The sequence below is a fragment of the Prionailurus viverrinus genome, unplaced genomic scaffold, assembly GCF_022837055.1.
Source record: "Prionailurus viverrinus isolate Anna unplaced genomic scaffold, UM_Priviv_1.0 scaffold_38, whole genome shotgun sequence".
Taxonomy (NCBI): domain Eukaryota; kingdom Metazoa; phylum Chordata; class Mammalia; order Carnivora; family Felidae; genus Prionailurus; species Prionailurus viverrinus.
Genome location: NW_025927606.1, coordinates 1263785 through 1390569, shown reverse-complemented (window position 1 = coordinate 1390569; position 126785 = coordinate 1263785). Strand labels below are relative to the sequence as shown.

General features: G+C 59.0%; 1 long non-coding RNA gene across 2 annotated transcripts; it reads right to left on the bottom strand.

The window, feature by feature from the left end:
* Positions 1 to 65126: 65126 nt before the first annotated feature.
* LOC125158832 (uncharacterized) lies at positions 65127 to 125629 on the bottom strand. 2 transcript variants are annotated; one of them, XR_007149537.1, is made up of 4 exons: positions 124764 to 125629; positions 72374 to 72527; positions 66238 to 66384; positions 65127 to 65371 (listed from the first exon to the last, which is right to left on the bottom strand). It is a non-coding gene; the product is annotated as an uncharacterized LOC125158832 (long non-coding RNA). The 2 variants fall into 2 exon arrangements; XR_007149538.1 differs by lacking the exon at positions 124764 to 125629 and adding an exon at positions 95809 to 96226.
* Positions 125630 to 126785: the final 1156 nt, after the last annotated feature.

Genomic DNA, 126785 nt, shown 5'->3' with positions numbered 1-126785 from the left:
GAGGGGCAAAGGGGCAGCAAGCATCTTCCGTTTGCCTTAAAGGAGCGTGAGTTAGGGCAGCAGCCTGGAGGGGCAGGTCCCCACCGTGTGTGTGTGCCCGCTGGTCCGTTCTCCTAGGTGAACCTGGAGATCACACAACAGTGCATACGTGGATACAGCATGAAGCATTGTTTTTATAGCAAAGCCCTGGGAACAACCCAGATATTCAGCTATACAGAACTGTTACACTGATCAATTGGCAACGAAAAAAAGGGTGCCGCCATTAAGAAGCATCTTCGTGCGGAAGTGTTAACGCCAAGAGACATTAACAATAATCCATAGACATGAATGAAACATGCTGAGTGAAACAAGTAATCAGACGAGGCCTGTAGCTGCACACTTCTACCTACGTTCTCGTAAGTGCCGGCGCGTGAAGAACGAGGCATGTCTCTCGCGAGAATGCAGTGGAGAACCAACCCCTCTGTAGCACGTGCACAGGGCAGTGTCCCAAGTGCGCGGGCACCCTCATACTGAGCGCCTGTGCGCGCATCCTCGCAATGGTCACAGCGACCCTCTATTACGCACCGAGGCTCCAAGCCACACAGCTGATCAATATCGGATCTGGGATGCCACACCAGGAAGCCCGGCTTTTGGGCTGTATGCTGGAACACAACCGTCTGCACTGAATACGTCAGAACGGTCGTCAGCAGAAAATGCGGCAGGCAGAGAGGACGACAGGGAATAAACCGGCAAGCCGATAAGGTGGCCTTGCAACCCTCTTTGTGAGAGGTCCAAGGAAGGGAGGGCAGAAAGGAAGCCGTACGCAGGGGCAGGTATACGTACAGGTACAGGTACGGAGAGAGGCAGGGTGCAGACGTGCGTGGGTACAGATACGCACAGTGTGACACAGCTGAGACTCTGGCGTGCCCCTGCTTCCTAGGCGGATACGCCGTCCCTGGGATCCTGTGTCTCCCACCCGCCCGCTGCCTTACCCTGGTCACAGCTGACTTATTCAGGGCTTAGCACTTAACCCATAGGAAAAATAATCCACAAGCTGGCCAGAGATCTCTAACCTCAAAAATGCTCACAAAGGTTATTTGATTCACACAGGCTCCAGAGAATTTGAGCGAGCGACATGGAAGGGATTCTCCAGCGAAGGTAGCACTGTGACGGAGACAGGGCCGTGCGGACGGGAGGCCGTGGGGCGGTCCAGGGGACGAGCCGTGTGCCTCCCACGGCGGCTGCGACGTGGGCAGAACAGGGACAGAACAGGGCTGGGGGGCTGTGCAGACAGGGGAAGAAGAAAATCTCCCAGGGCCCAGTGTTCCCCCGGAAGGCGGCCTGGACTTCTCGCTGCATGGCAGTGGGGGGTGAAGGCAAAAGCTCCAGACAGATGTCTTCAGACCTCCGTGTGTACCCCACTCTGTGCGTCGATTTCCCCATGGGGCCCCCAAGCATTCGTAGCTCCAGACGTCGGTCGGTCCCTGGTCTTCACCTCCCACGTGCTGGGCTTCTGCTCCTGCTCGGCAGACCCCTTCCCGTTGGCCGTGAGGCCTCGGGCAGGGGTTACCCGGACTGGCCGCCCCCACCGTGAGCAGGGACAGAGCTGTCCCAGGGCTCTCTCAGCTGTGTCTTCCGTGAGCCTCTTAGCGCCCTCCCGCCACCACCATTGACGTGCCCTTAAAACGGTTAATTACGACGACTTTGTGACTCTGAGAGGCCAACTTGGCTACGGACGCCGTACGCCTCTTTCTCTCCTTTCTCTTCGATTCCTGGGGGTGGGAGGGACCTGAACTTGACCTTGAAAACACAGAACACTTCCCAGTATTGACAACTTGTCTTCGTCAACCAGTTAGCACTGGGATGGTGTTCCCGAGGGAACGCGGAACTCAGCGCACGAAGCGGTTAAGCTAAACCATGAGCCTGGGAGCCAGGGCTCGGGGCCTCTCCGTCGCTCCGCGGCCCTGTGTGGTCCGGGGGCCCCTCGCTTGTGACCCCCGATGTCCTTTCCTGCTTGAGGCTTTTCTTCCCCAGAAGCTCAAGTGTTGAACTAAAAATATTTGCTCAAATGTGAAAATGAAACCATAGAAAGTCCCATGCATACAGGATGTCTGGATTCTCTCTTCCTGTGTGTGTATTGTAGACTCCAAGAGGCAGTGACTATAGCTGGAGGATAAGGGTTCTAATCCAGCCCACAGATGAACAAACAGCGGCTTCACCCAAGCCTCTTGACCTCCCTGGGCCCCAGTTTTCCGTGTGTACAAACAATGCTGGCCCAGATTAGCGGTTCTCGACCTTGGTGGTACATTCGAGTCATCTGGGAAGAGTTTTTTTTCAATGCAGATGCCTACACCCCACCGTGGATCCATTAAGTCTGAATTTCTGGGTGTAGGGCCTGGGCCTTGGAATTAAAAAAAAATAAAATAAAATTCCTCAAGTGATTCCCAGTATGCCGCCAGGATTGAGAGCCTCTGAACTGGGTTCATGGTTTTAAAACTATTTTTAATCAGATTCGTTTCTTTAAACAAACACACTAGAGGCCCCGTGTGTAGAGCAAATCGCATGCAGTTGTTCTGTTTGAGGCCGGAGAGCAGAGAGGGGTCCAAAGTCCTGCCCACCCAGCCTCTCCTCCTTCCGCCTTCCGACCCCGGAACCAGCCCCTGGGACCCCTTGCAGCCCTGGAGGCCCCCTCCGGGCCCTGGGACCCGGATGTTCTGCCGAGCACGGTGCAAAACCTGCCGGAGACTAGACAGTTTCCAAGACCGTTTAAATAACTAACGTTCTGCGTTCGTGTGAGAACAGTCTCCATCTGGAGCAGGTATATCTGGTTCATAAATATCGTCACAAACCCATTAGCTCCGTGAAACCGAGTTTCCGCCCTAGATCGTGTCTGGCTGTAGAACTGGGGCCGACGCTGGACAGTCGGGAAACTCGTCCAGCCGCGACTTCCCCGGGCGCTCTCGCCAGCCGGGGGGCTGCCCGGGCCCCTCCCTCTCAGAGACCAAGGGGAGAGAGAGGCCCAACATGCTCTGGTTCACACGACCGCGGGCAAGGAACAGCGGCTCTGGAAGTGACCCTGGAACCACCCAGCTGGCACGTGGGGGCAAGTTCAGGGGTGTTCACGGGGGGAGCCCGTTTTCCAGACTGAACGTGGAACCTGTATCCGAAGTTAGACCCCCCCCCCCCCTCAGGAAGTCCCAGTTCTAGGCCTGAAGTATTTAAAACAAACTTCCCTTTGCTCTGCAAGTTCAGAAACACGAAGGTGCGAATACAGTCCCGTGGGAACAGGGCCAGGGTCCCCAGAAGAACAGTGTGTCGGGAGCACGACAACACGGACAGCGAGAAATGTCAGCATTGCCATCAGAGCCCCGGGCCAGGATCAGGGAGTGGCTCCTGAGGCACCTGCCCCGCCGCCAGCGACGTTTAAGGCGCCACCAAAAAACTCAGCACTCAACTAAGAAACACTTCAATGCCAGATTTCAAACAATTCCGTGAGGAAAAAATATGAACGTCGCAAATGGAAGATCAATACTGGGATTCTCTCCTTGCCGCGGGCTCCAATATGGCTCAGGTTGGTGAGGACAGAATCCTTTGGATGGAAACGAAGAAAGCTTCATTTGGCCTATTGCTAATGATGGTTTCAGGACAGAAAACCAAAACTATGTCATCCAGTGGTTATGATTACGGAGGGCTCATCGCGGTCCAGACACTTTACCAGTAGTCTCTGCATTTACTTCTCACAACCGTTCTGAAAAGAGATTACCATCTTACAGATGAAGAAACTGTTCCCCGACCAGGGGTAACGGGACACTAAGACCACCGAGGCCTCCTGGGCCTTGGTGGCCATGTTTCATTGTGCTTATGATAACTTTATAAGGACAGGATACGTGTTTTTACTGTTATGCATTTGGGCAGGTCACTTTTGCTTTGCAAGTCAGTTGGCTCAGCTCTAAAGCAGGAGTGGGGCCTGACCGATGTCCGTGCATCTGAGGACATTAGAGTCTGTCCTCCAGCCACCCAGCTCGTCTGTGACCGCTCTCAGCTTTGTGGGCTGGTCCTCTCCCTTTGGCTGTAAGGTAAGCTGGGGATTACCTAGACCTTTCTCTGCAAAGGGAAGTAATTTGTCCCCAGGCTGAGGAGGAAACCCTCTCCGTTTCTCCTTTAGGCTTTCGTAACTTATTAGGCAACCTTTATAAAGCTTCACGATAGAGGGGCGCCTGGGTGGCGCAGTCGGTTAAGCGCCCGACTTCAGCCAGGTCATGATCTCGCGGTGCGTGAGTTCGAGCCCCGCGTCAGGCTCTGGGCTGATGGCTCAGAGCCTGGAGCCTGTTTCCGATTCTGTGTCTCCCTCTCTCTCTGCCCCTCCCCCGTTCATGCTCTGTCTCTCTCTGTCCCAAAAATAAATAAAAACATTGAAAAAAAAAATTAAAAAAAAAAAAATAAATAAAAAATAAATAAAGCTTCACGATAGAGAAGCCTTCCCGCTTGGACTCTGATGGGTGTATCAGGCAGGCAGCCACCTTGCTGAATGTTGGTTCAAGAAGGCAAGTTTCTGACTCAAGCCCTGAGAACCCAGTTGTTCGGGGCATAGCTGCAAGGCAACACTCCCACGTCTGTCCTGCTCCTGCCTCCAGCAGAGAGAGACCCAATGACGTGGAAGGTAGAGAATGACACAGAAAGAGACAGAGGACTGTGCTCAGGCAAAGTGCCCCTCGTCGTCAAGAAGAGAAAGGGTGAACACATGGAGAGAGCGGGAGTCGCCTGAGGGGGGGTGGGGAGAGTGGGATCCCACCCAAACCGACTTCGGTTTGTTGTTTGAGGAATTTCCAGGAACCTGGTTAACAGGCCTGACGCCTAGGGCTTGGATGTATACAAAAGCAAACGGTCTTAAAATGAGCAGAAGCAAACAGTGAATGCCACGTAGCTGAGAGCCTAGGCCTCAGGTAGCCGAGTTCTAGGCTTCCTGAGAATGTTTTAGGTGTGGTATCAGACACACCCTGGACAGTGTCGGGTGGGCGTGATGGGGCCATGCGGACAGCAGTTCTGCCGTTCCTCCTGGGCACAAGGCTGGGCCACGTTTTCCGGAGTCCCTTGCGGTTAGACGTGGTCTACGGCAATGAGCAGAAGTGACACGCCCCCCCTTCCACACCCGGCCTATCAAAATCTCCCTGTGCTCACTTCTTCCACCCAGGGACCCAGAGGGGCCCACGAGCACAGATGCGTTCAGCCTGGTTCCTGAACACCAGCACGGGGCCGAGCACCCCGTGGATGAAGTGAGGAAGAAATAGACTGTGTCGGGATAAAGCGCCGAGACGTTGGGGTCGTGAGTTATGGCACTCGGTTGGCTCTAATACAGGGAGCGAGTGGCACCGATTTGAAGGAATTCCGTTGTTGAAGCAAACGAATATCAGGAAAGGCAGAATGAGGGCATCTGAGAACCTGCCCCACACGAGTTCATGGATTCCCTTTCCGGAATGTTCCATTAATGTGGCTCTGCTCAATATTCTCAGATTCTGCTTCTCTGGGTTCAGGGCTGAAAATTCCCAGGAAGAAGGATGTTCAACTGGATCTTTTTCTCCCCCCACACCTATCCTTCCTTCTGTCTTTCTCTGTCTCCTGAGATTGTATCTCCACGCAACCTGCCAAGGAGGCTGAACGCTTGGAGCCCACTTGACCTCTCTCCCTCAATCCCTGCAGCCACTGATCACCAAGAACAACTGCCCCAACATCTGCCCAATTCGGCGCATCATCAAGTGTCTCCAGGACAACAGCCAAACCATGGAAGCAGTGCAAATGTCCATCGACAGATGAATGGAGAAAGAAGACGCGGTATATATATACAATGGAATATTAGTCATCAAAGAGAATGAAATCTTGCCATTTGCAATGACGTGGATGGAGCTAGAACGTACTCTAAGCGAAATAACTCAATCAGAGAAAGGCAAATACCACGGGATTTCACTCATTCACAGAATTGAAGAAACGTAACAGATGGACATATGGGAAGTGGGCGGAGGGGAGAAGAGAGGGAAACAAACCATAAGAGACTCTGAACGATAGAGAACAAACTAGGGGTTGATGGAGGGAGGTGGGTGGGGGATGGGCTAGACGGGTGATGGCTACTAAGGAGGGCACTTGGCGATGAGCACTGGGTGTTCTATGTGACGAGTCACCGAATTCTTCTCCTGAAACCAATATTGTACTGCACACGAGCGAACAAAAATTTAAGTTAACCATAAATAAATCAACAAAAATAAAAAAAATAAAAATCTGAATTCTGCCACCAGAAGAAAAAGAACGTCTCCCTGGGTACATAGCAAAGCGGACTGAATGATTATCCTAGGGCGCAACACTTCCGGTCCTAGGTACCTACGCGTCAAAATGAAAGTGCATGTCCGCCAAGAGACACGTAGGAGAATGCTCATGGGACGTGCGTTCACGATAACCCCAACTAGAAAACCTCCACCGACGGGAGAATGAATAAATACACCGTGGCATGTTCATACAATAGAACAGTATTCTGAGAACAAGAGGAACCACGTTCTAATACTTAGAATAACATGGCTAAATGTCGAACGAAAGAAGCCAGGCACACCCTGCATGAGTCAGTGCATATATGAAGTCCAAGAACAGCCAACATGAATCAATGATTCTGGTGAAGGTCAGAGTGGTGGTTGCCTCCGGGAAGTTGAGCTTTGGCTGAAGAGAGAGCCCAGGGAGCCTCTTGCGGGTGCTAGAAATATTCTGAGCCTTGACCTGGCCGTGTGCATATTTCAGAATTCACCGAGCTGCACCCTTCATCACTGGTCGCTTCGTTACAGGCACGTAATCTTCAGTTAAAAATGACAACCCGTCTCCCCCGTTCCACCACCGTCAGTGGCTCCCGTTGCCTCCAGAAGGGCCACTTCCGTTAGCAAGGCCCAAAGGCTCTTCACGACTCCGCCTCCCCTTGGCCGTCTTCGTCACACACATTCCGTCAGTTTTCCAGGCAAGCTGCACCCGTCCGTGGCTCTGTGTGCCTTCACAGGCTGTGCCTTCTGCCTGGAATTCGTCTCTCCTCCCCGTCTGCACAACACGTTCTTCATCATCCTCGGGGCTCCGGTCAGCGCTCACCTCCTTGAAGCACACCTTGATCCTCTGGGGAGGAGAGGCCGCCCCCCCCCCCACGCACCTGTTCATTTCCTACGGCCGCCTGAACAAATTACCACAAACTGGGTGGCTCAAAACGAAATAAGTTTATCCCGTCACGGTCTGAGAGGCCAGAAGCCCAAACCCAAAGTGTGAGCAGGGCCGTGATGTCCCCAGGGGCTCGTGGGTCCCGTGCCTTTCTCTTGGCTTCTGGTATCTGTGGCAATCCTTGGCGCTCCTCGGCTTGTGCGTGCCTCGTTCCTATTTCCGCCGCCTCGCCCCACGGCCTTGTCCCCCATGTCTGTCTGCGTGTCCCTTTCTGTCTCTTACAAGGATGCTTTCATGGAATTCGGGCCCACCCCCATCCAGCATGATCTCATTTCTGTCTTCACCTTAAACACATCTGCAAAGACCTTAATTCCACAGAAGTCCCGTTTGGAGTTTCAGGACGGACGTAAATGCGGGGCGGCGGGGGTCGGGGGGGTGAGGGTGAGGCCATCTTCATTCCATACCATCAGTCACTTGCGCGGAGCCCCACGGGCAGGAGCTCCAAGCAAATGTCCAGGAAGTAAGTGACGAAGGATCCAGAACATGCTTCTTCTAAGCCTCCTACCAGTGCCTTCGCTGGACTCGATATCCCAGCCGTTTGCTCGAACGCCCTGACGCGTTCTCCCCTCTGAAGGGTTCCACCAGGAGCCAGGAGCAAAGGGAGAAAATCTCAACGGCCACCCGGCTCCCTTTCGTTCCAGGAACTCTCCGCACCAGCAGCCAAATGATTCAGTAGGTCTCAGGAACTCCAAGGCTCTGCCACGGAGGAGTTCGATGGGAGAGATCAGATGTGCACTGTTGGTGTGGGAGGAGAGCCGCGGACGTGTCCCAGGAAGCAGATGGAGGGCAGAAGGTGGGGGCTTTTTACGAGCGTTCGTTCCAGCTGTGGGTTGGCGGTTTGGCCCCCGGAGCGGCTGGAACCAGGCAGCTCGGCCTCCGAATTCCAACCTGCCTGCACTTACCAGGAAATGGCACGGCCTGTAACTGGGGTGATCCCTGCCGCCGTCCCGGGGCCCCTGGCAAGTGGAGCGAATACGCAGCCTCTCGCTGGCCCGTGGAACCACCTGCATTCCCGAGGACCCCGAGGACTGTGGGTTCTTTCCGGGGGGCCGTGGGGATGCCCATTACGTGATCGTCAACCGGGCCTCTCTGCCCCACTCTGGCCTGTCCCTGATGCCAATTCCCCGCCCAAGGGCTGTCTCCTGACACTCCCAAAGCTGCTGAGCCCTGAGAGGAGCAGCCTGGTGAGTCTGCACCGTGATGTGCCCCATGCAGAAATGGGGAGGCTTCTTCCTCTAGCCTCCTGTGTCCTCCGGGGACCCGGGCTCCACCCGTCTCGCGGGGCCACCCGAGTATGCTCTCTGTCTCCTGGTTGCTGGGGAAAGAGACAGAGTGTTAGGAAGGCAGCAGCTTCCTTAGGAGAAGAAATGCAGACACCGTGTGGTTATGTCCACTCACACCCTGAAGGTGGGAACGTGGTCCCGGGGCCTCCGCGAGCTTCAAGGGAGGCTGCAGGTGGGTGGCCAGGGGCCTGATGAAAACCCAGGGACTTCCCTGGAACTAATGTAACACTGTGTGTCACTTATACTTCAGTCAAAGAAACAAACTAGGGGGTTTATTAATACGGGAAGAAAGAGAGAAGGCTATCGAGGGGCAGTTCGCATCGTCCTCAGGGGCTTTGTGGAGACTGAGCACAGGGCAGCCACGGGAGCTCGTGGAGTGATGGGGCGGGGGGGGGTGGGGTGCGGGGGGATGCACACTGAGGTCGTCAACTGCCTTCTCTCTGGTTCTGGGAAAGGGAGGAGACCTCTGCGTCCTGTCCCCTTGTGGGAGCCATCAAAAAATGCCTAAAATTAGTTTGGAGCAAGCGATCTTATATGCCATTGGAGGGTCATGGTTTGCAACAAACTACACAAGCCGGAAAGTCCCATCAAAAACTTAAACATGAGATTATCCGATCTAGCACTTTGCATTTCTAAGAATTCATTCCACAGCTAGAGTCACATGAGAGGCAAAGACGTTCTCGAAAAACGTTCACCGCGGCATCATCGTTACAGTAAGACTAAAAAATGCCCCAGGCGTCCATCAGCAGTGGGCTGGCTTGATAAATTATGCTAAATCCACACCACAAAATACTACACAGCAGTCAAAAGCAGTAAAGCGTATCTGTGTAATAAAGCAGCCTCGTGAGAGCCGCTCTCTCCAGAACACAGATACTTCAAGGACCCAGAACTCTCTGTGCACCGGGACTCCACACGTTCAACAGCATCAGCACCAGAAACAGACGAGAAAACAGAACGACAGAAATAAATCCCTAAAACTGGTGGGTTTGGAGTTACCTGGGCAGGCACACGTCTGCTTCCCGCGTCTGGGCCTCCGCCTGTTGTGGGTGTCTCGTGTTCGCTGAGCCCCACTTGGGGGTCCTTTGCGTCTGGCTCCTCTCCCTCCGCGAAATGTTTTCGAGGTTCACACCGTCACATGCGTCCGCGTCTTTCCCCCTGCCATCTAATACTCCGCCGGGTAAAACATTCCACTGGTTTCCCTGAGTCTCAGATTTTTCCCAGCAACAGTGAAAACGGCAATCCGTGATGTATCTGCCCAGCACCCCCACCGTTTCCCTAGGTTCCGTCTACTTGTGGGGGTCACCGGCTGGGACCTCTTGCCCCAGCCCTCGCCTCCGTGCGAGATTTCCAGACAGGGCCGCTCAACAGCTCACCGTTGGCTGTGGTTTCTAGTCCAGGCGAGCTGGGAGGCCGGATGGGAACGGAACCCACGGGGGGCAGGTGGGCAATGTTAATAATAATGGTCGGCCCTTCGGGAGCCTTGCTCTCCATCGAGCCTGCCCCTGTACTGCAGCTCTCGGTCTTTGGGAGGCAAACGGGATGAGGAACACAGAAGGGGGGTGGGGGGGGGGGCGGTCAGAGAAACAGCCACAGCCAAGAGAAGGCAAGGTGGTCAGGCGAGGGCAATACGTGGAGATGCATGCCGCCTCCTTCAGGAAGCCTTCCCTGACTGTCCTTGCCCACGGTGATCTGGATAAAGGGAGGGGGGAGTCTGGACACCGAGACTCAAATATTGACTGAGTCACTTGCAGCTGTGTGTCTTGGGCAATTTACTTCCCTTCTCTATACCCCAGTTTCCTTATTTGTCATCCAGATTGCATTTTCCAGAGATGACCACAACAGTATTCATCCGTCGTGCGTATCTATGGTCTGACCCTCCTCCAAGGGGGAGCTGGGGTCCGTGTCCCCTCCCTCAGTCCGGGTGGGGGGGCTTGTGACTCACGGATAACCACAGGAAAGTGGGTGCAGGCTCCCAAGGCTTATCCGAACGGGTGCTGGCATTTCTGCCTTGTTCTCTGGAATTCTGTGCTTGGGGCACTGGGCCACCGTGGGCAAACCTGACTCCACTGGGCCACCATGCTTGAGGAAGCCCAAACCCTGGGGGAGCATTTGAGACTCGGGGCCCTCTCAGCCCAGGCAGGAGCCTTTAGATGATTCCAGCACCCACCCGACCCCCCCACACACAGAGTTCTCCCAGCTGGAAGCCCATCTCCACTGTGTCCCGTCCAAATTTCTGACCCACGGAGGCCATGAGCCTAGTCAATCCATTGCTGTTTCGGGCCACTGAGTTTGGGGCGGTGTGTCCCACGCAATAGCAGCTGCAGGAGAGTGTGGAAGGGGCCACACCACACCCGGCTTCGGTGGAAGGGCTGAGGAAGGAGGGGTCACCAAGTGTCAGCTTTCCCCTTTCTCCTTCAAACTCCTATGCTGTCTGTTCTCCAAGCAGCACCCGGCACCTCCAGACTCACGGACATTAGTGAAAATTCAGCCAAAATACATCATGTCCTCAACTGGATTATGGGCATCGTAAAAAGCCTTGCTCGTCCCTATACAGGTGACCTGGCACACACTGGTCCTCAGTTAATATCTGATGAAGGAAGGAAGGAAGGAAGGAAGGAAGGGTGGATGGAAGGAAGGAAGGAAGGAAGGAAGGGAGGGAGGGAGGAAGGAAGGAAAGAAGGACTGGCCAGCTAGAAACACTTGGAAGGCAGAGACCCGACCTTGCTCATCTGTGTAATGCCAGTGCCCTGCACGTAGTAAGTGTTCAATTAATTCTAGCCTGCAACTTTGGCATAAACCATGATCATTTCTCTTAAAGAGCTTTGAGCTTTTTCCCTCTTAGTTGGATTTTTTTCCCTTAAATTCTTTACTTTTTGAAGGATAATGCGGTAACACAAGCCAGCCCTGGACTATCTGTTTAATCTTCTTTCCCCTAAATATTAGCTCAGTGGGAAAAGGAGCCTAACCTCTCTGTATATTTTTCTCTGTGTATACTTTTGGCCAGAAGGCTGGAAAACCCAGCACTAAAGCAAGATGCTTGGAGATTCCAAGAAAAGATGGAGAGAGAAACCTCCTGCCAAGGAAGGAAGAGGGGTGTCGGGGGGCAGGGACAGATGTGACACATCTCTTCTAGAGGGGCTCTGTGTGAGGACGTGCCTGTGTTATGTGTGCGTGATTCTCAGTGACAAGCGCGTGCACCTCCACGACCCCAGGGGAGGATGGCTTCCAGCCGGGTCACTGCTCGGACCGACCGGAGCCAGGCTGGGGGCACAGACCCCTTTGCTTGAGTCCCTTCCCCACAGACACGCGGGGCTAAACTGGGCTGACGGCTGCACGACCCGGCCAGTGTACTAGCGATCGATGAATTTTACACTCAAACTGGGCGGACTTTGCGATATGTGCGTTTTACTTCCATAGGCCGTTTAAAACAATTATGTCATTGGAAAAATTGCCTATACAGATATGCACATACATATATGTAAATGTGGATATATACACACGTGAGTATATTGCACACACATACACATCTGTACACACACATCCATGCGTACATATGTATGGAGACACATGTATGCACACACGTACATGCACATACGTTCGCATTTATAATTTAATGCGTAGAGAAGAAAGGCCCTTTGGAATTGGAAGCGTCACAGACTGAGAGGCCGGAGCCTGGCTCCCCCACTCACGTGCAGAGTGGCCCTGAGCAGGCCCCTGGCCCTGTCTGGACCACGTTGGCCATTCCCTCCCTCTTCTCCCCAGAGATGTTCCTCGCACGACAGCTGGAGTGACCCTTTGAGAACAACAGCCCTCTGGTCAGAACCCAACAGTTTCCCATGTCTGTCAGAGTAGAAGCTACAGTTCTTACGATGATCGCCACGGGTCCTTCCAAGACCCTAGAGTAGCGGTACCCAGCAGATGGAATGTTCTAAAACTATGCCATTCAGTATGGTGGCCAGCAGCCACGGGTGGCTGCTGAGCACTTGAAATGCATCTAGTGTGGCTGAGGAGTCGATTTTATTTCAAGTAACGTAAACGCAAGTGTAAGCGGCCACGTGAGAAAGTGAGTCCTGAATCCCTAGACTGTCTGTCATCCCCCTCCTCCTCCCCACCTCCTGACTTTCCCCTCATTCTCTCTGATCCGACCATGTTGGACTCCTCACTGCCCTTCCCCCTCTTCTGCCTCAGGGCCTTTGCACCAGCTGCCCCCCCTGTGCAACTTCCTTCTTATGTTTCCCACTCCCAGCCTGGAAGCCCGGCCCCTTGAAAACAGGGACCCCTGCCTGTTCTGTACATTCGTGCTTCCCAAGCTTTTGGAACAGCGCTTGACACGTAGCGAATGCTCAACAAATATTTGTTGAATAAAAACATTGAACCGAGGCTCCTGCTGTGGTTTTGCTCGTGGAGCAAGGATGGCCTGACCATTCAGTGCGCCCCACGCAACCTCCCTGCTTCCTTCCAGCTCACGGGATCCCAGATTCCCTAACTTTGCCATGTCTGAGCAGGTGGAAGGCTTTGGACGGAGAGGGCAAGCCGCCCGTGCCCAGGCATCCCGGCTTTACGCGGCTCACAAAGACGCTCGTGCTCTTAGCCCTACTGGAACAGGCTGGCAGGTGGGGGGAGAGTCCCCACACACCCCTCTCCCCTCTCTGGCACTTCCCGGGCTCCGCTGCTCCCGCCTCGAGCGGAGAGCCCGGCACAGCGAACGTGTGCGATCACGCACCTGCCAGATCCTTCCACTCCCTCCCTCGCCTTCCTCGCATCTGGGAGAGAAGGCTTATTAGCAAGAAGCCAGGGGTTTGCATCCCCACAAACATGCAGCAAAGGGAGACAAGAAATGATTTTCCCTCTTGGACCGGCCCCCATCACGTGTGTTTCCCGGTCTGCAGGTCGGGTCCAGCTTCTCCCCTGAACTAACTCACCCTTCGAAACTCTGCAGGAGTCTGAATGCCCCCCAAAGTATAGACGCCTCCTACACTTCGTCCCTTCTAGAAACTCTGCTTTCCTTTCCTTTGTTCCGGAGAACTTTGTCCAGGTCTCCCAAAATAGCGGGAAGGCCGTTTGCTTCCTGGCTGCTGGACCCCCTCATCCGCGCTCCCTGCAGCCCCGGGGACAGTTTACAAGGCGAGGCTGGTCTGCTCGCTCATTGCAACAGGGCTCTTGCTCTTGTAGCCAAACTAAGCCTTGAAATGGTAGAGAGACATTTAGCTTTCTCTTCTGCCCAGCTGACAGTAGGTTTACAGTTTATAATCTGGCCTTTGTAAAAGCATTTGTCAGCCTGGATATTTCATTTTAAGCCCGACCACCCACGCAGAGGGCCAGGCAGGAAGCGGCCCTTCATTTGCACCAACAGCCGACTTGGAGGCTGGCTGCAGAATGACAGAATTCAGTCGCAAAGGGGGACTTTTTTGGCATTATCTCCTCCGCATCTCCGGGCGAAGGCAGCCCTTGTTTATAAGAAGCAATTCCTGAATGCTAAATTTGGAAATTCTACGTGTCCCGCTAATCCGCTGGCCCCGAGCGGGACCGGCCCTCTCGAAGAAGCCTCTCCGCTTCCCCTCGGGTCCCCAGCGGGACCTCCCGACGTGACCGTGAGGGCCCCGGGCGCTGCGGGCCGAGCAGCCAGAGGCCCACTCAACCTGAGCACTTCTCCTGCCGGCCCAGGAGGCGCTCCGCGGCGGGGGGCGGTTTTATTTTTAAGTGCTGGCCTCCCGCTGTATGTAAGACGGCTGTCCCCGGGGCCGGCCCAGCCCAAGCTCTGGCGGCATCTCAGGGGTCTGGGCTGTGGGAGTGGACACAGAAGGAGGGGAGGCCGGTACAAAGGCGGCATTAAGTGATACGGAATCTCGGTAGCCCAAGCCGGCCTGATTAGCGGGGAAGGAATGTAATCTAATAAGTAACACTCACGTTTTATCTACATTTTGCCTGAAGACATTTTCAAGGGAGGAAATAACACCGTTTCGGGCGACGGGGGAAGGAGACAGCGTCAGCGATGGTTCATTTCCAGAGCTCACTCCCCCTCCTGCACCCTCCACCTGAGCCAGAACGCTGGAATTCGGCTTCGAGCTCTCCCGCTGACTCTCCTCCCCCTGCCAGACCTCCGTCCGCGGTCCGAGCTGTGCGTGCACATGACCTCCTTCAGGGAATCCGGGGTGAGCTGGCTGGTGGGGACGCAGACGCGTAAACCCAAGGCGCTTCCCGACCCTCTCTTCACTTCTCCTCTTGCCCTGGAGCTGGGGTGGCTTTTTTGCCACCCACACAAGCTAGGTGCACCCCAGGCTCCTGGATCCTACTCAGAGACGCAAAGAACTTGGTCATGTGTTTGGAGCGTAGGCTACGTGCCAGCAACTTATTCGTGTGGCTAAGTCTTCATCCCGGGTCAGTTTGGGTGTCTCTCAAGCAGAGCCTGAGGCAAGGATTCTCACACAAGTAGATGATCCGGGGAGCAATCCCGAAGACACCAGCAGGGGAGTCAGGACGTGAGGCAGGGAAAGGAAGGAGGCTGCAAATGCACCTTTTCAAGCAAGTTACGCACCCGCCCCCCCGGGGGGCCCCTACAGAGTAATCCCTCTGGGGAGTTCTGTGGAGCAGTGGACAATATGCACCTCACACCTTCCCGTCCTGAGCAGACTGGGACCCGGGGGGTTCCCCACCAGCTCACTGGCTCCGTCATCATTGGTCGAGCCTATTGTCCACGTAAACAGGACCAGCTCTGATAGCTGGACAGAGCCCTCAGGCAAAGGAACACAAGTGCGGTCAGTTGGAAAACGGGCATTTGCTTGAATAGTGAGGGTGAGGGGTATGGATGGGCACAGAGAACCCAAGGTCACTTAAAAAGAAAGGAATGGAGACAGACCCAAACCGAGGTGGCCTAAACGTTCTTAACCCTCTCCCCACCGCCTCGCTTATCAAACACGAACCCTGGTTTGTTTGGCATAGAGCCCTCCCTCCGAACCACACTTTGGTTTCTGTTCCTGCATTATCAATTCAAACGAATGCCCATGAAAGCGTCCTGGTTTCTTACAAGAGACACATATTTTATTTGGATCGATTTCTCATATGCTACATTGCAAATACTCCAACCCCAAAGGTTAATGTTACCTTTAAAGTGGCTATAACCAGATTCCACTGGGAATATCCAAGCTATACCCAATTTCACCAGAAGTCTATGCCAAAGCGTATTTTACATTCTAAAAATTAAGACTTTAATAAAGCTGTGGAGACTAGTTTTTCCTGCATGGATCTTCGGTCGGACTGAGCACTTACTCATGTAGACGTCAATGGAGTAGCTCCTGATCTCCTAAAACGTTGACGAATTAAGGCAATTTCTTCTGACCTGGAATTGAGAGAGAACCCACTAATGGTGCCATTAAAGATATTACAAATCTACGGGGTGAGGGGTGGACGAAAAAATGGTTCAAACTCATTTATCCAGGGAAATAGGATAGTGTTACACTACTCTTTGTTTTTACAGTGAGATTATTTTACATTTTCCAAAAGACATAACATTTCTCTTATTCAGAGGATCGATTTAGCGTATATAAGAACTTACCCTCCCACTTTTTTTTATATTAAAAAGCTCAAAAGGGATACCTGCATCCTCAAAGTCATTTGCTAATAATGTTCACATGGACCAACGTACTGATTTTGCTGATGTCACATATCACATGTAACCACACACACACACACACACGCGCGCGCGCGCACACACACACACATATGGTGGTTTCTCAGATTTTTCACTTAATAGCGATTCTTCCTGCAAAGCCTTATGTAGAACTTCAGTATGGGGAGCAGACAAATACGAAGCTGTTTCGATAGAAACCGGGTAAGGAGTTCTGGTTGGATCTCCGATCTCCCCTCCCCTTGGCATAGTGTCTACCCACGTACCTCCAGGCAACCCCAAGGACTGAATAAACCAGCCTGAATATGGCGACTCAAGACCAGACTGCACACGACACCCGCCACATGAGAAAAGTAAGACCAAGCGATGTAGAGTCATTCGGGTAACACAATGGAGCAAATCGACAGGCTGACGCAGATCAGAATCCAACTCTCTTAACTCTAGGCTGCCCCCCAGAGCCGTAAGTAAACTGGAAGACGCAGCCGAGATTCCAGAAGGGCCATGCCTTCACGGTGCAGCTAAAGGGACCCTAGAGGTAAGGCTACTCCGGACCTTCCCTAACAAAGTTAAAAACAAGCCTCAAAAGGATCAAGCTGACTTTCAAGTAACTTAACCTCCTGCTCCTGCCAAAATAAATTTCAACCCTCTTTAAAGGAAGACAACCAAATCCAACAACTCAATAACAAGCATTTGTAATGTTTGGCATCCAATCAAAAATTACTAGACATGTGAAAAGCAGTAAAATGTGACCTATAACCGGAATAAAAATCAGTCAAAAGAAACAGAGCCAAACAATGACAGCAATGTTAGAATTAGCATGGAAGGACTTCAAGCTGCTTTTCATAAGTAGGCTCAAGGATTTAAAGAAAAACGTGAACATAATGGACAAAGAATTGGAAGGCACGAGAAAGAGCTTAACTGGAAGATGAGATTTCCACTGGGCGGGCCTCACAGAAGATCAGTCGGTGCAGAACAAGAGATCCGGGGCCTCGTGGCGGCCGCAGGGTAGACCACGTACAGCAAAACGGTTTCGTGGGACGACATCAGACAGAATGATACGCAGGTAACTGCATTCTCGGAAGAGCGGATAGAGAGAGGGTAAAGGAGCAGCACAGTTTCCGAAGAAGTAATGGCCAACATTTCCCCCCACTTGAGGACAACTGCAAACCTACTGATCCAATAAGATTAACGCAACCCAAGCAGGATCACCGCAAAACCACACCAAGGCACGCCGTGACAAAGTTGCTGGAAAACGGCGATAAAGCACAGAATTTAAAATCTGGGAGGAAAAAAGGCACATTGAGTCCAGAGGAACAAAGGTAAGGATCTTCGCAGACTTTTCATCAGGAGAGGGAGTCGTCGCGGCTGCAGGAAGCTGGTGAACAAGGAAACCCACCTGGATTAGGAAGCCATGCTTAAGCCTCTGGATGGAAACCCATGCGGCCCCTACAGTGATCTGTGCCAGCAAAATGTGTGCCTCACGTGCCACCGCTCTATTCGTGAGATCCGTCCCCTTGTGGTAGACCAGATCACTGTTGGACAGCATTCACTCCCTCCTGAGCCCCATCCTCCACGGGAGGAACGTATTTCTTCGCCACTTGACTTTAAGCTTGGCCACGCGGCTTGCTCTGGCTAAGATTTAGCAGAGGTGTGATATGTGCTCACACAGTTGGGTTTTCCTTCTCGCGATCCTGTCTTTGACCATGAGTAGGACGTGCCCCGGCCAGAGCCTGGCACAGACGGGTCCACCCTCGATCGGCCAAACCCAGTCCAACCTCCGCCGACCTCAGAGATGCATGTGCACGAAATAAATAAACAAGTCCTTGGGGCGCCTGGGTGGCGCAGTCGGTTGAGCGTCCGACTTCAGCCAGGTCACGATCTCGCGGTCCGTGAGTTCGAGCCCCACGTCGGGCTCTGGGCTGATGGCTCAGAGCCTGGAGCCTGCTTCCGATTCTGTGTCTCCCTCTCTCTCTGACCCTCCCCCGTTCATGCTCTGTCTCTCTCTGTCCCAAAAATAAATAAACGTCAAAAATAAATAAATAAATAAACAAGTCCTTATGCTTACATGCCGTTGTACAGCTGCCTTTCCTTTCAAACCCATCCTGAAATATGTTCGAGTATTCATTCTGTCATCCGGCTGTGCAACCTAAGCAAACCGCTTGGCCACTCTGGGCTTCATTTTCCTCTTCTGTAAAGCAGAGATGTCGGGTGGAATCAGAGGGTTCCAGTATTGGCCTTAAATATAAAAGACATCTTTCCCTATTTTCCCACTCAAAGCACATTTGGGAAGGGCCTCTCTTCCATGAACAAACTAACTTTGTTGAATTATAATTGATTAATACAAATTAGAAAATCGAATAAAGGCATATATAACTAGGAGTCAGTTGGGCTCAAAGACACGAAATATTATCCCATTGAAGGGTACTTAGTTAGCACAGGCAAAAAAAAAAAAAAAAAATCACAAGGCAGTGTGTGGTTTCCAGGGGATCTCGTCACATAAAGTAAGGAACCCTAGGACCGCTCAAGACCATCTCCCAAGGATCTATGTAGGGGATTCTCACCGACATTTATGTCTACAAGCTTCGCTCAGCCTAACCATGTTTGGCTCCCCAGAAATGGTGGCCAGCCTCCGAGGCCATGAATTTGTGCTTTCTTTGCTGTCATTAGCTGGTTTTTAAGATGTTGTCGGTTATTCCCTGAATTCTTCTCGCTGTCATTTCTCTGCCCAACATTTCCTCCATGGCCTCCATAGAGCAACTGTCTCAGTGTGGGCTCCCCATGAAGGCAGAGCCTGAGACAAGGGTTTGGGTGCCCGTAGGCTCTCTGGGAGGTACCTCCGGGAAGCATAAGTCAGCAAGAGGGGAAGTAAGTCGGGGGTGGGAGACGAGACGATTAAACCGCACCCATGAAAGGACTACCGCTGTAGGAACGGGGACCCGACGCCCGGGGTCTTCTGACAAACCGTGTGCAATACGCTCCAGAGTTACCCTGTTGAGGGACTGGCAACCCGAGGTATTTACCCACCAAATCCCACCCCTCGCCACCTGAGGGTTCCTCCAGGACAGGCTCCATCTTGGCGATTCCGGGCCACCCTGCACGTGCACCGACAAGAGTCCCCGCAGTGCCGGAGCAAGTCGTCAGGCAGACGTGAGAAAAGGGGTGCAGAGGGCTGAGCGGGGAGGCACTTGGGGTGCCCGGGAGCCGCGCAGCACAGTCTTGGGTTCGGGGGACCGTATGTCAGCAGCACCAGCTGCCAAGGGCTACCCACTGCCACGTGCGGACACGAGCCAGAAACCACGCCCCGCTCTTCACAGGCGTGGTGTCCTTGACCTCACTAATTCTACGCAGTAGGTGTTCTTGTTCTCCCGTTTCTCAGACGGAGAAAGTAAGGCTGAGCAGGGTCACGTACCTTGCCCAAAGTCACCTAACTTGTGACCGCGGTAGCCGAGATCGGGACTCCGGCCTGACGCCTGCCTCTCGAGGGCTAGAGAGGGTCTGTTGTGGAGGCCGTGACTCCGGAGGGTCTGTCGGCTCTGACCTCTGACCTCTGGCACACCTCAGCTCTGTGTAAAGTGTCACCTGCTCTCCGTCCCCAATCCTCCTCGGGTGCTCCCTGCCCACGCACAGGTGCTCACCACCTTAATCCCAGAGCCGTGGCGAATTCGACCAGGCCGCCGCTGCCCTGCACCGATGGGCCCCGAGCTGCCCCTGCTCACAGAGGCCCTGCAGATGTGTGCAGTTAGAGGGCGGGGAGGGCCTGCGTCGGAAACCAGAATTCTGCAAAGGATGCCACAAGGACTTGGTCAAGAATACCAACCTCATGTGACCGGTGCCCAGGGAGCAGAGGAGGCAACCGTCATGCCTCCTGGGACAACGCTGAATCCTCCTCTGACCGCAGCTAAGAAGAGGCTTTCAGGAAGAACAAAGGGTTAGCGGCCTGGACGGCCAGCACGACCCTGGCTTGGCTGGTTAGGGTAATTCCAGGACAGACCGTAATTAAGCTGCTTATGGTTTTGGCTTTGAACCCACAGAGCTCAAGGCAAAGGGAGAATATGATCTAAGAGCCAAGCCCATGTGGAACCTTCAGAGAGGGACGCGAGGGCTGTGGCAAAGCCCACCCGTCCCCCAAGCCATCTGTCCTAACTGCCCGCGGGGGCCTCACGGTTGAAGGAGAAGGGAGGACCCGGGAGCCAATGAGACGTGAGTTCCAGTCACTAACGAGTTGTTTTCCCGGGGCTCGAATAACAAATGGCCCAGACTGGCAGGGAGGAGGGCGCTCGAAAGAACAGAAATTTATTCTGGGGGCCGCAAGCCCACTGTCGAGGTGTGGACAGGGCCAGGCTCCCTCCAAAGGCTCTCGGGAGGGTCCTTCCCGCCTCTGCCAGCCTCTGCCACCGCTGGCCCCCCTCGGTGTCCCTGGCTTGTGGACACATGCCTCTCCGCCTCCGTCTGCACACGACCTTCCTGCCTCTGTGCCCCATTTCCCTCTTCTTATAGGGTGCCAGTCCCTGGGTGAGGGCCCAGCCCGATCCAGTATGACCTCACCTTACCTCAATTATGTCGGCTAACACCCTGTGTCCAAAGGAAGTGACACTCACTGGTACCAGGGGTCAAGACTGGAACACATCTTTATGGAGGACACAATCCAACTTAACAGCATCCTCCTAGCCTCTCCAGACAGAGGCCACTCACTCAGCGTGCATCCGGGGCACCAGTGCTGGTCTGCTTAGGAGCCTTTACAGCAACGTGACATGGCCATGACATCGCTGTTCCCAGATTATCTCTGGTGAAAGGCCAGATCTTTTTATTTCCGATTCCTCCTGGTTGGATCCAAAGACCTACTGCTCAAGCCTAAGTATTCAGCTTTCGCTCCCGGCAACCCACTTGCTGGCCTTGACCGACAGCAGTGGGCTGGTGCTGGCATTCATGCACACGCACACACATGCACACACACGCACATGCACACACACGCACATGCACACACACGCACACACACGCCCATACACACGTGCACACACATGCATATACGCACATACACATATGCATGCACATACACACATGAGCACACATGCATACATTCGTGCACATCACACGTGCACACACACATGCAGACACATGCACACACGCATGCACACATGCTCACACACCCATACACATGTGCACACACATGCATACACGCACATACACATATGCATGCACATCGCACGTACACACATGCACACACATACACTCATGCACACATGCTCATACATACATTCGTGCACATCACACGTGCACACACATACATTTGTACACACACATACATTCGTGCACATCACACATACACACATGCATACATGCTCACACATACATATATTCGTGCGCATCACACGTGCACATGCACACACACGTGCATACACATACATTTGTACACACATACATTCGTGAGCATCACACGTGCACACATGCACACACATACACACGCACGCACACACGCACGCACATACACACATGCATACACGCACATACACATATGCATGCACATCACACGTACACACATGCACACACATACACTCATGCACACATGCTCATACATACATTCGTGCACATCACACGTGCACACATGCATACATGCTCATACATATGTACATTCGTGCGCATCACACATGCACATGCACACACACGTGCATACACATACATTTGTGCGCATCACACGTGCACACATGCACACACATACACATGCACACGCACACACACACACATGCCCATACACACGTGCACACACATGCATACATGCACATACACACATATGCATGCACACACACATGCACACACACGTTTGTGCACACACATACATACATTCGTGCACATCACACGTGCACACACACATGCATGCACACACATACACTCATGCACACATGCTCATACATACATACATTCGTGCGCCTCACACATGCACATGCACACACATACATTTGTACACACACATACATACATTCATGCGCATCACACACATACACATGCACACACATACACATGCACACGCACGTATGCACACACATGCCCATACACACGTGCACACATGCATACACGCACATACACACACATGCACACATACGTTTGTGCACACGCATACATACATTCGTGCACATCACACGTGCACACACACATGCACACACATACACTCAAGCACACATGCTCATACATACGTACATTCGTGCACATCACACGTGCACATGCACACACACATGCTCACACGCACACGCACATTCATGCACATGCACACGTACACACACGCACACTGCACCTTCCCCACAGCAGAGCTGCCCACCCTGGGGGCCTTTGCCCCGAGCCGCCTCCTCCAGGCAGCCAGCCTTGGCGACCTCGGCCGGCAACAATCCTTGCAAGCTGTGCTTCCCACTCCCCATGTTTCCTGTGGAAAGTAATTCAGTCTTGTCAGGGACTTTCACAGTCGGGAAACTTCGGTCTCAGAAACAGGCTAGAAAAGTCTACAGAGCGGGCTGTAACGAGACCTCAGGGTAGGTTTTGCGGCCCAACTCTGACATCAGGAAGCATCCCACTGACCAACAGAAACGAAACCGCTCTTCACAGAGCCCGCTGCCTCTTGCAGCATCATCCGGGCCCGCAGGAAAACTGCAGGTGGGAACTGAGCACGCGTCCACGCCACAGCTGGGAAGAGCCGGGTGCGTGGCGGATGCGGGAGTCACGTGGGGACAGGCAGCGAGACGCGGGGCCCGCGGTGGACTGGCTCTCCCAGCGAAGCCCACCACCCACAGCTTGAGGAAGAAGGTTGTACAGACACGGTGGGGACCCTTGGGAGGGCCTCCCCCTGGAATTGTACTGGGGAGTCTCATGCACGTCTGTCCAGTTTCCTACATAAACATGTACCTACTAGTAACACAGAGCCGAGTTTGACACGGTTCTCCACTTCTTATAAATAGTATTATTCTGGGCGTCTCCTTCTGTTAGGAATTACTCGCCCCTGTCGGCGCGTGTAGCTAAAATCCATTCGCTTTTCACCGCTAGGCAGTAGTCCGTGCTGTGAACATGTGACGCTTTATTTCTCCTCGTGTGAGGGGCATTTGGGCTGGGACATTCGCCTGCTACTCCACATTGTCCCACCGTAAACATTCTTGAACTAGTTTCCTGGTTCCCATTTGGGGGATTTTCTCCAGGAAGCATTTCTCAAAGTGGGGTCCCCAAGCTAGCAGCTCACTATCACCCGGGAACTTGCTACAAATGCAAATTCTCGGGGCGACTGGGTGGCTCCACTGGCTAAACATCCGACTTTGGCTCAGGTCCATGATCTCGCGGTTCGTGGGTTCGAGCCCCGCGTCGGGCTCGGGGCTGACAGCTCGGAGCCCGGAGCCTGCTTCGGATTCTGGGTCTCCCTCTCTCTCTGCCCCTCCCCTGCGCGTGCTCTGTCTCTCTCTTTCTCTCTCAAAAATAAATAAGCATTAAAAAAATTATTAAAAAAAAAAAGGAATGCATGTTTTTTGGCCCCACCCCAGACACACTGAGCCACTGCAGGCAGGCGTGAACAGGGGCGAGGGAAGGAACTCGTGACAGGTAAGGGAGACACAGCCTGAGCCCCACAGGCCCCCTCAGCAAGCAGGGGTAAGGACGTCATCAGAAAGTCACAAACCGCCCAATTTAAACACGGACAAATGATCTGAGTAGACATCTCTCCAAAGAAGACAGACGAATGGCCAGCCGGCACCTGGAAAGATCGTCCACATCGCTCGTCGTTAGTGAAACGCAAATCAACAGCACAATGAGGAGGCTAACACCTGATCCCCACTAGAACGGCCAGAATCAGACAGGCAGGTAACAACAGGTGCCGGAGAAGACGGGGAGAAAGCAGACGCCTCGCACACTTGTGGACGGAACGCGAAATGGGGCAGCCGCTCCGCAGCTCTTCGGAAAGTGAAACAGAGTTCCCGTGCGACTCAGAAATCCTACTCTTAAGTATACATACCCAAGACAGAGGAAAACGCATGTGCACCCAGCAACGTGTGCGTAAATGTTCAGGGCAGCATCATTTATACTTTTTCTGTAGCTTATGTTTATAGCCCAGAGCAGAAGCAACCCAAATGTCCATCCGATGAAACGGATGAGCCCAACGCAGCTCGTCCACACGCTAGGATACTACGGAGCCATTCAAGGGAATGAAGTTCTCACACGTGCCGCAGGACAGATGAACTTGGAAAGCACTCTGTAGAGCCCGGGAAGCCTTCGGATTCCCTTTATATGCAACGTTCAGGACGGACAAATCCATGGAGACCAGGCAGATTGGTAGTGAGGCAGGGGAGGGAGGGAGGGGAGAGGGAAGGTGACCGTTAGTGGGTACAGGGCTTCTTTTTGAGGTGATGGGAATATTCTAGAACCAATCTGGCGATGAGCGCAGAACTCCGTGAATATACTAAAAGCCGCCAGAATCGCATGCTTTAAACGGACGGATCGTCTGGTGTGTGCGTTATCCCTTAGTAAAGATGTCCGCCCTGACACACACACTCGGCGGTCGCATTGGAAATGTTCGTGGACCGCTCTCCCTGTTCCTCTGGCGGGCTGGAGAACAGAATCGGTCAGGAGAACGTAGCGACAAGCGTGGGGCCCAGTCGCTGACTCGGACACACCTGGACCCTAATCCCTCCCCGGTGCGTGAACGCCGTCAACCACACGGCCCTCTTTGCCTATTCACTTCCCCTTCTTTGCAAAATAGGCACTAACAGGGCCTAGCTCCTACACCTGCTGGGAGAGTCAAACGTGATCATGTGTGGGCACTGGCCACAGGGCCTTGACACGTGCAGGCCCTGCCTCAGGGTCACCAGGCGACTTCCGCTGCTGCCGGCCGCAGGCCAGGGACCGCTTGGGACCCAGAGGGAACTGCGTCCCGAAGGTGATAGCCTGGAAAATCAGGAGTTGGGGGTGGAGGGCGTGGGGTGTCAAACCCTCCTCCTAAGGTATTTGGGACAAGGTTGGAAGAGGCCCCAGTGCCTGCGAGCATGTTTCTTCCTGACACGGAGAGGGACCCCGCTCCCCAAGTTGGAGAGGCTCAGAGAGATCCTTCTAAGCTCAAGGATTACCATGGAGGAAAATGACAGAAGACAGGGGCCATTTCCCCCCAACTTCAAAGGCCGCCTCGGAGTGCGGCCCGGTGCTATCAGGGTATCCCAGCCAACCCCCACCTCTGCTTGCAGGGAAAAAAAAAAAAAATCCTTGGACAGGAGCCATCTTTAACTCACTTGCTGTGTCTGAGGCCCAGACACATGCTGTTTAGACAGCCTGTTTCGGTGGGTGGTCAGGCCGGGAGACCCGCGTGCAGAGTTTACAGAAGGTCCCGGCACAAATGAACTGTTGACGACCAATTGGAAAGGCTCAGTGAAATCACAACATGTAAAATGTGAAAAGGGGGCCCTTTTCCATGCGGGGGGGGGGGGGGGGGAGGGGGGGATGGGGAGAAAAGAGGAAAGAAAGGCCCATTTGGAAAGAATTCAAGCAACCACAATAAGGCAGCGCACAGGAGTCTGGCCATCAGACCCGTGTGCCCTCCGCAAAACGCGGCCCCTCCCTCCCCGCTCACACACACACGGCCTTTTTTTTTTTTTCAAAGCTTCATAGATTTAAATAGTTTTTCTGCATCAAATACAAGAAACAGACCGACATTTTCTCATCCCTGTTATGTGGCAGGCTAATATTTGGCTATTTACGCTCCATTGGAGACCATTTCTGGGAGAACACGGCCCCTTTCCAGGTTGGTGGCCACCCGCCCCCACCTTGACCGCCAGGGCTTGGCGCGGTCTGAGCGAGGAGGGGCGGCCCCGCCGAGGGTTTGGGCACAAAAGCCCGGCCGGGACTGGGGCCGAGGAGCGGCTTCCATCCATCGCGAGGATCCCCGCTCCGCAGCACGGCCCGTGGGGGAAAGGGGGGGGGAGCGTCCTCCGCGTGGGCCTGAGCGCGAGCACCCGTTAGCACGCCATGTGGGAGCATGCATTCTAGAATCTGCTCACACCGGCTTCGTGTTCAGCCCCCCAGCAAGTCCCGCGGTGGTGCCCAGAAGCTCTTGGGTTTCCATGTCTGCGCCTCCCTGTTACCCTACGCACATCCAAGAACAACCCATAGCTTTATTCTGCATGTTTTTAAAAGGCGTTAAACGCGTCAGGTTGACATTTCCTCTCGAAACGTTTAAATTTTGCTCCAAAGACGCTTTTGGAGTTTGTGGATACGGACATGAAGCGTCGTGGGGACGGACTATGTCGGTCCCCCAAGCTAGGCAGGTGGTGAGCAGGTACGCACCCCCCCCCCCCCCGACACACACACACACATGCTCTGGTCGGTCCCACGGCCGGGGGGCTGTGGGGGGCGGCAGCTCTGGGACTGTTGCACGAAATGCGCATTTGCGAGAATTCCTCCAGGCAGGAAAAGTGCTACTTATCTTCAGGCTTGCCGGCTCTGGCCGGATGGCCGTGCCACCGGGGCTCTGCGGGAGAGTCTCGCTGCTCAGCGTAGGCGTCCTCGCGCGACAGGGCTTCATCAACAGCACGAAAGTCACTTGTGGTCGAAGTGGCCCCACTCCCGCGGGTCGGCGAGCCCACGCACCTTTCCGGGCACGTTAACACCCGGTTCCGTCTTCTGCCCGGGCACACCTTGCCTGCTTTTCTGTTAGGTTCTGTCGCTATTTGTTGGGTTGTTTAGGAGCCTTTCACACGCCTGTGTGATTATAACACTGGCAAACGCCAGTGCCCCGAGGCTGGAGGGGCTGCTACGAGGGCACGGCGGATGTCACCTGCGGACGTCACCTCCTGAGGACTCCCAGACGGGGAGGCGGGAGGCTGGCAAGGAGAGTGCTTGCGGGCAGGACCCTGACGGAGCCCCGGAGCTGTCAGGGAGGAGCCCCTCCTTCCGGTCCGGATCTCCACCGGTCACCCCCCCTTCTGCCTACGGGTGCGTTCGTCAGGGAGAAGAGCATTTGGGCTTTTCGCCGTAATGCGCCAAGCCCTTTAAGGTACACACGGTGCCCGTGCAGGAGTGGCCCCGACTGCGGAGTCGGGAAGCTCCCTTTCGGGGCTCCAACAGATACGTTTCGGTGCATTTGGCACTTCCTTTCCGCAGACACCTGATTTTACCGTATCGTCTCAGGTAAACGTCCACCTTACTCTGGGGGGGGCCGCTGACGGATGCCAATGTGGAGAACGCAGCTCCAGCTGGGGCCTGGGGGCCGCGTGGGACCCCACCAGACCGGTGTCTCGTCGTAAAATGACACCGGGGACCCTTGGTCTGCAGCCAGAGTTTATTGCCTCGAAGATGATCCGAAGGAGGGGTTACGATTCCAGAAAATTCTTTCAGGTCTCCGTTGGCCCCATCCTGACTGGCCCTGCCAGCCACCCGTTGAGAGCGGGACCCCCAGGCCCCCCGGCTTTTGGGTCCAGGCCGACAGCGGGAACTCGGGCTCTGCTGGGAACCCCCCTGCCGAGCGTTACCGTGTCCCCTCCGTTCAGCGCCCCACACCTCATCGCCACCTGTCACCGCCGTTGGCAGTGTCCCCGTTTACAGACACTGACACCCTGGGGCTCAGGAGGCGACGCACCTTTGCCGAGGCCCCACAGCTGGAATTGAAACCTAAAGTGGATGCCAGAACAGGTGCTCTTTCTCTGTCTCGGACTCTCCCAGCCGCGGGGGTGTCTGCTTCCGGAGGCCTGCCGGGAATTCAGGTGGGCGCCGAGAGGACGCCTATCCGTGTCCGCAGTCACGTGTTCATCGTCACGTGGGCTGGGGAAGTATGAGCCACCCAGGCACCTGTCACACCGCTCAGGTGAGGCTACAGGGGCCGGACGCGGTCAGTGACGCCCACGTGCCCTGAGCCGCCCACCGGGGTCCGAGCCCATCCCTGCGCTGGCCGGGTGACCTCAGACCCATGACGGGACTTGGGTCTTGCTTAGGAGTCTATCCACTCATCGGTTCATGGGCATCTGGGTTGTTTCCAGGCCTCCGGGCCGACCCATAGGAGGCGTTGCCGACGGTGACCGGTGCGGGAAAGCATGCAGTCAGCATCAGGTCTCAGGTCAGATGTTTAAAGTAGTTCTGCTTAAACCGAAAGTACTTTCTAGGGACAGAAAAACGGTACCAGCATTTTGTAGATGTGGAAATGATGGCCCCGTCGTACCCAACGTCCTCATGGACACTCAGCGTTTTCAGAGCGTGACTCTCAGCCCCGGGCGCGCCCGAGAGCCGCGGGCGGGGCCTTCAGCACCTGGCCCCACCTCAGACCGCGTGGAGCACCGCGGGGTGCGGCCCAGGTCAGGAGGACGGGGACCCCAGGTAACCTGCGCACAGTGGGTCTCCTATTGCGGGCACAGAGTGAAGACGAACTGGAAAGGAGGGTGAGGGCTGGAGACTCGGGGGACCCAGATGGGGCAGTGGAGTGGAGACGGGGTGGGGCTGAAAAGTGACCGTGAGCCCTACTGCCTGGTTGAGGTCAAATGTACATTTAACTGCTTTAAAGTGAGCGACTCAGGGGCGGTGAACGCGTTCCCAGTGCTGGGCAATTGTCACCAGTATCTGATTCCAGAATATGTGCATCTCCCCAAAAGGACGCCTGTCCCCATTTGCAACGAATGGCAGGAATGGGGGCTCCTGCCCTCCCGGCCCCAGGCAACCACTGGCTTCCTTTCTGTGTCCCTGCATCTCCCCGCTCTGGACTTTTCTGTGGAGGGAACACACGGGCTGTGGTCTCCCACGAATGCCTTCTCTCGCTCAGCATGGCGTCCCCAGGTTCGCCCCCGTGGTAGCTGGGAGTCAGGGCTTTGTTCCCTGCCGTGGCTGTGGGTCCAGGCCACGCCTCAGTTATCCACTCATCGGTTCATGGGCATCTGGGTTGTCTCCACTTCTTGGCTGTTGTGAGTAATGCCGTGAGCATTTGGGTGCAAGTGTTGGTGTGGATGTGTGTTTGCGTTGCTTGGGCAGGCACTAGGAGCGGGCGTGACCCAGAACTCCACTCTTGGCAGAGACCAAAGTCCCTTGTTTTAAACACAGATCTTTGCAGCTAACTGTTTTTGAGAAGGTCCTGGGGTCTCAAGAAGTTTCTAGACCCTTTTCTTTCTCCCTCTGACTTACTCCTAAGCAGCATTCCCGGCTTGCCCACAGTGACGGAGCTATCGGGGGTCCGCGCAGGGAGGGCCACAGGCGGCCTGGGGAGCCCCCGCAGGGCCCCCTCACCTCACCCCCTGCCCTCACCCTGATCCGCAGATCAAGGTGGCAAGGCAAGAGAGGGGGGAGAGCAGACGGGCTCGAGGAACCCCGCGTGGCCCCTGGCCCGCTGCCTGTGGGCCCCTCGCAGACCCCGGCCTTGGCACCTGTCGCAGGAGGTGGTCAGACAGCAGGCTGTCTGAGACCACCACCGGCTCTGAAGGACACTGCATGGGAACATGCTCGCCTCACCTCCCCCTGCTGCCCTACAAGCGCCATTTCTGGGGCCCAAGGTCACATCCGAGCTGCATGACTTCCTGACCTCACGGGTCTCGGCCCCTACAGCAGCGGTGAGGCTTCCGAGTGTCAGGCACCCCCAGGGTCGCGTGCGCCCCCAGTGTCGGCTTTTGTCGCTGCTGTTTAGCCACCAGAAGCAGCTCTTCGCCCCAGCCTGGCCTTCAGCTCTCCAAATCTAAGTGGAGAAGGAGGAGGTAGAGGAGAGGGCGGTGGGAGGAAGGGGAGGAGGGGAGACGGGGAGGGACAGGGAGAGGAGGAGGAGGGGGGCTCCGGGAAGGAAGAAGCTGGTTCGAGGGAACGTGTGAGAAAGTGGCCGTAGGTCTCCTGTCCTCATTTCAAATGCGGGCTTTAATTGCACATATGTGGCTGGCAAAGAAAAATATGAACCCCCAAGAGGGTCACGACCTCAGGGTATGTTTTTAAATACACAGAGGAAATCCCCAATTTGATGCTGCTGGATGGGTAATGTTTTTATTCTTTTCCCTCGCTAAAACCTGGTGCACGACCTTCAGCCAGAAAAGCAGTGTTACCTTGACACTTGGCTTTTCACGTCAGGAAAGGGGTTGGGGGTTGCTGTCGCGGTGAGATCCTCGCTGGTGCGGAGACAGGGTCCCGCCCGCGGGAATCGAGCCAGATGGCCCCAGATGCACCTTCCGATGAGATCGGAAGCGGAGCCACCTCGGCAAGGGGATGGAAGGCGGAGACGAGGTAGAGACGAGAGCCAAGCACGTTAGCGATTTCCAACGTTAAACACGAGGACGCGGAGCGTTGCTTCCCATCGAAAACCGTACTGCAAGTTCAACGTCTAACTCAGCAACAGGGCTGGAACCCGGGCCACCGAGCCCGTTGGTCGGTTTCCCAGGCGACAGAACTGTCCGTGACCACACTGCAGCTCGGCGAGCCACTTAATCAGGCCCCCACATGGTGTGTGCCGCTTTAATCAACAAAACTTGTTTTGTTGCAACCGTTTTTATGGAAATTTTTTTTTTTTTTTCCGAAATGACTTGCACATTTCTCAGAGGGTTTGGGACATATTTTGAATTTCTCCGGATGCCACGGCGGTGAGTGTGGGTCCGCCTGCCGGCTTCCACCGCCGCCCCTCCTTCACTCTGCTCCACCAGGAGCAGAACAGACGGACAAGCTCCCTGCCCGCAGGGCACAGACACTCTGGAAAGCAAAGCCAGTGGGGAAGTCAACCGCGTGGGGCTCGTGTTAGGAGGGCCCAAGCGCTTGGAGCCGGGACACGGGAGCAGGTGCCGATCAGGTCGGCCCCCATCCTCCGGGTTTCAGGGCGCTCGCCTGCTGTTGCCTTCAGGATCGCAGGATCCGTGCTGGGAATAGTTTTCCTTCTGTCGCCATCCTTGACTAGGAGGTTCTGAGCCACCGAAAGGAAAGGCGTTGAGTGCCCGCGCGGAGACCGAGGTGCTGGCTTCTCCCTGCCGCGTGCGCAATCCGGGCAGCTCCCGGCTGATTCCCACGTGAGGCCAGGCTGGGGGGCCCGGCTTAATGTGGAGCAGAGCGCCTCTCCGCCTGGGGTCCCCCGACCCCCGGCATCAGCATCACCCGGGAGCTCGCTGGAAATGCAGATTCCGGACCAGGAGGTCTGGGGTCCGGGGCCCTTGGCACACCCTCCGGGCCAGCTCGCGGAGGGAAGCGGGGCGGGTTCTCCCTCCCCGCCCCGAACCATCGCTAATGCTGCCACCGACACACAGGAAGCAGCGCGTATCACAGCCATTCCTCTCCCGTCTGGGCTCTGCCCTGCGATGATAAAGGCGGCCCTCGGCTCGCGGAGGCCCCGCGGCTAATTAGATCCAGATGCGGCCTAATGAGCCCTGGGGCGGCGGGGCCGGGGCCCGGCAGGCACTTGAGCCCCCGACTGCCCAGGCGGGATGCGCCTGCGCCCCAGGCCTCCTTGTCCCCCAGACGCGGTGGTGACCGTTGCTTGGAGAGCCACCACAGAGAGGGGACAGGAGCACCTGCTGAGTGAGAGGGGGTGCAGGTTAAAGCAACGGTGCGTGCCAGGGCCTTGGCAGGGGCGTGGGAGGACCTGTGAGGACCGCGGAGGCCCGCCTCCCCTCCCCTCCACTGGGAGGCCCTTCTCAGAGCCCGTCACCTCCCTTTGCCTCTGCACCCTCCTGAGGGGGCCCGGGCCCGGCTGCCTCACTGGAAACCATCAGGCAGAGAGGACCCCGCGCTGGGCTGTGTGACCTGGTTGGGTCTCCGAAGGGCGTGTCCACTCACCCCCGGGGCTTGCTCAGGGAGGAAAGAGGGGGTGTTTTCCCTTGCTCCTGAGAACCTTCTAGACCAACTGCAGCCCCATCAGAATCACCCAGAAGGCCTGTTCATGTGCAGATGGCCCCACCCCCAGACTTTCTGGTCCAGAATCTGCATTTCCAGCAAGCTCCCGGGTGATGCTGATGCTGCGGGTCTGGGGACCCACTCAGAAGCTCTGCTCCACATTAACCCAGGCTCCCCAGCTCGGCCACATGGAGGAATCAACGGAGAAGGCATCCACGTTCCAACACCTGCCAGCCTGCTTCCCAGAAATTAGGAAAGGATGGACTTTGGGGTGACCTCCCATTTTGCAGATGAGGAAACTGAGATCCAGAAAGCTCACGGCCATGCTTGGGGTCACTCCTAGTCAGGCACCACCTGCTTTCAGATGGGTGCTGTTCCCATGAAGTTCTGTGGCCTCCTTCGTCCTCTGGGTGGGGGTGTCTTGCAAGAGTAAGCACCTGCGGGAGCAAAGAAACGCTGCGCTGCAAGTGGAAAGGCCAGCGTGTGTCTGGAGAGGGTCCCTTCTTGTTCCCGGAGGGCCCGAGATGAGTGACCCTGACTGGTCCCGTGGCCCTCATCCCCACAGCGATCAGAGACCCACATCCCCAGTGTCTCGTGGCTCCGTCTCTTCCGTCATCGGCTTCCGAGGTCGACGGGTGTATCTGAGCCAGGCCAGCGGAAGGGAGAAGGGCACAGAGGATGGCGGGGAGGTGTGGCCTGGAGGTGGCTCTCGTCGTTTCTGCTCACGTTCCGGTGACGCAGTCTGGCTCACGGCCTCACCTGACCGCGAGGGCCCCTGCGGAACGCGCGCAGGCTGGGCTCCGGGGAAGAAAAGGAAATCGGGTGTGAACGGCTCGCTGATCTCCGGCACAGTTCAGCCTGAGCCGGGTGGGTCCCACGCCTAGGTGTATTCAGCCCCCAAGAACGAAAACACATTTGCACAGGAGCCGTGCTGAGAAGAGGTTTACGGCAGCCTGCTTCCCGAGAGCCCCTCCTGGAGCCGCCTGGCTGTTGGCCAAGTGCCGGCCAAGGCCACATCCGCTGCACCCACACCCGTCCCCCCAGATCCCCTGGTCCCAGACTTCCGGTCTTCCCTGTGTCCCTCCTGACTCTTGGATTCACCCTCTTAATTTCCTTTAATCCTGCCGGGAGAGGAGGGCAGGCTGCAGTGACCCCTGGAGAGACCACGGGGAGGGCCGTGGAGGTGGATGTGGCAGTCTCCTCGTCTGTGGTCCGATCATGCCTTGGGGTGCTTCTCTGCCCTTCCCCTGCTTCCTGAGGTTTGACCCCAGAGCCAGAGAGATTTCAGGGTGACTAGTCAGAGTGGCTGCTCTGGGCCATCTGCAGAACGAAGCAGAAATCAGGGGCCCGTGAAGGACACCCCTCACCCCAGAGGGGAGAAGGGGGCCCACGTCCAAGGACGAGGGGGCCGTGAGCCAGGCAGAGGGAGCTGAGCAAACACGCATCCCCTGGCGCGGGCCCAGCTCCACTCCGTCTTTCCCCCTGTCCTGCTCCACGTGCGCCACGTGGACATCTGTCACCAGATCCAGGGCCCCCCTGGGTGACCCGGGACCGGCCCCTCCTCTCAGGACCACTAACTTAATTGCATATTTTTTGTCAGACAAGGCAACAGTCGCTCCTTTGTCAAATAAGGTCACGGGCACGGGTGCCGGGGATTAGGGCGCGTCGTGTCTCTCGGGAGCTGAGCCACCTTGGAGGCCATGGCACAGCCTTAGAGCATTTGAACCGGGGAGGACCTCGGAGGGGCTTGCGCCAACCGCCCGCCCATTTACAGCTTAGAAACGGAAAGTGCGAAAGAAGTCATCTGTGCAAGAAGCTGGTGCCCAGGTACACGGGATACGGGGTGCGGACAAGCACCCCAGTCGGGGTATCCCCGGAGACGAAAAGATTGCCCCAGGCGCTGATAGCAACAGTGGCGGGAGTGGTGACATCCCGCCCGATCTTTGCTGAGCGTTGACCCCGTGGCCGCCCTGCACGGGGTGCTGAGGACGCAACTGTGAACCCAAAGTGTCTTCCTGACAGAACTCACCCTCTCGCCGGAGAAACAGATGACGCAACACCCCGTGTTCCAGAGCCACGCGCTAAGGAAGGAGAGCCGTCCGAGCAGCGGGGACAGGAGGGTCAGGAGCGGGAATCCTGAACTCTGAGCTTGCAAGGCCAGGGAAGCCCTCACCGAAAAGGGGTCGGGATTGAATAAACCCAGGAGGAGGGGAGGGAAGAACTTGCCGATGCCTGGGGAGAACATTCCAGAGGGAACAGAATGCACTGAGTGCTGAAGCAGACGCGAGCCTGGAGCACCGGAGCATCCACAGGGCCCCACAGCTGGAGCAGAGAGGCGTCTGGGGTGTAATGGACAGGATCGGGGAGAAGCTGGGCACCCGGGGGCTGGCGGTCGTGGCTTCAGGGCAGCGTGTCCTGCGTTGACGTGTCCCGGCTTTTCATCTGAGCGTCTGGCTAACACGGGAACAGAGTGTGGGGCAGACGGAAGCGGGGAGAAGCCAGCAGGTATTGGGGTGAGGACGGAGGGGGGCTTAGACCAGAGAGGCCAGAGGGAGGTGGCAGAGAGAGCTGGACTGGGGCCAGCGGGATCTGCTTGAGACTGAACGTGGCACTTGGAGGACGGAGGAACAAGGCCGACCCCGGGGCTTTTGGCCTGAGCAACTGGAAGGGGAATAGTCATTTCTTCCCTCTTTGATATCCAGCTGTGGACAAAACAGCAAAGGCCCTTGCCTTCTGGACTGTAGAGCTAGTGCGGGGGAAGCTCGTGAAAAAAAAGAAAGACGGGAATAAAAAAAATACATGCAAATTACAGTAAGTGCTTAAAAAGCAAGCGGGGGGAAATGCACTCTCTAAGAATGTCAGCTCTTGGCGGGCAGGAATGCCTTATTATCCTCCGCTGGGGCCCCGCTGCCCGGAAAGCACCTAGCAGTGTAGCACCTGGGGATCAATAAATATTGGCTGAAAATGACGAAGCACAGGGGAGGCCATGGTCACTGAGCCCTACCCGTGTGCCAGGGAAAGAGCACAGCGTTTTCGTATGCAGCCTCTCATACCAGCTTCACAACCTTCGAGACGGTACTGGTACTGTCCACATTTGATTGATCAGAAAAGGCGTACCGATGAGGCTAAAGATCTACTCAAGGTCAGCTAACTAGCAAATAGCAGAGATGGGACTTAAACCCAGGCGTCTGGCTTCAGAGATCCTGACTTTAACAGTCACGTGATTCTGCCCCCAGCTAAGCTTCATGCAGTCATCTACCCACCCAACCATCCACCCACCCAGCCACCCACCCACCCAGCTACCCCCACACACGCCCAGCCATCCACCCACTCAACCACCCACCCACCCAGCCAACCACCCAACCAGGGATCCACCCACCCAGCTACCCAGCTAACCAGCCATCTACCCACCCAGCCAACCACCCAACCGGCCACCCACCCACCCAGCTACCCAGCTAACCAGCCATCCACCCAGCTACACACCTAACCAGCCATCTACCCACCCAACCACCCACCCACCCAGCTACCCACACACCCAGCTACCCACACACACACCCAGCCATCCACCCACTCAACCACCCACCCACCCAGCCAACCACCCAACCAGCCACCCACCCACCCAGCTACGTACCTAACCAGCCATCTACCCACCCAACCATCGACCCACCCAACCACGCACCCACCCAGCTACCCACACACACACCCAGCCATCCACCCACTCAGCCATCCACCCACCCAGCCAACCACCCAACCAGCCATCCACCCACCCAGCTGCCAAGCTAACCAGCCATCTACCGACCCAACCACCCACCCACACAGCCAGCCACCCAACCAGCCACCCACCCACCCAACCACCCACCCACCCAGCTACCCACACACACACACCCAGCCATCCACCCACTCAACCACCCACCCGCCCAGCCATCCACCCACTCAACCACCCACCCACCCAGCCAACCACCCAACCAGCCACCCACCCACCCAGCTACGTACCTAACCAGCCATCTACCCACCCAACCATCCACCCACCCACCCACCCAACCACGCACCCACCCAGCTACCCACACACACACCCAGCCATCCACCCACTCAACCATCCACCCACCCAGCCAACCACCCAACCAGCCATCCACCCACCCAGCTGCCCAGCTAACCAGCCATCTACCGACCCAACCACCCACCCACACAGCCAACCACCCAACCAGCCACCCAACCACCCACCCACCCAGCTACCCACACACACACACCCAGCCGTCCACCCACTCAACCACCCACCCACCCAGCCAACCACCCAACCAGCCATCCACCCACCCAGCTGCCCAGCTAACCAGCCATCTACCCACCCAACCACCCACCCACCCAGCCAACCACCCAACCAGCCACCCACCCACCCAGTTACCTACCCAACCAGCCACCCACCCAGCTACGCACCTAACCAGCCATCTACCCACCCAACCATCCACCCACCCAACCACCCACCCACCCAGCTACCCACACACACACCCAGCCATCCACCCACTCAACCACCCACCCACCCAGCCAACCACCCAACCAGCCACCCACCCACCCAGCTACCCAGCTAACCAGCCATCTACCCACCCAACCACCCACCCACCCAGCTACCCACACACACACACACCCAGCCATCCACCCACTCAACCACCCACCCACCCAGCCAACCACCCAACCAGCCACCCACCCACCCAGTTACCTACCCAACCAGCCACCCACCCAGCTATTCACCCACCCACCCATCCACAGAGCCATTCGATCCAGCATCTACTCAACCACCCATCCATCATCCATCCAAGCACTCATCGAGCACCAGCTGTGTGCCAGGCCCTGGAGAGACGATACTGATCAAACCACACATGCTCCTCATGTTCTTGGAGATTCCAGCCTACAGGAGGAGGCCACAACATGAAAGCTGAACCTAGGAGGATTGGTGGTGTGAGGCAATGAGTATAAACAGAGACACATCTGTTGGTCGTGGAATCGGCTCCACCTGGAATGAACTGTCGTCGCACATGGAAGCCAGAGCTTGGCCTGGAGTGGCTGAGAATGTGCTCAAAAGTCCTGCCGTGACGGGGCTGACCCAGGAGCAGAATTGTGAAATCACGCAGCCTGTCCATAAGCCTCTCTCTCTGTTTGGAAACTTCCAGCACCCACACCAGGGCTCTCACGCTATCCTCTGAATGCCAGAGCCTCCCACTCAGGCTTCCTGAGCTCCAGAATTCTCTCTCCCTCCTAGCTTCCTTGTGCCCTGCTCCAGGACCTCAAGTCCCTGCAAGCGCTAAACCCCAGTCCCCAAGTGCTGGCAATGATCTCGCATCAGAGCAGCAAAAGGTTAGGACACAGGAAAGAGACCCTGGCCTTTGGAGGGCCTTGAAAGGAGTGTATCAAATGGTGGCATTTCTGGCACGTTAGTGGACAGCCTTTATCTGACCACCCGGCCGCCGTTACTCCCGCTTCAGGGATTAGCGTCTCTGTTTCCTCTGGGGAACTGTCCTTTCCCTGTTCCCCCTCCTTGAGGTTCAGGTGTGGATGACGCCACCCCCCAGCTTCAGGCGCAAACACAGGACCCAGGCCCAGATAGCGCAAGTCACAGTGGGGGACTCAGATGCCACATGACCAGGCCTGTAAGAGTCACCCTCAGTGTGTTGCTGGGACAGCGGAGAACGAAGCACATTCTTCGCCTTGACGTGACGCGCCTTGAGTGGTTGCACCTCGGTCCAGAGTTCCCAGAGACTGGTACCCGGACCAAATGAAACCGACCTAGAGAAAAGCAGAGCCAAGGGAAGGGAGAGGGGCAGACTGCCACATTAGCCAAGGGCCTGGATCCAACTGTGCCTGAACTCCTGGCTTGGGGGGGGGCATTGTGTTATGAGTCATAAAGTCCCTTGTTTTTATTACTTAAATGTGAAGCGAGCCGCTGCAGGGAGGCCGTGCCGAAGGCATCCTCACCCCGGATGCACTCAGGTGAGGCACACAGCGACCACACCGTCCTCTCCTTTGGTTTCTCAACGACCCGGGCCCTTCCTTTTCCCAGTGAAGCCACAAGCCTCTCATCATATTTTTAAGTGAAGGTAATCGGGCGATGTCCGCACACCGCTCAGCGTCCTGCCCCTCGTCATGGAGAGAAACGTGATCGGGAAGGACACTAGTGTTAACGGTGAATTACTTCCGGGAGGTGGGATTTCAGATGATTTTAATCTCATGCCTTGCAGCTTTTTGTTTAGCACGTTGCCAATTTTCTATCGTGAAGAGAGATTCCTTTTCTAGTCAGACCAAACATGAACTTTGTCTTAAAGGAGAGAAGGAGGGGCGCGTGGGTGGCTCAGTCGGTTGAGAGTCTGACTCTTGGTTTCGGCTCAGGTCATGATCTCACGGTTTATGAGTTCAAGCCCCACGTCCGGCTCTGCACTGACAGCGTAGAGCCTGCTTGGGATCCTCTCTCTCTCTCTCTCTCTCTCTCTCTCTCTGTCTCAAAATAAATAAACTTAAAAAAAATAAAGGAGAGAAGGAATTAAAACCGGGAGTGATGTGGACGTGGAAGCTGGCAGGAAGGACACAGGTGGAATTTCAGCCCGTGGTACTTTAAAAAGGCCATGAACATGGGGTTTTCTTGCTGGGTCTGTAAAGCAGCTGCCAAAACCCAGAGCAGCCTGGAGACCGACACGGACAGGGCGCCCCAACTAAGATTATGGGGTTTTTCCAGTGATAAAGGTTTCTGATGTGGAAGGAAATGTGTTGTGTAAATGCACACCGCGGACCCCGACTGGGTGCTCTGGAGCTGTCTACACTGCAGACCCTGAGCGGGCACTTTGGAGCTATCTACTGCAGACCCCAAGCGGGCGCTCCAGAGCTGTCCACACTGCAGACCCCCCTAACTGATCACCACTCCCCTCCCACTGAGCCCAGGCAAAGCTGCGTGCCGCCTCCCGGAAGCCGCCCTAGCCGACTGAGCTGGCAGAGGGGTTGAGACCTAGATGGCCTCCCGGAGCCTCGGGAGGGCCCCCGACTTGAGGAGCCCGTGCTCAGCTGGGATGAGGCAGGGAGCCCAGAGGCGAGAGCAAGCAGACCCGTTTCGCGGACGAGGGCAGAGGTCTCAGACTTGAGGCCACCTCGGAATCACCCGGAAGGCTTGTGCTCAGACGTGTATGCCGTTACTGATTCCACGGGGATGGGTGAGGCCTGAGAACCTGTGTTTCTAACAAGTTCCCGGGGGGATCTGGTGCCGCTGGTCCGGGAACCCACCTTGAGAATGGCCAGATTAGAGCAAGAAGAACCCAGAATTTGTCACTAGGGTTGATTAGAAGCCAGAGATTCTCGACATTAACTAACTGAGTTCAGATGTGTTAGGGATCCCACCTGACCCCCACCACCGCCCCCCCCCCAACCCGAGACCTCGACCCAGCTGGTTTGGGGTGGGGTCAATATGGATAGTTTGGAGAAACCTCTTGAAGCCACCAGGTGAATCGCTCGAGCTGCAAACCAGGGCTACAGGCCTTTCCAAAGTGTTCGGTTTCTAACCCTTTAACCTCTTGCTCCTTAAAATGTCCATTTTCCCTTTTATTTACTTATTTGTTACTTGGAGGGATATACATTAGTTGCAGTTGTTCATGGCATGGGATCTAATAGGATCTGCTGGGCCTAGCGGAGCCCGTTGAAGGCGGAGCCATGACGTCTGAAGGGGTAAATCTAGAATATGCTGTATGCTCCAAGATCAAGGTGGATACATCAGCCATATGGAAACCCTGATTATAGTAAATGCAATGGAAGTGCAGAGTAGGAAGGGAGGAGGGAGGGAGGGAGGGAGGGAGGAAGGAAGGAAAGAAGGAAGGAAGGAGAGAAGGAGGGAGGGAGGAAGGAAGGAAGGAAGGAAGGAAGGAGAGAAGGAGGGAGGGAGGGAGGGAGGAAGGAAGGAAGGAAGGAGGAAGGAAGGAAGGAAGGAAGAAGGAAGGAAGGAAGAAGGAAGGAAGGAAGGAGGAAGGAAGGAAGGAAGGAAGGAAGAAGGAAGGAAGGAAGGAAGGAAGGAAGGAAGAAGGAAGGAAGGAAGGAAGAAGGAAGGAAGGAAGGAAGAAGGAAGGAAGAAGGAAGGAAGGAAGAAGGAAGGAAGGAAGGAAGGAAGGAAGAAGGAAGGAAGGAAGGAGGAAGGAAGGAAGGAAGGAAGGAAGGAGAGAAGGAGGGAGGGAGGGAGGGAGGGAGGAAGGAAGGAAGGAAGGAGGGAGGGAGGAAAGAGGAAGGAAGGAAAGGAGAGAGGAAGGAAGGAGGGAGAGAAGGAAGGAAGGAAGGAAGGAAGGAAGGAAGGAGAGAAGGAGGGAGGGAGGAAAGAGGAAGGAAGGAAAGGAGAGAGGAAGGAAGGAGGGAGAGAAGGAAGGAAGGAAGGAAGGAGAGAAGGAGGGAGGGAGGAAGGAGGAAGGAAGGAAGGAAGGAAGGAGAGAAGGAGGGAGGGAGGAAGGAGGAAGGAAGGAAAGGAGAGAGGAAGGAAGGAGGGAGAGAAGGAAGGAAGGAAGGAAGGAAGGAAGGAAGGAGAGAAGGAGGGAGGGAGGAAAGAGGAAGGAAGGAAAGGAGAGAGGAAGGAAGGAGGGAGAGAAGGAAGGAAGGAAGGAGGGAGGGAGGACTTTGATTCCAAAGCCTGGGTACTTTCCAGAAAACCGGGCTAAAGGGAGAGCTGCCCCCAAGGAAAGCTGTAGCTCCAGCAGCGGGAGCCCCCACCGGGAAGTCACCGGGACTTTCTTCCCGGCCTGGGGGAAATGGGTCAGGGCTTTGGGCAGCCACCGGGGCGCCGGGAAGCATAGCGCGTGGCCTGCAGGCCGCGGGCTTCTCACGATGTCTTGGGGACCCGGACCCGGGGATCCAGACGGGCGACATCTCTGGGCGAGGGGCTCTGGGCCCCGAGAGAGGCTCCGTGCTCCTCGTCGCCCTGGAGCCTCCCTGCGTCCGGGGACTGCTGTGGGACCTCTCCTCCAAGGGGCCGAGATCCTGTCCGGGAACGTGTGTCCCGGCAGGGGTGGGGGTGGCAAGTTCCACAGCCCCGCCCCGAGGCCACACAGGATTGCAGGGCTGTTTTTCATGTGACACCAGTCTCCGCACAGGGTAGGCGTGGCAGGCCCCTCCTCCCGTGGGGCATCTCTGCTCCGTCCCAATCAGTTTCTGGGATTGAGTCCTCTTTCTCTAAATAAGTAAATTAGCTCTAATACCCTTATTTGCTATCAACCTTATAAACCTAATGCAAACCAGATGGGCCTGGCTTCCCGAGCCCCCCACGCTGCACGGCCCAGCCTCCTTGGGTCCGCCTTGGCAGACTGGCTTGCTCGGCCCCTGCACCCCTCCTCACCCCTGCATACACAGCCCCCTGTGACGGGAGAACGTGTTTGGACTGATGCCCACGCACGAGGCTTCCCGGGGAGAAGCTCGGGTCCACCAGGGATCCCTCGTTCTCCGCGGCAGCCCCCACCACACCCCTGCTTCCCCGTCGCATAATTTCTTCTTTTGCAACCAGAAAGCATCGATGGTCTTTACTCCTCATCGTCAAAAGTGGCGTTTTCATTTCAGAAACTCCAGAAAAGACAGGTATGAAAAGAAGCAAAGGTAAAATGGCCTATCACCTGTGCACAGAGACGGTGAACCACAAGTTTCTCTGGAACCAGAGTTTCACCTGGAGCAGAGGTCAACACACTTTGACCATGAAAGGACAGTCGGCGGATGTTTGGGGGGGGGGGGGGGTCACACGGCCTCTGCCAAACTCGGCGGCCAGAGCGTGAACATGGCCAGAGACAGTACGTCAAGGAACGGATGCGCTGTGTACCGATAAAACTTGACCAACAAAACAAACCAGAAAACAGGTGCTGGGCCCCGAGGAGCCCACGAGCCGTAATTTGCCGACTCCCGGCCAGGAACAGTGCTATGCAACACAAAGGAAGTCTGGGCCACGAGTGTAATGTAACATTTTCCACCAGTCACACTCGAAAACGTAAGAAAGGAGCAGGTGCCATTTGCACCCAGACTGTATTGCATTTAACCCAAAAGTCTCGTCCTAACGTGAAACAATATTAAAAATCGCCGATGAGAAATCTTACACGTTTTTTTTGGTACCGACTCTTCAAAGTGCAGACTTTATTTGTACACCGACAGCACATCTCAGCTTGGAAGAGTCTCGTCCCAGATGCTAGGGAACCACGTGTGGCTAGTCGGTCCCCGGACCTTACCGCACTTCCCGCTGGTTGTTTTTACAAAGTGGCATCTTCCGCCCCCGCCACTCGGCCGGGATCGGTTACTTCACCTCTCCGTGCCTAGTTCCTCATTTATCGCGTGAAGATCACGTTATCTCCTAGTGTGGCTGTAAGAAGTCGGTGAGGAAATGCTCGCAAGTCCCGCCTGGGGTCTGGAAAACAGCAGACACCCAGCGGGTGCAAAGTCTTTGGTGGACCGTCAGCATGAGGCACAGCCACAGAAAAGGATGATTCTTGTCTGCTTTGCCAACATCCCCACCACAAAAAGGCAGGGACTTTTGGAAGTCGACCATCCAGCCCAGCCCCCAAAATGGGGAGGGGGCGCCTGGGTGACTCAGTCGATTAGACGTCCGACTTCGGCTCAGGTCACGATCTCACGGTGCGTGGGTTCGAGCCCCGCGTCAGGCTCTGTGCTGACAGCTCGGAGCCTGGAGCCTGCTTCGGATTCTGTGTCGTCTTCTCTCTCTGCCCTTCCCCTGCTCACACTCTGTCTCTTTCTTCACCAAAGACAAATAAACATTGAAAAAATGTTTAAAAAAAAAACCATAGGTATCTTTAAAAAAAAAAAAAAAGGTCACTCAACCAGAAAGGCGTAGAAGCCGTTAGTAATAACCAGCACATGAAGCATTTAAAAGTGTCTCTTTTAGTTCGTCAAAAATTCAGTGAGTTTGAAAATCAGCGAATGTGATTTACCACATTAATAGATTAAATAAGAAAAACCGTGATAATCTTAGTAGATGCGGAAAAGGCATTTGACAAAATACATCCTCTATTCACGACCAAAAAGAAACTGTCGGAAAACCAGGAATGCAAGGGCACTTCCTGACCCTGGTAAAAGGGTCTTCAGACCCTACAGCTAACATCGGACTTGCCGGTGACAGCCTGAGTTCTAGTCCTCCAGGAGCTGGAACACGACAAGAATGTCCTCTGTCAATTCCCTCGTTCACATCACACTGGAGGTCCCAGCCAATGCAATCGGGTAAGAAAAAGAAATAAAGGGCATGCAGATTGAAAAAGGAGAAATAAAACTGTCCTGTATTTGCAGGTGACATGATTATCTATTTAGAAAAATCCCAGAGAATCTTTTTTTTTTAAGTTCCAGAATAAATGAGCTTAGCAAGATCACGAGACAAAAGGTCAAGATGTGCAAAGAACTGACACACACCTCACACTTAACCCCAAAAGTAACTCCAAACGGATCATTAACACTCCACCCTAGGAGTTATAGGGATGAGACCCTGAATCTATTTTTGTTGTTGTCGTTTATTTTTGAGAGAGAGAGACAGACAGACAGACAGAGCACAAGCAGGGGAGGGGTAGAGAGAGAGGGAGACAGAGAATCTGAAGCAGGCTCCAGGCTCTGAGCCGTCAGTACAGAGCCCAACGTGGGGCTCAAACCCACGAGCTGTGAGACCATGACCTGAGCCAAAGTTGGACACTTAACTGACTGAGCCATCCAGGCCCCCCAGGACACTGTTAAAAGAATGGAAATATAAGGGTGCCTGGGTGGCCCAGTGGGTTAAGTATCCAACTCTTGACTTTGGTTCAGGTCATGATCTCCCAGTTCCTCAGATTGAGCCCTATGTCCAGTTCTGCACTGGCAGTGTGGAGCCTGCTTGGGATTCTCTCACTTCCTCTCTCTGTGCCCTTCCGCCACTCTCTCTCTTTCTCTAAATAAATAAATAAATAAATAAAAACCTTTTTTTTTTAAAGAATGAAAATATGAACAACAGATTTGGAAAGAATATTTCCAGAGCAGATATCTGATAAAAAAAAAAAAGAAAAGAACTTGTATCTGGAATATATAAAGAACTCTTACAACTCAGCAAGAAGAAAACAGACGGATTAAAAATGAGCAACCAGTCTGAACAGACACTTCACCAAGAAGATATATGGATGATAAATGCCCTATGAAAAAATACTCAACATCAGTGGTCATTAGGGAGATGCAAATGAAAACCACAATGAGATATCACTACGTGTCTATTAGTATGGCCAAAATCCAGAAACCTGGTGGGAATTCTCATTTCTCACCGATGCCACAAAACGGTAGAGTCGCCCCTGAAGACAGTTGGACCGTTTCCTATAAAGTTAAACCCTCACTATATTGAGTCGAAAACTCGTGTTTACACAAAATCATTTATGTGAGTGTTTATAGCAGCTTTATTTGCCCAAAACCGGAAGCAACAAAGACGTCCGGCGACAGACGCGTAAAGCATCGGGCGCCCATACGGCGGAATACCACTCAGCAATGGGAAGGAATGTTCCTGCTTCGTGTGGCAGGATTCACTCACACGTGTTTTGCTCAGTTAAGGAAATCAGGTCCAAAAGGCTACCTATTACATATGCCATTTATATGACGGTCCGGAAAAGGAAAACTTATGGCATGGAAAACCGATAAGTGGTCGCAGGGACTTAGGGAAGGGACGTGACCCGGGGCGAAGGGGACACACGCAGGGGACTCTGGGGATGGTAGGGCTGTTCTGTGTGGCGCTGGGTGATGGGCAGATTAAAAAAAAGTTAATGGAAAAAAGGGTGAAATCTGGACAAAGTCTGTAGTTTAGTTGATGATAATGTCCCAGCTGGAACCTTGTTGTGCTGGCCCACGTCCCATGGTTGTGAAAGGTGACAACATTTGGGGAAACGGAGTGAAAAGCGTATGGGAACTCTTGGAGTTATCTTTGCAACGCTTGTATAAATCTAAAGTTAGTCCAGGATAAAAATGCTTCCTTGTGTTTTAAGCTGGTGAGTCTCTTGGGTCACCCCCTCTCACTGGCCGCCCTCCGCGTTCATCTTGTCCGTTCGGCGCTCTGCGCGTTTGCACGGCCCGTATCTCCCTGTCCTCATCCAGACAGGCGACAAGGCCTGGTGGTTTGGGGCACAGAAGGAGAAACAAGGCCCCATTCTTTCCATTTACAGAGGAGGGGCCGGGTGCCCAGAGACGGTGAGGGGCTTGCCCCGCGCCACCCAGGACGCCCGTGCTGGCCGGCCCTCCCTCCACCTACGTGCTCGCTAACCGCCAACGTGCAAGTGCCGGGTCAGACTCAAGGCCGCGGTCATCCGTGTCTTCACGGGACACCTCCAGGCCCTCCCTCCTGTAGCACGCGGACAGTAGGCTCACACTTCCACCCCCTCGCGCCGGGATGGGTCCCAGGACTACTTCGGCCACTACATTGTGAGCAAAAGTGCCATGTGTCACTCGTCTCAATGGAACATCTCGTTACAGGTATGACGCCCCAGGCTCCCACCTCCCTCGGGCACGGGGGCCGGTGTCCGGGTGGTGGCTGCTCTGTCCGCATGGGGGCGCCCTGGGGCTGCAGCGGGGGGGGGGGGGGGGACCGTCAGCCTGGTTTGCAGTGACTCACTGTGACCCGCTGTGACTGAGGGTCACTTGTCACAAAGAGTAGGGGGTTCGTGGGTGCGCAGTCAGAAAACCAAGGAGGGACACAGGGCACGTCACATCGGCTTGGACAATTGGGGGGTGCTGTCTCAACGCGCGGTCTTTTCTCAACAACTGGGCGGCGGGCCCAGCCCTTCCTGGGGAGGTCGGGGCAGGGAGAGGAATGCCAGCAGGCGGCCGTGTGACCCCGTCAGGACAGAGCGGTGCCTCGGCCGGGGAGCGATGGTGGTGAACACGGTGGGTGACTGCATGGGGACACAATGCAACAGTTCCCGATGGCCACCGACATTGACAGAGGGCAGTGGACACGGCGGCAGGTCCGAAACACAACCAGACGGGTCCGGCCAGGCTTTCAGAGACTCCGGAGCCCGAGACTCCACCCGTCCCGACCCCCCTGGGACCCGGTGCCCCTTCCTACAGCCGGGAGATGCGAAACAGCCCGGGCCTGCGTTCTCTCCGCGGAGCCCTGTCATCTGTTCGGTTGCTCCTAAATTCACAAAATGACTTGTAACTCTTCCTCCTGCCCCATCCCGACCCTTGTCCCACCCCAGATACCCCAGTGCGGAGGCTGTGGGTCCCACACAGGTGTCCAAGGTTTGTCTCCCTGCCTCCCGGCTTCCCAGATGCCGGCGGCTCCAGGAAGGGCCCGGGACTCTCCAGCGGGTCGGGGAGAATAGTGTGCGGCTTGCCCAAACGCTGACTGCAAACTGGGTTTTTCCACGAAGGCTTTTACGGGATGTGAAGGTGTTGGGGGGGCGGGCTTCCTCATGGAGCTCCCCGGCGGTTCTCTAAGGGGCCGTTACCAAGTCCCGTTTTGCAGAAATAGGAAAAGAGACCTGGGGAAGGTGAGAGATGTGGTTCGTTCAAGGCCACAGGTGGGGAGGCCAGAGCTCCAGGGCCCAGCGGGAGCCCAGCCTTGAACAAACAGCAGCTTCTCCACGGGGGACGGCAGGTGCATCTGTGGCCCCCCATCCGAGGGCAGCCTGGGCCCCTGCATTTGCTCCAAGCCCCCATAGTTTTCCTGTGTCCTGAAAATTCTGTCCCCAGAATCGTCCCAACTTCTTGTGTCCTGGTGAGACGGGCCACCCAAGGCCGTGGCCTCACTCCAAAGGCAGCACCATTCCTGGATCTCGAGCAACCCGGGGGGGTCCCATCCACCCCAACGTGCCTGGACCCCCAGTAGTTCCCCTCTCACGGGCTCGGGCAGGTGGTGCTGGGGGCAGAGAGATCGAGGAATAAACACTTACTTCCCTCCGGGCAAGAAAGGCCCCCATCGGACCTACTCTAGGAGCATCGCCATCACAGGGGGAGAGGGGGCAGGGTGTAGGGGTGAGGTGGTAGACCGAGGCGGAGTCCTCCAGACAGAGCCGCGTCGGGAGTGAGCAAACAGGTCTCCGCTTCCTCGACCGTGGAATGGGGCGAGCCCTTACCCTCGGAGGGTCTCCAGGAAGACACATGGGTCATAAACGCAGAGCTCTTAGAGGGGCCCGGGGCCAGAGCTGGTCTGCACGTCATCACGGCAGTAACTGCCTCTGCTTAGTCACCGCGACCGTAATCGCAGGATAACAGCACGCCCACGCGTGCGTGCCCCTGGCACCAGGCTAGGTACTTCCGGGAGCTCTCCACACTTCATCCTCGCCGCTGCCCCGAGGCAGGAATGAAAACCCGAGGCTTCGAGTGAGGAGACGGCCTGCAAGAGAGCACCGCCGGGCCTCACGCTGCCGGCCTCCCAGCGGGCCTCCCCGGCCCGGCCTCTGCGTCGCCGCCGCCTCGTGACCGTCGCGCAAGTGGCTGCGTGAGGGGGAGGGATACAGGAGGAACCCAGGCCTCCCCACCTCCAGCATCCGTCCACACCCTGCGGGAGCCAAGGAAGACATCTCGGCCAAGAGGTGGCCAGCACGTGAGAAACGCGTCAGCGGCCCCCCGACCCGGGCCCCGTCACCTGCTGCCCGTGACCTCGGCAGAGCCCCGAGGGCCCCGGGTTCGGCTGCCTCCTCTCGCACGGAGGGTGAGGGCCGTCCTGAGGAAAAGAGGGCTTGGCCCGCGTCGTGGGCTCATGGCCCCCAGAGATACGAGTCCACGTCCTGACCCCCCCAGAGCCCGTGGATGCGACCGTATCTGAAGAAAGGGTGTTTGCAGACGCGATGAAGTTAAAGGTCCTGAGATGACATCATCCCAAAACATTGGGATGGAGCCTAAATCCAGTGACAGAGGGAGAGTGAGGACACAGACAGAGGACAGTTCACATGAGGAGGGAGGCACAGGTGGAGGATGCGGCCAGAGCCCAGGGGGCGCCGGGGGCCTCCCAGGAGCTGGAAGGGGCAGGAAGGACCCTCCCCTGGGGTTCCACAGGGCGTGCGGCCCCGTGACACCTCGGCCTCAGAGCCCTGCCCTCCTGAAGTGTGACAGACTAGGTCTCCGTGTTGTTCGCCCCCGGCTTCGTTAGGGCACCTGCAGGACGCGTGGGCGGCTCGGAAAAGGGCAGGTGGCCTTCAGTGGACAAGCGTGTGTGGAGTAGCTGCCACGGGGCCCCTGGTCTGGCACCGGGGACACAGCAGCGGACGTCGTCCCCCTCATGTTTATTCATCAAGTCCCTCGCGGCCCGCCCGTGTCTACAGAGAACAGGGGGCACAGGGGGAGGGACACCAGAGTCCTGATCGTCTCCGTTCCCCTCCCCTCTGGATCCACCCCGGGGCCTCTGCTCCGCAGCCTCCTCCAACCCGCGATCTGGGGACGTGCCTTCGGCGGCCAACACAAAGGGCCTGGAAAGTTCGAGGCCTGTTTCCACAGGGCCGCGTGCTCAGAGGATGCCTGAAGTCTCGGGGGCGGGGGGGTCCCAGCCTGGGCCTTCGGGGCTTCGTTGATAGAATTCCAGGCTGCCCCTGCGGACTGGACACCAGGCGACAGAGGCCTTCGAGAGACGGAGACCTGCAGATCCTCGTGAGTAGGAGAAAACCAGGGAGGAGGCCATCACCCCTCCCCCTGAAGCCCTGCGGGCACTCGCCTGCCGCCAGACGAAACCCGGTCAGGCTGCCCGGGGTTGGCAGCGCCGCCTCCCGGGCCTCACACAAGTGCCCGCATGTGCGACATGATCTCGACAGCTGCATTAAATCGTGGCGCCTGCAAGGTGGACCCAGCAATCTGCCGGAATTAGGGGCATCCTGATTCCGAACAGAGTCTGCTAGTTCGCTCCCAGACGAAAATCGAGTCACCGTCACGGATGGGAGCCCTGTGATCACAGGGGGGTGGCGTCCACGGAGGCCGGGCCAGCAGCGGCCGAGGCCGCCCACGGGCCACCCGCCACGAAGCCCGGTGATGATTTAATCCATCCCACATGGAGCCCTGGTGGGCGCTGACCTTTGCCCATTAACCCCGCGACCCCGCTGCCCTGGCTTGGGACTACTGTCGGTCCTCGATAACCTCCCCGCCATAACTCAGGCCTCGCCCTGGCTGCAGAGATGGGCTGATAACGCGCCGCGTTCTGGGGTCAAGTTAGCGGGGCTCCGCCGACAGCCTCGCTGCCTGGGAAAAACAAAGCCCTTGGAACGAGGCCACCGGGCTCCGGAACGCCTTCACACTGGACACCTGGAGGGAACCGCAGAGCAGCTCGGGGACCGAGACCCCCATCTGGCAGACGGAGGGGCCAAAGCCGCCCCAGCGAGGCTTCTCCTGGACCTTGCAGCCCGGCCGAGGAGAAACAGCCTTGCTGTCTGCCTTGTTCCCGTCTTGCAGAGACCAGTTATGGGCACGGACTCGGGCGCCTCGGGAGAGCCCAGGGGTCCCCCAGGAGGTGACCTGTGAGTGTGGACTTGGCTTCCTGCTGGGGAGCAAGCCTGGGTCCAAACCCCACCCACTCTGCACCTGACCAACCTTGGGCACCGCACAGATGTCCCCCGAGCCTCTCCCTTCCTGACATGACCCCACGTGTGGCAAAATCAGATCTGGAGAGAAAGCCAGTCCACCGGGCGTGACTCAAAGCCCCAAAGTATCTGTGGACACTGAGGGAGCGTCTTCCGGCGGGGTGGGGGTGCCCACCTCTGGGAGCCCCGGTGTCCTCGCCAGGACCCCAGGCAGGTCTCCAGGGCTGGTGCCGACACAGACAAGGCATCACCCTAGGACTCGGTGGGCGGCCAGGGGCTCTCGCCACCGCCGGGGCCGTCGAGAGCGGAGTCTTGTCTGATTCTCAGACACAGGAAGTGCTTCAAACACACCTGGAGATGTGCAAGCGGGGACTTCGGGAACAGCCTTGGGACGGGGCAGTGGGCAGAGGCTGGCGAGGTTGGAGGAGCTCGGTGGAAAGAGCCGGGTTGGCCAGGAGCTGAGCGATGTGGAAGCAGGAGGAAGTGAGCAGTGTGCCGGGCACAGAGAACAGCTGACCTTGAGCGCTGACCGCGGTGTCTCTGGAGCCCGCAGTCACCCTGCATGAGTGCCCTCCGGGCCTGCAAACTCGCGGGTGCCAAGCTGTGGCAGGTGCAAAATACCCCACACAGCACAGGCTCCCCCTCGGACGCTCGACCTGCGGGAGGCTGACCCGGCAGGTTGTGTTGGGCACGTTCTGGTTCCAAGAGAGAGGCAAAGAGGCAGCTTTTTTGGACCCCACTGCCCCAGGGTGCGTTAAATAGTTCAGAGACTCACTGCTCGGAGTGGGGCCCCCGGGCCCCACCCTGGGGGTGCTGAGAGGCCGCGCTCCCGGATGGGAGGCACTGGGAGGTTGGAGGCGCCCCCGTCCCACGTATCCTGCAGAGGGGATGCCAGCGCCGGCATCCGGCCCTGGGGCTGCGCGTGGGGTGTGCTCGGAGCCCTGGCTCCCTGGACTGCGCCGTGGAGTTGACGACCACTTTCACGGGGTCAGAGTGAAGAAGGGTGTTTGTAGAGGGCGTAGCATGCAGTGCAGGAGACCCGCCGCTTGTTATCATTACTCATCGGCTTGGCTCCTTGAGGCACGTGGAGGTCACCCACAGGGGAGCTGGGAGGTCTGGCCCCCGGCTGCCCCCTCCAACTGGGAGACGAAGTCCGTCAGAGACCCTCCAGGCCGGGACGCGTCCGATGTGGCCCCTGTGAGAGCAGGTGTCCCCGGCCAGAGGCCAGCTCCCCTGGCTACAGACAGCCCAGAGAGCCCTCGGGGATGGGGCTATCCCATGGGGGCTGGGAGACGCCAGGGGCCCCCTGTGCAGGAGCCGTGGGGCTGCCCTCCCCCAGTCCTGCTGCCCCCTCGTCCTGCCTTCAGGGGCCAGCACCAGGCCCCAGGAGTTGTTCAAGACACGTGCTCGCCGATTGAACCTGAGGAGGGACGCTGGGCCCCTTGCCCACCCCACCCCACCCCCGACACCCTCTGACCTGGGACACCGGCCCTGGGGAACTGCACCTGACACACCTAGCCTTTCGTTCTCCGGGATTCTTCAACCGGGAAGCCAGCTGTGTGCTCACCATTGCCCACTCAGCAATATCTAAGACTCACCAAGCAGGGCGGACACGGGAGTCGGATGATGATGACGGCGACCCTGTCCCACGGAGGGACCAACCCTCCCACAGCGATGAGCTTACAAAACAGGGTCGCTTTGTTGCATTGAACCGCACGGCGCGTCCCGGTCCTCGGAAGAGTGGGAACCGTGCCCAGAGGACGTGCGACTCACCTGTCCCGCCCCCGCACAGATGTGCGCCATCGCCGTCCTGGACAGGAGCCTCCCCAGGAGCCGGAGCTGACCGGGCGGGTGCGGGGGGAGGGGCCCAGGACAGGAGCGGGGGCCCCAGCGGGGGGGACAGCTGCAGCCGGTCTGACTAATGGACGGGCCGCCGCTCCGACAGGCCTCGCAGACACCCGGCCAGATAAACGCACCGTCTGTCCGGGCCATTTTTCCTGTGCTATCTCCTGTTGAGGCCCCGCTGACACCCTGTCAGCCCGCCAAGTGACGGATGGCCCCGGGGAGCCGGCCCACCCCACCCCGACGTCGTGCAGACCTGCGGGGCTCCCCGGAGCCCACCTGCTGCTACCCTGCAGGCGTGCTGCTCTCTGGGGTGCACAGGGGGCACCCCAGACTCCGGAGCGTCACACGCGTCGGCCCACGCCGTGTACGCGCCCACGCGGACGCACGTGCTGCCTCGAGGCGGCCGGCTTTCGAAGCGTGGGGCTCGGCAAGCCCAGCTCTCGGCAGTTTTTCCGAGATCACACGGCTGGACCCTGAGCTTCTTGCCGACCCCCTGCACGCATTCATAGGGGTCCCGCTCAATCCCGAGGGGGCCGAGCCACCAAAGGCACGACGCTGGACGAGGAGGCGAGCTGGCCACCACGGCCTGGGCAGGGCTGTCTCAGACCCCGCCCCCGGGGACAGCTGGCCGGGGCTTCCCATGCCCCGAACCCCCAAAGTCGGTCAGAAGCAGCACTCCACCTTCAGGCCGTGAACTTCCTGGGAAGCGAGACAGAGCGAGCCTCACGTGCTCCCGTTATGAAATGGACGTGCGAGAGTCACGTGGCCACGGCGAGTAAACAGCGGACCGTCCGCTCGTCCCCAGCCGTCTCCGGGGAAATGACAAACGCCGGATGGAACCGGTGGGACCCCGGAGGCCGGATGCCCACCATCGCGGACTGTTTATGTTTGAGGCCGTCCTGGAAGAAAAATGTGAGAACGCCTTTTCCAGAACATGGCAGGCAAGCGAAGCCTGCCCGGGTGCCAGGGAAGCCGCACAATAGGGCAAGCGCGTAGAGGAAGGGTAGGGCCGGGCACGGCCGCCACAGAGACGGAGCGCGGATTCAGCCCTTCCCTCCGCTTTCTGCCCAGATGCTGCAAAAAAGGGACCTGGGGTCTGCTCCCCCGCCTGGCCCTCGGGGCCTGGCCCTGTCCCTCGGCCCGCCAAGTCCTGTGAGCCAAGTCCGTCTGCTTTGGTGGCCTGTGCAAACACTGAGTTTGGGGTGACGGACGCTCCAGACGGACGGACGCACAGGAGCTCCGTGTGAGTTATCGGTGAAGCCCGGTAAAAGCAGGCCTTTTATTTTATTCCAGCTCAAACGCTGCGGTCCGTTCAGGAGCAAGGCGGGTGTCTCCTCGCAAAGGATGGGGCCCTCTGAGCACCAGGGAATCAGGAGGCCGATCGTGTGACTTCCCAGGAAGCTTAGCTCCAAGGGAATCTGGCTCTTGGGCAATGTCACCGTTCCTGGCCTCACCGCTTAACAAGAACCAACTTTCTGGAGGTATTAACCCAGGAACAAACGTCGACCCACGTTCACGAAAACCCCAGCGTGTGCCAAGTGCTGTCCGTCAAAACTCACCGACCCCCAAGGGAAGAGCCGGCTGCTTCCGTGACCTCGTGTCCCCGGGGGGGCTCCGCCTTTTCACCAGCGACGTGCCCACAGGCCAGGGGCTGGCGCCCGTCTGCCTGGATTTCCTCGCCTGCAAGGTGGACATGGTCACAGGGCCACCATCGCTCAGGGGCCGTCCTGAAAACGACACGAGGGGGGGATGCACACAAAACTCGGGCTCAGGAGTCCCCACCGGGCAGGAGGTGGGTCGAGCTGTGTCTCAGAGGGACCCCAAGACACGGGAGTCGCTTCTCTCGGCCACAGAGGCCAACTCTGCTCCCCTAAGGGCACGGTGGGCCAGGGCCCCCTCGCCAGGGCGTTGTCCTCATCCCCCGGCCCAGAGCAGCCCCCCAGCCACCGTGCACCCCCCGCCCCGGGAGGGCTGCAGGCTCCGGGCCCACCCAGAGCCACATCCTCGGACCCGCTGGCCCGCGCTCCGTCACACGGCCACACCCGGCTGCAAGGAGGCGGGGCAAACAGCATTTATTTGGGGTGGCCCCTGCCCTTGCTTAGGATTGGGGGTGTGTCGACACGGAGGAAGGGCAGGCAGGTGTGGGGACGTACGAGCCTTTCCAGCCCCGCCCCGCCAGGCAAGCACCGTTCTCTCCATTTCCCAGATGGCACCACTGAGCCGCCTCCGAAGCCTTGGGCGGACGGGGACGTTGTCTTCTCCCACCAGCGCGCGGGATCTCACCCGACAGGCAGTGCGGTGGGGGGTGGGGGCCGGGTGGGCGTCCCGTGGGGCCTCCGGGGGAGAGACCACCCTGCCAGGCCCGCACGGGGCCTCCTCAGGAATGTGCATAGGAGGCCCTTCCCACAAGGCCATTTTTCTCACCGCCTCGGGGGATTAAGATAGCAGACGGGGAGCCTCTCCCCTCCTCCACACGCCCGCCTGGCTGGTGATGCCCAGTTGGGGGGAGGGCCGGGCGGGGGCCGGCTCTGCGCTCTGCTGAGCCCACGCCGGCAGGGCTCCGGGGTGCCGCCTGGGGCCAGGCACGGCGTGGCATCATCAGTCTGCCACCGCCGGCAGCCACGGAGGCCGGCTCCGCGCCTCTCCCCAGCCAGGACTGGAGGGCGCAGAGGCACGGTCACCTTGCCCAGGTGACTCGGTGACTCGGGAGGGCACGGCCACAGCAGCCGGGTCCCGCGGGGGTGTAACCGCAGCTCAGCACGACCTCCGGACGGGTGCTTCGCCCCTGCGTCTGTGACGGCAAATCTGGAGCTCCCCTCGGACGGGTGCAAAGAGAAAGATGTGGCCACGCGGGGCGCTGGCCGTGCGCTGCCTGCCCTCCCCGGCGGGGCTTCCCCGGCGCAGTCTCCCCATCCATCGCCCGGGGGGGGGGGGGGGGGACAGTGGCTGCTCCCCTGCTCCTCTCCGTCGGGAGAGGGTGACCGCAGCTGGCATCGCCGTCCTGATTGGTACTTGTCTTTGCGTTTGAAATGAGACCAAAAGTTGAAATAACCAAACGCAAGAGAAAAGAGGCAGAGGGGAGGGTGCAGATTAGAGGGAGCTGGGAGGGGCCGCAGACGCCTGGAAAGGAAGCCCAGCCGCCGAGCGGACCAGGCGCCTTTGGTGCACCTGCTCGCTGCAGAGGCGAACACAGGCACCACGGCAGCAAGAAGGGCGATCAACGCTTCCACAACGTCTTCCGTTTCCAAGCCTGGTTCGCGCCCTCGGAGAAGCCGGGCTGGACACGGGAAGCCGGATCAGGGAAGCCTCGAGTTCAGCGATGTCCGGCATCGGAGCCCCCCCCCCACCCCCCGCCACGGGGACGAGGGCTCCGGAAACCGTGCCAGGACCGCCAGACGACGCACACAGGACGGACACTGGGCCCCCTGGAGGCGACCCTGAGACAAGGCTCCGGGAACGAGCAGTGTGTTTGGGGGTGACCACAGCACCGGCAGTGGGGGGCAGGCGAGACCCCGGGGGGAAGCCCGCCCCACCGGGTGCTCACAGAGCAGGAGACCACATGGGCCAGCGGGCCAGGCCCCCGCGCGCTCCGGGAGCAGGGCAGCGCCCACCCGACCGGCGACCCAGGGCAGGGAGGGGGCAGAGGCTGCCGGCGGGTGGGGCCCACGCGGGCGGCTGCACCTGCCGACATTCCTTCCCCTTAACCGCACTTCCCTGCATTTTATGTCATGTCCTCGTTAACGAGAAAAGTAACGGAATCTGATGAAAGACAGAATGGCCCCGAACCCTCCCCAGCGGAGTCAGCTCTGCGGTGTCAGGGTCCCTCCACCACCGGACGCGGCTCCCTTCCAGCCGGGTCCTTGCCTCTGGCCGCGCGCCCGCCCCCTCGGACGCCTGCGGCCCATCGGGCGACACGTCGTCAGATGTTTGAACGAGGACCAGTGTCCATCAGCCTGAGGCCATCGCTGCCGGGCCGTGAACATGCGTCCTGACTAGGCCCCCCGGAGACAGAAATCCCTTAGCTCCTGGCGGGCAGGACTGGAGGGACCCCGGCGGGAGCCTGCCTTCATTTGGGCACACTCAAACTAACACTACAAGGTCGTCCGTGGAGAGGAGGTGTCCCTGGTACAGTGGGCGTCTGGGCTCCGTGGGGACCTGGGCCCTCCTCCCACCCCTGCTAACCTGGGGATGCTCTGGGGATGCTCCGGGGCTGCAAGCTGGGACCCCCCCCCCATGCCCAGCCGTCCACTGGCACGTGCCCTCCCTGCCTTCGACCCCACGTCACACGCACAGTCCCAGGGCAAAGTGCCGGCCGACACAGCGGGTCCTCCCTTCTCTCTCCCTCTTTCCCGTTTTTTTCCCTCGCCACGTATCGAGTGTCTAACCTTCTCCCACCCAGACCCGCTCTCAAAAATAACACCTTCCCCGTCATCCACACCCCGTGTGAGTCAGATGGCTCGGAGGGTGATTGCTTTGCGGGCAAAGGGGCACACCGGGGCCTTGGAAACAGCCAGAGCACCCGGGGCACTTCTGCCCCAGCCGAGCGCACGCCCACCCTGGGTCCCTGTGGTCGAACGCGTACGTGTGGGCGCAAAGCCCCGCGTGCAAGAATGCTCGCTGCAGCCAAGAACCGGTAACCCCCGGATGCTCACCGCCCGCACCGTGTGATGGACAGGCCCCTGGGTTGTTCCATGACACGGAACACTTCAGAGCAGCAAGACCGAGGCGCCCAGCCACCCCAGAGAATCCCAGGCAGCTCCACGGCAGGGTCTGGGGCGCCCCCTGTGCGTGTGCCTCCAACGCACAACTGGGGTCCTCCCCTGAGCAGAGTAAGTTGAGAACCACTTCCTGGAACTCTGTGTCTTGGGGACGGTGGCTAGACCTGAAACCCTGCAGGGACCAGCCGTGCTGTGTGACCTTGGGCAAGTGACTTAAACTCTCTGTGCCTTCCTTTCCGCCTCTGAAAAGTGGAGATAGTGAGACCTGTTGCTACCATACGTGAGATAACACAAAATCTTGCGGAGCTATGGTGGCTGTGGCAGGGATGTGATGCCTTGCTCTGTTTGGGACACTTGGAACATTGCCTGCTGCCGAGCCAGATGGCCCACGTGACCATTATCCTTAGGCAGTGCACGGGGTTGTACACAGATTACAGGCTTTGGACGCCGGGGCATCTGTTGGCTCAGCTGTCTCCTGTGTGTCCTTAAGAGAATCGCTTAACCTCTCTGACCCCAGTTCCCCACCCATAGAATGGGTTGTTCTTGGGACACAGAGAAGATAATGCAGCGTTTAAAATGCACAGCATGGATCCTTGGGTGGTAACAGGAAGTGATTTTAGGTGGTCAGTGGGCAAACCTTTTGTGTTAACGGTAAATACGTTTATGTTAATGCTCGTTAGAAAGAACTTCGGAATTAACCATCGAATCCGTCACTTTCCGGGGCTTATTACTGAGGCTGGGTTTCCTTTTGCACCTTTAAATGTCTTCTACAGCAACTACGGAAAGGAGAATATTTGTAACTAGCACCAGGGGAACAGAGACAGGGCGCTTGGGGGTCCCGCCCGCGGCCCCTCTGCGACCTGAGTCCCCCCCCCCCCGCCCCGCCCCACTGTGGCCGCGTGTCCCTGCTTCTCAGCCTGGGCCAGGGGACCGCGTCAGCCCTGCAGAGGGCGGCCTGGGGGCTCCAGGAGCCGCCCCGCAGCACAGACGGGCGTCCTGAGCACGTCGGCTGGTGCGGTCTGGTCGGTTCCTCATCGAGTCCCGCGTGGGGCTTGTGCCTCTCACAGTTATCAATAAGCTCTGTTAACGAACCCTTTGGCCCCTCTCCTTGCCCGTCTCCCTTCCCCTCGGCCCTGCCCGGGCCCTGCGTGGGCAAGAAGCGGCCACAAGCTGCCAGAAGTCCCAACCTCAGCGTGTCCGCCAGGCTGCGCTCCTTCTGGACGCCGTAGGGGGGACCCGTTCCCTCGTCTCTTTCTGGTTCTGGAGGCGCCTGCACCCCGTGCTTCGAGGCCTCTCTTTCCACCTTCGGAGCTGGCGGTGACAGCCTCAACCCTCTCCCTCTTCCTTCCTTCAGGGATCCTTGCAGTGATGCTGTGCCTGCTCAAATCACCCAAGACACTCTCCCTGTTTTAAACTCTGGAACCTAATCCCACCTGCAAAGTCCCCTTTGCCATGTAAGGTCACGCACTGGCAGGTTCCAGGGATTCAAGCGGAGGCATCCGCGGGGGCCGGTATTCGGCTGACCACAGACTTCCTGGGCCACCCTCCCCACCCCCTTGAGGCTACCTGTACCGCATCCTTGCCTCAGGCTCTGCTTCTGGGGACCCAAACCCACCCCCGAGGACACACACCGCCCCTCCTGTCTCGCTGCACCCTCAACCTGTGCCGCGAGGAGCCCATGTGGGGCATCCGTATGGAATCTGACCTCATGCCGCTGTGATCCCCCCTCGGATCCCAACACACCCCCGCCAGCCGGTGCTCCTGGCGGCTCTGGAGTTTCCCCTCCGGAATCTCAAGTTTTGTCCCAAGGTCGGTCCTGACGGCCCGTTCACCTAAAGGAAAAACCCCGAATGAGCTTTCCCCAAACCTCCCAGAGCCCCTTTGCCTCCCGTAGCTGGGATCCCCAGGCCACCGGCGCATGTGAGACGGAGGGACAGGACACCCTGCTCAGGGGAGGTGACGGCGGGTCTCTCTTGTGAGAGGGAAGATTTCTCCCTGCGTTCCCGGACTCGGGAGTGGAACCTGGCTCTTCCCCTCCCTCGGTAGGGGATCCTGGGCCAGCTGCCTTATTTGCCTAAGCCTCCGCTTTCCCATCTGAGAAATGGGATAACATTTACCCTCCGGAAAGGGTGATATTCAAAGCGCCAAACAACTCACGCAGAACAGGCAGCAGGGGCTCAGGGCAGGGCCAGTCGTCAACCACAACACAGCGGAGCGGCTCTAAGAGCTGAGCCCCGGGTTCGCCCACCCCCAGGGCCGGAATCAAGGGTCTGACGAGAGAATGCCGTGTTTAAGCAGCGGCAGCCGTGACGAACGGTTATCCCTCCACCAGACGTCACCGATGCTACCTTGTGGAGCGAAGGACGAGTTCTCTGGCCGGATGCAAACGGGGCCTTTTGAAAAGCACATTCAAATAACTGCACAGAGAGCAAGCGCCAGTGACTCGGTTCCTGGGACGACGCCACAGAGGCCAAGGCCGTGCTCGAGGACGAGGCAGAATCGGGGTTGGCCACAGCCCCGCCAGGTCTGGGCTTTATCTCGAAAATCAGAACGCGTGTCACTCGAGGCGGGCACCAAGTTGCTCCACCAGAGCATCAGATCTCGGCGTCGCTTGCCCGAGAGGCCCGGGGACACTGGCACAGGGCCGTGCCACTCTGCTCCGGGAAGGCTGCTGGCCGGTGCCGCACCTTGGGCACACGTGGGGACGGCGTGACCAGGAGCCAACAGCCACAGACTCTGCCTGAGCTGAAGCCAGAGCCCAGCTGTCCCGTCACCTGCCCGGGGACCCACGCTCCGAAAAGGCCCAGCCTGGCTTGGAAACCAAGGGTGGCCGCTCCTGCGCTGAGTCGCTCGGGAAAGAGCACCGGTGCGGCCACACTGCCCAGGGTGGATTCGCGTTTCCCGTGTGTTCCACACGTGGGCATCTGTCCGGGGCCTGCGGGAAGGTGGGACGGAGTATGGAGAGAGGGCCAGCCCTTCCCCCGCCGCGGGGCCCCCGGCAGAGAAACCGGGCAGAGGGAGATGATGGGGTGGCACCCCAGAGGCAGTCTCCCGGAGAGGCCCTTGCCCCCAGGTGGCCCCGGGGTGGGGGTGAGACTCAGAGCCGTCCTGCAGGTCCGGCCGCAAGCACGAACCCACACACGGTCAGACAAGAGCCGGCCCCGTGCCGCCGAGCCCCTTACGTACGTGGTCTCATCCATCGTCCCAGAAGCCCTGCCAAGTGGGTGCTCTGCAGCAATCCCATTTAATAGATGAGGAAGCCGAGGCCCAGAGAGGTTGGGTAATTTGCCCGGGAACACACAGCCAGTGAGTGGTGGAGCCTGGGCTCGCGGTCGGTGTGTGAGATGCTAAACTCCTCTCGACCCACAGAGGGGCTAGAGGTGTAGACGTGCAATGTGTCATCTTAACATGCATCCCCTGGAGTCCAGTCGGTGCCACTAACCTAAGGGAAGGGGAACGTGGTCATCCGAAGGAGAGGTCGTTGGCTCGAAAGCAAGGATTGCTCCAGAAGGAGCTCCCTGACCACCGAGCCCCCAGCTGAAACCCCGTGACTTGGGCCCCTGGTCTGAGCGGACACGGGCAGAGGCCCACCCCAGGGACCCCTCCTGTCAGTGCTCAAAACTCCCACCTGCCAGAGCCAGCGTCCCCACGCCCGGGGGCTTCACGTCCTGGGTTAAAGAGTGTCCCCTCAGAGTGCACGAACGATCAGAACCTGTGAACGTGACCTTATTCGGAAATAGGGGTTTTGCCGGTGAAACTAGTTAAGTGAGGTTGTACTGGGTCAGCACCGGCCATGAGCCTGACCGCCGTGGTCCTCAGAGGAGGGCGGTGTGAACACGGAGACACGGACGCACTCTGCAGGCTGGGCCTCCAACTCCGGCTCAGGTCACGACCTCACGGTTCATGGGTTCGAGCCCCGCGTCAGGCTCCGTGCTGACGGAGCCTGGAGCCTGGAGCTCCTTCGGATTCTGTGTCTCCCTCTCTCTCTGACCCTCCCCTGCTCATCTCTGTCTCTCTGTCTCTCAAAAATAAATAAACGTTAAAAAATCTTTAAAAATATATGAGAGAATAAATTTCTGCTGTTCTTAAGGCCCCGCTTTGTGACATCGGTCACGGACATCCAGAAGCAGCTGCTCCAGCGGAGCACAGGGCAAGCTGCAGGGGCTGGGAATGCTCTCAGCCGGGGGCAGATGGGAGTCCCTTGGATGGGACATCAGTGGGGACCGTGTGTCACACCCTCTCCTGTAGGACCCCAGCAGGACCAGGAGCCAGGAGCCCACGGCGGGCCACCTCGATGCCTCTCCGGGTTGCCTCGTCTCACCTCCCCACTGCCCTGCTGATGTCGTCCCAAACATGCAACGTGCACACACCCTCGCCCCAAGGTCTCCCCCTGGTGGGGAGTAAAATGAAAACCCCACCTCTCCCCATCTGGACACACCTCCAAGGACAGGGACTGAGAAACTGCAACCAAGCTTTCTTAAATACTCACTGTCTCCCAGGAGCCTTGCGTGGGATATTGCAGACAACACAGGCCCAGATTCCGGGGTTGTAGGCAGACCGAGATGCCTCTCAGTGATGCACTAACTGCGGCCGGGAGGGGGGGGGCGGGGGGCTCACCACTGAACGTTGCCTTGTCCACCTTTGCCTAGGATGAGGGTTTTAGCATTGCAAACCATGATTCCTAAGTGGACTGGCCCAGGGCACAAAGCCTCATAATAACTCAACTCACAGGAGACAGATGTATATACCATAACCCATATTTAGAGAAGGCGCTGCCTTTCTGGGGACTGGAGTTGCCCGGGTTCCCAGACACCGTGCTGCCGGCCCGCGGACATAGAGACCCAAAGGCTTCTGGGAGAACCAGAGCCGGTCCCGACACTCACAAGGTCTTGATGATCCTGCTGCCTGTGCCCCGAATGTGTCCTTTTCTGCCCCCCACACACACACAGAGCAGGGACCTTCTCTGTGTGGTTCGCAGCCGTATTTCCGGGGTGGGCACAGACTTTGAGGCTGTGCTAACTATTCAGGAGGTCAGGCTCCCTCCAGTTTGTGCCCTTGCTGTCCCCGTGTCTGACCCTGTGGCACCCAGCCAGGGGATGGAGAGGCACAGCGCCCGCGGCACACGACCCGCGCCCCGGATACCTCGGTAAGAAACAGCAGCCTCCTTCCCCGCTGTGGCTCCTGCGGGCGAGAGCCAGGCACGTGACCCCCGCCCCCCGGATGCAAAATCATCTGGGAAACGGGGTCCCCGGCCCGGCAGCCACACCCGAAAGACCGTTCTACATGCTGGGAAGAGGAGCATCGCTTCGGACAACAGCCAGCGTGCTCGGCATTTGATGGATCCATTGATCGACGCGTTAACTAACGAGCGAACAGACCGCTGGAAAGAGATCTCGTGACTGCTGGCGAAGCGTTGAGCTGGCCCAGGGACCCTCGGGGCCGAACACGTGAGCTCACAGACGTGCCCTCCGCCCCACACGTCACCACCAGGTGTGTCCCCCACTCACGGGGCCTTCGCGGGGTCCCGGAGGCCCGCTCGCCGGCCTTCCCCACCCCGAGAACCAGGCCCAGGGGCGGGGGATGTGCCCAGGGTCCCGGGGCAAGCCTGTCGGTGAGGAGCGGGGCCCCCGGCCACCTGACCCCCCAGGCCAGGGCCTGGGCCGCTGCATGGCCGCTGGACCCTCATTGTTCAGCTAATTACCGCAAGTCCAGGCCTGCGGAGCCTCTGTGTGGGGACGCTGTGTAAACATTTCCTCTTTGGCAGAGCAGGAAATGAAGGGATGACAAGGTCAAGTGACTTTCCTCGGCTCCCGCTGTCCTGCCCGTCATCCCAGGCCCCGCCCAGGCCTGCTGGCCGCCTTCCCAAGGCTCCTGAGCTGGGCTGGGGGGAGAGGGCGGGGGCGGGTGGCCCCACATCGCCCCCCAGCATCCTGCCGCCTCCCTGCTGGACGCTTTGGGGAAAGTCGCTCGACCTCTCTGGGCGTCCATTTCCTCCCTGCCAAGTCCCTTCCCCGTGGGCTTGTATTGAAGGACACAACGTGAGCAAAGCGTTTGGCACAGACCCTGACAGGGAGTGGGTTCTCACCATTGTTTTCCTATTTTTAAGCTCTACTTAAAAGATTATTCACAGAATTGTACACTTTACGACGGTTAATTGTGCGTTATGTGATCTTCACCCTGATGAAGATTATGTACGAGACTCTTTTCTCCTCTGTCCCCTATCATCACACACACACACTCGCACGCTCTCATCTCTTATCACACTGAGATCTCACAGCACGCCTGCAAATGTGCCCCGCGTCCCCAGCCTGCAGATGGGTAGACTGAGGCACGGAGAAACGAGCCACTGGAAGTCACACGCTGGATTAGTGGCAGGGCCACGCTGCAAAGTCAGACACGCACACTGACTGCAGGTCCGATCTGCCGGGTCTGCCCCCAGGTCCCACACGGGTCACGGGCGCTGACGCCGTACCTCTCCTAAGCTGCTCTCGGGCCCCAGGCTAGCAGCTCTCCCCGCGCCCCCCCCCCCCCGCCACTGACTTTTCTGCTCAAAGGAACTTCACGATGAGTTAATCCGACACCCCATTTAACAGAAGAGTAAACAGACCAGAGAGGTTAAGTGACTTGCCCAAGGTCACACAGCTAATTAGTACCAGACCAGACACACAGCCAAGGCTTCCTGCCTCCCCCGCCTGGGCGGCTCCTGGAATCCTCTGCAGACATCTCGGGGCGGGGGGGGGGGGGGGGGGGGGGGCTCAGCTCCAGCGACAGGGCTCCGTGACCGTGCCGCCAGCCAGCGGGCCAGTAGAGAGGGGCTGTCGCAGGCTCGCAGGACTTTTAAAACTCTTTAGGTGCCAGGCTCCGTGCCTGAGCCAGTCAAAATCTGACCCGTGCCCCAGGTCTCTCCCTAAGTGTTCTCAAAAGAGAAAAGTTGCTTTGAAACTTAGAAGGAAGCAATTTCCCAATTGCCTGTGCATCACATCCACTTATTTTTCCCCCTTGTGTGGACTGTGGGATTTTTAAAAAAGATATTTCCCATTACAAAAAAATAAGTTCAAAGAGAAGAAAAAAAAAAAAAGCAGCGAGCCCCTGTGAGCGCCGCGGGACGCCGAGCTGCCGGGAATGGGTTGCCCTCTGCTGGACAAACGGGGTATAGCCGTCTTCCGGACCTGGGCTCCTGAAGGGCGTAAGGAAGTATCTGCGCCTCCTTCTCACTCTCCAAAATCATCGCGGACCCAACGCAATGGCTGTGGTGCTGCCCCCAAGCGGGTTTGCAAGATTCCCCATAACTAGGAGTCAGATATACGTCTTGGAGGGCGACCCGTCCGGGGCGCGCGGGTAGCTCAGCGGGTTGAGCGGCCGCCTTCAGCTCCGGCCGTGGTCTCGTGGTTTGTGAGTTCGAGCCCCGCATCGGGCTCTGTGCCGACAGTCCGCGAGCCTGGAGCCTGCTTCCGGTTCCGTGTCGCCCTGCTCTCTGCCCCTCCCCCACTCACGCGCTGTCTCTCAAAACTCAAGCGTTATAGGATCACCTGTCTGGTCCCTTGGTTGGTTCGCCTGCCACGCCTCTACACGGAGCCACGCTCTGTGTTGAGCGCCGTGCTGGGACAGGGCAGGTGTGCCCACTCCTGCTGGGGCCACAGACAATGAGCTGTTGAACAAATTACCCCACGAAGCAGAGCAACACAGGCCAGGTGTCAGTCCACGCTGGGAAAAGGCATGGGGGGGGGGAGGGGGGGGAGGGCGGGGTCCCCGGGGGACCCAGCCTGTCCCATGGCAGGGTGACAGTGGGGTCGGCCACACCCACTCAGGGGAACTAATGGCGGGGGCAGGGGCCAGGGTTCCCACCTGGTCACCCGCGGGGGGAGGCAGCCCTTTGTGGAGGGAGGCAGCCCTTAGTGGAGAGCTCTGGTGGGGAGCACACAGCCTTCTGGAAGTTTCTGAGCACTCGAGGGCAGAGGCAGGCTCCTGTGGGCTCCCCTGCCCATCCCCAGTCCGGCCTGGTCGGGGCCTGTTGTGCTGAGCAAAGGCCTCCGTGTCCAAGGCCACTGCTGCCCCCACTTAGTTTCCTCTCAGGAAGGGGCCCTGCCTCCCTGTGGCTTAGGTCATGATGACAAATGGAGGGCAGCTGACCCCTAGCCCCGGGGTCAGAGGGCACCTGCACGTACCCACGCCAGGCAGCCTTGGAGGAGGGGCTCGGCCCGAGACGGCAGGCCTGTACTTGCTCAGCACATTGGTCCCTCTGAGGGGCAGGAAGCCGGACAGGGTTCGACCCCCCCCCCCCCCCCATACGAGGCTCCCCACGGCCACCTTGCCCTTGAAGCAGAGGATGTCGTGTGGCCAAGGCCGGCCGCATCGGCATCACCAGGGATCTGAGAGAAATGCAGGGTCCCGGGCCCACCCGCAGAACCAGGCCCAGCCCACTGGGGCCCCGAGGCGCAGGGCCAGCGAGAGGGGCCCCAAAGCCCGAGCCAGAAAAGAACCACTGTGCGCACTGCCCGCTGCTGCTGGTGTGGCCCTGCCCTCCCCTTCCCCTGCACCCTGGCCTCCCGGGCTGGCTGAGCTTACCCCGCCCCCCCCGGCGACAGTGCTCGCACCCGTCAGCACTCTCTAGCAGCCCCCCAGAGAGGAAAGCGCTTCTCAAGCACTGACATGTGAGTGAGCCAGGGAGGAAGAGGGGACCTCTGCCCTGGGACACCCTGGCTCCACCGCCCAGGGTCTGGGGCAGCCCCCGGGGACAGCAGGGCCGTGGGGGCGACATGTGGCCGTGGCCCTCGGGCCAGAGGGGACAGTTTGAAAGTGTGCGCTGGTCCGGGGGCCCGGGGACGAGGCCTGGGCCCCTGTGGTGGGAGAGGGGCAGATGGGCCAGCTGGGACTCTGTCATCTGGAAGGCCGGTGGCCAGCTCGCTGCTCAGTCGGGAACTGGCCCACATCTGCCCAGCACTCAGCTCACGCACGCACTTGCCTGGGCGCTCCTCCACTCTGACCCAAGTGGTTAAGTTTGCGTTAGGAAATTTTCTTTTTTTTTTTTCAACGTTTTTTTTATTTATTTTTGGGACAGAGAGAGACAGAGCATGAACAGGGGAGGGGCAGAGAGAGAGGGAGACACAGAATCGGAAATAGGCTCCAGGCTCTGAGCCATCAGCCCAGAGCCCGACACGGGGCTCGAACTCCCGGACCGCGAGATCGTGACCTGGCTGAAGTCGGACGCTTAACCGACTGCACCACCCAGGCGCCCCGTCGTTACGAAATTTTCATAGTAGAAGCGACTGCGTCCCATATGTCTGCGACTTAGACTCGGCGATGAGCTTTTCGCCAATTTTTCTGCGCAGCCGATAGTCATAGACGTTGTGGAACCCACTAGCATCGTGCGGACATGCACGTACTTCCGTCCTAAATATCACAGCGGCATCTCTGAAAACGGAAAGACATTCGTCCCTGCGATCACGATGCTGTTAGCTGACCTAGCAAAAGTAACAGTAATTCCCTAATCGTCTGCTACCTGGTCTGTGTTCGGATCTCCCCAGAGGACCCCAAAATTGACCAGGATCGAACGGAGGCCTGCGCGTTGCACTGGGGCGTTTTTATCCCAGGCCAGGGTCCCCGGCTCCCCTGATTTCCCTGCGCTGCACCGTTGAGGAGACCAGGCTACGGCCCCGGGGGCAGAGTGGCCCCGACCTCAGCGCTGGGATGAGCCCGGACCGCAGGCGAGGGAACTGAGGCCTGGCAAGAGGGACCCCAGCGACGCCCCAAAACGGCATCTGTCGACACAAGCCGGGGGAACGGGATCTGCCTAGGACAGAGTCACGGCCCAGTCGGGACAAAGTGCCCAAGGCCATCCGCCAGAGCTGTCAGGACCCCCTCGGCCGCAGGTGGATTCGTGTGGACACGGAAGATGATGTGGTTCCACCAACGGGCGCCAAGGATCGAAGGGCAGACTTGCCCACGGCCGCCAGCAGGTGGGTGGTAAGCGTGCCCGGCTCCTGGCGGCTCCGTGGGGCGCACGTCAGCCCTCGGAGCCCCAACACCCCAGCTGCGGCGATGAGCCTACGAACAGGGTGACGTCCCACCGGGCGAATGGTTTCCGCGTGTCCTTCCTCCAGCGTCTCCGCTTCTGCTTCGATGGCCGGGCACCTGGGACTCTCTGAGAACGGTCCCAGAGCCCCGGCTTACCGTGGGGGAGTCTGGAACCCGGCTCTGCGGTGTGGCTCGCCCCCACCCCGAGTCCCCCCCGCCCCCCACCCCCGGCGGGTGGACCTTGACCCCAGGACGCCGCTGACCTGGGGTGTTGTCTCTCCTTCTGTCCTTCCTCACCCGTCCTGGTTGCTCCCGTGGCCTTTACCGCCGGGACACAAATCCTGCTTCAGGTCTGTCTCCAGGGAACCGGATCTGGGACCAGGAACCAGCTGATGACCTTCCCAATGAGCCTTTCGAGAAATCTTACAGCGTCAATGGAACTGCTTCCCAGGGAGAAGTGCTTCATATTTACATAAATTTGCATACCGTTCTGGGTCCCCAGAAAGTCCACCCACACCGCCCCACTTTGAGACCACGTGCCCGTGTTCGGGTCTGCTGCCTTGTGCGGGGCGAGGGCGTCTGATGGAGGGTGACGGGCGGCCCGCGGGGTCCGCGCTGGGACCCCAGCCCTGCACCTGCAGGCTGAGCAGCTCTGGGCAGTCCCCCCCGCCCCCCGGTGCCACACGGGCCTAACAATAAACCGGTTCCCACAGGGTTCTCAGGGCGACTGGTTGGGATCATCCACAGAAAGCACTTAGCCCACAGCCGGCGCGGCATAGGGCTGTCTGAAACCCTTACAGTCATCCCTTTACCGTGAGATGCTTCACGTCCCTACTGGGCTGCGTGTTACAACTAAATGGACTGAGTCGCCGGAGGCCAATGAGAAAGGTCTGATTCATTTCCAGGGTCCAGATATTTGAAATCACACACCGCGGCTACTCTCTGCGTATCATCTCAGTTAAACCCGCAGACAAATCCTGCCGGGCGTGATGTTGCCCGATGGGGAAGCAGGTGCAGCACCTGGGGACAGGCGAGCTGCCCCCCACCCCGGCTCGCAGCTGGCAGGGCGGCGGGACAACGGGCCTGCCCGCGGTCCCCAACCCCCACCCCCCCCCCAAGAGCCCTGGATGCGGTCGGGAGACTCCCAAGTGCCAGTGTTTGTGTCTTCTCTGGAAAGAGGTCTTGAGCACGGAAATCTGGACCCGTCGTCCCACCTCCCGTGTCTTCTGCTGTTCATCAGCCTTGGAAAGCAGCTAAAATATCGCTTCCGCCTCGCGGGTTCCCATGCAAATCACTCCCAGAGCTGGGGAAAGTGCGGTGCCTTCAGCAGGTCACAACCTTCGCCTCTTCCTCTCCTTTCCGATGCAGGAACTGAGTGTAGTTCCTTTCTCCCCACACCGGCCGCCGGAGGAAGCCGCTTCTGGCCACCGCAGCCTGTGCCGGCAGAGGCCTGGGTGGGTGGGCTGCTGGCTTCCTGCCTGCCCTTTGCCCCCTGTCATCCCCGGCCCAACCCCCACCGACCCATGGGCCGCCTTCAGTCCCACGTTCCCACTGCTCCTGCCAGGCAGCCCACCTGGATTTCACCCACTCGCCGGGCGAGGGTGGCCAGGGCTGGCGGAGCGGCCTCCAGTGACGCAGCCAGCTGTCCCCCCACAGGACAGCCGCCAACCACGCTGGGGACCCCGGAGCCCGCAGGTCGCGGATCGGACGCTGTCTACACGGCCGCCCTACTGCACCACGGAACAGAACGGAGGGAACAGACCACCCACGATGATGTCAGCAAGCATCCCGCCCTTGAGAGGGACCGACTGGGCCAGTGTGCAGACCCTGGTCCAGCTGCAGGCCGCATCCCATGCCAAGAAGCTGCCGTCCGGCTTGAATGCTCCTAGGAGCGGGGAGCTCGCTCCTTTCCAAGGAGAGGAATTTATCTCACGTAAGGAGATGACACTGGCCTCGCTGCCCCCTCCTCCATCAGACCTTTGAACCATCCCCCAAAGCAAGCCAGCTGCGGCCCTGAGACCCCTGAACTGCCCTTCCTCCCGAGACTTCCCTGTGTCCCTTCACCCTTTCTCTGGCATCCTCTCTGAACCGCCTGGTGTCTGCTCAGGGAGCGTGCCAAGCCGCAGGGCTACCCACCTGCTGGCCTCCCTGAGCGCCAGAGCCAGAGAGACGCTCCCAGCGGCTCAACTCTGTCTCCCTGCAGGTGCCGGGACCCTCCCCAGCACACGTCCACCCACACGCCTCCCGGAAGAGCAGAGGTCCCAGGTTTTCGTGCGTGCTCGGTCTCCGGTAGAACTGAGCGGGGAAAGAAAACCCACAGGAGGACCCAAGGGGCGGGGGGGGGGGGGCAGCCAACCGGCAGAAGGGGCCCTAAGGCTCAGCTCGCACACCGATGAGGGGAGTCCCGACCCCCGTGCTGGGCCGGCCGGGGCTGCTGGGGCATCAGTCGTCAATACCCCTCACAACGTCCGCGCGTTCAACCGAGCCAGGCCGCTGCTCGGAACGCAACCAGGGAAGACGCTTGGCTCAGCGTGCTTACGACGGTGAAAATGGGAAGGAACAGCCACACGCGCCCCCGGCGGGGCCGGGGATGCGGACACGGGTGTGGCCCTGGGATGCTACCCTTCAGCAGCCACTGAGAGTGTGGTACGAAACTGCTCAGGAGGATGTGGAAAGAGGCCCTCGAGACGCTGTTAAATGGAAAAAGGAAGGGCGCCTGGGTGGCTCCGTCGGTTGAGCGGCCAACTTCGGCTCAGGTCACGAGCTCCCGGTTCGTGAGTTCGAGCCCCACGTCGGGCTGTGCGCTGACAGCCCAGGGCCTGGAGCCTGTTTCGGATTCTGGGTCTCTCTCTCTCTCTGCTTCTCCCTGGCTCTCACTGTCTCGCGCTCAAAAATAAATAATCATTAAAGATTTAAAAAAAAAAAAAAAGATTCTCGGTCTCTCTCTCTCTCTCTCTCTGCCCCTCACTGGCTCACTCGCTCTCTCTCTCTCTCTAGCTCTCTCTCAAAATAAATAAATAAACTTTAAAAAAAAAACAGAAAAAGGAACATAGACGTAACAGGACTCTGATTTTGTAAGACTCCGCATATAAACACATACATGCAAAGAAAATATCTATAAAATCGTTTCGGCTGCGCTCCACAATCTTTACAGGTCATTTCTGAAGTGTAGGATTACAGGTGATGTGTGTTTAATACCTCGTTCATCTGTGCAGTCCAACTATTTTGCGAGATGCTAACTCTCGCTACCTGGACGTCTTTGAGGCACGATCTGCGTCCAAAACCGGACCACTCTTTTCAAGTGTACATTTCATCATGTTCTCACGAGTTTGTACCGCCCGCGTAACCCCCCCCACCCCGCCGCAAACGAGACACAGAGCTTCCCGTCATCCCCGAAACGTTCCCGTAAGCCCCTCTTCCGACAACCCCTGCCCCCTCCCCCAATCCCGGCCCCAAGCAACCATCGATCTGCTTCTCGCTACTAACTGAGGTCCACCTTTTCTAGAGTTTTATAAAAGGGGAATCACGCTGTGTATGGTCTCCCGCGTCTATGTGCTTCCACTCGGCATAATGTTTTTGAGATTCGCCCACATTCCACGAACCAGCAGTGGTTTCTTCCCTTCTCGTAGCCGAGTAGGGTTCCACGGTGTGGCTATGCCTCGGTGTGTTTACCGACTCGCCCTTGATGGGCATCAGGGTTGTTTCCAGTCTGGGGCTGCAATTACAAAGTAGCCGTGAGCATTCATGTTCACATCCATCCGTGGGCATATGCTTTCCTTTCTCCTGGGGAGACGGGCTCATACAGTAAATGTATGTTTGGTTCTAGAAGAATCTACAAAACTGTTGTCCACAGTGAGTGTATGATGGTACGTTCTCACCAGCAACAGAAATTCCAGTCGCCCTACTCCTCGTCAGCACTTGGTATTGTCTGGTCTTTAATTTAGCCACTCGAACGGGTGTGTAGCTCCCTGTGGCTCTAACTTGCGTTCCCCTGAGGACTCGTGTGGTCAAGCGTCTTCAGTGTGCTTGACGACCATTCGTGCATCTTTTTGTCCGAAGTATCTTCTAACATTTTCCCCATCTTTTCGTAGGATTGAATGATTGTCCAGCGTAACACATTTTTGTTTTGTTTTGCTTTTAATATACTGGATAACGGTCCTTCGTCCGATGCACGCGTCATGAATATTTTCTTCCTACCAGTGACCACAGTGGCCTTTCCCATTTTCCTATGGTGTCTTTTGAAGAACCTGAGTTTTAAATTTTGCTTAACATTAAAATATCAATGTTTTTCTTGTACAGTTTACATTCTTTGGGTTTTTATCTAAGAGACCTTTGACTACCCAAGGTTACGAAGATCTTCTCCTATGCTTTCCCCTTGGAATTTCGTCGTTTTGGCTGGCATGTTTAGGTACGTAATGCATTTCGGTTTAATTTTGTGAATGGTGTGAGTTAACGTTCAACGTGCATTTTTGTCTGTCACCCACGATGTCCAAACTTGGAGCCGCTGGCCACAGGTGCCAGCTGCACGCTTAAAACGTGGCTAGTCCGAATCAAGACGCGCTATCCGTTAAGAATACACAACACATCTCAGACACCTGGAGCCGAGAAACAAAGTAAAATGCCTCACTGGTGATTTTACTGATTGTACGCTGAAATGACAACGTTGTGGGTATACTGGCTTAAACAGACTACATTATTAAAATTAATTCTACCCATTTCCTTTCACCTTTTTAGGATGGCCGCCGGGAACTTTAAATCACGTGTGCGGCTCGCATCGTGCTTCTGCTGAACGGCACGGGGCCCGGTGGACACCCATTCCAGGAAACGACTCCCCTTCCCCTGAATCACTTGACCACGCACGTGCGGTTCAGTTCATGGCTCTCTGCCCCGTTCCACTGGTCCCCACGTCTGCCCGTGAGTCACAGCCATGCCGTCCCAATTGCCACGGCTTTATCAGAAGGCTTGAGATCGGGTCACGTAAGCCCTCCCACTTTATCCTTGTTTTCCCAATGTGTGTTTGCTCCCTTCAGTTCTTTCCATCTCCGTGGTGGTTCTCACGTCGGCTGGCCAGGGTTGTTTTTGTGTTTGTTTTTTTAAGGCTGTTGAGATTTTATTAAGATGACGTTAAATCCGTAGATCAGTTTGGGGAAGGCTGGCATCTTAAAAACGGTGAGTCTTCTGGGCCATAACGTGGGGTAGCACGCCGTTTCCTTAGGTCGTTGTCGCTGTTCATCAGCAAACCGTCCATCAGCATTACGGATTCGCTTGCCCCGAAATAGGTGATGGTTTTGATACAATTTGACACGGTGCTTTTAGGTTTTTATTTTCCAGCTATCGATTATAGAAGACGTGACTCAATTTTGTCGTAAAGCGATCTAGTATTTGCTGCCTTGCTACGTTCACTTACTGCTTCCAGGAGTTCTTCGGTGACCTCCTTAGAAACTTCTACATTTACAGTCGTAACCACATGTTCTTCCTTCTTTCCGGCGGCTCCCTCCTGGTGATGCCTCCCCGCACCCGCCGTGCCCTCGGGGGGCAGACCGCGGTGTGCAAGGGGCGGGGTGGCGGGCACCCCTGTCTCGGCCCCTGTCAGGGACACAGTCAGCCTGTGCTGTTGGTTGCTTTCTATTGTTGTCGTTAATGTTTATTTCGTTTTCAGAGAGAGCGAGCGCACTTGCGCGAGCAGGGGAGGGGCAGAGGGAGGGGGAGACGCAGAATCCGAGGCAGGCTCCGGGCTCCGAGCCGTCAGCACAGAGCCCGACGCGGGGCCTGAACCCACGGACCGCGAGATCGTGACCTGAGCCCGAGTCGGATGCCTCAAGGACGGAGCCCCCAGGCGCCCCAGCCTCTGCTGTGAAGTGAACCGCAAGCTGCAGGCATCCATTGATCCGTGAGCCTTTCTCCGGTTCAGAAAGTCTTCCTCCTTCCCAAAGCGAGAGTTTTCATCATGAGCTGTTGTCAAATTCTTGAAACGTGTTTTCCGGCCGTACCAAGATGGCCTTCTGGTGTTTTCTGCTTCACTCCGTTAAAGAGGGTATTCTCACGGGGTGCCTGGGTGGCGCAGTCGGTTAAGCGTCCGACTTCAGCCAGGTCACGATCTCGCGGTCCGTGAGTTCGAGCCCCGCGTCAGGCTCTGGGCTGATGGCTCAGAGCCTGGAGCCTGTTTCCGATTCTGTGTCTCCCTCTCTCTGCCTCTCCCCCGTTCATGCTCTGTCTCTCTCTGTCCCAAAAATAAAAATAAATGTTGAAAAAAAAAATTTAAAAAAAAAAAAAAAAAGAGGGTATTCTCGTGTGCCGGACCAGCCCCGCTCGCCTGGGGTAACCACTGGACCCTAGCGCCCCGCGTGCTGGGCTCTCCGCGTGACGGAGGGAGGCTGGGCTCCGCCCTGACCCGCTCACCTTAGAGCCCGGCCGCCCCGGGCACCAGCAAAGGGCAGGGCTCCCAAGCTCTGTTCTCTCCAGGTTCTCGGCGGGGAACGTCCCCAGCACAGCTAGAGGCTCCTGGATGCTGCGAGCCACGTCCAACAACAGCATCCACGTGTCCTCGGCAGCCCTGCAGGGAAAGGTGCCCACGTAAGGCCGTGACCGTGGCGGTCTGTCAGCACGGCTTGACCGCAGGAGCTTCAGACCCCGCCTGTCATCAGGTTCACTTAATCCCCAGAAAACGGTCTAATCCATAGCGTCCCCCGCAGGATCGAGGACAGAAAGCGTGATTTATTGCTGCTGAAGTGCGTCCTTTCATATTTCCAAACTGCCTTAGGGAGCAATTTCTCACAATGTCAACAGCTGGCTGCGGAGAAGAGGAAAGGGGCAGAGCCAGGGGCGGGAGAGGGGCCGCACATGCTCCCTCGTCCCCGGGGCCCCGGGACCCCGCGCCCGGGACGCTGCTGACCACCTCGGGCGGGGAAGACGCCTGGCCCCGCATCCTCGGGAGGGGGCTCCTAGGGCCCTGGCCCCGCGTCCTCGGGAGGGGGCTCCTAGGGCCCTGGCCCCGCGTCCTTGGGAGGGGGCTCCTAGGGCCCTGGCGTGACCGGCTTCCGGGGCCTGCGGGAGGAGCCCGGGTCCTCCCCACTTCCTGCCCGCCTGCGCCCAGCTGCCTGGTTTTATTAGAGCCAGTTGTCTGTGAGTTTCCTAGAAACAAAAGGGGCTGATCTCATCCGCCTCGCCCAGAGAGATGAAATGCTAGCACAAAGGCCTTCGCCTCGGGCCCAGGGCGTCTCCAGGACCACCTCCCTGAGTCCTCACGACCCCCCAGGAGGCCACTTGTACCACGACGGCCCCTGCCCAGGAGGGGAAACTGAGGCACGGCTGGAGTGGGGCCAGCACTCCTCAGGCACTAGGGTGGGGCTACAGCAGGAAGCCCCAGGACTGCCCCTCGTGACCTGGGTTCCCAGCAGCCACCACTGTCTTCCCGGCACAGCTGAGGACAGGGGCCGGCAAGGTCGGGGCCCCGAGCTGCCAGGGGCACGGGACTGAGGCTGCTCATCTGAGGACCTGTGCTCACAAGTGACCGTGGCCCCGTGACCTCCCAGCGGGGGGCACCGACACCACCCCCAGAGCGGCACCGAGAAGCCACACCGGTGACCTGTGTGCCGGCTGCTGCCTGCTCCTGTCCCGGCCGTAAGCTCCGTGAGGGCCTGTCCCCAGAGGCCAGAGTCGTGCCTGGCACGCGTGGGACTCCGTGAAAATGTCGAACGAATGAACGACAATACTTAGCGTTCCCTAAGCCCTTGCTCATGTCGGGGATGGCGCTCAGGACTTGCCCGCGCGGATGCACCTCCTTTTTACCTACCGCACGCAGTCAGAACCCCAGCACAATAGCGACACTTCCGTACGGTCGCCCGCTATCCTGGCGGCCAGCGGTCTCGGCCAGGTCCAGCTGGGCGGGGGCTGGGCGCTCACTCACCTGTCTGGCCCCCGGGGCTGGCGAGACTAAGACCCGGGACTGGAGGGGCTCGTGGTCACCTCCTTCCCCGGGGTCTTTACCCGTGGTCTCGGTGAGACTTCCGGGTGGCCAGAATATCACATGTGTTTTAAATCTACCCCAGGTGAGTGCAGTCATCTATCTCCACTTCACAGATGAGACAACGAAGGCACAGAGAAGTTAAGCGGGCGGCCCAAGGTCACACAGCAAGTTAGTGGAGGAGCCAGGATTTGAGCCCTGAGTCTCTGCCCTTGACCACCTCCCTGTGTTACAATTCCAGGGGCTCCTGTTCCCCTGACACTCCTGCCTGGATCCCAGACCAAAATCCTATTTCTTCTTTTTTTTGTTGTTTATTTTTGAGAAAAAGAGAGAGAGACAGTGCAAGCAGGGGAGGGGGAGAGAGAGGGAGACACAGAATCCGAAGCAGGCTCCAGGCCCCGAGCTGTCAGCACAGAGCCCGACGCGGGGCTCGAACCCACGCACCGTGAGATCATGACCTGAGCCGAAGTCCGTGGCTCAACCAACGGAGCCACCCAGGCGCCCCCAAAATCCTACTTCTAATGAGAGGGGTAAGTTGAATCTTCAGTTCCAACCAAACAATATTTTCAAAGCTCCCTGGAGCCCCCAGCCCCAGGTTAACCCATGGTGATGCTAATGAGGACACAGTCCCTGCCCTCGGGGAGCTCCGGGCCAGGCAGGGAGACAGGCCGTCCCCCCAAGGGCTGCCGGAGAGCTGTGGGTGAGACCACGGAAGAGCTGGCTGGCCTGGGCAGAGGGGACAGGAGCATTGACGCCTGGGGATCTGACGGGACTTCACCACGGACACGTGACATCTGAGGGACTTCGGGCGGGGCTCCTCGACCTGACCTCAGCATGGCTGACATTTGGGGCCACATGCTTCTTGCCACGGGGTCTGTCCTGTGCATCGTACAACTGCACCCCCTAGCTTTGACCAGGAGCACCCATACCGCCAACTGCTGACAACGAGAAATGTCTCCAGATGGTGCTGAATGTTCCCTGGGAGCAAAGTTACCCCTAGTGGGGAACCACTGGCACAGAGGAAGGAGCAGGATGTTTTCCAGGTGGAAGAGACAACCTAAATCCAGGCAGGTTCGAGGTGGGGCTGAGAGGTGGGCTGTATGGCCTGGGAGAGCCTTGGATATCTCGTCGGGAAATTGGGACTCTGTCCTGTAGGTAACAGGGCGCCTGGGAAGCAATGATTATTAAGCGAGGGAGTGAAACAATTAGGCTTACTCCTTAGGAAGATCACTGTTAGTGCCGTAGAGGCAGGGAGCGTGGCTTAGAGGCTACTGCACTGATCCGAGCAAGAGAAGACAGGCACACACAAATAGGAATGTCACCGGGCGAGATTTGCAAAGCGCTGTGGGAATTTGGAGCAAGGAGATGCTGAAGACAGAGGTGACTGAGGCGAGTTCCAGCCGGTGGGCGCTCTGCGTTGAGCCCCGAAGGGGGTGGCCAGGAGGGGAGGGGCCTTCCTTATTCCTTGCTGCTGAAGAGGCATATGTCATCACTGAAGCAGGGCTGCAAGTGAGCCTGGCTGGAGGGGAGGGCACATCTTCCCGATGCCCGGCGGAAGGACCCGGATGGGGTCCTGGAGCCACATGCTGGGAAGGGCGTGCCCCCACGAGGTTCAGGAGGGTGTGCTGGGGGAGGGTGCACAAGGCGGGTTGTGCATGCACATCCCCATCAGGGACCCCAGGAGGAAGCTCCCCATCCCCCATGTTTTTACAGCTGTCTGAACCCCCACGGGGCCGTCCTGCCCAGGGGCCACCCCCTCAGCCAGAACAAGTCCCGCAACTTTCCCAGAGTGGGAAATCCGAGAAGGAGAACCTTGATTTCAGGTGGCCGAACACGGGACTGTGGGTGAATCCAGGTGACGCGGCCACGGGGTCTGGAAGCGTCTCCTGCAGCCCCTTCCGCCGTCCCTCTGCATCTGTCTGTGTCTCGCCCCGGGAGGACCAGGGAGGTCCCGTGGCACGCAGCCACGGGCGTCATTGCTGCGTGACCCACATGCCTTGCTCTGTGCCTGGCACGGAAACGATGCTCAAAGAACACGCAGGAATCCAAGCTGCCGCTTGGCCCATGAGACAAGTTCTGGAACCAGTCCATAAACATACCTTTAAAAGACCAGCTCCTTCGGCTCAGCTATGCGAACAGTCAGCACCTTTTTATCCAAAGAGAGAACTCTGAGCCTCTTTATCTGACCCCCGGAGACTCAGCAGGGCCTGCGGGCTCTGAGCAAAGGGCCCACACAGACAGTGGGAGGGAAGCGAGAGCCGCCGGTGCAGCCTGCCGAGGCCGGGAGGAGCCCCGTCCCCCGGGTTCCGGCACGTTTCCAGCGGTGACGCCCCGGGTGCCGCCCCAGGACTGACCTGTGCGCAAGCAAGTGTTGTGGGCTGAACCTTTGCTGCTGTTTTCTCCCGCGCGTCTGTCTGCTCCGACGGGCGATGTTTCCTGACGGCAAGGAGCGCGGAAGGGGACACCGGGGCGCCGTCCCTGCGGCCAGGCTCTCGGCTAAGTGTACGGGTCTCACTTCAGCCTCGCGGGCTGGCGCGCAGCGGGGCTGCCTCAGCCGGCCCCTCGGACGCGGCCGGTGCACCTGTTGCATGAGGGCGTTTGGGGCTCTCTTTATCCCTGTTTTGCAGATGAGGACGCCAAGGTGCAGAGAGGTTGCTGTCTCATCCAAGGTCACACAGCCGATAAGATAAGCAGCAAGCTGGGAACGAATGCCTTTAACTAGGAAACCACACAGAGTCTCCCGGCATTTGGACCCCTTAGTACTTGCTGGGTGGGCACAGTGAGCCCAGTGGCTGGTGTGCACGTCATTATCACCATCGCTCTTACCAGGGCTCAGGTGTGACGGGCAGGGCTGGCAAACGGGAGGGCAGCTCCCAGGACGCCCAGCCCGGTGTTCTCGGCCCCGTGCCCAGCCTCCGTGTGCCAGCGTGGTCACCCTGCTGAGCGCCCTGGGAAGCCCCACCTCTGCCTCCTGGGGACTTGGGGCGTCCACCCTCAAGGGTCCCGGGGCTCTTCCCACCCAGGGCCTGGGCCAGCTGTCCGCCCTGATCCCCTGCCCGGAAAACTCAAAGGTCAAGGCAGTGCAGAGACCGAGAGCATGGGCCTGGGAACTCTGGTCAGGCACTCACGGGAGACAGGCTGCTGGACGGGCTTCCTCGTATGTGCTTCCTGGTTGGGACCATGGGGACAAGGGCAGACCGACCTCTTAGGGCTTTTTTCCTTTCCCCAAACCAGCGGTGTCCACGTTCAGCTCGAGGTGGGCAAGCTCCCGTGGACGAGGGCACAAATCCCCCCAGTGGCCAGGCCTGGGCACAGCAAAGGTTCCATCAGAGCCGGCACAAGCCGTTGTAGGACCTGCGGCTCGGGGGGCGGGGGGGCGTCCTCCCGGGGTCACTGCCGGGGCACACTGGACATAGCCATGCTCCATGAGGTCTTGGAGATTCATTTGCACGGTGGCCTCTGTAAATGCTCCAGTCTTCTCCGTTGCTGGCGGTCTTTCAATGTCTGCACATCCCTCCGCTGGCTTCCCCATCCGCCCGGCTGGACACTGGGTCATCTCCAGTGTGGGGTCTCACCAGTAAAGCCGCATGGACATCCTTTTACCAGTCTTCTGGGGACCCGTGCACGCGCTTCTCTCGGGCACGTGGCCCAGAGGGGAATTGAGGAATGAGTTTAGACCCCGCAGGCAGTGTTGGGGAGCTTTCGGGACATTCCAGACGGCGACGCCCGCAATCCTCGATACTCTGCTGGGCCTGAGCTGGGTCCCGCTGTGACTGTAACTCACGTTTCTCTGGTGCATAATGACGCCTGGGAGCATCTCACGTGCTTCCTGAGCATTTCAGAGCTTCTTTACAGAAGTGGTAGCTCTGGGCTCTTGCCCCACGTTTATTTGTCTTTTTCTTATTGATTGGTGGGAGCTCTTTATATATTGTAGGTATGAGTCCTTTATCAGATATGTGTGTTTGGAATATTTTCTCCCAGTCTGGGGCGTGTCTTTTTGCTTTCTTAAAGGGGTGTTTTGGTGACCAGGAGTGTTTGATTTTGCCGGAGTCCCTGGGACCGACTTCGTTATGGCAGTGCCGTGTGGGTCCCCTCTTGGAACTCTGCCCACTCCAAGGTCCTCAGCGCATCATCAATGAGCACATTCCGGTGCCCTGTTTCTTCCATTTCAGCCCTGCAGACTTCACACGGTGGGGGAGGTCTGTCCTGTCCCTGTCCCCAGCCCCTGGCACCACACCCAGTGCACCGTGGGGGGAACCATGGGCTGGGGACATGTGAGGTGCCCCCCCAAAAGCCCAGGCTGTCCCTCACTGCCTCCCCCCTCAGCACTCGGAGAAGGAAGATGCCCTGTGACAGAGTCCCGGGTTCAGAAGGCCAGAGCACAGAGCCGACTCCCAGCCAGCTGCCCTGCCCACTTCCCCAGGGAGCCCGCCGGGACCTGAGTCATCTCCCTGCCTGGTCCGGACACCAGGGCGTCCCGGGAGCTCAGATCTTCCCAAAAGGGAAGATCAAAGTCCCAGCCCCACTTCAGAGGCAGGAATTTGATTGCAGAGATAACTGGGCTGTGGGGTGAGCGACCACAGAGATAACGGGAGGCGGATCATCGGGTCGTTTGAAACCCTAACTCCCCATGCACGTGAGAGACTCCCCCAGACCCTCTCCTCCTGGGATCCTCGCGGGATTAGAAGCCCTCGGTTCAGGAAACTCAGAGGGAAAAACCTCCCCCGGGACCCTGGAAGGACAGGGCAAGCAATCCAGAAATCTCTTGGCTCACAGGGCGCACCGACCTCGGGGCTGAGAGCAGCTGCGGCCGCTGCCCGCCTGCACCGACTGCTCTCGTGGGCCTGCGCCCGCGTGTTCCCCAAAAGGCATGTTCTAGAATGTTCACTTTGGTGCTGACGCTAACAGCCCCCAACTGGAAGCCAAGGCGGGACCGAGAGGTAAATCGGGGCGTGTCCGGACGATGGATGAACGTGAGCGTGTACGGTCACAACCCACACCCACGCGACCGTGTCTCCCGACGGGACCCTGACAAAGGAGCCAGACGGAGAAGAGTAAATACTCCACGACTCTGTTGTGCGCGTTTCAAACCCGGATGACCTCACGGTGCTGCTGGGAGCGAGGAGAGTGAGTGCCCCGGGCAGGGGGGCACAGGGGCCTGGGGGCCGTCCTGAGCAGGTCTGCTGGCTCGGCTCACGGACTGTCATCCGTGCGGCCCCCGCCCCCGCCCCCTCGCCCACGTGCGCTGTGTACCACAGTCCAGGGCTTCTCTTCAAAAGGGGGGCATCGATGGGGCGCCTGGGCGGCTCGGTCGGTTAAGCGTCCGACTTCGGCTCAGGTCACGATCTCACAGTCCATGGGTTCGAGCCCCGTATCAGGCTCTGTGCTGACAGCTCGGAGCCTGGAGCCTGCTTCGAATTCTGTGTCTCCCTCTCTCTCTGACCCTCCCCCGTTCATGCTCTGTCTCTCTCTGTCTCAAAAATAAATAAATGTTAAAAAAAAATGAAAAAAAAAAGGGGGAGCATCGGGGCGCCTGGGTGGCTCAGTCAGTTGAGCAATTTCGGCTCAGGTCGTGAGCTCACAGTTCGTGGGTTCGAGCCCCGCGTCAGGGTCTCTGCTGTCAGCAGTGAGCCGGCTTCAGATCCTCTGTCATCCTCTTTCTCTGCCCCTCCCCCTCTTGTGCGCATGCGCGCGCGCTCTCTCTCTCTCTCTCTCTCTCTCTCTCAAAATAAATAAACTTTAAAAAATAAACCAATTTTTAAAATAAATACAATTTTAAACAAATAAAAAGGGAGGGTCGGCTTCATTGTGGAGAAAGCTGGGCTCGCCCCTGGCGGGTGGCCCGGCGGCCCCGCACCGCCCTCGGCTTGCGAGCAGGACACCGGACAGAGGCCACCCCGCGTGCGCCAGGCTGACCCGTGGACACTTGGCTGGAGCCCAGGAAGCCCGGGGATCGCAGAAATGGATAAAAGTGATATAAATGTGGCGGGATCGACAGGGTCCCGCGTTTCGTCCAAAGACAGAAACAGGGATGGAAACGCGGAACAGAGACTGGCCGTGTGAGGAACAGCCCGCCTCCCGCTCCGAGGACGGGCTATTTATTTGCACAAGAACCCACACGGCTCTCTTTTCATCCCCTCTGGAGCACATGTCATGTCGCCAGGAATTTCACGGCTATTAAAAGCTGCAAAGGAAAAATCCTCTTAGAACTGCCTGTTCGTAGCGACGGGCAGGCCGGTCCTCAGAGCAACGAGGTGGTGAAGCTGTGGGAGCCGTGACGGTCCCCAGAGGCCACTGCAGATGAACGCACACCCCGCCCCGCGGCCCAGCGGGGCCACTTCTGGGCCGCCCCGACCAGAAGACGCACGCCAGAATGTTCGCGGCTGCCCTACCCAGTGCCCACCGATGGGAAGACGGAGAGGCGACTCAGGATGTATTCTCACCATGGAATATTCCACAGCAACGAACTCGAAATCCGACAGCCACAGACCCACAAACGTGATAACGATCAAGAGAAGCCGGGCACAGAGGCACGCACGCGATACGACTCTGTGGCCATAAAGCCCGAATCAGACAAAACCACTGCGGTGACGGGGTCAGCACGGCGGTCCTGGGAGGGGTCGTTGTGGGAACGGGACGGAGCAGGAACTCTGGGGGACTGTGGGGGCAGGGCCACGTTCCGTGCCTTCTCCTGGGAGCTGGTATCGCGGGGGTGCCCACCTGGTACCCATCCCTGGGTGTCGCGCTTTTCCGTATGTACATCCTACTCCGGTAAAAACTTAGTGCACGTTTAAAGCACGGTTTCTAAACGTGGCCTAGCTCTTGACCGAAGAGCTGGAAAATCACCCCAGGAGGAAGGACCTTCCCGAAGGACCCCTCGGAAGGCGGGGACTGATGGGCCCAGGCGCAGAGCGGACGGTGCTCGGACACGAGGCCACCGTGCCTCCTCCTTCTCGCCAGCCCAGGGCCCCGCGCCCAGAGGTGGTCAGTGAGGGCGCCATAAAGAATGAATGCTTCTGAGCGAAACTCTGTGTGGAAGCCGCCCTGTGGCCCCGAGACAGGGGACAGGCTTTGCCGCCAGCCACAGAGGCCCACGGGTCTGGGGCCAGAAGCAACCGTCCCAGATGGTGTCTGCAGAGTCCGGGACGGACCTGGACGTCCACACCTTCTCCTGATGATTCACCAAACGCTGGTGGGGTTGCAGCTGCAAGAGGTTTTGCAGATGTGAGTGAAGTCCCTCACCCGTTTGTTTTGAGTCACTCTAAGGGAGATTACCGTGGGTGGGCCCGGCTTAATCAGTAGCAAGGTCTTCATAAAAGGATGTAGGTCTTCCCCGAAGGAGACTCCAGACAGGCGCGGGCTCTGCCTTCCCTCCGGATCGTCCTTCCCGTCTGCCGCCTGAGGACCACAGCTGCGCCCAAGCCCACGGGACCCCGGCCTGCTCATCGCCGTCCTCCCCGGCCGCCTAGCCTGCCGTCAGTGGCCGTGCTCGGCCCCCACAGCCAACACCTGGTGATAAACCTGTCCCTCTTTCCATCCATGCATCCCTCCGTCCATCTGTATATCCCACGGCGGGATCTAGATATCTGGGCACATCGCTACTACACGTGTCTGTCCACCCGCGTGTCTACACCCTCTTCGGCTTCCCCGCCCGAGCCCGGACACCGACGCCTGCGTGTCCCCCCACCGACAGGTGCCAGCCCCGGGGTGATGGCTAAGCGCCCACCTGTTAGGCAGGCAGCCCTGGCCGGTTGTGTCACCTGTGACCTCCCAGGCTCCTCCCCTGCAAAATGGGACAATCGTAAAGCACCTTCCTCACCGTCACCGTGAGGATGAGAGACGTCAGCGCGGGTAGGGCGCCTGGAGAACGCCTGCACGCGGTAAGGACCGTGCGCGGGTCAGCTCTGATTTCCTGCGCGTGACGGGGCTGACAGGCGTGTCCGTGTCTCCCTCTGTGCCAGAGTGGGGGCTGGGCTCTACCTGTGCTCCCTAAATCTAGGTCCCTCAAGGGGAACCCTCCCTGGTACGGTTTCTGCGTGCCACGCACACTTGTTTGCTTCCCTATGTTTCTTTTACTCGACTTCTTGTAACTCAAAACCTCCTTTAGAAGGGAAACTGCCCATCTCCGGGAGCAAAGGGGATCCGGTCGCACCTTGGACGCGGGGAAGGCCAGCACGGAAGGCGGCACGAAACCCCCCACCGGGCTACAACCCCCAGACCCGGGGGCTCTGAAAGACACACGATTTGGGTCTGGTTTTGGTTTTCTCTTGCTTTGTACGTTCAGCGCGTGCTCACCGGATGGTAAAACCTCGAGGTCGTTCGGTGTATTTATTCCAATCCCATGAAAATCGCGTCTCGCTGAAGAGACAGAAACAGAAAGAGGGCCGTGAGCGAATGGATGGGAGCCCGTGCACCTGGCACAGGCTGAGGGCTGGGGAAGCCTCACGGGGGTTCGGGCGTCCCTAGCCTGGGCATGCCAGCCGCCTCTCCTGCGGCGGGCGCTGGGGCTCGGCCGGGAGCCGCCAGCATGGGACAGGGTGGAGGCTCACAGGCGGCGGCCGTGTTCTCCACGCGCTGCGCATCGTAGGCATCAGGGTTCCTCGGTGCCAGAATACGCTTCTCCAATTCAACGAGAAGACGTTTCTGTCTCCTTTCCGCGCAGCACGGGCCGCCGAGTCCAAAGACCCCCCGACTCCGTCACCTGCTAAGCACGTACCCGGGCGAGTCACTGGGCCCCGCAGAGTGACCCTCCCACCCTGGACTCGCGCTCCACAACCGATATGCCCGCTGTGGTGATATGTGACAGCTCTCTTCGTGTCGCCGTCGGCCACAGCTACACCCCCATGGGGACGGCGGTGCTGGCGGGGGGGAGAGAGGCCCCCGGGAGCCCCCTACCAGGCTGGCTGCCACGGTGGCCCTTGGGGACCCTCCCTCTGGCCCTGCCCTGTCCCCTTTCCTTCCCCGCCCCCCTCCGGACTCCCACGCGCATGCTGGGAAGAGTCCAGAAACCCCCAGCATCTTCCGTGCTCCCTTCTTGTGCCAAACGAGGGCCCGCGGGGAGAGAGGAGCCTCAAGGCCGAGGGAGGGTGGTCATCCCGGACTTTGGAGGCCAGCAGTCCCTCTGAGACTCCGTAAGGACAGTGCTCGGCAACACAGCTCTGGAGTTCTAGGTGGTTTCCATGGCTCGGGACTTATAACCTTATTTTCTTTTTTCCCATGTAAATGCCTTGGCCCCCAGCCAGCCTCTGACCAGCAGCTTGTAATTATCCGCGTGTGGAGAAGGGCTTGCAGTGTCATGGGGAGCAGGGGCCGGAAGCCCAGGAGCTTTCCTGCTCCCCGGGCCACAAGGAAGCTCTGCAGGGCAGGGCAGGCCAGTCTGGGGGGACCTGGATGTGTTCTCAGAGCCACACCCACTCGATTCCCTTGTGCCTGGAAGTGCAGTCCATGAGGGCAAGGGAGGACCCGTCCCTCCCCCGGGACCGTATCAGTCAGCGCACCAGCTACCGTAACAAACAGGACCCGTCCCTCCCCTGGGACCAGATCAGTCAGCGCGCCAGCTACCGTAACAAACAGGGCCCGTCCCTCCCCCAGGACCGGATCAGTCAGCGCACCAGCTACCGTAACAAACAGGACCCGTCCCTCCCCCGGGACCGTATCAGTCAGCGCACCAGCTGCCGTAACAAACAGGACCCGTCCCTCCCCCGGGACCGTATCAGTCAGCGCACCAGCTGCTGTAACAAACAGGACCCGTCCCTCCCCCGGGACCGTATTACCCAGCGTACCAGCTGCCGTAACAAACAGGACCCATCCCTCCCCCGGGACTGTACTAACCAGGGCACCAGCTGCCGTAACAAACAGGACCCGTCCCTCCCCCGGGACCGGATCAGTCAGCGCGCCAGCTACCGTAACAAACAGGACCCGTCCCTCCCCCGGGACCGTATCAGTCAGCGCACCAGCTGCTGTAACAAACAGGACCCGTCCCTCCCCCGGGACCGTATTAACCAGCGTACCAGCTGCCGTAACAAACAGGACCCATCCCTCCCCCGGGACTGTACTAACCAGGGCACCAGCTACCGTAACAAACAGGACCCGTCCCTCCCCCGGGACCGGATCAGTCAGCACGCCAGCTACCGTAACAAACAGGACCCGTCCCTCCCCCGGGACCGGATCAGTCAGCGCACCAGCTGCTGTAACAAACAGGACCCGTCCCTCCCCCGGGACCATATTAACCAGCGTACCAGCTGCCGTAACAAACAGGACCCATCCCTCCCCCGGGACTGTATTAACCAGGGCACCAGCTGCCGTAACAAATAGGACCCGTCCCTCCCCCGGGACCGTATCAGTCAGCGCACCAGCTGCTGTAACAAACAGGACCCGTCCCTCCCCTGGGACCATGTTAGCGCACCAGCTGCCGTAACAAATAGGCTCTGGAATTTCCACGGCATCACACAACCAAAGTCCATTTTTCACTCTGGATGTAACCCAGGGTGGATCAGCATGGCATCACACACTCATTCAGGGACCCAGGCTCCTTCTACCCGTGGCTCCATGTCCCTGGGGGCATCCAGTTTCCTCTCTGGGATGCTCCCTGTCCCGCCAGCAAATAAAGGAGAAGGTAGAGAAGGCACATTGTTCTTAACCATGGGGCCCGGAATGGCCCACATCATTTCTGCCTCGTTCCTGGGGCAGCAACAGGGCACCCGGTCCCCCCTAGATGTAGGGGCTGGGGTGAGCCGTCCTCCTACACCCAGGGAGGGGAGACCACACCTCTTGAGGCTGGCCTATGGCTACTAGAAGACTCATGAAATACTGGCTGAGGTCGACTGCATGCAACCCCCAGCCAGCAGCAGTAGGACTTGCTTTGAGCACCCCGGGATGACGGTTCTGGGGACTCTGGAAGAGCCTTAGGCTGCTATTGCAAAGGCTCAAATATCTCTATAAGTGTAGAATGAAGAATACACTCTTTGGCCCACCCCATCCAGCAACAACACTCCCTCCTCATCTGTGAATTGATTCCTCACCCTACAGACCTTCCCCCTAGATTCTTGGGTGGCCCCAGGAAACAGCAGGCTCTTACTCTACTAACATCTACATTATAGGCAAGTGCTTTCAAATTGCATAAATGCTATGCACATAGCATTCTATTTGTGTGGAGAAATCTTGACAGTAACTCCATGCAAATCAAGAAAGGCTCTCTTGTGCAGTCAACAACCTGCACAGCCGTGCCCAGCAATCCTGTCATAAGTTCTGTCATCTGCTCAGCCTTGGAGTGGGAATGGTGTGAGCCAGTCCTCAGCCCAACCATTGAATCACAGTGGGAAGGAAATGAGGTCATCTAATCTGGCGGTTTTGAAAGCTCCACTCCGTCTCCCTCTAATTCTCTAAAACCACTGGTCCGGTCCAACCTCCTCACTTTCCTACAGAGGCTCTGAAGTTCAGATGGACCTGGGACTTTCCCAAGGTCACAGAGCCCTGTGATTGGTTACAATCAGACAGCACATCGGTTTCAAACTCCCCGTCTGGCCATCTGGACCAGCACTGCTCCCCCACCCAAAATAAGGGTGCTTCTAAGTACAAGGGTACTTCTAAGCTCTCTAGCTGCCGTATTTTAAAAAGGAAAAAAAAATGCAAATAAAAAAGAGGGGCGAACATTAATTTTAATAATATACGTTCTTTAACCCGAAACATCAACATGTAACGTAAGTTAAAAATATAATAACGTACTTCACGTTCCGTATTTCACACTAAGTCTACAAAACCTGGCATCATTTTACGTCCTAATTTAACACGTCCTAATTTGGATGCTAAACCTTCACCTAAAATACTTGATCTGTATTTAGAGCTCATAAAATTTATACTTGGAAAGGTAGGTTCATATCCCCAAGTTGACCCAAACATGCTTTGGCGTTTCCTTAACAACTGAATCGGGGATCTATGTTCACGTTAAAATTAATTCAAATGAAATAAAACGGACGTCTCAGCCCCTGGCTCACACGGGCCACATGACAAGGGCTTGGGGCTCGTGGAGACCGTGAGGAGGGGTTCAGCTCCGGAACTGGGACCAAATCTACCCTGAGCCCTGGGAGCCTTCGTTACAGGAAAACTACGTTCGGGGCGCCTGGGTGGCTCCGTCGGTTGAGCGTCCGCCTTCGGCTCAGGTCACGATCTCGCGGTTCGTGAGTTCGAGCCCCGCGTCGGGCTCTGTGCCGACAGCTCGGAGCCCGGAGCCCGCTTCGGATTCTGCGTCTCCTTCTCTCTCTGCCCCTCCCCAACTCATGCTCTCTCTCTCTCTCTCTCTCTCTCTCAATAATACAATAAGTAAACGTTAAAAAAAATTTTAATTAAAAAAAAAAAGAAAGAACAAACTGTGAGGATGACCTCTTCCCCAGGCGCATTGGAGAAAGAAGCGATCGCGCTGGGAACATAACAGGGGCTCGGGGAGCACTCATCATTCTCCCTCTCCTGCGGTCCTGCCCCTGGTTTCCCAGGGCTCCCGTCTGACACATGGCGGCATCGTGCGGCCCCTCGGCCTCCCACAGCAGAAAGCGGCCTGAGTCTTCAGCAAGAACAGGCCGTGGGGCCACCAGTGTGCCTGGGGACACCCTAGACGAGGCCTGGACGCGGAACCCGGTTGATGGCGAGGACCGGAGGTAGAGCCAGTGCCCCGACGCCCCACAGACGCACGGGCCCCGTGGCTGCGGACGGTCTGGTTGCGGTTATGGGGCCTCGGGGGGTGGGTCCCACGTCACCTACTCCTTTCCTAGGGGTCCTGCCCCAGGGCCACCAGCTGGGAGCTTAAAACAACGGAAACACGTCCTCTCCCAGCTCTGGGAGCAGGAGTCTGCGATCCGGGTATTGCCGGGGCCGGTTCCTTCTCAAAGACTCTCAGGGAGGATCCTTCCTGCCTCTTCCAGCCCCAGGTGCTGCCGGCCATCCTCAGCGTTCCCGGGCTTGTAGGTGCACCGCCCGGATGCCCGCGCCTGTCTCTACATGGCCATTGTCCCTCGGTGTGTGTCTGTACCCAGTGTCCCTCTCCTTGTAGGGGACTTAGGACCCACTCTAGTCCAGGCCCAGCTCATCTCAGCTTTGTTACATCTACAAAGACCCAATGTGCCCAAAGGGCACGTTCACAGGCACAGGGCGTGGGGGGCGGTGAGGACTTGCTCACATCTTTGGGGGGACCCAACTATGGTGCTTTATAACCACCGAATTTCAGTCCACCTCGGAGGCTTGTGTCTCTGCGGTGCAGACAGAAAACAGACCAGGAGTGGTGGGAACCTAGCACTCTCAGCTGGTCCTCCCCAAGCCGGGGCTCCCAATCCGCTCCCTCCACCAGGCCCTTCTGGAATCTCTCGGGCTCTTCCAGCTCAGAAACTGGGACAATGCTCTGTAAAACCCCAGCCGACCCGTTCAGGTTGGAGCCTCCCCACTTAAGTGACCCAGGGTGACAATTCTGATTGATTACGACCACTTTCCTGGGGACTCGACCAGGATTCTGGAAAAGGCAACTTGATATTTCTCTGTTCCTTCCAACCCCAATGAACCTGGAGCACGAAGTGGAAAACTCCAGACACAGCGTGTAAAAATGGATTTTCCCCTAATTAGCCAATGAGGGGAAGGCCAGGGGCAGCCTGTCTTACTCCCGCAGAGGGACACCCCCACCTTCTGGAGCCCCTCCAGCCCCTACCTGGCCCCCACGCTGCTCGGCCCCGTGCCGAGGGGCAGACGAGATCAGGCAGAGGCTGCACACAAGCACCCAGTGGATGTGCACGTCCGGGACAGCCACCTCGGGGACCACACGGGCCCTGCACCGAGAAGCAGAAGGGCCCTGGAAATGTCCACAAGATCCGTCCTCCAGCCTGGCCAGATGGGCTCTGGGGCGAGCGCGGGTGCCAGCGGGGGGCCCCTCCAGGCGGCGACGGGGCGAGGGCCAGCTCCTGGGAGAGGCTGGCAGCCCAGAGCTGAAGGCTGTCCCCAGGTGACAGCGGGGGCACGGCTTCTCCAGATGCAGCCACAGCCTTCGTCTGGGGAGGATGAGGCTTTGATCACAGCCCTGTGTCTGCCGGCTGGAGCCCGACCATTTTCCTGCATCTCATTATGGGAGCACGGGGCTGCCAGCACATGAGACAAGCCTGGCATTCTCTCTTTGACCTAATAAAGCCTTTCTGAATTGCTCTGCTGGTTCCTGGGGAAATGAGGAGGCCTGCTCCAATTACCGCCATAAGAAAAGCCTCTTAGAAAATGCCGGAGTGCGGGCAAAGGCAGGCTCCTCCTGCCTGCCTGGGAGCAGGGCTCGGAAATCCCAGGCGCCTTCTCCAAACAGCCCCTGAGAGGAACCTGTGTGGCGCATCGGGCTCTCTGGGAGAAGGTGGGGGCCTCTGGGGGCCTCCGAGGGCCCTGTTTTCCTCCCGCAGGATAGGGGGGCTCTTGTCTGCAAATTGGCAGGTGAAATTGAGCATTAAGGAAAAGTCAGCCTGGCCAGGTCAGGGTGGAGGCAGAAAGAATTTGGGTTTGGTAGGAAAGATGGCAAAATATAGTGGGGGGGGGGGGGGGAGGGAGAGAGAGAGAGAGAGAGAGAGAGAGAGACAGACAGACAGACTTTCACAAGGTGCTGGGTCTCTGAATTACAATGAGGCAAGCCTTGCAGGACTCGGTCAGAGATTGTCCAGTCTGGGTTTGGAAAATGGTGGGATTGATTAGGTTGCTGCTCAGAGACCTTCACCTCCCGCCCTTACCTCCAACTCAGGAGAAAGGGACTCTAGAAATCGCTGAGCCGGGTGTCGCAGGCGGCCGACCCCTGGTTGGCAGGAGATTTAGGGAGTCCAGGGAGAAGGGAAGGGAGTGGAAGAAGCTGTGGGAGGAGCCCCTATCCCAGGAGAGGCCCCGGTTGTCTCCATGGAGAGCAGGACAGATGGGGTCCCCCCCCCCCAAGAGCCGTCCCCTGGGGGAGCAAGAGTTCCTAGCCTCTAAACCCCCAGGCTGATCAGACCCTGGATATGAGCTGTCTCCTGCTGTGGCAAAACGGTAGAAGATTGCACAAACAACTGCACACATTGGTCTGAGACTGAGCTCAGAGATGCAATCATACGTCAGATTTTCTTAAACAGCGGATTTTTCTAATGAGCTTACGTCCATGATTTTGGTGGAGTGTTGGTGTTCTTGTTTTTAGGATAACGGCCTAATTTGCTCTGCAACGTCAGTCCCCTTGAAGCAGATTCACTTTTCCGCGCACAGCTTACCTGCCTCCAACTGTACCCATGCCAGAGGTCGCGAATCAATCACAGAACACAAGAGCCCCTCCCCCCAATGCCAGACGTCGCGAATCAATCACAGAACACACGAGCCTCCCTCCAACACAGCCCTTCCATCATGACCCTCTCTGTGCCTGAAGCTCGCTCCCTCCCTCTCCCCTCCCGAGGCTAGGTCTCAGTTCATGTTCGCCTCCAAAACTACTGTCCTGGCCATCGCCCTCTCCAGACCAGCTGTCTCTGCCCGTGCCCACCCGATTACAGCACCGCACAGGGCTGCTCGCTTTCTGCCCTTCCCGCCAAGTGTGAGGGTCATCAGAGCACGGGTTAATGTCCCGTTCACCGCGACCCCAGGGCCTGGCACAAAGCCCCACGTACCGGGAACGCGTGGTGAGCATTGCAGAGGTGTCCCCAGATCCCTTCCATCCTGCCTCGTCGTGACATAGACACAGGTGAGGAGGGGCCGAGCCTTCCCCAAGGTTCAGGTGTCAGTCCTTATCAGAGAAATCAGCCCAGGTAAGTCAGACCTAAAACACACATAGCATTTCATTCCTCTGGCCAGAAGGACTGGTCCCCGAATGGACACGTGATCCATCTGGGGCCAACAAGATGTGATGGGGCACTTGCTGGAAGCTTCTGGGTTCAAAGAAGAGTCCATTCTTAGGAACAAGCTCTATCCCCTTACAAACGGAGTGGTTATAGAGGTGATGCCTGGAACTTTTGCAGCCCGGAGCGCTTAATAGATGCCAGGCTTGGTAAATGTCAACAACTCTATGAAGCGGGTACTACGGCCATAGCCCTTTACGGGTGAGAAAACCAAGGCCCAGAGAGGCTAAGGGACTGGCCTGACGTCACAGAGCCGATGGGCGGCGGAGCCTGGGTTTGAACTCAGGAGGCCTGTGGCCCCAGACTCGGAACACTGAACCGCCTATCGTGTCACGACGATCGTGTGCATTTGCCACGTCCGGACATTCTACTTGGAATATCTCACCGGACGTCAGAGCAACCCCACAAAATAGCATTACATCCCGCTTGACGGATGGCAGAGCCGTCTCTGAAAACCAGGGGAAATGCTACATCCGTGGACGGGTGGATGAAGACGGGAGGCCGGACCCGTCGAGTGGCCCTGACTCGATCCCCGTGCTCCCGGCCAAGACCAGGCTCGGGAAGTTCCCGTCACCCCTGGAGCAGGCCCTTGGGACCGAGAGCCTCATCCTGTCTGGGATCGCCGAGGGCCGCCCTGGGCGCCGAGTTCCCAGTAGCTTCAAAGGGAGCCCAGAGCCAGCCGAGGTCCCAGGGGGCGCGGACAGCAGGAACGCCCGCCTGGCCCCCGCCGCTGTCGACGCGCCCCGCTGTCAGACGTCAGAAGCGCGAGGCGGCTTTGGTCTCGGCCGTCGGCGGATGCGACCAGGGCAGCGCGGAGCCAGGCGCTTCTGGGAACCGTGCCGGCATTTCCACGTTCCGTCAGCTCGGCCGAAGCGCCCCAGAAACCACATGCAGAACAAAGTCTCCGGGGCTCTGTCTGGAAGGCGAGAGGATTAGGGGGGAGAGGACGGCGTGCCACTGGGGAGCCTCCCCAGGGCCTGGGAACCTCTCCAGGCCTCCCCTGAGCCGACCGGCTCCCCCGGGATGGCTCGGGGGGCCTAGCGCTGCGGGAATGACAACCGGCAGGCGGCAGGGGGCGCCTGTGTCCTGAGCGGGGGCTCGCCAGCCAGGGGTGCGGGCCCTCACGGGCCTGGTCTGAGCCCCTCAGACGCCCCGAGGTAAGGACCTCGCCGTCCCTCTTTCTCACATGGGCTAAACGAGACTTGGGAGCCTGGCGGGCGACGGGGCCGGGTGCCAACGAGTCCGCTGCGCCCCAGGGGCCGCGCTGGGATTCTCACGTGCTTCTGTTTGCCTTGTTTTCACAGAGAGCGTGGTACAAAACCAAGAAAACAGAGGAAGTGTCATGGAGAGTCTCTGCGTCTCTTACAGATGAGGAGACTGAGGCCCAGGGACGCGAGTGACTTTCCCGAGGGCTCCACCCGCTCTCAGCCGGGACAGGAGCCACTGGGGCTGGAATCAGAGACTCAGATAACTTCGAGGTGCTCGTGGCCGAGGCTGGGGCTGGATGGAGGGAAGCAGTGAGGGGGTTGTGCGGGTTGCCGTGGGGGGTCAGGAGGACGTGAGCGAGCATGGGGACCAGCTGGCCGTCCGACCTGCCACCAAAGGCCCGCTCAGAAAGGCTGTCACAGACCTGAGCCCCGACACCCCCACGTGGAGGTGGGAGTCAGCCAGCGCCATCGGGACCACCCTAGTCACCAGCCTCTGTCCCCAAGCCCTGCTGCCCACCCAGCAACCTACTCAGATGGGAGGGAGGCTCCGGGAGGGAGGCTCTGGGTGGGGGAGGGGGTCTGAAGGCCTGGGGGGAGGCTCCTGGGTGGGGATCCGGGGACACCCCGGGCCAGGCTCTGGGATGGGGAGGTTGGCTCTCAGGAAGAGGACAGGGAAGGCAGCCAGGATGCACGCTCGAGTGCACACAGCCCCCGAAGGGCGGACACACACCCGCCCGTGTTCTCTGCGCTCCCACAACCCAGGCGCCCACTGGCTCCCCGGGCAGGTCAGGACGAGGGTCTGGGGATGGTGGGCACACACAGCCAGGTAGGCTGCTCCCCTCCCCAGACCGGGAGCCCCTGCTGCGTCAGGTGCCCTCCCGGTGCCCGGGGGGAGGCTGGTTGCCACCGTCTCTGCCCGCCCCGTCTGCCCTTCTCCTTGTCCCGTCTCCGGGTGTCCCCGAGACACCGGCTCCAAGTTGGCTCCCCTGCATCCCTGTGGGTACAGCTCTTGCTCCACCTGCTTCTGTTCTCAGTCCGTCTCCCCCCACCTCTGCTCTCTCTGTCTCTCTCCCTCTCTCTGTGGCTTGCTCTGTCTCTCCCTCCCCACCCCAGGGGCTTCTCCCATGGACATTTCCGGGACAACCCTCTCCCAAACCCCACAAGCGATTCACTCTCGTGGCCTCAGAGCCCCGCTCAGAGCCACACGCCTGGGACCAGAGGCGGCCAGGAGACGGGTGTGGGCCTGGGGCAGGGTGGGCGGGGGCTTCACTGTGGGGGCTGCAGGAGGCAGAGAGCAGCCAGCCCCTTCCCTGTCACCCTCCGAGTGGGCTGGGGGAGACCTCTGCAGAGGTTTGCATCTCGTCAGTGGCCTCCCCCGCCCCCGGGGGCTCCCGGGAGCAGCCTTCCTGAGCCCCCCCAGAACGTGTGGAGGGACGGGCTCGGTTCTCCTGGAGACAGACGTGCCCAGGTGGGTCTGAACCCATCTAACCTGCTTCTCCTTTCTTCCAGAACATGCTTTGTCCACTTCAGGAATCCTGGACCTCCTGAGGTCTGCCTGGAGGTGGGGTCAGCAGCGCCCCCAGCCCGGCCTCTGGGGCTGCTAGGGAAAGCCCTGGGGCTGTGGAGCCGGGGAGCAGCACAGGAGCAGAGATAGACAGGGGTGGCAGGTGGGAGGGAGGACGGGAGAAAGGTCCGGGGCGGCCCCGAAAGCCAAGAAGCAGGCGGGCTCGCCCCACGCGGCACAGGAAGACGGTGGTGACCGAGGCCAGCCCCGAGCTTGGGAACACGTGCCTGCTACCAGCTGGCTGTGTGACCGTAGTTTCTAGAATCTTCACACAAGAACTGACGGAGACTCTGCTTCCTCCCAGGAGCACAGGGTCTAGAGGCAAACGCGGCCGAGGAGACAGCTGCCCAAGCTTCAGACACACGGGCCTGGACTCTGGGTTCCAGTCCCCACTCTGCTACCTGCTGGCTGTGTGACCTGGGGCAGATGACTCAACCTCTCTGTGCCATGGTTTCCTTACCCAGAAACCATGACTAATAATCCGCAGCATGGGTTTGTCAGGAGAACGACACGAATCGATACGTGGAAGGCGACCACGAGCTCCCCTGCTGGACCACCTGACAGGAGGCGCTGAGCAGGGCGCCTTCCTGCCAGTCACCCCACGTCAGTCAGATCAGCCATGAAGAAGCAATCGGACATACCCAAACTGGGGGACGGTCTGCAGCATAACCCCCCTGCCCTGTGCAGAAGACGAGCCCACGGTCACGGTAAGAACGCGCAGCCCTCCAGCCCCACATACTCAGCCGCCGAGTGCCATGCGGGGTCCTGATCCTGAGGGGAAGCCCTTGTCAGGCAAGCACTTCTGGGCCGTCTGGTGGCCGGGGACCGAGGGCTGATGGCGGGGACACGGAGAGCTCCCTTGCCCCGCGCTGGCGCCTCTTTCGTAGGTGTGAGATGATGTCACGTTTTAAAAAAATATAGGAACAGGTTAAAAAATAATAGAGCTGCACCCGCAACCCACAATAATGGCGGTAAAACCCGGAGCAAGATCAGCAAATGTTCCGGAGTGTTAAGGACCTGTTGGGAACCCACCGTCCCCCCCTCCCCCGCCAGACTTTCTTCCCGATGAAGCAGACTTCTGTCCCCCAAGTGAGCCCGTGTGTTTAGGGCTCAGCCCCGCCTGCCTCTCCATCTGGGAAACTTTCTCGTGCTAGGGAGACCCAGAGCTGTGGCCTCAGGCAGGCAGCCTGAGCAACTCTCTCTCTCTCTCTGAGCCTCAGTTTCCTCATCTGAAAGCGACCCACAAGTGACAGCAATGACACGAGGCAAATGTTCAAAAAGGCAACAGAAAGTAGGCCTTTTCTGTGTGAGGCTGTTTCTAGGAACCATTTTCATGTCTTTCCTCCAAGGCCAGGGTTCTTGTCCCCTACCCCTTTGCTTCCTTTCAAACACGGGCCTCCAGGCCAGCAGGCTCCTGGGCCGGATGCAGGCCACCTCCAGGCTGGACAGGGTCCCCTGGAGCCACTGAGCTCAATTCGAGGCCTGGGGGGGAAGTGGGGCCATAAACCTCCCCCAGCCCAGTGACAGGATGTCACGGGAGATCAAACCGTTATCAGAATCAAAGCCGCCCAGCTGATGGATGAGACTCCAGGATCCAGGGGCCCAGGCGGCCAGCCCCTCGCTGTTATGGGGCTCCGAGAGCTGCAGCCCCCTTGCCAGAAGGCTCGGCACACTTTAATTTGGGCCAGAAGGTGACTTATGGCCTCCCGGGAAAGATGCTTATCTCTCTCCGCAGGCAGGGAGGGGACCGAGGTGTCAGCAGGCCTGGAGAGGCTGAGCCGGGAGGGAAGGACCAGGCTGCCGGCCAGGGCCTCCCGTCCCCACCCTCTCCTCCGGGCTAGTCCCGACAGCTGGAGCCCCACATGGCTCTCAAACGGCCCAGAGCTCACATTTTGTCCACAGCCGACAGACGTACCAGCCCAGAGCACTTCTCCCAGGAGGCTCCGGGGGGAGAGGTGGGAGTTGGCACCCTGACCTCATGCGCAGGGTCAGAAGATTCCAGAAGGGCCAGGCCGGTCTGGAAGCTACATAAAGCCCCAGCCTCAGGGGGGCCCCTGAAGGTTCACAGAGCTGTCAGGGTGTGATGTCCACCATGTCAGGGTCCCGGAAGCTCAGTCAGAACCCGGAGATGAAAGGAACTCAGCTGTCATTGCTGGAGGCGCCAGAATAATTCTGGTGTGGTCTATGCCCGTCCGGCCGCCTGGGTTCGAATCCTGACTCCGGTGGTGCTCCTCCCTCCGTCAAACAGGACGGGCAAAGGGGCGTCCTTCAAAGGGTCACCCTTCGGACTCCGTGAGCCGCTGCTGCGCCTGGCACGTGCCCGAGATCGCTTTATTGTTATTAATATCAGGGTACGGACCTAATAATAACGTCGGGGAAGGGCTGTGGTGATGGTGCGAGACTGCACAGCCGAGGCTTTGCTGTTTGACTTGTGTTTTCCAAACCTGCCTTCCTCCTCTAAACGCGGGTTCGAAGCTCATGAACACCGCAAGAGATGCCCCACGCGGCCAGGCCTGGGGCAAGGCGGCCGGTCCCCCCCGCCCCGCCCCCAGCTCTGCTTCTTGGAAAGACCCCGGGCCCTGCAGGGCCACACTGCGCCCCCTGCAGGCTCCTCGCAGTATTGGCAGCCCGTGTAGACGCTGCCCCGCGCAGAGTGGAGAGGATCGCGGTGCTGCCCCGTCACGTGCGCGAGAAGCTTCCCCACGCAGTGCGTGTGCGTCGGGTCCCCGGGCCCCGCAGCCCCGTGCTCCAAGACTGAGCCCCTCCGGTCAGTGTCGCGGGCCACCCCCACCCCCCACCGGGCGCCACACGTGGCCTGCGCTTCCCCTTGTTCAACGGGGAGGGAGCGAATGGGTAACAGAGAAAACAGGAAACCCTGTGGAGACACATGGCGAGGGACGGACGAGCAGGACAAGACCGGGCAGGCCGGGGACGCCGATCTTCAGCGCTCCGGGGATGGAACAGGGACTCTGGACACCGGAAGGCCCGGGCTCCAACGGTCCTCTGCCCCCCACTCGCCGTGTGGCCCCAGCACAAGACGCCCCGTTCTGGGAGCCCCTGATTTCCGTGCGCAAAAACAGTCCGCAGTTTCTCCCTCGTGCGCTGTCTGCCACGTGAGCTCCCCTAGCCCGGGGCGTGTCCACCCGACGCGGTGGCGACGAGAAGGGCGGTCGCGGGGAGCCCATCTGGCCGGCGGCCTTCCCAGTGCCGCCCCCCCCCCGCCCTTGGGGATATCTTCAACGTACCAGCTCCAGGACGCGCAGTGGAAACCGGCCGACGGCGGGCTGGGCAGGGAAGGCGGAGGCGGGCCCAGAACTCGTCCGTAGGGGGAAGCCGCGGAGGACGGTTCTCCGGACGCCGTGTGTGCGCCACGCCCTCGCGCGCCGCGTGGGTCCCTGTCCGGGGTCCACCTCGGGAGGCTGGGGCGGGGAGAGGGGGTCCGCTCGCCCGGGGTCCGCACGGACCCTTGGGCAGAAGCAGGGTCCGAGCACGCACCCGCCTGGCGCGGAGGCCTGGTTCTTCTGCCACCCGGGACGGACCCTGTACTCGGGCCTTTGTGGGAGTCGTCAGCTGGAGCCACGCCCCGAGGGATCACACGTCTGCTTCACAATTCCAGATCACCATGGTGGGCAGCGTGCGTGTGTCCCGGGGGCCTGCTATCCTCGGAGAGGCTGCGTCCCCTGTCTGGGGGTGGGGGGGGTGGAGGGGGGTGCCACCTTGACCCCCCTGACAATGACGGGGGTGGGGGGTGGGGAGAGGGGGTCTTTAAGAGGCAATACTGGGCCTGGGGCAGATAAGGACCAGTTGAATGCAGGTGATTATAGAATGTAACTTGGCCACATCTGACCTCAAAACCCGGGGAAGCTGGGCAGACCACAGCCCCCACGATTCGTCTTTGGAACTCCGGCTCTGGGATCATGGGATCTGTCAACGAGAAAGGATATTTGATCTGCAAACGTCCGATTCATGCGACACGTCCCAGGGTGGCCGGGAGGCGGGCTGCACTTTGGGGAAGCGCGTCCAGCGGCTCCGACCGCTTCCTCTTAATTCTTCTGGGTGCGTGAGTTCCCCCGAGGGTCTTTTCTTCTGTGACCCTGCCGCCTTCTCACATTGTTCTGTTTTTCTGACAACAGCCGGTTGCCCAGGCAACCCCCCCCTCCCCCCCGGGGAGCCTGAGTCAGACCCACGTCTTCCCTGCGGGGAAGTTGAGCCCTTAACCCATCTCTGCATCCTCCACCAGCCGCCTCTTGGCGTGACCTCAGAACAAGCGCGCCAAACCCCAGGCAAAGAGCTCCCCTTCCCTGCGGGGACCCTTCCCGGGCGCTGAGCCCAGCGGCAAGAGGCAGCTGGGCTGGGACCCGGAGCCAGCGTGGCCCCAAGACCTCACGCCCTCCCAACCCTTCCTAACAAACATACACAAAGTGCCCAGGTCCGTGGTGCGGAGCGGCCCACGCGAACAGCACCCAGAGAGAAGCAGAGCGTCCCCCGCCAGAACGCCCTCCGCCTCCCCTCGTGGGCACCCCGTCCCCCCACGTCCAAAAGGGCAGCCGTTCTCCTGACTTCCAACCAGCACAGCTTTCTTCTGCCTGTTGCTGAACTTGATACAGACCGAGTGGCACAGCGTGTGCCCCCGGGGGGCCTGCACCGGGCCGCCATCACGTGGGTGAAGCCACACACGCGCTCACGCTCCTAATCGCGTGGCCCGCTGGCTAGTCCGACCCTCTGGTTTTTACGGATGAGAGCACAGAGGCCCAGAGTGGGAACGTGCCTTGCCCGAGGTCACACAGCAAGGCTAGCAGCCCGGTCTTCAGACTCCACATGCGTTCAGTGGGCTTTCCCTGACCCCGAACTGCTGGGGGGCCGTGGATCTCGAAGCGTGGCCAGGGGACCGGCGGCATCGACGTCACCCCGGACGCTTGTTAAAATGCGGATCTCCAGGTGCTGCCTCGCACCTGCGGAATCCGAATCCCGGAGGAAGAGGCGCGGGGCTCTGCCTTTTGGCCAGCGGGTCGGGGGTTTCCTGGGCTCAGGGAATCCCTGCGAACCCCGAAGGAGCACCGTGCAATTCTTCGTTTTAGCCACTAGGGGGAGCCAGCGCCCCAGAGACACAGCCTCGCGCCCTCCAGCGAGCCCCAAACAGCGAGTTTTACCTGGCGGCTCCGGGGAGAGCCTCACGGGACGTGACACCAGTCGGCAGTGTTCAGGGAAAAGTACTTTTGTTAACACGGGAGGCAGGAGACCTCGGTCCCCGTACCACGGGTCCCTCCTGGGCCCCAAGCATCCCACCTGTGGCCCCAAGTGGCCGTGGCCTCGGCAGTGCCCTTGGCTTCTGTGAGCTCCAGATTCCGCCCCCCCCCCCCCCCCCCCCGTCGGCAAGGCAGGGCTGTCTGTCGCACCCTCCTGGCCTCTGAGTCCCCAACCCCGGCCTGGATAGTTCACAAGGCGTCCACTGACGTCCTTAAGACATTAGGAAACGCGAGGCAGTGTTGTCACACTGTGTGACTGGAGGGTTCTGTGCCTACGTGTGAGGTCCGGAACTGTGGCAGCCACCTTGGGCCCATGAGATCCCCAAGGCAAACATGATGAGGACGGTAATGCTAAAAACGGAGCCGAGCCTGGAGCTTCCCTCCCTCGGACCCTGTAGCGAGGCAAGTTAATAAACCTCCTGACGGCTCACTCCAGCCGGGGACTCCCCCGAGTCCACAGCGGGTCAAGGTGTGGGGCGCGAGGGAGCTGCCCGGGAGCTGGGTTTCTACGTAGTCACGCAGGGGCCCCTTCTGCGTCACACCAGCATGCTACCCGCTGCTTCGGTAAATCAAAGGAGGTTCCTAGCGCCGCGCAGCCCGCGGCTGGCCTGTCTATAACGGACACCGTCTCCTTCCGCGGGTTCTGCCACCCCCTGCGTGCAGCCAGGAAGCTCCCACCTAGAGCCGCCGGGGTCGTACGCGGAGGGCTGCCCGCCCCGGCCCACGGTGCAGTGAGGGAGCCGAGGCACGGGTACAGACACCTCGTCCTCACCGCCGGCCGCCTAAAGCTCTTCTGATTACGCGTAGTTGTCGTCTATTTTTTTGTTTTCCATTCTTTCCTATCAATTGAGCACGTATGGATACACACACTGTCTTTTCACGGGGACAACTAACGCGGGGGATACAAGCTCAGAAGCCCGCACCCATCCCTGGCGGGTCTCCCAAGAGCCCCTCTCAAATCTGGATCCGCATAGCATAAACCTCATCTGTAAGGAGGAGACTGAGGCTCAAAGAGCTCCCCTGCCCGAGGACGTGCGGTGAGAGCGGCCCGGCTGAGGTCGCCTCTCCTCCGAGTTCTGTCGCGTCAGGTCGGCGAGCCACGTGCTGAGAAGGCGGGCTCAGGGCCCTGCATTCACGTGCTTCCCAGGGAGGAAGGAGAGAGCGCGCCAGAATCGGGGGAATAACTATCCCGGTGTGTGAAGACGGAGCCCAGTCCCTCCGTGCCTCTGGAGCTGTTTCCGAAGACGCCGGACCGAGGCTCCCTCTGAAGGGCGATTATCTGCTTCCAAAACTGGGATCAGCTCTCCCCCGAAATAACAGCCTTGGTCTCCTTAGCGGAACTGAGGGGCAATCCCGACTACGGTCAGAGGCCCTGTACTGCTCCCCGCTGACCCGCTTGAGATCAGGGCAGGGGTCAGAATCCCCAGGATGACCTCAGTCCACCCTCCGAACATCACAGCTCCTAAGAACCTGATGACCTCTCCCGCTGTCCCACCCCCGCCCCACGGGGCCCCTAAACCCTTCGCTTAGGAGCGACACACAGCCTAAGATTTAGAAAGGCACAGAGCAAAGTCGGGCTAATGACATAAGCCATGATCGTTGCCCTTACCGGTACTCACGCCAGCCCCGCCCCACGTGCCTCGGCCATCTGTCACTTTTCTCAGCCTCCCGAGGCCTCTGCCCCCCCCCCACCCCAGCCCCAGGGGCCTGTACTCCTAAGCCATGGTGGCCTCCATGAGCTGCACTCGGCGTCCCCCCCCCCCTCCCGTCGTCACTGGGGTTGTAAGGTCACGTGCCGTAGAAACTTGCAAATCACTCTACGGCGGGGCTCTCCAGACATCAGGGGAGGCTCCCGTGGAGCTTGGAAGACCCCGAGCCCCCGGCCCACGCCCCGGGAAGGCTGAAGGAGAGCCTCCAGGGATGGGTCAGCGGTTGGTGAACGTCCCAGACGGTTCCACCGTGCAGCCCGCGACCTAGACGAGCGTGTAAGGGCAGGGCCGTCAGTTAAAAGTCTCTGTGGGTCACCGTGACCGAGGTAAAAAAGAGACAAAATGAATTAATTTTAACAGTCTGTTCTATGCCCCCCGATTTTTCCAAAATGTTATCCTTTTAACATGTAACCGGGCATGGAAACATTCACTAGCAGGGCGTTTTAAGTCAGTCTTCTCTACGAAGTTTTGCAAATCAGCTGCGGATTTCAGACTTGGGGGCGATCTCAGTTCAGACTCACACGTGGCTACCACATGGCGCGCTCACCTGGCCAGATGGGCAAATCCCCACTCTACAGATGGAGAAACTGAGACACCGGGAGGGGAAGGGCCTAGCCCCGGCCCCGCAGCTGGGGGCAGCAAAGGGGAGGCAGACACAGGTGTCCCGGCCCCGCCCGGGGCCCCCTCTCCTCCCACACGCAGCTCCAGGTGGTTCCTGGCCGCACGCCCTGTCTGGGGACTCCCCCAGGACGTGGGAGGGCACGGTGGAGAGCAAGGCCCCCGGTTCCCGCACCCCGGAGACCGAGCCATCCCCCGGGCAGGGTGGCTGAGCGCCATGCCACACACCGGGAGGACTTCTCCGCTGTCCGTAGTCACCCTTCCGGCCGCCCTCGCAGAGCAGTGGCGGGCACTTGGGGCTCTTCACACCTCGCCCGGCACGGCGCCCAGGAAACAGCAGGGGCACGGGGCAGGGGCATCTCCAGAAACCGCTGAGCGCAGACAATCCGTAGGACGGAAGTTTCCAGGGGTCCCGGCATCGTGGCCACCGGGCAGGGGCCGCTCAGTCCCCGTGGCCTGCCCGGCCCCTCCTGGTGGCTTTCCTCGACAGAACCCCTTCCAGTTCTTGGGGACTCTCGGTGGCCCGCCCCCGTCACCGCTGTACTCTTTCTGCCGTCAGGGTACGGCTTGCGCATACGTGAGTCTTTCCCCACCAAAGGGAAGGTGCAGCAGGAGGCCGGATCTCCCGCCGAGGCCCTGCGCCCGGGACGGGGGGCCTGACGCCCAGCCGCTCCGCCACAGCCCGTAAATGACCCGATTCACCAGGTCCGGGCTTCGGGAACCCGGAGACGTGCGCGTGGTGTCTTTAGCGTGGGGACTAACCCGGGTGCAGGTTTGAGGGGGAGAAGGCCGCCATGCCATTTCCGCCACCAGATTCACAGGTTGGTGTCCATCCGCTCAGGGGTGGCAAGGCGTGTCACCCCTGCCAGCTTAGAGCACCCCCGGGGGCCCGTGGCGATGACGAATCCTGTGCAGTAACGAAGCATCCAGGAAAAGGGGTCTCACTTCCCACCCCAGTGGAGGGACAGTGTGACTTCTTTTTCTTTCTTTCTTTCTTTCTTTCTTTCTTTCTTTCTTTCTTTCTTTTTTGAGAGAGACAGAGCACAAGCAGGGGAGGGGCAGAGAGAGAGGGAGACAGAATTCAAAGCAGGCTCCGGGCTCCGAGCTGTCAGCACAGAGCCCGACGCGGGGCTCGAACTCACGAACCGCAAGATCATGACCTGAGCCAAAGTCGGACGCTCAGCCGACGGAGCCCCCCAGGCGCCCCTGTGATTTCTTTCTTCACGGAGCAGCTAGCGCTGGGGCATATTATGGGCGCCTGCCCCCCCATAGGTCTCTTTCTCGGCTCGTCCTGCCTGGGGTCTGCCTCCTGGAGGGGCCCGATGCACATAGTAGGGCCGGAACAGCCCGGGTGTTACTCAAGGCGGGGGACAGGCCCCTTTTCCCCGCGTGGGCAGGAGCCGAGGCTCCAGCACTTTCTCAAGGAAACACTCTGAAGCCTTGTCATCCTGTCGGAAACTTCAGAAAACACACGCTCGGTGGCGTTGGCGCCGGGAGAGCCCTTAGCCAAACCGTGGCCCCGGGGCCTGACGGGAGCAGGCCCAGGTGCTGTGGGGGGAAGGACGTTGGCCGTGACTCTCGTCGGGGAGCACGCACCCCAGACCAGAAGCACATTGAAACCAACTTCTTATATAACTCAGCCCATTCTTCCTCATCTTTGTGGTCAGTTTTCTAGAACCCACCAGCAACTTTTTGGTTCACCTTCTGGTTTTGATGTGCTCTTCTCCACCTTTGAAAGGGGAAATGGTCAGGAGACCTCAGTATTTGTTTTGTTTTGCTTCATCTTTACGAATGAAATGGAGGCAGCTCTCCATCACGGCGCACCTGGCCGGGGCAGCACTGAGCCCACCTGCCCCAGGGAGGGGACACGGACCGTGAGGAAAGGGGGGGGCAGGAGCCACAACTCAGGGACGCGAACACAGACTCCCGTGAAGTTCGGGGAAGCCGGGAGGTGCCCCGCGTTGTTGACTCTGATCTTGGTGGCCCTAAACTCTGGGCCGTGTTCTTCTCCCCGTGACCACGATGGGCCATCTGACACTCGGGGAGCTGACGCTGCCCCCCCCCCCGGGAACGGAGAGGTCAGGTCCCAGCCCAGGGCCCTAACCGCTGCCCCAGGGAGGCCCCCCGCGTGCTCGACACCTACCAGATGCTCAGCTTTAAAGATGAGAACCCCTGACCTCTGTCCTCCAAGAGTCACTGACCAGTAAGCGAGCCCCCAGACTTGGGTCGTTTCAGACAGATCCTCCCCACCCCACGGCAGGGCCAGGCGCTCTCACGGCCACAGCGTCAGCTCCGACGTGAGCCCGCTCCGTGGTCTGGGACAGGGACTTCCCTCGCCTGGGCGTCAGCGTCCTCACGTGTGAAGTGGGGCTCCAGCGCCAGACCCCCAGCGCTCAGATCTGGGCGGTACTGCGTCTCCCCAAGTGAGCTTGCCCAGGCTACCGAACCCCTCTGCCCCAGCTGCCCCGTCTGTGGAATCAGCCTCCTGCAGGGACTTGTCATGAGAAGCGTCAGCACCTAATAAGCCCCGGCCCCGGTTAACTGTACATAACTCCAAGGATGGGGGTGAGCTCCGGAGGTAGCTGAGGGCCGCAGCTCCCCTGCAGGTGTGGGAGGCCGCGGACCCGGATTCCTGCTGCGCCTGCGGTTGGAGAGCCAGAACCCGGCTTCCCGCAAGGTCTCCCTGCAGTCAGGTCCCGTCGGCCAGCCTGCAGCGGGCCTCCGGGCCCAGCTCACGCGGGGCGCCCCGCGGCGTGACCGTGAGCGAGGCGTGCAGGAGAGAGGCCAGCCCTTCGCCAGAGCCCCTCTCCCTGGCTGTCATCGGGGGACACCGTGTCGTCCCTCCCGCCTCCGTCAAGCGGGGATGAGAGTTCCCGCCTCCAGAGCTGCTGCGGGAAGCTGAAAAAACTATAATCGTTATGATTATATTAACAACGCCCACTTTATGGAGCCCTCGCTGTGTGCTGGGTGTGGTGTGAAAGGTTTATGTACAAGAGCTCGTTCCATCCCTGCCACGATCCTGTAAGGTAGACACTATTCGCTTCCCCGTTTTGCAAAGAGAGAAACCAAGGCACGTGGATATGAACCGGGGTGACGGGGTGGGAAGGTTACCCGCACAGGTGTCTCCCCTCCACACCGGTCGTGAAGCAACAGGGGTCAAGACTCCTCTTTCCCGGGTCTTAAGTGTGGCGCTCGGCCTCAACTTTTCAGGACTGTCAGGAGGATGTGATGGCCCCCGGGAGAACCAAGTAAGGGTTCGGTGTCTGTGCTTTGGGACAGCGACGACCCTGGGGTTTCCGGGAAGCTTCCCCGGTCCTCAGAACAAAACTCAAGAATGTTTAGAAGCAGCCGCGTCCGAAGCTAGGTCCTGCCTGCGAGAAACCCGCTGTAAATGGGCTAAGTGTAAAGGCAGGGGAGGGGCGACTCCGGGAGAGACACCGTGCCAACCCCAGTCAGAGAAAGCAGGGGCGGCTTTGTAAACGTCAGACAGAGGAGATTTTATGGGAACAACACGGCCGGTGATAGACGGACATCTCCTAACTAAAGGGGTCGATTCGTTGGGAAAACATAACCAGCCTCTATGAACACCTGCTACCAGAGCTTCAAAAGAAAGCCCATGAAACTGCAACACGTCCTCTGATGTACCCAAAGCGGATAGAAGGCAGAGCCAGGGCCGTGACGGGGTCTGAACCGAGACTCGGGCTGAGGGAGGGAAAGGCTGGGACGGAAGAGCTGGCACCGAGGCCGAAGACGGGCATTTCTCACATTCCGTCAGGCTGGCGGGGGGCGGGGGGCACCCGCGGGCACCACTAATAGAAAAAGCAAAGGAACAGCGAGGTGGTGGGGGCGGCGGGCGGGGGACGCCGACCTTAGTTTGGGGATGTGCACGGTCATGCGGCCAGCAGGTCATGCAGGCGGGTAGAAATTTCTGGAAGGCAGTAGTGGAAGTCAGGCAGCCAGAGGAAAGCTGGCGCTGGGGGCGGGGTGGCCAAGAGGTTATAACCCTGACGCCGTCCAACAAGCAGCCTCCTGAGAGTCCCGGCTTCGGCGTCTGCCGAGCCCCCTTGGTGGAAACACGCCCACCACCCAGATACTTATCCGGCACTCAGTCCCCCTAAGTGTTTGTTGAGCGAATAAACAGACCGGAGAGCCACAGCCTCCACTTAACGAAATCCCGGAAGGAATAAAACCCAAATCTGCGTGTGTTGGTGTGTGTGTGTTTCAATAAAGCCACAAAGGAGCAAACAGGAGTAAACATCAAGTCCCCCAACGCAAACTGGAACCGAGCCTCCAGCTCCCCAACGAATGACCCAGAACAAAACAGGAACATCCGAGGGCTCTCTGGCCGGGCTCGATATTTCGCTTTGACTCTGCTCCATGACAGCGGGTGCCGTTTCCAACAAAGAACAAACGTACTTTCTGCTTCGTGTCGAACAACTTTCGGGCGCAGTCCAGGAGAGGCCAGGGGACAGGGGATCGCCGTGCTCTGGGGCCCCGAGAAGTCCAGCGCCCAACCTTGGGAAGGTGTGTGAGGCCACAGGGCAGATCTGGCCACAGGTGAGAAGCAGGACCCCTCCTTGCGGCCAGCTTGACGTGTTTGACCACACGTGGTCCTGCTGTCCACACACACACACACACACACACACACACACACACACACCTGGCCGGGTCTGTTCCCTCTCCCGTCAGGGTCCACAGAGCATGGCATCTCTGGGAGGAACGCCCAGGAACGCTTCGGTGACTCGCACATACACAGAAGCACAGGAAAGCACCTGCCAGACCAGACTTTGATGCCGGGGGGTTAGCAGGATCTCACAGCGACAGCCAGGATGGTGTTTTCATCCCGTGACATCGGTTCCAAAAGGTCAGGAACGTGCCCGCAACGTCCCCCAGAGAGCTTGCCCGTCATGTGAGCACGTCATGTGGCCTCTCCAAGTCCAGCCGCGGGCCTGCCCCTGGGACCTTGGACAGGTGCGTCTCTCCAAGTCCATAGTCTGCACCTGCACAGTGGGGACCGTGACGGGTGTCACAACTCCCAGTGGCCGTGAGCGGCGCCACACTAGGAACGTGACCTTTGACACCAGCGGTCTCAGGGGCAAAGCCTGGTTCTTCCTCCGGCTCACTGCGTGGGAAGCATGGCCGGCCTTCCTCTCCAATCATGTCTTCACTGTCTCCTCCATAAAACGGGGACAGTAAAGCGCCCATCACGGGGGGTTTGGGGCGAAGGAGGTGCAGGACGCTTTGGCACAGGGGTTCGGGGACCACACGCTCGCCCTTTGGGGCTGCTTGTCCCAGAGCCCGCTCCCAACTGCTGCTCGCAGGCGTGTGTGCTCCAGGCGGAGGGGGAGACCCGGTCCCCACCCCCCACACCCCCATCCCAAAACTACATTCACTGTGCATTCACGCAGGGAGGCCTGGAACCGGCTTCTCAAGAAAGAGCAGCTTTGACGGCTAAATGGTTAGAGCCCCCAGAGCAGCCACCGGAGGCCAAGAGCCGTCCAAGGAATGACACATAACCCTTTAATGAAAAGGCGAAGGCTCGGAACAGCTCGGCCAACCAAAGCTCCACATCTGGGCACCGACCTTCCTTCCGAGCTTCCTGGAAGCGAGCAGGGAAGGCGGCAGGCTCTCAACCGCCAACAGAGGCACTGAAACCTAACCTCATCGCGGCCCCGGACTTGGCTCTGGGGGAGACGCACGTCAGAGGCGCTCGTGTAAGTGACCCGGAAAGCGAAACGCGGACGCCTGAGAGAGTAGATCTGCTCGGGGAGGACAGACGGACAGGCAGGCTGGCGGGAGGGGCTGGGTGGCCCCCACTGGGCGTGGCTATCGAATCGAGTACGGGACCGGGGCATCTCAGAGAGTCAAAGGAGGCGCCACTTACAACGATAGCAAAACAGGCATAAACGAGGCCTGCCCCTGCAAATTCAGACCGCGGCCACCAGCGGTCACCTCTGCCGTCACCCGGTGTTCAGGGCCGGGGGCGGAGGGCCGTCCGCGTGTGTGACTTTTTAGTGATTTGACCTAATGGCCACGGCTGACGTTCGTACGGGCGATAAGACACTCGAGGGCCGGCCGGCGCCCTTGGGCTGGGGACCACACTGGGCCCACCATCGTCCACCTGCTCTGAAGGGAGGTGACAAACAGCTTTCCTGCGAGGCTTCCCACGCGTGGCCCCCGGGTCGTGGAAGCCACGGACCCTTCGGATACCCTTGCTCATTCAGGAGTGTTTGGATGCCCGGCTCAGAGGCTCACTGGACCTCCCTACCGCTTTTTCTTAGCTGAGAGTTCACCGTGCTCCCGTTTGGGCCGTGACACTTTGCGTTCTGAGGACACCGGACAGGGTTCCTTTCGCACAGCCCATCTGACATGCTCCCCGTAGCCCCAGTATTTTTCCTAGGTTAACTACTGTCCGGGATGGGGGGGGCAGTAGGCCAGGTCCCGCCTTCCTCTGGAACAAACCTACGATCAGAAATAACTCTCTCGGTTAAGGATAGCGGGTGGCTTCTGAGCAGCCCAGCGGGAGCCAGCGAGGTTACGGGCTACAGAAAAGAACTTCAGAGAAAACTCCTTTTGATGTCCTCTCCTCTGTTCGGACGGCACAAGGAGAATTCTCCCGGTGTGAATAAACTTGATCGGTGAGTTCGCACACAGAGGTTTTTAAAACCTTGTACGTCTTTGGTTTGTTCCGGCAGTTCTGAAAGCATTTTGGGTGACTGTGCGTCCCAAGGCGTCACGGCGAAATGACTTCTTTTTAGACGGTGTCGTGTGATGTGGAGCCTCCCCTCGGCGCGTCCTGGCCCCAGAGCCTGCACGGCCTCCACCCGGGCTCAGATGTGACGACGGGGTCCCGCCAGCCTGCACCACCGCGGGCTCCTCTCACAAAGCCCTGAGTGTTTGCTGCTTTCAGTTTTCCTGAAAACGCAACCGTGATGTGACTTTTTCTGCTTTTGACACAGGATGGGTCCCCTAGAGTGAGAGAGTTAACAGGTGAAGACGGGGCCCGGCAGTGGGCACACGGGGGGGTCCTCGGGCATCGTGGTGTCCCGCCTCCCCTTAGAAAGGGGGAAACCGAGGCCCAGCGACAGAGCCAGAACGAGAGCCTGTAGCTCTTAGTGCCCCGGCTGAGGTTGTAAATCGATGCTGGGGGGCTCTGAGCCCCCACGTCCACCAGACTTTGCTTCCCCACCCTGCAGGCCAGCATCACCCCCGCCGGCCGGCCGGGCTCCCGCCCTGCTGGGCTCAGACCCCCGGGGGCGTCGTCGTCTCTCTCTGCAGCATCTCCCTCGCTCGTGGTGTGAAATTAGGAACAAGGACCTGCAGCCCCTTCAGTGGCAAGAGAAAGGAGCTCCGGGGGACTTTCCTCCTTTCCTGCCAGTCAGGGCTGGGCCCCCAGCAGGACAGGGCTGCGGGGGGGGCTTGGGCAAGGACCGGAGGGGGCTCGGCTGTCAGCAGGGATGCCCAGGGGGCAGGAAAGCAGCCCCCCGGGCCTTGTCCGTCTCGTCGCCTCCCCCCCTCACCCCCGGCTCTTCTCCAGCACCTCACAAGCATCTCCCACACTCCCAGGTGCTCCGTAAACGCCCCCCTGGTGGCTTGAAGGGCCCGCCCCCCTCAACTTGCACAGCGGCACAGCTCAGGTGCCAAAAGTGCGCCGATCACGCACCCAGGCCTCGGCAGATCCCACGCGAACCCCCCAGAAGGCCCCTGGTGCCCCGTCCCGGGCGCCGCTCGCCCCCCCCCCAGGGTAACCCCAGCCTAGCTTCCAGTGATGGGGATCCCTCTTGCCTGCTTTGATCGTGCACAGGTGCAGTCATGGTGTGGACTGTTTCTGGTTCGCTTGGCCAGATGGTCCGTTTGGGAACCATCCGCGCTGTTCGGTGTGGCTGAGGGTCGTCAGCGCTCGGCTCCCTAAACACACCAGGACGGGGAAGGCCGCGCAGCGGGACGTTCGTTCCCACTCTCTCAGGTTAGAAGAACAAACCGTAAGGCCGCGGCAACTTCGTGTCTGTCCGTGCGTCTGACATCGGGAGAACACGGGGGATGGCGCTGTACTCTCTTTCCAGTTCGCTCTGTAAACTCGGCATGATGTTTTTAAACCCGTCCGTGCTGCTGGCGGGACCCGTGGCGTGGGGGCCGCACAGCCCTGCCCACCCCCAATCCCTTGCACGAGTCACACGGCCTTCCACATCCCCATCCCTGTCCCCTGAGGGACCTCCGGGCGGGAACTTCTTGGGCCACACGTCCACCCTACAGCCCTAAAGGCAGCTTCTGGACTAGGTGGTGAGCAAATACCCCAAAGTTTCAGGGCCAGGGGAATTGGAGGAAGGGGTGCCACGACCCGCCAGCAGGGGGTGCTGCCTTCCTTGGGATCTTTGAGGCCCTAAGGGTCTCAGGAGCTTGGAGAGCCCCTCCGATGGATGGGATGGATGGAGTGGGGCTGTGCCAGCCACACCTGTGCCTTCACGGTGACCCCAGTGACCCCAGACACTGTCTGGAGCTTCCCTGAGCCCCGCAGGTCGACCGCTGGCAAGGGGTGTACTGCAAGAGTGCCTCGGGCAGGAAGGGGCCCTGACACCCCCACACGCCCACACGTCCTGCTCTGCCGTCACTTGGCCATCGGGAAGGGAAGGCAGAATTCGAGGAGACACCCTCGGGCCCATCGCAGCATCTGAGAGGTCAGGGCCCCGCCCCGGGAAGCCAGGCTGCAGGCCAGCAGCCTCTGGCGTCTTCCAGAAGCTTCTCCCACCTCCACGGCCCTGCCCGGCCTCTGCACCTTGCACCACAGGGAGAAGAAGGAAAGTGAAAATGAAGGGAAGTCGAGCAAGTACTGAGAGCAGAGTCCCGGGGCAAAGCACCCCCAGGTCAGAGGCAGCCGTGCCCTCATCCAACCCGCCCAGGGCTGATGCCGCGTGAACCTTGGGCATGACCCTCCGGCCTTGGTGACGGCGCTGGGCTCCGGGACCAGAAAACGTTCCTGCCTTTTCTCCTTCTCCCGTGCTGACCGGTCCCGTCCGTGCCCTCGGGGTCCTTTTACCCACCCAGCATGCACTGGGTCCCCGCTGCATGCCAGGCGTGTGTGTAGGGACCGAGGGGCAGCGGGGCTGGAGCCACGTTCACGAGGACCTCCAGCGTGCACAGCCACCGGCGTGAGGGCAAGAGGCCCGCCACCGAGAGGGGTCACACTGCTGTTCCTGCAACTGGGTTCTGGCATTTCATTATTCTTTGTAAGCAGGCTCCACGCCCACGGCGGGGCTTGAACTCACAACCTGAGATCGAGACCTGAGCTGAGATCAAGAGTCGCATGTGGGTGCTTAACCGACTGACGGTCCCTGGACGAGACGGGGAGGTTCCTCCAGGGAGCGGCTGCATCCCTCCCACGCGTGCCCTTAAAGCAACCGTTTCTTAGTAGATGGGGGCTCGGGGTGTGTCTAAAGTCACGGCAGCCATCACCGTGTGTGCGGCACTCTGCCCGCGACATCTCACACGCATCAACTCATTAGGATCCCATTTCACAGGTGAGCAGGCTGAGGCCCAGTGATGTCAGCAGACTCCTCAAGGCCACGCAGATAACTGGGGCAGAGAGAGGGAGGCCTCAGCCCGGGAAGTTGGTTCTAGAACCCCCCAAAACCCCCTCCCGAGCTGCACCGCTGGACATAAAGCCTGCCAGCGGGTCCAGATGGGGCGGCCATCCACCCCAATCCGCCTCCTGGGTCCCTAGGCATCTGGAGCACAGGAGAAGCTTCCAGAAAGTGAAATTTTTCCTCCAGCAGGCTCCAGTGGCTTCGAGGGGCCCTGAGATGTTATGGCTGTTCAACACCGGGAGCAAGCGGAGTTCCAGGAACGCCGGAAGCTTCATGACCACTCCTGTCCAACTTTCTTTTTCACTTTCTTTTTGTTTGGGTTTTTTTTTTCTTTAATTCCCCACCCCGTGTTTTGTTTGTTTCTTCTTTTTTCTCTCCAACTTCGTGTTTCCCTGTGCTTTCCAGGTTGCCTGCGCTGGGCCCGTTGCATTTGGAATTAAAGACATGCTGTTTTACGTCACTCGCTAGACACATGTGTGTGCTGTCTGTCACCACCAGTCAGGAGAAAAAGGAATGACCAGCGCAATTCAAGCAAACGGTCAGGATGGTTTTCTGCATCATTTTCTAGGCATTTTTTCTTTCTTTCTTTCTTTTTTTTTAATGTTTATTTTTGAGACAGAGACAGAGCGTGAACAGGGGAGGGGCAGAGAGAGAGGGAGACACAGAATCCAAAACGGGCTCCAGGCTCTGAGCTGTCAGGACGGAGCCCGACGCGGGGCTCGAACCCACGGACCGTGAGATCATGACCTGAGCCGCAGTCGGACGCCCAACCAACTGAGCCACCTAGGCACCCCTCTAGGCATTTTTTCTGAGCAGACACGACCTCAAAGAAAATCCTTTGGAAACATGCCTCCTTTTCAGAGAGAAACCAGGAGCCTGACCCGTCCCTGGGTCCGAACACGGAAGCCTCGGCTTCCCCATCTGACGGGTATCAGCTCCCGGCCAAGGTGGAGCTCAGGACACCAGGGGTTCCGAGCTCGGAAAGTCGGGGGGCTGGAAGGCGAGCCCACAGTGGGGCTCTGGGCCGCGGGTGCGGGACCGCCACAGCGCAGCTCGCTCCCGGCTGGCCTGCCAGGAGCTGGATCCACGTGGGTCGCTCACCCGTGCTGCGTGTGGCCGCCGCCAGGAAGGCCCGCAACAGCCAGAGCCAGGAGTCGGGAAGGCAGGGACTCGAGGGGGGCGGCGACCTCGAGGGGTGACAGGGCCGCCCAGCCGGCCCTGCTCTGCGTACCGGGCTCCAGAAGGCAAACTCTGGGCGGCCGCACACTGGACACCAGGGAGGAAAACCCACTCGTTCTGCTGCCCTTCTGGTGGACCGGGAGGCCCTGACCGGCGAGGACCGGGAGGCTCGGGGACAGGCGTCCGCTCGAATCCCGGGGCCGCCCCCTTACGGAGCGGAGCCTGCCTCGGAGTCGAAGGGGACTCAGCCATGCCCTGGAGGCTGGCAGGAGGGACGGGACCCCGAGGCGGGCGGACTAACGCTTCTGCCCCACCGGAGAGACGCTTCACGAGGGCCTTGGAGCCTCACACACGCACACCCCCGTCGCTCGCCCTCCCAAGTGCCTTCCGTGCCTGAGCGTGAGTCCCGGCCGGCGGCCAAGACCCTCTCCGGCCCCGGCGGAGGCCTCGCCGCAAAGTCACCGGAGGGCTTGGAAGCTCCGAGGAGGCCAGCACCCAGGACAAACGCAGGGGAGAGGGAGTGGCCACCCTACTGGGGCCGCACCGGCCTGCGGGGCTCCGGTGGCTACTCGCCAGGAGCCAGCGGACTGGAGCACCAGGGCGTCGGCCCTGGAGCCAGGCTTCCTCGCCGCCCACTGCTGCGCCGCCTTGGGAAAATGGCTCCACCTCGCTGGACTGAAAGGCCAAAAGGAGTTCTTTTCTCCCCAACTCACGGGTTACGCGGGCTGGGGCCACGAAGTGCTCAGGACGGGGCCCGGCGCAATAGTAAGAGCTCAGCAAGTCAGCTCTGTTGTCACCACCGCCGTCCCTCCCAGATGGCAGCACCGGGATCCGTGCTGGGGCCCCGCCCAGCGCCTTTCTGGACGTCCTTGGAGAGGCCACCCAGGAGACCGCCTGGGACCCCAAGCCTGGAGGACTATGGGAGCCACTCGCTGGCCTACACACTGGCACGCGACGCCACACGTGCACACCTGTACGGCACGTCGTCACAAACATCCACGGAGGAACACGCTGGCCCGCTGGCAGCAGCCCTCCCCTCACCTCCCCTCCCCTCCTCTCATCTCATCCCTTCCCCTCTCCTTCGCTCTCCTCTCCCCTCCCCTCCCCTCCCCTCCTCTCATCTCATCCCTTCCCCTCTCCTTCCCTCTCCTCTCCCCTCCCCTCCTCTCCTCCCTTCCCCTCTCCTTCCCTCTCCTCTCCCCTCCCCTCCCCTCCTCTCATCTCATCCCTTCCCCTCTCCTTTGCTCTCCTCTCCCCTCCCCTCCCCTCCTCTCCTCCCATCCCCTCTCCTTCCCTCTCCCCTCCCCTCCCCTCCCCTCCTCTCCTCTCATCCCCTCTCCTTCCCTCTCCTCTCCCCTCCCCTCCTCTCCTCCCTTCCCCTCTCCTTTGCTCTCCTCTCCCCTATCCCCTCCCCTCCCCTCCTCTCCTCCCATCCCCTCTCCTTCCCTCTCCTCTCCCCTCCCCTCCTCTCCTCCCTTCCCCTCTCCTTCGCTCTCCTCTCCCCTGCCCTCCCCTCCCCTCATCCCTTCCCCGCTCCTTTGCTCTCCTCTCCCCTCCCCTCCCCTCCTCTCCTCCCTTCCCCTCTCCTTCCCTCTCCCCTCCCTTCCCCTCCCCTCCTCTCCTCCCTTCCCCTCTCCTTCCCTCTCCCCTCCCCTCCCCTCCCCTCCCCTCCTCTCCTCCCTTCCCCTCTCCTTCCCTCTCCCCTCCCCTCCCCTCCTCTCCTCCCATCCCCTCTCCTTCCCTCTCCCCTCCCCTCCCCTCCCCTCCTCTCCTCTCATCCCCTCTCCTTCCCTCTCCTCTCCCCTCCCCTCCTCTCCTCCCTTCCCCTCTCCTTTGCTCTCCTCTCCCCTATCCCCTCCCCTCCCCTCCTCTCCTCCCATCCCCTCTCCTTCCCTCTCCTCTCCCCTCCCCTCCTCTCCTCCCTTCCCCTCTCCTTCGCTCTCCTCTCCCCTGCCCTCCCCTCCCCTCCCCTCCCCTATCCCCTCCCCTCCCCTCCTCTCCTCCCTTCCCCTCTCCTTCCCTCTCCCCTCCCCTCCCCTCCCCTCCCCTCCTCTCCTCCCATCCCCTCTCCTTCCCTCTCCCCTCCCCTCCCCTCCCCTCATCCCTTCCCTGCTCCTTTGCTCTCCTCTCCCCTCCCCTCCCCTCCTCTCCTCCCTTCCCCTCTCCTTCCCTCTCCCCTCCCTTCCCCTCCCCTCCTCTCCTCCCTTCCCCTCTCCTTCCCTCTCCCCTCCCCTCCCCTCCCCTCCCCTCCTCTCCTCCCTTCCCCTCTCCTTCCCTCTCCCCTCCCCTCCCCTCCTCTCCTCCCATCCCCTCTCCTTTGCTCTCCTCTCCCCTCCCCTCCCCTCCCCTCCTCTCCTCCCATCCCCTCTCCTTCCCTCTCCCCTCCCCTCCCCTCCTCTCCTCCCTTCCCCTCTCCTTCCCTCCCCTCTCCCCTCCCCTCCCCTCTCCCCTCCCCTCCCCTCCTCTCCTCTCCTCCAGTGTGAGTAGGACGGGGCAGGGCAGGGTGGGTACGGTGCCAGGGTACAGCCCTATTGCTCAACGCCAGGACCACACTTGGTCTCAACGGTCAGGGACCCGACTGTCAGAGCCCGCGGGACCTTGCAACCAGGCCTTTGTGGGCCACGGGCTTTTAATACTTTTAGAGAAGTTGGGTTTTGGCCAAGTTCCTCTGCTTCAGATTCTTCCCGGGCTGGTGGGCTCCTGCCCCACTGAGGCCCGTCGGCCGCCCCGGGTGCCCTGAGGGGTCACAGGGGTCACCGCGGCTGCCGAGGCACCCTCCAGCTCCCACGCGGGGTGCCTGGCCAGCCGGGGTGGCTCACCCCAGCCCCCCAACACCCCCTGTCCGGCACACTCAGACCGGGCGCTCCAGGAGGCACTGTGTTTCCCTCCACCCTTTACCCCTCAGCTTCTCGTTTTCTGTTTTTGTCCCCCCTCCCTGCCTTTTCTTTATGCAAAAGATCTGGCTCCGAGCAGCTAGTGAGCCAAGGGGCACCTTCACTTCGCCCCTCGCTGAGAAAAGGGCTGCGTCCTTCTCCAGGCAGTCGGGGGACTCCACTCGAAGCCCCCCGGGGCGCGTGTCCTTTGCGCTGCTGTTTGCTGAGACAGACGTGGGCAAAAGTCATTCTCCAACCTGCCCCGAGGCCACAGTCCACAAACCGGCTCCCAGCCTGGCTGAGCCCCGGGCCGTCCGCGGTGCGGAGCTGGCTGGCTGGGACGCAGCCCTCTCGCGGCCCGGGACGGGCCCAGCAGCCCGGGGACGCCGGACAGGGAAGGGCGGAGGGCCGGTGCCTGTGCCTGCTCTGAGAGGGGCACCGGGTTACAGAGCAGGAGGTCGGGTTTGAAGATCACCGTCGCATCTGTTCTTCAAGACCTTCCGTTCCGCTCTTCCACTGCCATAGCACCTGAGCACAGATTCAGCAGGTGAAACCGACACGGACCCGTCACCTCTCGCTTCTGGGAGCCGCAGGTAGGACACGGCCTCGTTGGGCTGGGGCCAAGGTGTCCACAAGGCCGTGTTCCTCCTGGAGGGTCCGGCGAGGAAGCCGTTCCGGTGGCTCTTCCAGCTTCTGGAGGCGCCCGCTTTCCTCGCCCCGTGGCCGCGCCTCTGCCTTCAGAGCCAGCAGCGTGGCAGCCCCCGACCTGTCGCCCCTGCTCTGTCCTCACGTCTGACTCACCTGCCTCCCTCTCACCAAGACGCCTGTGCTCCCACTGAGCCAGCCGGGTCGCCCAGAATGAGCTCCTCACCTCGAGATCCTTGACATAATCACATCTGCGACGTCCTGCCATGAAGGTCACAGACTCTTTGGGGGGGGGGGGGAGGCTTTGCTCTGCCCACCACGCCAACCCGGGGCAACTTACGGGGCATCTCCTGCCTCCTCCGAGAAATGGTGGTGGTGACGGTGAGACCTGCTCCCGAAGGGCTGTTGGAAGGACTTACGTGGTTCATGTTCGCGGCTCCAACAGCCACGCCACGCGCAGAGCGGGCGCTGTATGTGTGTCTGTCGGGTACAAAACGGGGAAGCCGGCGCTCCCTTGTGGGTAACTGACTTGATCTAGAACGTGTGGACTCTTCATGAGCCGCGATGTCATTCTGCCTCGATCCCTTTGGTCGCGGGCTGTCCGCAGCACTGGCCACACGCGGCCCTTTGTTCTCCCAGTGCCCAGGCCACCCCTGGCAGCTGGTCAGCTCTCCTGGTGCTTGGGGGCACAGCCGTATCGAAAGCCAGACCCCCGGCTGTCAGGCTTCGGCCAGCAAACGCTTCCCGGGTGCTCCCGTGGACCAGGCATCATGCCAGAGACTGCACACATCGAGGCGAAACAGCAGAGAGAGACGCGCTCGGGTCTTCGGGACGCGGCCCGGTGCGTGCGCGGACGGCCGCTCTCAGATGCGGTGAGCACGTGGCCCCTGCTGTCCCGCCGCGGCCGCGTGTCAACCTCGTGAGTTAGGGAGGGCCAGGATTCCTGCGCCGTTTTAAAGGTGCAGAAACTAAAGCCCAGAGAGGCTGCTCAGACCGCCCAGATCCCACAGCCAGCGTGCCGCCCAGCTCCCGGGTCTCCAGCCAGCCCCTTGGCTCCTCCCCAGCCTTGGGGGTGAGGGCACCCCGTCCACAGGGAGGCCGGGGAACTACCCACCCCCCTTGTACGCCACGCTAAACAGAACAATCGGCGGCGTTTCTACGAGGTCAGGGAGGAGCGCGTGTCGGGAGCCCCGACAGCGGATCCAGCGCGAAGGTGCCCGAACGCCCCGCACCCCGACCGACGCACCCCACGGAGATTCGGGGTCCGCGGCCCGGGGTGAGCCTCTCCAAGAAGGAGAACTGAGGCGGGTGGCGGGTGGGGGGAGAGATCACGGGAGAGAGCTGGGGGGCCACCGGGCAAGGACCCCGCTGGGGAGCAGGGAGAGCAGGGAGGGGCTCGGACAAGCCCTGGACGGCCGGGACACAACCCCAAATTCAGGAGGCCCAACGTGAGCGTAGCTCGTGTCCCTTGCTAAATAACAAATCGTGACCGTGCCTATTTTCACCTGACCTTCACCGTCCTCCGCGGTGCAGAGCCGTGACAACTCAGGAAGTGGCAGGTGGACTGTGTCTCTTCTCAAAGCGCAAAGGCTCTCCCTCAAGATCCCGCCCCAGCCAGGTGCACCCGAGGGTCCGACACGGCCGCCCTGAGAGACATGTGTTGTGACATCGCCAGGGTGGGCCGCACACGCTCCCAGGGTTCAGGGTTGGTTTTTCTGATTACCCTTGAAAACTCTGGCCCGGAGCCCTTCTTTCATAACGTGGCTCAGAACATTCCCACAAACCGTTACAGGGTATTTTAGGCGACACATCTCTATAACCGTAATGCTTTTTAAAACCTGGGTGTTTTTTTTTTTCAGTTTTGCCCTTTTGCAAGATAACTGTTGTTATACTGATTCAGAAGCTCTTTCTATCAGAACTGTTCTCGGCCAGAATTGCTCTGCAACGCAGCGCGAAAGAGAAAGCTGACCCAAGGGCACCGTCCCCCCCTCCCCCCCGCCCCGAGTCCAGCCCAGGCACCATGCCGTGGGCATTCCGCCCAAAGCAGCAAAAGCCACGTCCTCTGGCTCAGGGTCTCCATGCTGAGCACTCCCCGCAGGGAAACGCAAGCCTGGGTCACCTTCCTTTTCTCCTCTGGAGCAGGAAAAGGCATCGCTATTTGAAAGCAACTGAGAACACAAGGCATCACGCCGGCCCCACGGCAGGAACCCCAGACCCAGAGTCGGTCCATTCAGACCACCTGCGGGTCCACATCACTGCGAAAAACACCCACTCGGAAACTAAACACCCCTCCATGTGCAAAACCCAGACACCGCAAGGCGCAGAGCAGTGCGCCTGGTATAATCCTATTTTTATAAAAACAGAACACCCGCTCACGCCTGGCAAGGACGCCTAGCAAACCGTGAGCACCACGTATCTCTGGCGTTTGGAAGGTCGAGGAAGGAGGAGGCTTTGTTTAAATTCTCTGGCCACACGCAGACACTGTCTTGCGGGTGCTTCTTACGTTTGTACGTGTTTTTTTTCCTTTAAAAAACAACGAAGGGAAGGTACCATTGCGTACCTGGTATTTGCAAGGCACCCAGACGAATGCTGAGTGTCGTACAAAAACGCGAAGCGGCAGGAAAAGTAATTACGGTTTAATTTAACTGAGCACCGACCACGTGCTCAGCAAGGTTGTGAGCGCTCTGCATACGGGATCTCATTTGATCCTGCAGCAGCGCTTTGAAGTGGATGCTGCTTTTCTCTCCGTGTCTGGAAGAAGGGGTGGGTTCAGATGTTTACCCAGAGGCACCCTCCTACCACGGCGCTTTTGAGAGTCTCCGTGTTTTGTGGAACGCTCGCACGTTTTTAAACCACTGTCCTTGTGCGTCCGTTTACGCCTCACCCTGTCGACGCGGGGACCTCAAACAGACAAGGCTCAAGAAAGCGTTCCCCGAGCCTCTGAAACTCCGGGGACAGCGTTCCCAGGACATCTGTCTCGGGCAGCAAATATTTAGAAGGACTTTTTTTTTTAATTTTTTTTTCCAACGCTTTTTATTTATTTTGGGGACAGAGAGAGACAGAGCATGAACGGGGGAGGGGCAGAGAGAGAGGGAGACACAGAATCGGAAACAGGCTCCAGGCTCCGAGCCATCAGCCCAGAGCCCGACGCGGGGCTCGAACTCACGGACCGCGAGATCGTGACCTGAGCTGAAGTCGGACGCTTAACCGACTGCGCCACCCGGGCACCCCTGGAAGGACGTTTTAAAGTACAGTTCGCATCACATACAACGCACAGGCCCCAAAGATGGCCGCACGGAAGCAACGCTCCCTGAGCCGTTCAGAGAAAGTGGTCGAGAGCTTTGCTTACAGAAGCGGGTCCTCAACACTTACAGATGTGGTTTGTTTGGGACGCAGATGCCATCTAGAGATTTGGTTTGAGGGTATCTAATTCCCTGTTGTTGGTTTTGTTTGTGAGTTTGCCTCTCCAGCTGCTGTTTAGCAATCCCGGGTATTTTTGAGGAACGTAACGGCGCGGGTGGCAAGAGATTACACCACAGACTTTTCAAAGCCGATGGATCGGGTGTTGGAAGCGGGGCTGCCACACACAGTGGCACAGTGTGTGCACTGCACAAAGCACCTGGCTTTCAGGCGGAGTTAAAAACGCAAGCTGTATGCGGCCTTCTCTGAAGCAAGGGGCTCTTTTTTCTTCACACAAAAGCCGCGGCAGGCAGTTTGCCAAGCCCCAGGCCTGCAGGTGTTCACCCAGAGGGGGAGCCTTTTTTAACCCATCTTCCCAGCAGGGGTGACTTTTTCCAGTTCACAGAGAGCCATATAGGCTCGCTGGAGCTGGCTCTGGACTGGGAGGGCCAGTGAGGGAAGACAGGGGCAAAGGCAGCCTTGAGGAACACCTGTCCGTGAAGGTCAAAGGAGGCAGAGAAGCAGGTGCGGTCTGATACAGACACGAGGCTCTCAGGAGTTCCGTTTGCAATGAACGCGAAACTTTCGCGGGCCCTCCACCTTGAGGTTGGCCGTGAACCCTGTGTTACACACTGACGAGGGCGGCCAGAACTCCAATCTGAGATTCCCCGCGAGGCCACGCCTGCCCTCTGTCGCGCGTGTAGGACCACGGCGGGTAAGACGGACGCTGCCCCAGCCAGGCCCCTGGCCTCCAACCGGCAAGATTTTCATTAGACAGCCGTGTGTCACGCCTGCTTGCCTGAAATCGCTTCGTGAGAACCGGTTAGTCCTAAAAGAGAGGAAAGGGGCCCCTGTGGCACTCTCGGGGCGGGGCTACGGCGACTTGTATCACACGGAGATGCCAGGGGCTGGCGCTAGAACCCCCGGGAACCGGGCGTGACCGGGAGGGGAGACGCCAAGGCAGTGCTGGCGGAGGGAGGAGGGCATCGCAGAGGGAAGGGGGCAGGGGAAGCCGAGGGAGAGGCCAGGGCCGTCTGGCCCGCACCCGCCTTGCGAACTCGGCCCTCGTGCCTTCACTCGCTCACTCCATCGGCACGCGCTGGCCTCTGGTGCGCCGGTCACCGGGCCAAGGCCGGACACACGCAAAGGAAGACACTGTCCCTGCTGTCATCTCTCGAGCAGCATAAAAATAATGGGGCGCCCTGCGTCAGGTGCTGCGGGGGCGTTTTAGCTGCAACAACGCACGGACCCTCATGTTAATCCCTGGGGACGGATGCCGTTTTTAGCCCCGTTTCCTAGAGGAAGAGGCAGAGGCAGAGAGAGGGGAGGCCGCTTCGCTGAGCTCACACAGCCAGGACCCCCCGGCTCCGAGGCCTACACTCACCGACTCAGAGACGTCCCTTTGAAGTAATATTTTACCGGTAGCATGTTGTCCAAATATTGGATATTAAGAGGAATAAAGAGGTTTCAAGCCTCGTGCTACCTAATGAACACTGTTGGTTTGAGTGACTCCAAACTGTCACTGAACAGAAACTCAATACAGGGAGTTTTTATGACCCAGGAGCTGGTAGTTAGCCTGGGTGCCTGACCAAAGGTCAAAGTGAGTCCACTGTAAAAGGGGGGGTCCCCAAGGGGAGTAAGGAAGCAGGTGCAGCAAGCCTACAGTCACATGATGTAAGACTTTCCCTCCATCCCGCTGGAATCTCCCTGCATGACAGAGTGGTAAGCATGTCGGGCCGACGCGCCCTGGGCTGTCCCTAAAGGACACCACCCCGCACCGGTGCCCCCCGGACTGTCCCTAAAGGACACCAACCCCCACCAGTGCCCCCCGGACTGTCCCTAAAGGACACCAACCCCCACCGGTGCCCCCCGGACCGTCCCTAAAGGACACCACCCCCCACCGGTGCCCCCCGGACTGTCCCTAAAGGACACCACCCCCCACCGGTGCCCCCCGGACTGTCCCTAAAGGACACCACCCCCCACCGGTGCCCCCCGGACTGTCCCTAAAGGACACCACCCCCCACCGGTGCCCCCCTGGACTGTCCCTAAAGGACACCACCCCCCACCGGTGCCCCCCGGACTGTCCCTAAAGGACACCACCCCCCACCGGTGCCCCCCTGGACTGTCCCTAAAGGACACCACCCCCCACCGGTGCCCCCCCGGGATGTCCCTAAAAGACACCACCCCGCATCACAGGACACTTGAGGGAGGCTCCGAGAGGCTGGTGTTGGAGAAAGACTCAGGGTAAGACTGTGCGGAGGACGTCGCCCGGAAGGAAGCTGGGTGGCCACCGCCGTAGGATTCGCCACGGTCCCGCCAACGGCAACCACGGAAGGAGTCCTTCCGTGAGCAGCAGTGGCCTGTGGCGGGCGGTAATCCCGTGGCCCGTGGAAGCAGGGGCGGTAGTGAGAGGAGCTGCAGGGAGAGCAGTGGTCCCAGGAAGAGCAGCAACAGGGCGGTGGTAACAGCCGCCGTGGCCCAGTGACAATGGCGTCCGGGATCGTGGCGGTAGGAATCGCCGCGGCGGCGCCGTCAGCCAGAGTGACGCAGCGGCAGCCGGAGGAGGCGTCGTCGGAGCTCCAGCACCGGTGGCGCCCATCGTCGTGGTAACCGTGAGCTGCGGAAGCAGTGACGGGGCAGTCGTGGCCGTGGGGGGGTGGGGGGGGGGGGGGCAGTGCCGAGTACGTTCGTATATTCGCGTAATGCTCCCGACACGCTACCGGCCGTGTCCCCATTATACAGATAAGGAAACTGAGGCACAGGCATATTAAGCGTCTCACCCAAAGTCAGCCCACAAGCGTCGAAGGCAGGACGTGAAGCTGGGATGTAGGGAGGTCTTAACGGGTGGCCCCGCCCCCGAGCTGGAGGACCCCAGGACCTCTCAGGACCTGTGGGTGGCGGGGCTGAAAGCCACGCGGGGGATGGGAACCACCGGCCGGGCACCGAGTTCCAGCCCGTGGGAGCTCATGCTCGGCACTGGGGACGCCGGATAAGGGCAGGGGACCCTCGCCAAGAGCTGCAGCCACTGGACAGAAGGTGAACAGGCCGCAGGCCATACAGGGCGCTGAGGGGCGGACAGCCTGGGTGCGGCCCGGCCAGGCAGGTGTCGCGGGAGGCACGTCCGAGCCAAGGGCCGCCTGATCCAGTGGTGCAGACCCGTAAGCTTCCAGGAAAGAGCCTTCCGGGCCAGGGAAAGGGCTCTTGCAAACCCCCTGCCCCCGAGGCAGGAAGAAGGGGGGCTGGCTCGGGGGAGCCCCAGCCCACAGGCACGGAGAGGAAAACGCTTTCCGCCAAAAATGTTCTTCAAAAAATACACAAAACCTTAAAACGTCATTTACCTCAGCACTTTTGCAATTGCACAAAGCAGCGAGACCCCCCCCCTTCCCTCTGTTCCCCGGCAAATCGGGGGAATTACTCGGCAGAGGAAGTACAGGCCTATCAAAGTCACGGACACAGAACGGCCCAGACGTCTCTTTCTGCACCACTCGGTCACATGCGTCTCACCGTCCCTCCCCAGCAGCCGCAGCGGCCAGAGCCTGTGGCCGGAGAGAGTGCACAACAGGGCAGCTGGACGGCACCACCCGAGGGCAGGGGCTCCGGACCCGGTCCTCGGGCCCCATGCGTGGAGCGGACACTTTCCGCTTCTTGTCTGTCTCCACAAGTACTTTCTGGATGGCTGGAATTTCTTGCCATCTGACTTCCAGATCGACAGTGTCAGCACAGTGACAAAAGAGCCCCAGCTGGAGAACGAACGCGGTTGCCGGGGCCCCGGGTGAGCAGAGTAACTTAGCACGGATCGCTCAGGCCCCACAGGACACCCAGAAAGACTCAAGATGACGCGAGGCCCCCAGCCAGGGATTCACCACCTGGGCTCACGGCAAAGAGCCCCGGGCACCGTCTCTCGGAACGAGGCGAGCACGGGTGGGTAGGACCACGACAGAAGTCAGTTCTGAGGGCTATTTTCATCCCACTGGGCCACCAGATTCCAACCACAAAGGCAAATGAAAAACCAGAAGTAATGAAATGATCTAGCCAGCCAGAGGGGACTTTGGGCAGCAGAAACTTTCATATTTTAGGTAATTTCTTAAAAGAGCAGAACTCATTACGGGCCATCCCCCCTCTACCAGAAGAGTGTGGTCTCTCTTGTCACTTTGTCGTGTTTCGTTCCTCCCCCCACCTTGTTCCCTCTCGCCCTCCCCACCGCCCCCTGAAGAGCCATCACCACACCCCCAAAGCCCAGAGTTCCTTCTGGGGTCTCTTTTGCAAAACTGAGCCTCGCTCACTCATTCTGGAAAAACGTCCTGACACTTTACTCTGGTTCTGTTTTACGTCACTTTTAGAGCACACGTGGGGAGCTCGGACGGTGCTCAGCACCAGCTGCATGGTGTGAGCACAGCAGGATGTATAGACGTGTCCAGTCACCCCAAACTACACTCAAATACGGCTACACTCGAATACGTATAAACACATACGTTAAGAATTTGAAAACGAGAGAACCATGGTGCTCTTGAATCTGTTCTTTGCGCTCATAGGTGGCCTTGGAGGCCGTGTCGAGCCATCACCCCTGCGGGGCAGGGGGAAACAAGAGGTCAGATTAAGGCTGAGCTAAATCTTGTGTCCCAGTCGGGAGCCCTGGGGCCACCTGCCAGTCGCCGCGGTGTTTTCTTTCTCCACTTAAGTATTTGCTCCCGATCTTTCGTGCATCCCGTGAGCAGTCAACCTCAGGAACCATCTTTTTAAATGTTTTCAATGTTTGCTGATTTATTTTTGAGAGAAAGAGAGAGCGCGAGCAGGGGAGGAGGAGACAGGGAGGGAGGGAGAGAGTCCCAAGCGGGCTCCGTGCTGTCAGCGCAGAGCCCAACGTGGGGCTCGAACCCGCGAACGGCGAGATCGTGACCTGAGCCGAAATCGAGAGCCAGACTCTTAACCGACCGAGCCACCCAGGGGCGCCCGTCTTTTTTATGTTTTAAAGTTCATTCAAAACCTCCGACACAATTCCCCCATCGAGCGGCGTTAAGACCATCTTGCACCTCCGCCTCTCAAAGCACGATCGGGTCCCCCGGGAGAGGGTCAGAAGTGCCCGGTCTCGGGCCCCGCCCTCTGGGGTGAGGACCGGCTTCCACCGCTGTCCCTTCTGAACCCTGGCGACCTCACGGGGGAGGCTGCCACGTGAAAGACACCGTGCCTGCTCGCAGGTGCCCCCCCCCCCCCCCCCCCCGCTCAGGGACGGGCAGAGCACCCAAGCTGGAAAACGTTAGCTGGCCGCCCAGCCAGGGTGAGAAGCAGACGTGCCCCCTCTGGTTTTGGTATAGAAGGGGCAAACAGACACCCTGGGTGAAGCCGCATCACCTCTGCCAGGAAGCCTTTGTGTGTCCCCTAAGACAGGGTCTGGCCCCCCAACTCCGGAAGCATTTCCCCTGCAGGCTGGTGGTTTCAACCTGGCATCATCTGAGGAAGTTGTTTTAAGTACAGGTGCCCAGGCCCTCTGCCCTGGTCAGCAGAATCTGGATCTCGGGGGCTGGGGGCCCCCCCTCTGTATCCTCAGCCGCTCCCAGGCGCGTCTTCTGCGCAGCCAGGACCGAGCGCGCCCGCGCTCACTGGCTCGCGCGGTCCCCAGTCTGCCCCCGCTCTGTGTCTCCTCGCCCCCGCGCCCCCCAGGCCGGCCGCCCCCGTGGACGCCCCGAGTGTGATTCTCTGCTCGTGCGCCTGCTCATCTGGACTGCGAGCTTCCGGAGCTCAGTGTGCCTTAGATCCCCACCATGTACAAAGTCTCATTAAATACGTGCATTAACTGAACCAGACAGCCAGCTGGAATTAGAAGCGCGGGGCACCAGCCCCTGCTTCTCTCGACGTTGCCCGTCATGCCCGGCCGGGTCCTCACCTCTGCTCTCGTCTGAGCACAACTGTCGCCGCTGCACACCCCACCCCCCACCGCCCCTGCAGGGCCAGGCCCGCCTGCCTCGCTCGGGGGCAAGCGCTCCGGCCCAGGCCTCTGGGGCTCCGTGCTAGTTAGTGCCTGGGAGCTCGCCAGGTCGACCTTGGGCGTCCGCCGTGACCTTGGCCGTCAGGTTGCGCTTGAGCACGTAGGTCTCCTCGTGTCTTGTTTCTGAGCCTTTTCTCCCGGGCCTGTGCCCCAACTAACGGTGAGTTGAGTTTCTTGCTTGCTTGTGACATCTAGTCCCCTTGTCGGGGGTCCTGATGTCTTCTTCTGACTATTCCAGGGCTCCCCACTCACATATAGGTCCAGCTTCTAGAACCCTCCCTGCTGTTATCAGAGTTTCCCACACCGACCAGAGCTGCTTGCACAGGCCTTCGAGCTTCCCCTGTTCCCAAATTCCTTTGAGCTTTGCTCTACATAGCAAGACCCTCTTGACTTCCTCTTGACTGAGTGCATTTTGGCCTGGGATGACCTTGACCGTGTAGACTCTGGCCTCCCTGGCCTGGGTTTCCCCCCGTTTCCCACCATGGCAGCCGTGTCTGTGCTCCCCTCCCCCGCACCCCTCAAGCCCACACTTAATTCTTAAGTATCCCGTGCTTAAATATCCTGTTCTTAAGGTGAACATGTTTGGTGATGGACGTGAAGACAGACGGACAAATGGCAGCTGGATGAATGGCTGCAGCGATAGATGATAGATAGATAGATAGATAGATAGATAGATACCAATAGATAAATCAGCTGAACTGCCTTGATCCAAGGAGCCCAACACACCTAGCAGAGATCACTGGATCAGTTCAAAGCTTACGGCTATGTCTACACCCACGGTCTACAGAAGACGGCCCCTGTCCTCCGGCCAATCAAACCTAGAGCGCTCGGGCCCCCATCTTCCAGGGGAGCCAAGGGGACGGTCCACGGACAAACTGAACCGACCCCTCGTCACACCCAGCACTTCCCTTACAGGTCAAGGTCACTTTCCTCACCCGTAAAACGGGGCGACGTTCGCTGTACCTACCCGCGTCCGTGTCCCAAGGCCGCTGTAACAAACTACCACTAACTGGGAGGCTTACGGCGACAGAAATTTCTTCTCTCACGGTTCTAGAAGCCAGAAGTCTGACGTCTCGTTTTGCTGAGCTAAAAATCAAGGTGTCAGCACGCTGGCTTCCTCTGGTGGCTCCAGGGGGGACTCCACTTCCTCCCCTCCTCCAGTTTCTGACAGCTGCTGCCTTTTCTCGACTCACGGCCCCGGGGCTCAGCCTCTGCCTCTGGGCCCACACGGCTTCTACTTCTCTGCGTGGAATCTCCCCCTCCCCCATCTCCGAGAACACTCGCGATCGCGTTCAGGGCCTACCTAGACCCCCCAACACACTCTCCGCACCCCCAAAATTGGAACTCGGTCGCATCTGCAAGGTCGTCTTGGGGCCGGAGAAGGCGGGGTTCGCAGGCGCCACGCTTTAGGACACGGACTATCTTTGGGGGGGCCGTTACCCAGCTGACCACGTTGCCCCGTAAGGGTGGCTTCAGGCACTGCCACGGCCCTACCAACATCGGCCGTCTCAACACCACCACGGATCCAGCTCAGTTCTGGAGCCGACGTGAACGTGGGAGCAAACGGAAATTTCTGGGCGTCCTGTGAGTCCAGAAAATAGAAACGGCGCTCACTCGCTTGCTTGGGAAACCGGAGCCTCTGCCGTTTTTCTGGCCGAGGCCGTCCACTTTTCTGTGGCCACAGACCCTCGCGCCCCTTCCCTGAAAAGGGTCGGTCAACACGGCTCACTGAGAGACCCGATTTGGAGGAATGATTGCCTCAGCACCGGAGCACAGACAAAGCAGAAAGCTCCCCGTTGCGGGGTCACCAGAAGTCAAGAGAGTCTGAACCCGCAAACGCTGAGAAGGGAGAGCGGAATCCACTTTCCAAGAAGCTGGTGGATGCCAGAGATACATCGTCTCGTGCCAAGTCCCGGGAGCCGCAGGAGCCTGCCCCGGACGAGACCCTAGACCTGCACATTAGCATGCCATCTGGTTCCTGCCCCGTGGATGACCGAAAACAAAACAAAACAAAACAAAACAAAACAAAACAAAACAAAACCAAACCCCAAACCGAGACATCTAAGAGGGGGTACAGAAAAGGGTGAGTTCGACCTCGGGGAGGGAAGACTGCCTGTGTTTTTCAGTGCGTTTGGGGCCATGAAAGAACCAGCCCCATTAACCCCTCAGAGGCTGGAGTAAATTCACTTTCTTTTCAGATCCTGGCGAATCCCCGTGATGGATACGTGACCGGGAAATGTTGGTAGGGGCTGGGTATTAAAATCTCTATCACATTTTTCTTCTGTGAGATAATTGCAGCAGGATGGTGAAGGACGGGGCTCACCCTCAGCAGACACCGCGAGCGTATTTGTGTGTGTTCCATCGACACGCCCACAGCTCACTTCCAACCGATCAACACATAATATCAACAGAGAGATAGAAGGCAAATATGGCAGAATGGTAACAGGTGTTGAACGGGGGTCATGGGTAAACACTGGCGTCCACCACTCTTAACTGCTCTGTGTGTTTGACAAGTTTTCATAATAAAAAGCTGGCGGGTTGGGGGAGACAGGAGAGATGACCGAGGGAAGCCGAGTCCTTCCGATGGTCTTTCCAAGACTCCACTTGATGGGTGGAAGGAAAACCTTCAGGGCACTTGAGCCAAAATGCTGAGGGGCGGTGGGGAACTGCTGTGAGTCGCTCCGTGTCTGGGAACAGCCCGGTAAATCCGATGTCGGCCAAGGGGCGCGTTAAAGGTTGGTCACTGTAGGGGTTTGCGGGTGGGAGCAGACTTCTGAGTCGGCTGTACGTGGGACGGCTGTTCTGACACAGAAGAATCCGGAGACCCCGATTTCCAGAGGGAAGGACCCCACAGGCTCAAACGATCACGGTCTTTCGGCTGTGATGAACACTCCCCTCAGCCTCCCCTCCACCCCCTCTGATTAGTCTCAACCATTCATGCAATCGTGTCCCTCCAGAGCGATTGGTCCAACAATGGGCACGTGACCCA